Source organism: Crocodylus siamensis, chromosome 5 (genome assembly GCF_052110815.1).
Source record: "Crocodylus siamensis isolate JL-2025a chromosome 5, ASM5211081v1, whole genome shotgun sequence".
Classification (NCBI taxonomy): domain Eukaryota; kingdom Metazoa; phylum Chordata; order Crocodylia; family Crocodylidae; genus Crocodylus; species Crocodylus siamensis.
The window spans coordinates 11,008,468-11,148,504 of record NC_143399.1 but is presented as its reverse complement, the minus strand read 5'-3'; the positions used below and the strand labels follow the sequence as shown (position 1 = coordinate 11,148,504).

Genomic DNA, 140,037 nt, shown 5'->3' with positions numbered 1-140,037 from the left:
CAGCATTGGTCTGCGCTTGCAGACAGCTGTTGGGATTCCTTTGCAAGTCCTTTCTGCTGACCACCAGGAAATGACGGCACCGTTTAAAATACCTGCATGGGGACATGCATTCAGCCAGAGCCTCGTTGACAGAGGAAACCCAGCAAAACATTGCACAGCCTAGAAAATGTTCCACGCTTAGTTCAAACTATACAGCACGTTCAGGAGCACAGGTAGGTTCAGTGGACAGGGGAATTGATTGGGACACAGGAGACCTGCAGTCAATTTTTAGCTCTGCTACTGACCTGCTGAATGACCTTAGGCAAATCACTTCACCTCCGCGTGCATCAGGGTCCCCTCTACATTTTGCGCATTTGAATCCCAAGCTCTTGTGAGGCAGGACTTCTCCCCTCCAATGCTTAGCACAACAGAGCCCTGATTTTGGCTCTGATGCTGGAGAGAAGGATATCAACCTTCCTTTAGTACAAAGGCCCCTGTCACTAGGGGCCTGATCCTGCTCTCTAGGAAATCAGTGGGATCAATTGTAATTGAAGCTGGGATTTTCCAAAGGGGTTGGTGAATTCAGACCCAGATCTTGCTGAAACTCGGTGGGTTTCAGCCCCCTGCAGATCCTTTGAGAATCAAAGCTTGTTAATAGGTGCAGCATCAGGTCCTGGATTTGTACGTTGGTAAACCAGCAGTGAAATGAACTGGACCTTTAGCTAATAGGAATCTGCAGTGCAATGCAAAGGGCAAGAGCAGACAGCATAAAAAATGGGCATGCTCGTGCTCATCTGATTGAGCCTGAGCTTGAGCACAAAAGCCTTATTGAGATAACTTCATTAGTGTAATGAGAGGAAAGCAAAAGGGGACACTTGGCTGAGTCCATGCAGCATCAGAAATCAGGCTCAGTACCGCTTATAGGGGAGGAGGGGATGGAAGGAAGTCGTGAGTGTTTGCTGCCAGTTTTCTGCCACTTGCTGTCAGTCACCCACAGCTGCCTTTGCTTCATGGCTCGCTGTCAGCTTGGCTTCATCTTCCAGCAGCAGAAGTGAACTGACATGCAGAGGAGCCCAGCAAATTGGCAGACTCTTGGAAATGGCATGAGTTGCTCCAGATTTGCAGCTCAACCAACCCTTGCAGCTGCGGGGCATATATTGGAGCAGAAAGTGGGTTCCCAGAAGGATGGAGCCAACAGTGCCCACTCCTCCTTCTGCTCCGCTGCTGCCTGCACACAAGTGTCCTCCTCTCAGATCTGCCACGCGCCAGGGTGAGCGTGGAGAGTTAGTGAGCAGGGCAGATGCATCTCACCAGAGCGGACTGGAGTGAGACACAACATGAATGAGCCTCCCTTTAAAAGGAGCACTAAAGCTAAAATTTGTAGCCAGGAGGGCCCATGGCTTGGCTCCTAAATCCATAGGTTGGTGCCTACTACAGAAGCAACCCTGATTTCAAAGGCAGGTACTGAGAACTTGCAGCTCCCAGCAGCACTGGGCTGATGAGTGGGTGCTCAGATGAGGCTGTATCATGCAGGAGGGGCCAGAGAGGGTGTCCGCATGGACCTTTTGGATTAGCCATCCATTTTGTGGCAGAAACTGGACTCAGTGGGCCAGTGCTGTGCTCCCAGGACTGCTCAGATGCAGCCTCTGCTCTCAGGCCAGAGCTCCCACCTCTGGCAGCATCCTCACCAGCCTCCCAATATAATCTTTGCGTTGTTTTTTTTAAGTTACTCATGACCTCAAGAACAACTGGAGCGTTCTGTCTTTACTTTGCTCCCCCACGCTTACCAAGCCTAGCCTTTGTGTCTCCCCACCCCTCTGCCCCCAGGGTAGCTGTTAGTGGGAATGAAGTTGGACTGCACTCAGCTAAGATGCCCACCATTTCCCTACATCCTTGGCTGGTGACGCTGAGGTTGCCCATAAGACGGTGCTTGAGGGTCGGGAAGCAGGACAGCTGCCTCTGCCAGGCAAGACTGAGTCATCTCATAGCCGGTCTGAGACTCACTCCTGGCTGCCAACTTCTGGTAGCTCCCAGCACCGCCACTGAGGAGCGATTCCTGTGAACAAACAAGGTGCCAGGGTCACCAGCACAGAGGTGGACTGAAGCCAGCTCCTGGGAATCCCAGAGAGGCAACATCGCCCTGTGTCACACGTACGTATCAAAGCTGATAAGTCAAGGCAGCCCTTGTGCAAGGGTGTACAAGTGTCAAGACCAAACCCAGCCCAGTTTGGGGAGGAGGAGGCCAAGTTGTGCTGCAACAGACACACATCTACCAGCTATTGTACGGCCACCACCCCTAGGGAATTCTGGATTTGATCGAAGAAGGTTGGGAACAACAGGAAGGGTTGGCATGAAGCCCAGTAGCACACATACTGGAGATGAGGGAGCGCGCTATTTCCAAAGTGGCACGCTCACAGACCGAAGCAGTGCACTCATGGACCAAAGTGGCACGCTCACGGTTTGCCATACCTTAGAGGGAACATTGCTTCCAAGGTGCTTGGTCAAGAGCCCAGACACAGGACCCCCCAGTGCTTCAGTCCTCCCCTTGCCCCTAGGCCACAGTACTGGGCATCGGCAGTGGCACTGGTGACGCTTAGGGGGTGCATGTGGATCGTCCGTGCACCCCCTGGAAGCATCAGCTGTGAACCGGAAGTGTACTTCTGGTTTTGCCCCTTGGGGACCCCCTGCCCCAGCAGCGATTGCCCGCTGGGGGATTCCCCCCCCCGGTCGGCAATCTGGTGCCCCCCCAGACTCAGGAGGTACCAGTCGCCCCTGGGCAGTGGTACCCTGCAAGTAGAGAGGGGCTGCTGGGTTCCTTGGCCTGCAGTGTGCCACAAGGGAGGAGGTTTGGACAGTGGGCGATTTTTCAGCCCTGTGCTAAGACTCTGGACTTAATCCCTGCAGGGCAAACACTGGTTCATTCAGCACTCTCAAGAGTGGGGTTCGTCTTTCCCATCTCAGGACAGAGGAAATGGATGCTAGGGCTCACGTGTATAAGGCACACTTCATCAGTATTTCCCAAAGTGCTCCATTAACTTAATTTCCTGCCACTTCTGTTGACAGCACCTTTGTTTCCCAGCTCCTTGCCAGTGGTGACCTGGAGGACTTTCCTGCAGGGTGCTGTGTGGCTGTGGGACATGCAAGGGGTCAGAACGGATATTCTTGTGGTCACCTTTACACAAACGACCAAACTGGGGGCTGGACATGAGGCTCTCAAAGGGTCTGTCCAGTCCTGTGTTCCTGTTTCAAGCAGAGGCAGAGAAAGTGGAAGGGACTGGACTAGGGTCACCCAGCAAAACAGTAGCAGAGCCAGAACTCACCCCTTGGGCTCCTGAGTCCTGCCCCACGCTGAGGGACAAAGAGATTACAGCCAAAAAGATGGAAGGGGGCTGTCCAGCTCCATACCTGGGCCGACTGACACCCACTGACTTCACCTGATAGCGCGGGGCCCGAGTGTCTCTGAAAATGGACCCCTCAGGCCTGCACAGAAAGGCGGGGGTAGGGAAGAGAGAAGGGAGAAAGCAACAGAGGGAAGGAAACCAGGGAAAGACACTGGAGCAGCTGGGCCAGGTAAACCTGTCTCCTATTCAGTAAAGGCAGGATGATGATAATTGCACAAGACACCTTGCTCTCCAGCCCTTGGGAGTACAGCAGGTTTGGCTGCTGTAAGGATGGCTGGGTGGCTTTCCAAAAAACCTGATTGCTCAAAGCATTTGTCAAAGTCTGGTAGAAATGTCCCTCTGGCATTATCTGCACAGGATTAGAAATGCCAATACACGCTCTGCCGGCAGAGGGCAGGACACACCGAGGTTATTATCACTCCAGCTGCAAACTCCTGGCTCTGGGCTGAGCCGGAGCTCAGGGATGCCATGTACTGGCTGCGGAGGACTCCTTCCAATGCTCCAGTCTGGCCTGAGGCTGCCTTTTGCTAGAGAAGGGCATCTCGACCTGTAACAGCTGGAGGCCCAGCAGCAGAGGGGCAGCACGGCATTGCAACAGGGCGTTGTAGCCAGGCCCTGGTCATGACCCTCTCCCTGGCTAGCCTGACAGCAGGAAGGGTGAGTGGCATTAAGGGTACATCTGCAGTGCCTGTGGCAGTGTGTCATGGAGCTGGCTTTAATCTGGGTACAGCTGGCAGTACAGCTGCAAGGCAAGCTCTCAGCTTTTCAGGAGGCTCCTGCAGCCCTGCAGCTAGCAGTACACAAACTGGGCAGTTTAAAGACGGCTGGAGTTTGCCTGCATCCGCTCTTGTCACAGCTGTGTCTTCATCTCGGCGCTACCCCACCGGAGGACTGGGCCCCTGTCAGTAATTCTTTTCCAATGAGAGAAAACTATAATACAAGACCCCTGGACCCCAACGTTTGGGAGCCCCAAGCACTTGCTTACAAGTGGAACTTAAAAATCCCAAAATGTTGATCATAACAATAACTGAGTTGTGTAATAAAGCCATGTACCATCAAAGGCAGAAGAAATTTTCCTCTTTGTATTTCTCTGGAGAGATTTATCACCAAGTTACAAGAACTGCTTATATTTCTGGGTTATTTCTTATCATGTTAAGCTCGATAACAGAAAAACGGTGCATTTAAACAGGTGAGGTATTCAATAATACTTAGCCATTTCCAGCGCCTTTCTAAACATTAAGTGCCACATGTTCTAGCGTATGAAGGATATAAGTACAGTGGTTTCCCTTCATTGTGTCTTTTAGCTCAGGCAACAGGTTAAGTGATGTGTCCTTGTCTACAAAGGGAATCAGCAGAGGACCACTTACTGAGTCTTGGAAAGCCATCGAGGGCCGCATGACAGGTAGCCCAGGGCAGATTAGTATTAATTTTCTACATTTTTTAGAGCCCCCCCAGGCCGCATTTTGCCCATCCCTGATCTAGAGTAGTGGGGGCCTGTCTTTTTGATAGGCATGCTGCAATTAAACCCCAGGACCCGCCCTGAGCGCCATGCTGATCCCCTTCCCCTTCAAGTTTTGCTGCTCTGCTTTCTGCTCCTTGGCTTGTACGCTCTCTGCCCAACCTGCTGCTCTAGTTTCTGTTTCCTGCCCATCAGTATACAGAAAAGCTGTGCGTGCCACTTGCGATACCCGTGCCACAGGTTGGTCCTCCTTTTCCTACAGCATTCGCAGCCTGGGGAGTATACTGGTATGTACCCAAGAGTATACAGCAAACATTTAGAGGCGTCGTGAGGGGAAGAACGATGAAGCAGGGGAAAGGAAAAAGCAAACATAAGTGGAGAAAGCGGGGGGGAAACCCAGAACTCTGCAGTCTCTCTCAGTTGCTGGAGGGATTACAGTGTGGTTGTAGTGGCATAAAATGCTAATTTTTTTTATTATCCATAGCACAGACACACAGGGGCACTGCAGCATAACAAACTTAACAATTATGAGGACCATTGCTATAGTACCTGTCGGCATGCATGCCATAGACGATTGGCACTGTAGATATCTGATTCTGGAGCACGTGAGGGCGTTAGACGTGTGTTAGCATCCCTGCCATCCCAAAGGGCAGGACAGAGGCGCACCTTATAGACTAACTGAATTAGAGATGCCTTCTACCTGACTTCAAATTAGCATGGCTAACTATATCTCTCTACCACCCCAAGATACTACACACTGAATTCAAGTGAAGATCTACCCACAAAATGGGGTAAGTCCAGAGCCTGCATTGAAGAGTATCTTACTCTTATTTTGTTCTACCTCTGGTACTAGGCACAGGAAACCCAGTCTGGGTTCAAGAAGGCCTGTCTGTGCTGTTTGCATTGTGGGAACCTGTTGCTCTGGCATGCAGAGGCATAGAAAGTTGTTCTCAACCTCTGCACAGCCCTTGGGAGCCTGAGGGAGCTCTGCAATTTCTGAACTTGACCAACGGGATGGCCATAGGTTGGACTGACCACCTCTGGTCTGTGTTTGACTTCTACCTGTGGCCGCCGGGGTTACGTGTTATCAGGGCCTTCCCTCCCATTCCTGCATTCCCCAGCCACAGAGAGACTGGTTTAGGAGCACAGGAAGAAACTGAGTTCTCCAAAGGGCCCAGCTCAGGCTGTGGGATCCAGGCTCACAATGCCCAGAAATATCCAAATCAGCCACTGCGAGTCAGCCTTGCCCTCCTCTGAGGCAGGGGCCCAAGCTCAGCTGTAGGAGAGATTGAAGAGGAAAGACAGTATTTTCAAATGTGGGCATCTAAGTCCCTCTGGGTGCAGCTCCAGCCCTGACCCCAGGGTGGGAATCAAGGGGACCTCAGTGAATGCTCCCCACTGCTGCAAAAACAGATGTCAATGCCTCATGTCGAAAGTACTGGCCTCACTTCCCTGCTTTCCCTGCCCTGCACCATGATCTCAGCCCCTGAGCTGGGTCGGTAGCCAGCCTCTGTCCAGCGCCCACGTGTGCCCACCTCCAGCAACGTTTTGGCAGAGCAGGATGGTGCCTGTCAGCTGGCAGACGGAGCCAATTTCTCAGAGGCCTTGGGGCACAGCCAGAGACCCAGGCCCTGCTCGGGGGAGCTCTGCACTGACTGCATACACAGCAGTCATCACAGCACCTCTCCCCCCTTCTTGGTCTCCTCCACAGCACCCAGCTTAGGTGCCAGGTCTCCAGTCATCGCCCTTCTCAGGACAAGAATATGCCTCCGCACTGGGTCTTCCAGCTGCAGACCCCTGCAGTTCACGGGAAGTCCCTGTGCCAAAGAGCTTAGCACCCAAAATGACAAAGGGTGAGAGGGAAAACAGAGGCACAGGGAGGTGACAAGGTTTTTATCCAAAGCCATGTGGCCAGTCAGTGCCAGAGCCAGGGGTAGACAGCATAGCTCTAGTGTCAATCTAGTACCCCCACCACGGAGGGCATATCACCTCTCGGGAGGGCATGTTTACAGTGCCAGCAGAGCACATGAGTTGCTCATTAGAGACAAAAACTAAATAATGTTTGTGGGTTTGTTGGCTTCTCCGCCCGCTGCCAAGCCCATGTCAAGTTTATTTAAGAGACTTTTCATGGCTTTTCCCAGCTGGAGTTTGGGCTTTTGGCTTTGTAGTGTTTTTAATTTCATGTAGGAATGTCTCTCCCCAGGGGCAGGGGGCCAGACACAATGATACATTGGGTCCCTTCTGACTCTATAATCTATGAATCTATGAATATTTAACCTCCACCGATATTCTGGGTTTGACCTACTCTGCTCAAGCCAGCTGCACTCCCTTGGGTATCACTTCACTAGGGACAGCTCAATAATGTCTCGCATGTCCAAAGGATGCTGCATAGACGGACTTGGGGCCTGCATACCCAGCAGGAGGCCGCACGGTGTTAAGGTAACCAAGTTATGTCTGCATATGCTGGCAACAGTCATTAATTATGTATACTCCCTCCAATTCAGGACTAGCTCAACCATTATGCTCCATTATGCAATGGAGAGATAAGTCTGAACTGAATGCTCCAGCAAAGCTGCTCTCCCCAAGCTCCTTGGAAGGATAGGACAGCCGAGGCCCTGTTCCCTGGCCCGACTGCTGGCAGCGCTCTTTTCTGATGGTGATGCTTGCTAGAAGATAAACAGAAAAAGACTGGCTCAGGTACTCTGGTGATAGCCCCGTGTAAGAACCTTGCATAAGACAGGCCACATCTACATGAGACGCTTACTACACAGTAGCTCGTTACTACTGCGCAGTAGCATCGCGGGGCACGAACCATGACACAACGCTACTGCGCAGTAGTAACAAGCTACAGTGCAGTCAGCATCACCATGAAGTTAGATGGAGATGCTACTGTGCAGTAACACTGGCTATTGCACAGTCATTTTGTGCCTTGGTGATGCAAGTACCAAATGACTGCGCAGTAACAACTGTGCAGCCTGCGTCTCGTGTAGACACAGCCACAGAGGAGCTAGCCTATTGGCCTCGGCTGAGTTTGGACTAGTTCACATCCTACCCACTGCTATCCCCTTTGCAGCCCTGCTAAAATCAACATGTAATACAGGCCAGACTTTTGTACTGGTGTAGGTGGGATATGGCTTGCAGGTAACACCTTCAGTGATAACATAATCTAAGTCCACAACCCTCTCTAGAATGGAGGAAATTCCTGCTTGGTGAGAGGCCCCTGAACAGGTGAGTATTTGTTTCCTCTATGACAGCAGCATATGTCTCTGCCTGGTGTATTTAGGAAACATTTTCTTCTTTCCTCCCACCTGGTCACAGCAGTGTCAGCCATAAATATAAAAATGACAGGAGTGCCTGGTCACACGGGTATACCGCCTCATTTTTATCTATGTCCTGGGAATGGGGAATGTGACCAAGGAGTAAAATGTTAGCAAAGCACCCAGCATCTTAGATGCTCTTCTGACCTTTAGGAAGGGATGGCCCCTCCCTCACAGAGCTAATCACTCCAGTTACGAAGTAAGAGATAGTGTAAAGCGAATGGCAGATGGAGGATTGAAGAAGGGTGTGATATGGAGAAAAGGAGCCATCTGCACAATTAAACAGGAGCTACTCAGTGATCTTAACTGCCTAGCCAGCTGGCCAATACCAGGTGGCAAATTGCTATAGTCAGTCGTTGTGATGTGAGTGAATCTTGACAGATCTGAAGGACAAGCTAGTAGCATCATGGACTAATTCGGGGAGGTGATCCTGCCTGGGGGTCTAAAAGGATTTGTTCCCCACAGCTTCACCCCAACTCAGCCTTAGAAGGAGCAAAGCAGTTGGGGTGGCCCAGTGATGGAGATATCACAGTCACTCCCAGCAATCTGCTCCAATGGTTAAGCACTCTTATCATCAAGACGTTTCTGCTAGTATCTAAACTAAAGAAGTGCCAGTTAACTATCACAAACAGCCATGTCCTACTGCTACCTCAGTCCCTGGAAAGTGAGCATAGATTAGGCTGTGCAGGATCCCAGACTAACAGTCTCCAATGGAAGGACCATCCCGATGCAGTAGCATAATAGCACTAATGAAGAGGCCTTGTGTCCTGTTAAATAAGGTTTATTCTACATCACAGAGTTTTGCCGGCAGAGCCCTACTGGTTAGAAGCGTGAAAAAACCACACCCTTTCACCCTTTCTGCCAGCCAAAACCCCAATGTAGGCATCGTTATACCAGCAAGAAAGATCTTTTACCAGTATCCTTTATTCTGCTTGGGGACTGCAACTGGTATAAGCTGTGCTAGCAAAGACTCTCCCTTTACTGGTAATTGTTGGTCTCCAATGGGAGTGGAAAACAGCACAGGTTTAGTTATACTAGCAAAACTTGCAAGTGTAGGAAAGCCCCAAGCCTGGAAGGGAAATCCATTTTCTCGGTCACAGCATAAAAAGCCAGATTAAGAGGACTGTACTGTAATGGATTTCTGTAGATCACCCTTTTCCAGGCTCAGACGCACTTAAATGTACACCAAAGAGTCTGAACACATGGCATAACTGCTCTTAAAACAGCTGTCCAGAACTTGCCAATGATTTGGGGTATCTCAGTTGGTTTTGGGTGACCAGCTAGAATCAGCTACAAGCGGCATAATTCTCAGTGCCCACACCATCCTCTGGAAGTTCGGGTCCTGTAGGGTATCTCAACCTGAGGACCCAACTAGCCCCCAAATCACCCATTCCCTTGGGTATAAGTATTTAATTGCAAACTGAGAAACAAAAGCAGAACAGAAGGCAAAGAGTTCTTGATAACGCAAGCCTCCGTGACCCATTTAGACTGGCAGGCAATGAAGGACAGGCAGGGGGCACAGCTCCTACTGGGTTGACTTTCCTATTTATTGTAAACAGGGCTTTAAAGGTGATTATGTTTGCATCTCCTCTGGTGACAAACCACAATTTTCTCCATCAACATGACTTGAGAAAAGTACTTATTATTCAGAGAGCACATGAAAACAGTGGCAGGAAGGAGCTGCAGTAGAAAGCAGGGTGTAGAGAAAGCACTCCAAGCCAGTGATTCTCAACTCGGGTGCCGCAGCACCCTGGGGTGCCCTGAGCTCCTTTGGAGAGTGCCACCGGAGGGGTGAGGAGATAAGGTGATACAGGCAGGGTCAGGCTTTCCCTGCCTGGCCATTCCCCTGACTTCACTGCCCAGTTCCTCTGCAAGGGGAAAGTGCTGTAATAATTGGGTTTTGAAATGGAGCGCTGCTCAGTTCACAGAAGTTAGGGGGGTGTCCTTGAGTCTAATGAGAGGTGCCTTGAGTCGAAAATGGTTGCGAACCACTACTCTAAATGCAGCTGAATTGTCACAACTGTTGGATGAAAAATCACACACGCACCCGCCGAGTCACGGGGGAGGCACGGGAACCCGACATGTTTAGCTCAGCCCAAACCATGGTGTACTGGAGGAAAGGAGGTCCAACAAGGGAAGAGCGCAGAGATGGTCAAAGGTTTGACTCGGAGTAATGGGCAGTACTGGGTCGGCATTTTCTGAGGACACATTTTCCATCACAAAGCACCAGTTTGTTGTAAGCAAAATGTTGTACCTGATGTGGTCTCTGACACTTGTGCTGGTGGCTATGACTAGAGGGAGAGGATAATTCAGGTTCACAAGAGCTTTTTGCTCTTTCTGTGCAGACAGATGAAGCGTGAGGCAGGGGGAATCAAGCCTGGAGGCCTTGGGTCTGTGCATCCAGGTCTCAGCGCCAGACCGCTGCAGCCCGCTATCAAAGACCGCACATAGCCGGAAACAGCAGCCTCTCGAAAACAGAAAAAGGCTATTTATCGACTGAATACCCTAGGGAGTCATTTCTGGGGCTGAAAAGCACAGAGATTTGGTCTGCTCATGGTATTTCCACCAACCTGGGACTGCTGGAGCATGAGAAAAACAAATACGGCACTGTTTTGACTTCACAAAGGGCTCCCTGAGGCATTGAAAACCCTATGAAAAACACAAATGCAAGTACCAAGACTGAAAGAGCCATTTCCAGATCCCCCAAAGTCAAACCCAGTGCAGATCTTGAGTGCCATTAGCCTACAGCACGAGTAACCTTCTCCAGCGTCCTCTGTGTCCTCCAAAATACTTCTCCATCGCCGCAGGTAAATGTGTGTCAGGGCGCTGGGCTCATCCATGCACCGTGGGCACTGAGCTCCAGTGGAAATTTCTCACAGCCCACGGCGCAACATATCTGCATGGTCAAATGAAAGCAAACGCTGGCGAGGTAAAATGCACGGCATCACTCTCACGAGTCATGGTTCCACCTCCAACCACAAACGTCTGGGGCTCTTTACAGCCTCCAGGGCCTTCACTTGCCTTTTCTGCTCCTACTTAGGCACTGGAATAAGTGGCCTGATTTCCACACGGCCTGGTTCAGCGTGATGCCGCCAGCATTTGTTTTGCCGCTCGCTGCTGATCTCACACAGCTGCTGCTTGCTCCGTGGCTCCCCATCCGCTTGGCTTCACCGCGCCGCAACAGAGACGAACCGACAAGCAAAGGAGCCCAGCGGCCGGCCCAAGTCTAAAGCTGACGTGTGTCACTCCAGGCCTTCAGCTCAGCCGGCCCCGACAGCCCCCAGGCGAACGTCAGAGCAGAAAGCCAGGCCTCGGCAGGAAGGGGCTGACACTGTATCAGATCCATTTTTCCCAGCTGCTGCTTGCCGCCTCGTGCATTGCTGCTGCAGTGCCCGCAGGGTTAACGAGAGGGACGGTCTCATCTTCACCCGGCGACTCTTGCTGTGACATTCACGGTCACTAGGCTGTGAGGCTTTCCCCGTGGGAAAAAGGCTTTGCCAAATCTGCGCCTTGTGAAATCCATCCCAGGGGACTACGCCCTTGCCTGCCTTGGCACTGATCAGCCTCTGGCACAGAAGCAAAGCTCCTCTTCCCTTCCGAAGAACATGATTTAGCCCCGTTCCTGCAAAGGCTCATGTGTGTGCTTACCTTTGCCATGTAAACATATACAATGGCTTATGTTACATGTAACATATACAGGTAAAAGGGCTGCTGCCTGTTTCCTTTGGGAGAGAATTGGGGCTTGGAGTCTGCAGCCTCATCCCTAGGCAGCAACCCTGGGGATATGTACAGACAAGTGCTCCATAGTCCATCTTTCGAACCCCCAGTGTTTGGCATTTGGAGATTTAGAGGCTGTTTGGCTTCACTATGCTGAGCGCTGTGTTCATCCATTTTTTTTTGTGTGTGGGGGGGCAAATAAAGAAGATAAATCATTTTGTTCCTAGGATTTTAGGGCCTACATTTTCACCCAGGCTGCAGTCACATAGCAGAAGGGTCAGTCGCTCTCTTTGTGTCGGGTTGTGGGCTGTGGGCCTGCGCCGATCAGGGTCTGGAGCTGATCAGTGCAATGCCAGGGGCCCACGTTACCACTGCCCTTCTGCAAAGACACTGGTGAGGCCTCCCCTGGTCCTGTGTCCAGCTTTGGGTCCCCCACACTTCAGAAAAGTTGTGGACAGTTTGGAAAGCGTCCAGTGCAGAGCAACAAAAATGAGTAGGGGCCTGGGAGGCAAGACTTATGAGGAAAGGTGGAAAGAACTGGGGTTATTTAGTCTGGAGAAGAGAAGGTTGAGGTGGGATCTGGTAATCGTCTTCAAATATGTCCAGAGAGATTATAAAGAGGATGGAAATGAACTTTTCTCTGTGGTCATGACAGGACTAGGAGCAATGGCTTCAAAACGCAGCAGAAGAAACGTAGGCTGGAGATTAGGAAGAGCTTTCTAAATACGAGGGTGGTCAAGCATTGGAACAGGCTACGTAGAGACGTTGTGAAATCCCTCAAAACGGTCAAGCACAGGTTGGGCAGACACTTGACTGGGGTGGTCTAGTCAGGGATGATCCTGCCTTGAGCAGGGGGCTGGAGGAGATCATCTCCTGAGGTCCCTTCCTATGTCCTAGGAAAGGCCACACTTTCAGTGCAAGGGGGAGGCCCATTCACCCCACACTTCCCATTGGTATCTGGAGGCTCCCAGTCACCCGGTGCATTTACCGAGGAGGGCAGCCTTTGGGTGAGGAGCTAAGTATGCTCAGGGGGTGAGCTGGGATGCAGAGACCAGGACCTGTGGCCTGCAGCTCTCTCCAAGCTGCTCCATGGTACGGATGGTGGCACAGCGGGTTGCTTTCAGGCATGAATCATACCCAGTGTTTTTGAATGTCAAAACACAACAGATTTCCCTTAACACACCAGAAGGTTACTGAAAACATTTTAATGGAGTCACACCTCACCCAGGCCCTCTTTCCCCCCAGTCACACACTCCAGGCTTTGCAGGTGGCTTTCACCGCCCAGCTACCCGAACCAGATTCCGAGACGTGGATGGAGCTGGACTGGGATATGGACCAGCCCTTGAGTTTTGCAACACGGATCCATCTCCGATGGTCCCTCAGCGGTTAGGTCTCAGGCTCAAAGATGGAATCATCATCAGCCATAAGTAAACTCTCCGGCCCCTCTTTTACCCCGTAATACAGATCGTCCTCCTCCTCTTCCGTGCTCTGGATCACTCTCGGCCCCGACAGCTTTGAGACAGGACCTGCACCCCCTGCACAACCTCTTGGTGGGGGAATAGAAGATGGGTGGCTCTGTGCTGGGGCCACTGGGTGTTCCTGGCCTGGCTCCTGCCCTTCTTCCACTGATGAATCAATTGAGGCAAAATCTTCATAGGAAGGCAGCTCAGCACTGGGTTTCTTGGTCAGGCACTGCGACGGGGGCTGATCCCTCTGTGAGCTAACGCGTCCCTGCAGAAACAGGTGGCTGGAGGGTGAGCCCTCGGAAGAGGAAAGCTCAGTGTCTTCCTGGAAGGAAGCCAGTGGTGCCTTACCGTGGGGCTTCTCCAGTTGGCTGAAAAAAGGCAGAGAGATAAAGTGAAGGGCAGCGATTCCTTTGGCACCTGGTCCCTCTGCTTTTATTTCCCTGTTTTGTCCTTGGCTATGAGGTTTACAGTAAATCAAGCTGAGCAGATGCTTTGTTTTCAGTACACTCTGAAGGGTAGGCATTGTCCCTTTAAGCAGCTGCCTTGTGTTTGGTGTCTAAAATAGTGCGAAGATACTTGTTTTCCCTCCCCAGTTTGGATCTCAGCTGCCATCAGCTGGGAACAGCTCTGCCACTGGAGGAATGGGGAATTCAGCATCTTTATTACAGTGCCTTCAAAGGCACCTGCCTGTCCTATCCCATCTCCTTTGCTGCTGCATAGCCCACCGAGGCCGCGCACAATTCGCCACGTCCTCTGACAGGCTTCTTGCTGTAAACCCTAACACAGACACAACCAGAGCCTGGTGGATCCCTGCCAAAGCTCCTGGCTCAATGGAGATGTCAAAGCCCCTTTTATCAAGCAGGAGATATACATCTGCTTTGAGCCAGTCACTGACCATCCAGACATTGGCATAACATAACCCCGTCAAGCGTGATTTATGCACAATGCAAAGGCCTGTCTCCTCTCCCCGTGACTTCAGTTGTCTGGGATATTCTTCACCCCGGTGGTTGCACAGGGTTGCAGCTGTACTATTTAGAAAGCAGACAGCTTCTATCCCAACGGGGGCTGCATTTCAGCAGAACACTGTTTACTGCGTAATAGATGTATAGTTTGTGCCGTCAGCTATTAAAATCTGCCCAATGATGTTTGGGATCTAAATGAATCACAGTCCTAGACTATTTTATTTGGATTTTTATGCTATGCCCAACACCAGGGCATCTTATCACAAGGCACTGAGTTTTAACAACAAAAAAAGAGTTGGAATTATACTTTCTCAGAAACCTGAACTTAGACTGTGGATTTACCCAGGTAACAATCCTTGCCAAATAGGATCTGCAGAATGTAAGGTAAGAAAGGTGCCTTTTCCTAATCAGATTTCTTGAAATCATTGGACTGTGGTTCCACTACAATAAAGCCCATCTGTTAGACTTCAGAGGTACCCCAAATATAACATTAACTTTAGTTCTTCAATGTTAGCTAAAAATCTGCTGACGTTTTATTATGGGATCCACTCCTTTCCACAGGGATTAACAATGACAGTGCTTTCAGTGAATGCCTTACATGGCAATACTATTCAATTGTTGTCCAAGGCCCCAACACTGGGGAGACGGAAGAGGCTGCTGTGTAGTGCTAATCATTTTGGTGCGTCAGAGGTGGAGGGGAAGATTTCTAAGATTGGTTCTGGTTGCCTGTGAACACAAGGGACTCGATGGCCCGAATGTGCTTTTCCGGCTTGGAGTAACTCCACGAAAAGCACCTGACGTGCAGGTTCATGAGATCACTCTCTCGGTTCACCTCAACAGCTCTTTTTGCAGCAAGCAGGCCCCCCGCTGCTTCTGGGTTTCCCAATCATAGAGGCTAAGCATGAAGCCAGTCACCTCATGTAATGTGCTGCTCTTAAGAGTTAATGTTCCTTTGAAATCACAGGTGGAAATCAGCATGGCCGGGGAATACCCTGAATCACAGCAAGTGCTTCCTGCTGGTTATGCAGTTGCAGTCGCTCCCTGGAGGCACAGACAGAAGAGAGTTCCCACCCCAAACAGTTTATATGTGCCCGGGGCATCCAGCAGCACTTCAGGTATGCTCCAACTGCATCAATCCTTTCCACCACAGGTTTAGCAACCATCATCTCTCGGTTGAACTTCATCTGCAATACTCCTATACTAACACCAACTCTCTAGACACCGCAGTCCACATCCAGGACAGCACCCTAAAACCACAATATATATTGAGAACCCACAGACCCCCCCCACCCTACCTATGTCCACAGGACCAGCAATGATCCTAAGTACATCAGAAAACTGTTATCTACAGCCAGGCACTCAGATACCATCATATCTGCTCAGAGAAGAACACCTGCATCCCCCGCCCGGCCAGCCGACAATCTGCCTTTATATCACAAGGACACTCCAGCAGAGAACTATACCGTGCATGTGAAAGAGCTACCCAAATATCCTGAAGTCACCTGCTACTATTCAAAAAGAAACCCCTCTTGGTGGTCACCTACCACTCCACACTTGAACCAATTAGGAGAATCACCAGACAACTACAGCCCATACAGGACAAAGGCCAGCCTTGAGACAAAGATCCTCAGCCCCTCCACCCCTGCCTTTCAAACAGCTCACCAACCTTGCCCAGCTCATCATGAGAAGCAAACTCTCCGTTGCCCGACAGATATCAAGTGGAACAAGAAATGTTTAACCTGTCAGCACATCTCGGCTGCCACTATTATCAATACCCCCATAAGGAAACCAACAGAATCCATGGGGGCTACACATGCCTTTCCCAAAATGTGATATGCCTGATCCAATGCACCAAGTACCCTCATGGCAACTATGTGGTTGAAACTAAACAGCGACTACACAAGAGAATGAACTCTAACCAAAAAAATATATATATATATATCAAGGACAGAGACATACAGTCACCATCAGAAGCACATTTCTCACAACACAACTACTCCGACTCTGATCTCACTATCCTCATGCTTAAGGGGAATCTACCTAACACCTTTAAAAATAAAACCTGGGAACAAAAATTCAGAAGCTGGCTGGACCCTGAGGGCCCTGCTACATGTCCAAGTTAAAGCTGGATAGAAATCAACTGTAGAGTCGTTACACATTTTCAAGCACGTGAGTTTATAGCTGGTTGGCTCTTTTTAGAGCTGGAGAGTCATTTTTGACATGTAATAATTACTTTCATAGACTCAGAAAATGAGGGCTGGAAGGGACCTCAGGAGGTCACATCTAGTCCAACCCCTTGCTCAAAGCAGGACCAGCCCCAACTAGATCACCCCAGCCAAGGCTTTGTCGAGCCGGCTCTTCAAAACTTCCAAGGAGGGGAATTTCACAACCTCTCTGGGTAACCTGTTCCAGTGTTTTACTACCCTCCTAGTGAGAAACTACTTCCTAATATCTAACCTAAACTTCCCTTGCTGCAACTTGAGCCCATTTCTCCTTGTCCTGTCATCTGCCACCACTGAGAACAGTCCAGCTCCATCCTCTTTGCAACCCGCTGCAGGGAGCTGAAGGCTGCTCTTAAGTCCCCTCTCAGTCTTCTCTTCTGCAGACTAAATAAGCCTAGTTCCCTCTGTTTCTCATCATAAGTCATGTCCCTCAGCTCCCGAACCATTTTCATTGCCCTCCACTGGACTCTCTCCAATTTGTTCAAATCCGTTCTATAGTGGGAGGGGGGCAGATGTGGCCTCACCAGTGCCAAGCAGAGGGGAAGAATCATTTCCTTCAATCTTCTGACAATGCTCGTACATCACTGCATAATTTCTGGACCACCATGGCTGCATCCCTCTTACACTACCATTTCAATCCATTTGAAAAGACTTGAGCACCGTACCTGCTGCCTGTTGCTAATGTATCTTGGAGAGCATGTCCGCTAGTTACCCCGGGGGGTGAGTTTGACTACACAGCAGCATCTCTGAGGTAGCTGTGTGCATACTTTCACCCTGCAGCAAATGAAAGCTAAAGTATGATAGCTTAGCCCTCAGTGACCTGGGGTTGAGTTATTCCAGTTTAGCTTTGACCTACTGTACAGTCAGACAGTGACCCCAGAGCAGCTGATGTGTGATGAATCCCCACCTTCTGGCCTGGTAGCATTGACACTCATGTCCTAAGTGTGTCCTGAGTCAATCACTGTAAGTGGTACTCTTTGGACTCCTCAGGGTCACCTACCGGCTGACCATTGCTGTTTCCATCTGAGCTGCTGGGTCTTTGTAGGTTTTTCCATCGCTCCCTGAGTCTCTGTGGACTTCTGCTTTGGCTTGTACCGTGGGCTGGGTACGTGCTCCTGTCCTGAGTGCAGACCCAGGGAGGGATGGGGCACATTGCACCTCCTGGTCTCCCGCAGACCCTTCTATTTTCATTTGGATCTGGTCATAAGATGGCAGGCTCTTCTCGTAGGCTTTGGCTTCCTCCTGGCTGGTGTAGGTAGTTTGGGAGCTAAGGTGGGGGGACAGAAGAGAATGTGTCTTATTAAATCCTGCTGTTTCTCTTCTTACTTTTCTCTGGAGCGTGAAGTAGGAAACATGCCATTTGCTGAGCAAGCAACTCCTAATCTGAACCCCCAAAGCTGAAAGAGCAGCTCCAGCCCAGAGTGTCCAAGACTCACCCCACCCAAGAGGCACTGAGTCATTTGCAGGTCATATTAATTGAGCTCCTTATGACATGCCACCAAATCCTGCCGGACTTCTGCAGTTAAGCTGTGATGGACGTTAGTAGGGCAGGCAATGGGGAGTTTGGCTGGGGAAGGACGGCAGGTCTGGCCCTCGCTCAGCAAGCCCTAATCTAGGCCCATCACAGGGACATCAGAACGGCACTTCAAGGCAGGGATTTTGCACTCAATGGGTCATGCAGCTGGAGGACCAGGGTGGACACTGCTCTCAGCTGGTGCCACCATTGGCAGTGCCAGCAAAAAGAGACCGTGGGATCAAGAGCTGCCTGGACATGGAGCCCAAGGTGCCTTCCCAGCCTGAGAGTTGCTCTTGCCAAGGAAGAGCTCGAGGGAGGTTCAGCTGCTGCCTTTACTGGGCTGTGGTTAACCCTAGGCCCTCATTACCATTTTTTGTTCATATTTCAGCAGTACTGGGCTCCGTTGTGCTAAGTGCTGTACAAACACAGAGGCAGCCCTTACCCTCAAGCATCCAGGAAAGGAAGTGCTATTGTCCCTAGTTGGCAGATGTGGAAGCGAGGCACCCAGGGACCGCAAGACTTGCCCAGGGTCACACAGAAAACCCATGGATGGCAAAGCTGGGACATAAACCTGGATCTGAGTCCCAGGATACACCAGACTACAACACCCTCCTAGCACTCCCTCTGCCATGGTCCTACAGGGTCAGCCCACCTTCCACAACCATCCTTATTCAATCTTTAAAAAAATGTCCAAGTGTAAGAACCAGGAGCCTGGAAGATCTGCAGGTGTTTTGCATTTCCCAGGATCAGGCCCTTCATTTTTTATCATGAGCTACTGGGTATTTTTTTCCCACCGCTTCCTACTTTTCTTAAAAATGAAAATTTTGTAGCAGTCCCTTGTGCCAGTGTTCTCAGACACTGACTGACCTTGTCCCCAAGGACGGGCAGATAATCTTGCGTACAAACCAGCATGCTAATTAAAAACCAGATTGCAAACTGTTGAGTGCAGGCTGCGCCCTTGCCTCTTTCAGACATACCAGGTCTTCTCTGGAATTTCATTTTCTATCAAAACAGCAGGCTTGTGGGACACGAACTTCTCAGCCTCAGCATCCATGGGAGCAAACGTTACCTGGGGGAAAAGAAAAGAGGAGGAATAGATAGAATGAATCTGAGGCATTGGAGCTGATTTCCCTTTCATATGTCTATCCTTAGGTCCTTCCTACCAGTAAACACAGCCCTTGAACTGGGTTGTTTTTGCATCTTCACTGCCAGTGGTCCACATTTATCTAACCATTCAGGTTGCACCAACCTGCATTTCGCTGTTAGGAAAGATGCTGCCAAATCGCTTGTGCAGTGCATGTATAAAGGACCCAGAGACTGAAATGTGAGTGCCCTGCCCTCATGCTTGGAAGCACACAGATGGGCAAAATTGTGTCTGATTTGAATGGAGCCCATGGGGCTGCCCCTAAGGATCTGCATAGCCCCTCACAAGCCAGATGTGGCCCGCCAGCCCATTCTACCCGGCCCACAGGGCCCCTAAAAATTTAGAAAATTAATATACATCTGCCCCTGGCTGCCTGTCATGTGGCCCTCGATGGCTTGCCAAAGCTCAGTAAGCTGCCCTCTGCCCAAAATAATTGCCCACCCCTGCCCTAGCAGGACGGGAGCTCCAGTACGTCCCCAGTACAACACTCAACCCCGCTGTCTCATACATGACAATGGGAGTCTTGCCTCTCAGGGCCTGTGGGGGCCTGGCACCCAAAAGACAAAGGTCTTTAGCTCATTCAAAAGGGAGCTGAGAGCATGCCTGTCCCAAGCCAACTCCTGGCCTTGCAGTATCTGAAACAAAGCGCCAAGCAAGGGCTGCCAGTTTGGACACATGCTGCCTTGTGAGGGGCTATGCAGATCCTTAGGGGCAGCCCCATGGGCTCCATTCAAATCAGACACAATTTTGCCATGGACTTCAACATGCAGATGACCTCCAGGGCTTTGCTCCGTCTTCCTGGAGCTATGTTTGGCACCCAGAGCCACAGGGAAGGTGAGGGGTCCTTCGTTCCAGCTGGGGAGGGATGTTCTACTGAAGCATGGAGCCTGCAGTTCCAAAATAGAGATATCATCCCGGAAAGGATGGGTCCATTTCCAGACATCAGCTTTAAACAACTATGACCCGAAGCTGAATCCAGATCTGAATGCCATGCCCAGGCTTCCTCTCCAGGATAGGCTTTTATCTGCAAAGCTCCCGACATTTTTTATCCAGATCCTCACTCTATAGCTGAAAACTATTACTCTGTTCCAGTAAGAACAGCCTAATCAGTGGCAAATTTCTGAAGAAGGTTCCCTGTTATAGGTCACCTATTCAGATTATTGCTCTATAACCTTCAGCCCTGCGTCTCAACACATACTCTCATTGACTCCAAATCTATTAACAAGCCTTTCTGCATCAGTGGGTCTAATGCTATAACAAATGTCTTGAGTTTCCATTGGAAAAATGTAATTTTATGGGTAGCCTTGTGTCTACAGGGAACGGGAGTTTAATTGTTTTCCTGCACTGCCAACATTCCTTAACAAGGAAATTTTCTCAAGGGTTTTTTAATGATCCACCTCAATCAAAGAGGCTTGAAGATTGGCTGTGGATTCAAAAGGATCTGGGGGGAGGGCATCTTTTTTTTTTTTTTTTTTGCCCTAATCCAGACTGAGTTTAACACCATTTTATATAAACCCTAAGCATGAATAATATCAGCCATGGAGAAACAATGAGCAATCACTTACTGAGCCCTAGGTGCTTGTCTCTACTCCTCCCAGCCATCTCCTGGGCCTTTCATTTACCCAGCTGTGCATTTCTTTGAATAAAAGACCGTATCTTCCCATCTGTGAATGTCCTCCAGGAATCGATTCAAGAAGGTGCTGTTGTGCAGCCACCGCTGCTGTGCCAGCCCGCCCCTTACGGCGGCGAAACGTTTCCACTCTGCGAAAAGCTATTTGACACTGCCTCATAAGGCTGGAGGACCGCTTCGGGAAGCCAGAAATAAAGATGCATGCTAACAAAAAAGATGGTTTCTCTATCTCACACCTTCGAATAGGCAGGGGGATCTTCTGGGTCTTCAGCGGGGGCAGCTTTCAAAGGGTCGCCTTGAACGCTGAATCAAACTTTTGGTCTTGTTTTTCTCTCTGCTGATTGTTTAGCATCAGCTCTACAAACAGCTGGGCTTATCATGGGGCGGTGAAGAGAAGGGTCTGGGCCATAAGGATACTACTCTTTCATTAGTAGCGGGGTGTCATCATACTTCCCTAGTAAAGCTGCTTCTGCTCCTGCTGATGACTGAGGATGCTTCACTGATGGAGTAGTTAAGAGAAAGACCTATTTCCTGGCTTCCCTCACTTCACCTTTAGTTCTGGGGAGACTGCAGGCAGGTAGACACTCTCTTGAGCTGTCTTGGCATCCTAAAGCATTAAAGTCAAATCTGGCAGGAATCAGAGGGACGAGAAAACAAAGGTGCTGTGTTCTTAGCAAAGCAGTCATGGACACGGGGTCTAAAGGCTTTTAATCCTTTAATTCCTTTAAATACCCTTCAGGGGACAATGAGGATGTGTTAGATCTCCCTGCCCTGGGTGGTGCCTTTGGAGAAGGCAATGTAGAAAAAAATGACTGTCTTCTCCTTTCTGCTTGACTCTGAATGCTTCAGTTATTGCTGGAAACCAGCTGCAATGTGAAGTTGGGAGTCCGCCTGACTAGCAGAGAGAACCGGGGTGCCTGCTTTGCTATGGTGCCCTCCTGAGCCCCTCCACAGGGCAGTGATGTGTCGCAGAAGGAGAACAAGGCATCAGTGAATTCATGTGGCTAGGATGTTCACCCAAAGATCTCAAAGCACTTTGGAAGTAGCAACATGTGTGTTTTACCCTTGGGGAAAATGAGGCATGGAGCCACAAAATGATGTGCCCAGTGTGACAGTAACGGAGCTACTGGTCTTGTTCCTTAGTCATTGCATCCCCTTGCCCTTCTGCTTAAAAGTGCATTAAAATAACCAGGTTGCTTTGCTCAGCTGACAAGGAAGCAAGATGCCCACAAATGTCTGGAGCCCAGTCTATATGGGATGCAGACACAGATGAGAGGGCAAGAAAAGGAAATCAGCCCTACCTTGGGGTAGCACTGACACATGCTCCAGGTGATCCCCACGGCTATGATCAGGACCCCCAGGGTGCAGAAGGTGATGTAGATCTGGGGCTTGTCTGTGCTCATGATAAACATCCCAGTCATCACCAGGAAGAAGCCCAGCATTATGAGTCCATAGCGGAAAGTTTTGTCCTCAGCCATTGCAAACGCCACGGAGCAACAGGGGTCAGGCGTAAAGCATGAGCCGGACCCGGTGAGCAGGGTGGCTGGAAGGAGAGATGCGGGGCAGCCCTTTGCCTGGCTCGGAGCTAGCGAGCACTCCCCAGGTGAAGGAAGGAGTGGCTTTTCTAGAGCTTGCCAGAGGCTGCAAAGCAGCTGCACGTTCAGCCCCGTCCTGCCCAGGGCTGAGCCAGCCAGTTTTTAATGCGAGTGTAATGAATGCAAATATGATCCCTAAATTCACACTCCAGTGAAGCTGCCCAGCACAGCTCACTATAACCTTCCCTCCAGGCACATGCAGTCCTGGCTGTGGGAACACCTATCTGGGGAAATATGAACAGGGGAGGGAGAGATCACGGGCACGGGGGAAAGCACCAGAGCCTGGAGGTGAAAGGACACTTTGAGCATGTGCAGTACCTAACCCGTGCCTGGCTCGTACAGCCACCGGGCTAGGGGATGTATTGGCAGGAGTGGGCAATCTCGGGCAGGCAGGGTGGGCACCATGCACCTCAATTTTCACTGCACAAATCTCTCAGGATGCATCTACCTGAGGGAAATGAGTGCCCATCTGCCTGACAGGAAGCTAGAGTTGCAGGAGCCCCATCTACACTAGGACTCTGTCTACACCAGCTCAATAGCCCAGAGGAATGGTGCAGGGTCAGCCCACAGGCTACGTGGTCAGCACATGGGATCAACTCACAGTTGCCATCCCATGTGCCAGCCTGACCCCACACACCAGATGTGACCACATGGTGGTCCAACCTCATGCACCAGATGTGGCCATGTGCTGGCCCAGCCCCACACGCCAGCTGTGGCCACACATGGCCTGAACCCGCACACCTAACTCTGGCCATGGTGTGACTTGTTTTCCAGCCTAACGGGCTCCCCATATATCAGGAAATTTGGCAGCAGGGGTGTGGCAGCTGTGGAGAGCCCCACGGGCCGGATGACATGGCTCTGTGAGCCAAATGCGGCCTGCAGGCTGGAGATGGAGCACCACTGCTCTATGCTAACTACCAGTAGTCGTGACAGCTGAAAACCAGGTACTGGTTTTTCTAATGTAGAAAGGGGGTCATTAGATGAATGACCCATGTCCTACTTCACTGAGCTCTGCAGGCAGCAATGTGAAGCCGGGCGCTGTGGTAACAGTCATGGGACCAGTAGAAAGAAGAGCTTGCTGTGTCCAGAAATGTCCGGTAGCACCAGCTCTGCAAAATGTCTTGTCCCAAGAACAAAGTGCTGATGATTTATTTTTTGTGTCACAGCAAGACCCAGAGGTCCCGTTCTAAGGATCAGGCCCCACTGTGCTCGGTGCTGTACAGATCAAGAGGGAAGAACCGCGTCCTTGTCTGAAGGAGAGCTCACAATTAGGCAGGATGGGACAGGCAATTGCAAACCCTGTTCCCTTCTCACAAAGCAGAAAGGTTACACACAGCGCAGAGCAGAGCAAAGGAGCTTTTCCTGCTGTCTATGGGGGAGTCACCAGGAGCATGTCCCCGGGGCATTCGTGGGGTTTCGTGTTGGCCTGAGTCCTTGCAGAACATTTAGGGAAACATAGAAAGATTTTGTTTTTTCACTTCTTGTTAAAATCATCATTTGGAAAAAAAATGGTTGGGTTTTCTACGCAAAGAAAAATTTGGAAGAACGGTGTTTTTTCAAAAAACCCTTTTGGTTTTAAAAGTCACTTTTTGGTCAAAGCTTTCAAAGTTCACTGAGGTTTTTTTACTGGGCACTTATACTGGAAAAAATTCGGATTCCCAGATTTTTTTTAGAATAAATGAGATGGCGTAGTGAAAATGAAGTCTCCCCACAGCGTGGGGGTTGGGAGGGAATGCCATTTTCTGCTGAAGTTATTTTTCAGTGGAATATGTTGCAGTCCGCTCCGGTGACGTGTCCTGTTGAGATGCTCACAGTCCCGCAGGGAGCGGTCACGCAGCCCTGGGGGAAGGGATTCGGTCTGCTCTCTCTTTCTGGCGGCTTATCTCCTGCTCCCTGTGCTCTGGGTGCTCGCTGCTCGTGAACCCGGCGGCCAGCGAACATCATCTCCATGCTCTTCAGGAGGCAGAATTGCTGCTGCCTCTTCCGCACTTTAAGGCCGAGGCACTCGGCTGTGGAGCCAGGGAAGGAAGGTTTGCTCTCAGAGTGCAGAACAGCCCGCTCACCGGGGTTGAGGATTCAAGCATCTGACTTGAAGCAAGGTGTTGTCCCCCTCCTTAGAAGAGACTGAGAAGTGGAACAAAGTGGAGGTGGAGGGGGATGCAACCCAGAGACTGGGAAGGAAGGAGCAGAGCAGAGGTGGGAGCTGAGAGACACTAGCTAGCTAGCTCCTACCCCTAGCTCCTGCCTGCTAAGAAAGTTTTGCTAGGGGCTGGGTGGACAGTGACTGTCGTCAAAGTCCATGCTCCTCTTTAGCAAGGAGATCAGGTCAGGTTTGCTGGTTTTGAAAGTGGAGTCCTCCTTGGGCTCAGAGGCAAACAGCTTATGAGATAAGGCAGACAGCTGTGCGCACAGCTGCATAGGGGTAGGCAAACCCTCCCAACCCAGCTAGTTCACCAGGGTACTCAGATCCTGTGGAAAGGGGAGCTACTTGTAGTGATAACGGTTAGACTTTGGAGACAGTCCCTTACAAGGGACTGTCTCATCACGTGAGGAATTTGAACATGATCCTTGGAGAGTAAAGAGAAATCCAGATGGAGGCAGGCACATGGTCCATGCTGGAGGAACCCCATGCTGCGGTATCATTAAAAGTCTGTTCTCTTACTCGTTCATAGTTGCCTTATTTACTGTGGGACCTAAATCATTACGTGGTGTCAGCAGTGGTGAATGGGGAAGATTGGATGGATCTGCAGCGTTATCTGTAGCAGAAAGCTGGGAATTCAGGGCCTGGAAGCTGCACTCAGCAAGGAAAAAAGGCCTCTGCAACTACAGTCCCCTCTCTGCAAGGCAGAAGTTTAACCAGGTCAGAGACAAGGTTAAACACGGATGTGTTACAAGCCCCTTCTTGCCTTTTGTTGTCATGCAATATAGCTGAGAAGTGGAGAAAAATAATGGACAGCTGCAGATATGCTTGGATCTCAAAAACTATGCATATGATTTATGAGCATATCCCAGGTGTAGACACCTCTAGGGATTTCATAGATTTCATAGACATTTGGGCTGGAAGGGACCCTGGAAGATCATCAAGTCCAGCCCCCTGCCCCAGGGGCAGGAAGTCAGCAGGGATCATAGATCCCAGCAAGATAAACATCCAAATTTCTCTTGAAGGTGTTCAAAGTGGGTGCTTGAACAGCCTCCAGTGGCAGGCTATTCCAAACCCTGGGGGATCGGACAGTAAAGTTCTTCCTCATGTCCAGCCTGAATCGGTCACGGTGGAGTTTGTGACCTATCAATCTTGTCATCCCTTGGGGCGCTCTGGTGAACAAACGTTCCCCCAGGTCCTGGTGGTCACCCCTGATAAACTTATAGGTGGCCATCAGATCACCTGAGCCTGCGCTTTTCCAGGCTGAAGAGCCCCATGGCTCTCAGCCTGTCATCATAAGGTCTGTTTTCCTGACCTCTGATCATGCGCGTGGCTCTCCTCTGGACTCTCTCAAGCTTCTCCACATCCTTTTTGAATTGTGGGGCCCAAAACTGGACGCAGTACTCCAGCTGCGGCCTCACCAAGGCCGAGTACAGGGGGAGAATGATGTCCTGGGATTTGCTCGAGAAGCATCTATGGATGCATGCCAGCATTTTGGTTGCTTTACTAGCTGCAGCATCGCATTGCAGGCTCATGCTCATCTTGTGGCCAATCATGACCCCCAAGTCTCTTTCTTCTGTAGTGCTATCCAATGTAGCACTGCCGAGCCTATAAGGGTGCTGCAGGTTTTTCCTCCCAAGGTGGAGACCCTTGCATTTTTCAGTGTTGAACACCATCAGGTTCTCGTCCGCCCAATTCCTGAACCTGTCCGGGGCAGCCTGGATCACCATCCTTTCTTCATATGTGGATGCTTTTCTCCAGAGTTTTGTGTCATCAGCAAACTTGGCCAGTCCGCTTCTGACTCCGAAGTCCACATTATTGATGAAGATGTTAAACAGTATAGGCCCTAGGACGGAGCCTTGGGGAACTTCCCCACTGGTGACCGGCTCTGGGTCCTACTGTGGAGCCAATTCCCCAGCCAGCCGATCGTGGTGAAGTTGTGGCCATAGTGAGCCAGTTTTGCCAAGAGGTGATCATGGGATACCAGATCGAAGGTTTTTTGAAAGTCAAGATATACAACATCAATCTCTTCCCCCTTGTCCAGGTGACAGGTCACCTGGTTGTAGAAGGAAATGAGATTGGTCAAGCAAGACGTACCCGCAACAAACCCGTGCTGGCTATCCCTCAGGTTATTGCCAGTGGCCAGTCTATTAAGAATAGCCTCTTTGATAATCTTTTCCAAGACCTTCCCCAGGATAGAGGCCAGGCTGATGGTCCTGTAGTTTGCCAGATCTACTTTCCTCCCTTTCTTGAAGATAGGCATCACATTGGCCTTCTTCCAGTCTTCGGGCACTACACCAGAGCGCCAGGAGTTCTTGAAGATCCGTGCCAGGGGCTGGGCTATGACGCTTGCCAGCTCCTTGAGTACCCTGGGGTGTAGTCTGTCAGGGCCGGCTGACTTGAAGGTATCCACCCTGTCAAGGTGATCCTTCACAAGGTCAACTTCAATGGAAAATAACGAATCTCTCTCACCCGGGCCTCCCTGGCCCACAGTGGGCAGGGGCGTCCCATGGGACTGGTGAAAAACTGACGCAAAGTACCCATTTAGCAAGTTCACTTTTTCATTGGCGTCGGTTGTCAGTTGTCCCATCTGATTTAGCAGGGGTCCAATATTACCCTTGCTTTTCCTCCGGCTCCCCACATATCTAAAAAAGGACTTTTTATTGTACTTGATGTTTGTAGCTAGCCGGAGTTCAGTTGCAGCCTTGGCTTTCCTGGCTCACTCCCTGCTACTCCTCTTTGGTGGTGGTTCCAGTCCTCCATCCTTCGCAGGTCTTCCTTTTAAGATGCAGGAAGTCTGCCAGTTCCCTGGAGAGCCAAGGGGGCTGCTGTGCCCTTTTGCTGCCTTTCCTCCGAGATGGGGTAGACTTTCCTCCAGGATTGCTCCTTTGAGGAACAACCACTCGTCCTGAACTCCCCTCCCCTTTAGGTTGTGGCCCTTCAGGGACTCACTGATAAGGCTCCTGAGCTTGTCAAAGTCAGCCTTCCTGAAGTCAAGGACTTCTGTATTACTGACTACCTTGCAGGCTTTACGGCAGATGGTGAAGGCGATCAGTGCATGGTCACTGTCCCCCAGCTTCCCTTCGATCATTAGGTCACTGATTAGGTCGTCCCCAGTTGCCAGTACGAGGTCGAGCAGCACTTTACCTCTCGTTGGCCCATAGACTTCCTGCATCAGGTAGAGCTCGTCCACGCACGAGAGAAAGCTTTGTGACTGCTCAGATTTGGCTGAGCGGTCCTCCCACGTGATGTCTGGGTAGTTAAAGTCTCCCATGACAATCATGCACCAGGATTGTGCAGCCTCAGCTAATTCCCTGGCGAGCTCCTGGTCAAGGTCTTGACCCTGGGTAGGGGGTCTGTAGTAGACTCCCACCATTGTATCTCCTGTGCCGTGTTCCCCACGGATTTTAACCCAGAGGGTCTCAAGTCGTCCACCGTGGGTGCCAGTGTTGGCTTGCAGGGATGCATAGTTTTCCTTGACATAGAGAGCTACACCCCCGCCCCTTCTGTCCACTCGATCCCTCCTGTACAGGCTATAGCCATCTATACCCATGGTCCAGTCATGGGTGGAGTCCCACCAGGTCTCCGTTATCCCTATGACATCTTAGTTATTTGTGCTTAGCAGGAGAACAAGCTCCTCCTGCTTATTCCCCAGGCTCCTGGCATCTGTGTACAGGCAGGCAAGTGTCCCCTTTGGGGCCCCTGCCTTGCCTACAGATTGTACCAGGGCTGGGGCAGGGGTGGGCTCCCTTAAATGCCTTGGCCCGCTGGCTTTACAGGGGCCGCTCAGGGGGCCAGCAGTGGTGGCTTAGTTGAAAGCCCGGTGGAGCAGGTCAGCCAGCCTGGCTGAGAAGAGCCTCCTCCCCAGGGGAGAGAGGTGGAGGCCATCTCTTCCCAGCAGCTCGCTGCCTCTCTCGCCAAAGAGCGGGCTGTGGTCATGAAAGCCGAAGCCTTCCCGATGACACCAGCGCTGCAGCCTTTGGTTCACTGCCTGGATCCTCCTCTCCCCCCTCAGCCCGTAGCCTGACACTGGGAGGATCGACGAGAACAACACCTGCGCCCCCAGACCCTTAAGCCCCGGTCCCAACTCCCTGTAGCGCCTCATGACCTGGCGGGGAGCGCTCCGAGCCGTGTCGCTGGTGCCCACACGGATGAGGAGCATGGGGTAGTGGTCTGTGGGCCGGAGGAGCTCAGGGATCCTCTCCGCAATGTCTCGGATGCAGGCCCCCGGGAAGCAGCAGACTTCCCGGGCTAAGGGGTCGGGGCGGCAGATTGCCCCCTCCGTCCCCCTCAGGACGGAGTCTCCCACAGCAGCCACTTTGCGTTTGGTCTTGGGGAGAGCGGGGCGGTAGCTACAGCAGTGCCCGCGTTGCCTGCGGGAGCCGGCAAGTCCGCAGGCTCCGCTGGGGCTGCAAGAGGTTCGTACCTGTCGCAAAGCTCCGGCGGGGCAGGGGCCTTGGTGCGGCGGCCCTGGCGCCCTTCGCCACCTTGGTCCAACCCCGTGGCTGGACAGAATGGGAGATCCCCGAGTCCCCCCTTGTCCTGGAGGGAGACCGTGAGGCAGCACCGCTAAAGCCACAGTCTGTTCCACACAGGGCCGATGAGAAGGGGAGCAGCAATCTCTTTAAGTGCAACTCCAGGGGGTATTTAATAGTTACTGATTATTACTCTTTGTATGCGGAAATCTGGACACTGCGGTGTGCCAGCAGTCGCTCAGTGCTAGCTTGCTTGAAGGCCATATTTGCAAGGCATGGAGTATCAGATGAAGTATTTAGTGATAATGGGCCACAGTTCTCCAGTGCAGAGTTTAGGCCATTTGCCATGGACTGGGATTTTCGTCATACCTCGTCAAGTCCCAATAATCCCCAATCAAATGGGCTTGCAGAGAAATCCCTTCAGATGGTGAAAAACCTAATGAAAAAAGCATTGGACAGTGGAGGGGATTTATATAAAACATTACCGGCTTATCGTAGCACACCTCTGGACAATGACTGGTCTCAGGCACAGATGTTAATGGGCCGGCAGATACAGTCAGATCTGCCCGTTACTAACACCTGATTGGAAAGTCCTAACGCAGCAGCCATAAGGGGAATGAAAAAAGATCAGAAGAAGTAACAGAGCTACTACTTTGATACAAGAGCTCATGAGCTTTCACTACTAAAGCCAGGTGAGAGAGTTTGTCTGAGGAATTACTTGTCGAAAACAGGGGACCAGCAGGGTACGGTGAAACAGCTGGTGCACCCACGGTCCTATCTAGTTCAGACAGATCAAGGGGGCACGCTTCAAAGTAATCGCCGAGACCTACTCGTGCTTCCACTTAGCTCTCAGACGTCAGCAGGAGGTACGGACTTGGATCAGCCTCAGTTAACAGTTCCTAGTTTCTCTTCCTCCTCCTCCTCCTCCTCAGAAGGTTAAGATACTAATGATCCAACAGAGACCCCCCAAACCTCGAATGAGGAGTCAATACTCCAGAGATCCAGCAGACAGGTGAAACGGCCAGCAAGGCTCATGAATAAGTTAGAGCAACTTGAAGAATAGGCAAGTGAGCGGTAAAGACTCACTCCAGAGTGAAGTGCTGGTAACCTCCGCTCTGTAGGTTATGGAGTGTTTGGTGGGGCGGTGGTTTTGTCTTGCATTGTTGTTGTGGAGTTTTTGTTGTTATATTGTCATGGGTTTGTTTTTTTTTAAATAGACAATGTAGTGATAAGGACTAACTTTGGAGACAGTCCCTTACAAGGGAATGTCTTATCACGTGAAGAATTTGAGCATGATCCCTGGAGAGTAAGGAGGAATCCAGATGGGGCAGCCAGGTGGTCTGTGCTGGAGGAGCCCCGTGCTGTGCTAGCATTAAAACTCTGTTCTCCTCCTCATTCATAGTGGTTGTTATTCACTGTGGGACCTAAATCATTACACTACTGATGCACCGGGGGAGGGGGTGCCCACCTTGACAGGCGACCCTGAGAGGGCTGCAGGCAGCTTTGTAGCCTGTCCTGCCTGGGTGGAGACTATCACGGCTATTCACCCCCTTCCCCAACCCTCCCGCTGAGCCTGTCATTTGAGGGGCGGCTGGACCAGGGAGCTCAGTGAGCAGGTGACTTCTAAACTCTGCTTTTGGTGGCAGGTGTTTCTTTTTAATTAAAAGTATTTTACATGGCACTGCAGGCACATCCCAGGCTCTCCCGACATGCCATTGTTTCTGCCAGACCCTGGGGAGTCCTTAGGCAAAAGGAGCCTCCTCTAGCAAAGCTGGCTGCTCCCCTTTTTGATTTCTCACTCTCCCTTGGAGAAACAGCTTCAGGAAGAGCGGAAATGCAAGCCTTGGGGTCGGGGTGCCCTCATGTGGAGTCCACACCCAACTGCAGCAGCATGTGGCTGGGGATGAGTGGGAGGGTGCACTCAGGAGCCGTGTTGGTCTGAGACAAGAAGAGGTACAAAAAACTAGACCTCTTGGTTCCAAAATGATCTTTTATTAGACTAGCAAGAGAAGGACAGTTTTCTCAAGATTTCCCAGTTGGTCTAATAAAAGGGATCATTTTGGAACCAAGAGTTCTGGTTTTTGGTATGGGGATGAGTGGGGATGACATGGCCCCTGGCAGCTGGTAGCTTGTAAAAGCAGCGGCCCTTGGGCTGCTTGTGCAGGAACAGCCCTGCGTCCTGGGAGGAAGAGCTTTATTTTTTTTTGTGGTTTATTCCTCAATGGGATGTCAGAAATGACAGGGCAGACTCGAAGCTCTGGCCTGGGGGTGGGCAGACTTGGGTCCCAGCTGATTCTTTCCCTAGTTCTGGTGTGGGACCCAGGTGGCTGGCACCACAAGCCCTATGTTAGCCAGGGCACAGGTTCTTTGAGCCTGCAGATCTCTCAGGACCCATCAGGATGTCTGAGCTGCCCCGGAAATCACGGCTACCTCTAAAGCACTTACAATCCTTGATTTTCGGCAGCAGAATTGCAAAGGGGCCCTGCCACCGAGGTCATCCACTCTTCCTGCTACCCTGTCATCCGGCACCAAGAAGAATTCACATCATGAAGGGCCCTTAGCTGCATTTACCACCCCCAGGCTTGTGGCCGTGGAAGCGGGATGACTCACCTTAACTTTGTCCCAGCTCCTTCCCCCGTGTTTGGAGAATTAGCTTCTTGTGAAAGGCCTCCTCAGAGCTGGCAAGGAGGAATACTCATAAGTACAACCTTGGTAGCAGGGCAGCACTACAACCCTCAGCCCCTTCGGTGCCGTCTTAAGGAAATCCATGCTGTTAGGAGCGGGGAACACCAGCCCATCCCTCGTGTAGTCCTTAGGACTGGTGCAGCTCACTTCACTGCCAGATCCTGAGCGCCCGTCTGTGTCAGTGCAACAGGTCTCTGTCACCAGACGGGCGGGTAATTGAACTATTATATGAATTCCTGTCAGTAAGACAGGCCTCAGCCGTGTATTTATTTAAGTGGATGGTGATGATGCATCAGCTTTGAGGAGAGCCAGACAGGAATGCCCGGCTTGAAGGTTTTGAATGGCAATGGCATGCTTTTCTCACTGCTGTTTCTAATAACCTGGTTAGGGGTGTGTGGCATGTCTGCTTCCCTGCTTTACCCTAAAGCAGGGGTGTCAAACTGATGTGACCCCCACAGGCCAGATCTGGACCCACTTCTGGCCATGGGGTGAGTGGTGGCAACAGGGACCCTGGCAAAAAGAAGCCACGGTGGTTAACACACTCCCTGACACAAACACACATCCCCAACAGGGCTCTGTACCCTGGTTTTGGTGGTAGACGCTCCCCCTGCTCACTGCACCTCTGAATTCCTAGTCCATCTAGGAGCCCGTGGGTCATGTGTTCAAATCCCTGCTCAACAGCATGGTGTACACGTCCTGGGTTGTGTTTGCTGGCTCTTCTGAGTGCAGAACAACCGGCTTTGCCACTGGTTAGTCTTTAAGGAGAGAGTCCCCAGTGTTGGAGAGAGACTGAGAAAGCTGGCATAGAAGATGGAAGAGTAAAAGTGAAAAGCCAATATCCCTTCCACCAGTGGCCATGTCCCTTTTGAGGAAGAAGGCAGGGCTCCATCTCACGTGCTCCTAGGCCTTGTCACACGTTACACTTAGGATGTGCTTTATTTAAGTCTCAGCAAGCATCATGATGAGTAAGAAAAGTTTCTGAGCACTCGCGCGGGAATGCTCACCGTGATCTACATAAACGCTCTCACTGCTGGAGCCCTTGAAGACTGGTGCACTGTGATCTGCAGTGGGGGCTGGGATGGACGAGCAGCTCCACTGCACTGGAGCCTCCCAATAGTATCACCTCCTGATACCGAATCAGCAGGTGACTGCAACGGAGCATGCAGTTTGGTGCAAGTCAACTACTTGGGCCAGATCATGCCACAACCTCTGCATCCCAGGAGAGCATTACAGAGGGCCCCAGACGCCTTACTTTGGCTCTGTGCACTGTGCCAACACAGCGGGTTCACACCAGGGATACGGCCAGAGCAGGGTAGGTCTACCCAGAAGCCAGCCGAAACAATCTGCTTCCCAGGCAGTCTCTGATGTGGCACCTGACTCCCAGAGGCTCTTGGCAATACCTCTGCATTTCAGTCCCGCACCTCTGACAGGGGAGGTGGAAACTGCCCTGTCTGGCAGGAGCACAGCCTGCGATGCACATAAAGGCCGTGGAGAAAGTGCCATAGATGTGCAAAATGTTCACAACCAATGTGCCCATGCTGGATTTATTTCATCAGCTCTGCCCAGGCCTGGACACAAAGCCAGAGAGTGACCCAGGCACTGCTTAGGGATCAGCAGATCCCATAAATCCAGCGCCATCTTCCCCTTCAGTTCCTTGTTGCTGGGTCTGGTTTCTTTGGGGACATGGCTAAGGTTAACAGCCCGAAAATCCCTCTGACCTTGTGTTTATCTTCTATCTGTTTGTGAAGTCAACAGACCTCTCCTTGCCTCTGTTTCCAAAACAACCGCTTCCGGGCTTTTGGTAAATAAATATTCTTTAAATAAATGATGCTTGCAAAATTGCCATAACAAATCAGTGCCTGGGCACGGAAGACCAGGGAGGAATGAAGCTGGGGGAGGGCAGACTGGGCTCCACCTGCAGAGGGAGCATAAATGATGGGAGGATCCCGCCACACTCTTCCACGGACCTGATGCTGAGCCCAGCCTTTGATATATTTGTACCAATGTAGATGCTGCAGCCTGGCTAGGAGGAGAATCAAATCAGTCTTGACTCTGCTGAACACAGGGGAAAAGGTTGATCTTAAAAGTTGTTCACTACCTCAGGTAGGAAAATATTACCATTCTTGGTCCCTAAGCGTAGAGCAGGCCCATAAATTGTCCTTCTAAGTCCACTACTAGAGGGTGGGCAGAGCTCTCCAGAACATAGACATCAACACAACATGGGCTTTCACCCTGCAGGAGTCCTACTCCAAACCCCATTTTGCAGACTCTGTTACATGGGTTCGGACACACAACACACTGCCTATCTAGGAAATGTGGAGTCCATACAAGATGCACTTAAATCCAGAGTGTTGTTCCTTGAAAAACACGTAGTAACTTTATTACATCGGAAAAGTATCACAGGAAATGTCTGTTCTCCAGGTCAGCTTCATCTGAGGTAGCAGCTGGCTCAACGTGAACCCCATCATCTACTGACCAGGTTCTGCACTGTCACCTCCTGCAGGCAGCTAGCGTAGGATAACTGGTCATGTGTAAGCTCCCACAGAAGTTATTCCCTAGTAACTACATCATGCGTCTGCACCCCCATAATCCTCAAACCTAACAGCAGTCACCTATACCACCGTCTGAGATGCGCTTTTTTTTTTACCAAAACTGTAGCATTGAATCATAGACTAGTAGGACAGACAGAGACCTCAGGAAGTCCCATTCACTCCAACCCCTGACCAAACCAGCCCTGTATCAAGCATCTGTATACAGTACTTGAGTAACTTAGGGTGTATTTTTGCAGAGCACTAGCTCAAAAATGAAATCTAAACCAAAAAAGTATCCCCACTACACACTTTAAAACAAAAGGCAGCCAGGGCTGTGGAATTAGTATTTATATACACTTGCAGGGCGAACAAATAGGAAGCAGCTGAGCTATCGATGACTGATCCACTGGAAGTGCAATGTAGTTAGTGACATTTTGGGGAGTTGGGTACAATGTGCGTACAAATGCTGCTTTTGTTTGGCTTTAACCTGTTTGTAGCTGGACGACCAGACAAGGATGTTCGCTTGCAAATGCAAAGCAAAAAGGAAACAGACAGAGATCCTTTTAAAAAAAGGCCACCCTCAACTCCCATAAAGAAGGAAGAGATAAGGAACTATGTGATATCCTCACCACACACAGAACTGAAGGTGACAGCCTACCTTCTTCGTGTCCCCTCATCCTTAGAGTCACATATGCACGCATGCTCAGTGGTTCTGCTGAGGCTGTGTTGGTCCAAAGTGAGATTCTGTAGCTCCTGTCTCCTACCAAAGGGAATCCCTGACTCCTCACCATCACATTTAACCCACGCTTCATAGTCAGAGTAGCTTGGACCACTGTTGGATTGTTACTGGGCACCTGTAGAGCCTTTTACCCAGTTACAGTGGACTGCAAAGGCTTAAGCTTGGTCCTGTTGCCTGCCCCACCAACTCTAGAGCAGGTTCTTTGTGGGTTTTTCCATTGCAGTCATGGCCCATTGCCCATTTCTCACAGCCGGAGACCTTGCCCCTTCCCTAGACTGGCAGCAGTTCACTTCTCCATCATAAATCCTGAACCTGCAGATTGCTCCTCTCCTGACAGTGTTTTGATTTGTATCAGCATGGCCGTTTTACAGAATATCTATCTCCCACTGCCCCAAGATATGATTTCCCATGACAGGGAGAACACAGCACTTCCTATAGCCACGTTATTGTGCAGGCTGCCAGTCACACAGTACACGGCTCCTTGACACTGCCATTCATAACAATGAGTGCTGATCACCTTCACCATCCGCCGTAAAGCAGGCAAGTCAGTCAGCAACACAGAAGTCCTTGACTTCAGAAAAGCCGACTTTGACAAGCTCAAGAGGCTAGTTGGTCAGGCCCTCAGGGACCGTGACCCCAGGGTGATGGGAGTTCAAGAAGAGTGGTTGCTTCTCAAGGAAGCGATCCTCAGTGCACAAGCTAAATCTATTCCAACACGGAGGAAAGGCAGCAAGAAGGCACAGCAGCCCCCCTGGCTCTCCAGAGACCTAGCCGACCTCCTGTGGCTTACAAGGAAAGCCTACAAAGGATGGAGGATGGGATTCACCTCCAAGGAGGATTATTCTGCACTGGTCCGGTCCTGCAGGGAGCAAACCAGGAAAGCCAAGGCTGCAACTGAACTCCAACTAGCTTCAGGCATCAAGGACAACAAAAAGTCCTTTTTCAGATATGTGGGGAGCCGGAGGAAAAGCAAGGGCAACGTTGGACCCCTGCTAAACCAGATGGGGCAACTGACAACTGACGCCCAGGAAAAAGCCAACCTATTAAATAGGTACTTTGCGTCAGTCTTTCATCAGTCCCATGGGATGCCCATGCCTGCTATGGGACAGGGAAATCTGGGTGAGGGGGATCCCCTACCCTCCATAAATGCTGACCTCGTGAAGGAACACCTTGAGAAGCTGGATACCTTCAAGTCAGCCGGCCCTGACAATCTGCACCCCAGGGTACTCAAGGAGCTGGCGAGCGTCATAGCCCAGCCCCTGGCACGGGTCTTTGAAAACTCCTGGAGCTCTGGTGTAGTGCCCAAAGACTGGAAGAAGGCCGATGTGGTGCCGATCTTCAAGAAAGGGAGGAGAGTGGATCCGGCTAACTACAGGCCCATTAGCCTGACTTCTACCCTGGGGAAGATCTTAGAAAAGTTTATTAAGGAGGCCATGCTTGATGGACTGGCCCAGGCTAACATCCTAAGGGACAGCCAGCACGGGTTTGTTGCGGGTAGGTCTTGTTTGACCAATCTCATTTCCTTCTACGACCAGGTGACCTATCACCTGGACGAGGGAGAAGAGATTGACGTCGTATATCTTGACTTCAAAAAAGCTTTTGATCTGGTATCCCATGATCACCTCTTGGCCAAACTGCCCAGTTGTGGCCTTGGCTCCACCACGATCCGCTGGTTGGGAAATTGGCTCCGTGGTCGGACCCAGAGGGTTGTGATTGATGGCAGTCACTCATCGTGGTGCCCTGTGACCAGTGGGGTCCCTCAAGGCTCTGTCCTTGGACCCTTACTGTTCAACATCTTCATTAACGATGTGGACATTGGAGTCAGGAGTGGACTGGCCAAGTTCGCCGATGACACCAAACTTTGGGGCAAAGCATCCACGCCAGAAGATAGGCGGGTGATCCAGGCTGACCTGGACAAGCTCAGCAAATGGGCAGACGAGAACCTGATGGTGTTTAACACCGAAAAATGCAAGGTTCTCCACCTTGGGAGGAAAAACCTGCAGCACCCTTATAGGCTCGGCAGTGCTACGTTGGCCAGCACTACAGAAGAAAGAGACTTGGGGGTCATCACTGACCACAAGATGAACATGAGCCTGCAATGCGATGCTGCGGCTAGTAAAGCAACCAAAATGCTGGCGTGCATCCATAGATGCTTCTCGAGCAAATCCCGGGACGTCATTCTCCCCTTGTACTCGGCCTTGGTGAGGCCGCAGCTGGAGTACTGCGTCCAGTTTTGGGCTCCACGATTCAAAAAGGATGTGGAGAAGCTTGAGAGAGTCCAGAGGAGAGCCACACGCATGATCAGAGGTCAGGAAAACAAATCTCACGATGACAGGCTGAGAGCCATGGGACTCTTTAGCCTGGAAAAGCGCAGGCTCAGGGGTGATCTGATGGCCACCTATAAGTTTATCGGGGTGACCACCAGGATCTGGGGGAACGTTTGTTTACCAGAGTGCCCCAAGGGATGACGAGGTCGAATGGTCACAAACTCCTGCAAGACCGCTTCAGGCTGGACATAAGGGAGAATTTCTTTACTGTCCGAGCCCCCAAGGTCTGGAACAGTCTGCCAGCGGAGGTGGTTCAAGCACCTACATTGAACACCTTCGAGAGTAAATTGGATGCTTATCTTGCTGGGATCCTATGACCCCGGCTGACTTCCTGCCCTTTGGGCGGGGGGCTGGACTCGATGCTCTCCCGAGGTTCCTTCCAGCCCTAATGTCTATGAAATCTATGAAATCTGTCTCCTGGGCTCGTGCAGCCAACAAGCATGCAACATCCAACCCTTTATGGCAAGACTGACGGGCTACAGCATGCAGGCTTCCCAAGAGACAGCAGCAAAGCAACAGATTTAATGGAAAAACAAGCTGAATACAAACTACTCTAATTGTGGAGCACTGCTATCAGCTCATTAGTATCCAGGGTTCCCCGATACCCCTTTGCCATATGCTTTGTGTTGCTTGGGATACCTTTACAAAGTCTGATTTTCCATGAAGGGAAACAATCAGCAGAAGTCAGCGTGTTTTTGCTTTCAATACAGCTCATAAAGTCTGGCTTCGCTGAGCCCTCCAACTGATGGCAAGATGCCAGTAGTGACGATAGCTTGAGAGCCTCTGTTTTTATGTTGATACCCATGGACCTAGAATAAAAACTTTCCAGAAGTACCTCAAGGGGTGAAAAGTGAAAGACTCATTGTCACAAGTAACGCAGGGTCTGTCATTGCGGTGAGTCTGGTGTGGTTTAGGCATATCCAAGGCAGCTTTAGACTAACTGGCTCAAACGGCAGTAGCAGTTTAGCATAGAGCTTCCAAACCAGCCTATGAAGCAGGGTAAATTAGTTTATATGGAGATCCAGGATGCCTGCTACTGGTACCCAAACTAGCCAGTTTGAAGACAGGTTGCGTATGTCTATATAACACTGCAATTGTGCAATCGCTGCTCCAACTACATTGTAGACAGATTCTCAGGTACCTAGGAGCTAAGGCCAAGATTTTAAAAATCACCAAGTGTCAATTTTGGGATAACCTTTTTGAAAATCAAGTTCCTAAGGGCTCTTAAAATCACTTGAAAATACCAGCAGTGTCACTGAAAGGCAACAGAACATAACCTTCTCAGTGCCTATATCACTTCTGAAAACAGGTTTTAAAACTTAAATCACTTATATATGTACAGAAATGCAAACCTTAGCTGTACCTCTCTGGTTCCCCATGTATTTCAATGGACATACTGTGCAGTCCAAATAAATAACCGTTCTCTGCCCTGCTGCCTGTAAAATGTAACACGTGCAAACATCAGCAGTTTCATTAAAAATCTGAAGGCTTTAAAATATATGGATTATCTACAGAATTCAGAAATCAGCAGCCTTGAGATTAATCTGGATTTATTCCCTGAAAAGAGATTTGGATTGTAACAGTGGATTTACTTCTCCCTGTTCAGTTCATCACCAATATATTACAGATGGGAAGGGCAGGCTCTAAAGCAAACAGACTAGGTAGAAATCTACAGAGTCCCAAGCACCTGGCACACTCTGCAGATCATACACCACGTATGCTGATGTTTTCATAGCTGGGCGGTGGGGTAGCCCTTGGGTCATCCTGCGACTCCATCTCCAGCCGCACAGGTAAGCTCCTGAGCAGCTCGCTGTCTGAGGAGCTGCGTCTCCAGCTCCCTTGCCACATCTCATCCTCATCAACGTCTTGGTGAACTGGCGGCATATTCTCCTCCTTCCTGCCAGGAGGCTGTATGTAATCAAGGGTGCCCGCAGCCGGCCGGCAGCTCAGGGCTTCTTCATAGGTGGGGATAGCGTTGGCGTCCCAGGTGCTGAAAGGAAAAGCAAAGCAAAACTGCATCAGGGGAGACCCAAGGGGTGTTAGCTTGTCGAAGAGAGTTTATAATGAAACACAAGCATTAACCTGCAGAGGTTCCAAAACACCTGGCTTCCAAGCAGAGAGGTCGGGTTTTTGTCATGGTACTCTGCTTAAATGTGGAAGGGCGCAGGGGAGGAGAAACCCACCACGACCCACTGCACAATAATAGTCACTCTTCTGCCAGACGCTGCTTCCTCCAGTCAAGTGTGCAAAGCACATGGTGGTGGTGGTCGTGCTGGGCATATGGCCACATCTCCAAAAAGCACTCAGTGCCTAACAGCTTCCACTGAGCACTGCTGACACTTTGGCCCCCGGCACTGGTGGCATTTTCCTTGCAGGTTCCAGAAACCACATGAAAGGGCAGATACACTCATTCATACTGCTTTCCCATGCAGGTCACTGCAGACAGGAGGGGAGGCAATTCAAGAGAGTGCTGATGTCTTAAAGGATTACCCATGTCCTAAAAGAGGTTTTGAGGAGCCCTGGCTTAAGTGGCTGATGTACACAATACTCTGGTGCGATGCCGCAAGGTACCTTGTGGTAGCGCATGTACCTGAAAAGTGAGAGACTGAATGCCCGAGTGGGGAAGAGGGCTGCATTATCAGGTCAGAGCAATGTGCAAGCTGCTGTTGATCTGCCTTAAATCATACGGGTTTGTGTTTAGGAGACCAGGATACCTACAAATGAACCACACTTCCTCCACTTCCTTTTCAAATCCCCCTCTCCCCTTATTCGCCTTTGTTTCTTATGGTGCCATCCTACACTGATTGTGCCTGCCTTCAGTGCCCCATTTGCATCTCCCATAAATGTCTTCCTAACTCATGAAATGTGCTATTCTAGCTAATTCTTAAGGGCAATATCATTGCCTCAAATCCCAGCTCAGTAGCCACAGCTGGGAGGCCTGAAGGCCTATGATGCCCATGTTCTGCTGGGCTGAGCTCAATTTCTGGTTCTTTGGGTCTAAATTATACCAAAAGCCAAGCCTCAGGCTGCCGGGCAAGGTACCTGCCTGACAGGCTTCCAAAGCAGCCTATAACAAGGGGCAACAGGTAAGCACAGCAAACGAAGGGAGAGAAAATAGAAGGCTGGAGGGTAGAGGAGCAAAGGCCCTAAGAGCAGTCAGGGTATGCTGGTCGCTGCAGTAGAGTTGGGGCTTTCCGGTGCCTTTAGTTTGTGGCCTCAGATCCCCGGGGTGCTCCCATGCTGCACATGCATAACAGCCACATTATTCTGAATGTTATTGTTCGTTTGCCCAGGTTAATCCTTAACCAGCCGTCAGTGGGGAGGACCTGGGAAAAATACAATATTTGTGCTACTGGTCTTGCACTGCTGTTACTTTCAATCTCCTCTTGCTGAGTAAACACAGCTTGTGTACAGGTAAAACATTCACACAGCTCTTCACCTTCTCATTTCCCCTTTCCTGAAGGGAAGATGGTTATAAATGAGGGGGAAACAAGTCAGACCACAACCACAAACCTCTCAGGATGAGCCTATAAAAGGACATGGACTGAGATGTGATGGTTGTATGGCAGCAATAGGACCTTGTGACACTGCTTTGCAGTTGGCAGACACACAAAAGAAACCCCAAGGGGCTCCTTACAAACCAGGGGGGCCCGATTCATAGGGCCTTGGACACTCAGACCATGCAGACTTCTGTATGCAATAACAGGGAGGCAAGGCCTGGGAATGGACTGTCATGGGAGGGCATATGTCAAGAGACTATTTTTTATTTTATTTAGCATATGCAGTTTCTGCATATTGTTTCCATCATCTTAGGCAATTTCATCACCAGTGGGAAGAGCTTGAAGGCCACAGGTAGCAAAAGGACACAAGTCAGCGATGTGGGACATGGTTTGAACTTGTCCACAAGGGCGTTTGTGATCGTAGTGAGGGCCCAATTGCTATAGGTTTGAGGCATAGTGACCCCGTCCAGTCTGAAAACAGTTGAGAAGTGACTATTGTGAAGATGGAGTTCACTGCAGGGATTGAGGAGTTTGCAGTAGCTATGTACATCACCTACTGTGTGTCAGTCCTGACCTAAAAGGATTGAGCCTCTTGAGGATAGCCGTGCATTACTGGTGAACTCTCTAAAATGGAAAGTCCTGTATATAAATAATAGTGGGTATAGTGCCAGTAGACGGCATTCAAGCATTCTGTATCTGGCCAATGCCCAGCAAAAGGAATCCAAACATAAGGTACCTACTTCTTATAGTCATGCACTTTCATATAACACTCCACATTGTTCCTGGGATTCGTAGAAACAGCCTGATTTTCTGTTGCTGTGCACAGCACATGGCTAATGGCCTGGAGCTTTTAATTTCAATACCCAAGAGGACAAGGCTGTCTGGCTCTCAGCTGGTTTAATTTTGGGTGAGGCAAAAATAGAGCTGGTCAAAACAATTCAGACAGAACATCTTACCCCTTCAGACTGTGCAGGTGCAGCAAAAGCAAGAGGTTTTGTGGAGATCGTCTGATTTTAACCAAGTGGAGGCCAGGCAGGTTTCTGAACAGCTCAACTGCATGATTCCCCATCATGGTCCAACCCCATAGCTGCTGGGTTTCTGATGATAGCTTAATGGCCCTTCTCACAGATATAGCATTTGATTGGTGATGATTTTTCTCTTTAATTTTACCCGTATTTAGTACACTTTGCTTCTATTACAGGTGGGATTCATCATAAAGACAAAGTATTTATAAGAATCCTGAAGCCCCCGGGGTCTGCAGCTTTGAAGCAACCTGCTGGCAGGCTTAGACCCATTGCCTTTTGCAGAGATCTTACAAATTTGGGGGCAAAGGGGTTGTTCTGAATTAGAGCAGGGAAAAACATAATACTGAAGTTGTCTACACAATAGAATAGCTGGTCTTTGCACAGCTCATCTGAAGTTTTCACATGCGAGTGCCAGCACAGCTGGTGTTCAGCGAGCTCTTTCTAAGCAGGTCTGCTCTCTTTCCTGACCTGGGTGTATGTGGTGCTGGGTAGATAACCTCTGGGATTTTAGGGAAGAGCAGAAGGAAGACTAATCTGGAGTGAGCCTGAGCCTAGCAGAGGTAACTGTTTGCACTTCAGCAGGTTCAAGCTGGTGTGGATCAATGCAGCTCTCCTGAACTGAACCGATTCAAGCCAGCTGAGAATCTGGCCTTCAGACTTTCAAATGCTTGCCAAAAAGCAACTGGAGCAACTGGAAGCTGGACTTTGTGTTCCCGAGAGAGACATTTGCGGTAAGTGCCTCTGTTCCTTTTAGGCCTTTGATTCCTACAGCCCGCTTTAATGAAGAAAACCTTTTCATGGTACAGCAAGACAGCACTTTCCCTCTTGGCAGTTACTTTTGTTTTCAAAAAATGCACCTAAAACTTCTCAAGCAGGGAGATCAAGCATGAGCACAGATGAGAAAAATGGCTTTGAGTCAGAACTAGGAACAAGTCTCTGAGGCTTTGTAGGATGCTTCATGCCTGGCTATGGGTGTAGACGACCATGTTTAGAGGGTTAGTGCGAGTCCTTCCATAGCCTTCACAGGCACTGGGTCAGATCCTTAGTCCAGCTGTATTTCTGTATCACTTAGCATTTGGTTTGTGTTGATTTTTCTCTTTAGTTTTAGGCAGGGGCATAACACGCAGTTTCTGCACTGTGAGTTGTAGTTGCAGCTGCTGCCACCATTCAAAATCAGTATTCATATTTATTACCCTCTGCTTGTATTTCAGGTGGAGTCAATTGTACAAACAGGGAGCTTTGAGGAGTGCATACTCCAGGGAGAAGAAAACTAGAGTCTGACTTAAAGAGTAGGGGAAGCAGGAGCCTGATGAGGGAGTTAAGTCTTCTGTCAAAGACAGACATTTCACAGCATCCTTCCCCACCCGTGGCACAAGGCTAGTGTCTGAGGCCTGGGTGTAGTCGAGCACAGCCCCATGGCTGGAAGCTTTGGTTAAACCAGGTGTGTCAAACTCAGCTAGCCCCACAGGCTGGATAAGGATCACTGGGCCAGTCTGCAAGCCAGACCAGGACTGACCCCCTGCTCAGCACCCACAGCATTGGACCCAGCCCATGCACCACATGCAGCAAAGCCCTGGGCCTGGCTGTGCACATGGCATGCGGGGGGGTGCGCTGCCCATGGCACGCAGGCTGGACCCGACACTGCAGAGGCAGCGCAGGGGGTCAGTCAGGGTGCCACATGCAAAGACCCACAGGGCAGATCATGTGGCTTCATGGGCTGGATCTGGCCTGTGATCCGTATGTTCAACACCCCTGAGTTAAAGTGTTGCCAATTCCTGATCTACTGAAAGAACATGGGTATTCAGGTGGTGGCATGTGTCAGGAAATCAATCTCTGTTACAACAAATACAACGTGTCCAGCTCCATGGAGAGTTTAATCTGAGCAACAGGGGAAAAAAAGCCCCCAAATAAGCAATTGGGCAAATGGCAGAGATTTCCACAGGGCGTAGATGGAGTAGCCTCACCGCAAGCTAATGCGCAGCAAAGTTCCTAAAATAAGATTTCCATCCAATGCAGAGGGATGAGGCTGAGTGACACTAATTCATTTTCCCAGCCCTAATGGAGAGGATTGTTGTTCTATGGCACATCCGTGCCGACCTGCCTGACACTTCCCAGTATTTTGCAGAGCTGTTCCCATCATCTTGGTAAAACACAGGCCAAATAAGAAGGATGGATTGCCCTGCCAGACAGTTTCAATGGAAAGGAGCTCCCCCCTCTCCCAGCAATCCCACCAGTCACACCATGGTGTTCTGCTTGCTGAAATCTGTCAGAGAGACTTAGTCTGATGATTATTCCCTTGGGCTAAAAACAACCACAAACGATGCTGCTCCAGCAAATATGCATATGGAAAGAGCCAAACTGCGAAGTGAGCAAACACTACAAGGAACCACAGGGGCTTGATGCAATGAGCACAGAGAGGAAGTCTGCTGCAGACTGGGCAATGGGGACCACATCCAAACAGGAGCCTCCATGACAGCAGTGGCTATCTCAAAATCACAGAAAATAGGGCTGGAAGAGACCTGGAGAGGATTTGGCAGGATCAACAATATTTCAGCCCTCCCTGACCAATATTTATCTACCAGGTCTTGAAAACCTCCAGTGATAGAACCTCCTTCATTAATCTATTCCGGTGGTAAACTATCCTTCGAGTAGAAATGTTTTGCTCATGATTAACATATTCTGTGTTTGATGCAATACTTGTATGTTCTAAAATGATCAAACACTTACAGCAGCCACAGGGAAGGATTGGGACCGGGAGAGAGAGGCAGCATCCTTAGGTAGTTATCTCATGGTGGCACACGTTAGTGGGAATATCCCAACCCACACCCCCTCCATTCAAACCTCACAACGGTCCAAAAAAGCCAAGACCTTGGCTTAAAGAAAGAGGATTGCATCTTTATAGGATGGGTTGGCAACATACGGCCCACAGAGTCACTAGATCTGGCCAGGAGGCTTTGACAGCATGTTGATGGCATGCATATCGTCACACTGGGACTAGGGCTAGGCAGTGAGGAGCTGCACCTGTGCCACAGCCAGAGAGCAGGAAGAAGCAGTTGTGGTGGCAGCAGTCAGGTCAAAACACCAGCCTGCATCGGACCCAAGACGGGATGTTCCAGTCCACAGCTGGATACTGCTTTATGCGGGGGGTTTGCAACTTCAGGCTCGCTTGAATCAGGTTTTCCACCTTTTCTCTTTGATCACGAGGGCTAGAAATTCACATTAATCATACAAATCTTCCAATTTTAGGAGCTGGAGCTTAAAACCCCCCAGCAAATATGGCAAGATGAAATGAGAACAGTCATGAGCACTGGCCACAAGTGGGGCCACACTTCACTAACCCTGTCTCCCTGACAAGGAAGGCTGTGTTTGTTCAAGGCCTGGACAGTATTAAATCCACATAAAAGCTATGTCTATGATCATTTAAATCTGCATTATCTATTTTTAGGCTATGCACAGCCACAATGACAACTATAACTAAAAACAAATGTGTTTGATGGAGAGGTCCTCAATGAGAATAATTTAAAGAACACAAGTCTGGAAGGAACCTCCCAGCTTATCAAACTGAGGACCTTATTTTCATAGGCAATGACAGCATACAAGCTTTTCCAGGACCCGGTATGCTTCTTTTTTTAAAACGTAGTTAGGGTTTTTGCCACCACTCTTCTATTGGAAGGCCCTCTCTGAACCTCGTTGCTCCGCTGGCTTGAAACCTTGCTCTAATTCCCAATCGCAATTTATTCCCGGTCAGGTTCAACCCATTAAATGACCCAGTAGCAGACATGGCACTGACCTGCTCGTCCATTTTTCAAGAGGCTCCACCGTGAAGTAGTGAAGGTCTCTAGGAAAGTGGTATTGATAGCGCTGAGACACCACCCTAGCATTTGCTTTCACAGACCACAGGAGCCCAAACAGGAGGAGGATCCCGCCGATGCCACAGCAGAAGAAGCTGACGGACCTGAGCAATGCATTAGAGGAGCTGGAGCTGGGGACCACTTCGGCTTCTCCGTGAGGCACAACCTGAGGGTCATTACTAGATGTGGGTTCCACCTCTCCATCGCTCCACCAGGCAAAACAAAGTGTTCCTGTCACCAGCAGGACAGCCCCAAGGATGGTCACTCCATAGCGGAAAGAAGCAGCAGCCATTCTACAGATGGAGGCCTAGGTATCAAACAGTTCAAAAGGAAAAAGTGACAGGGCCTATATCATGGAGTAAAGGAAAGGGATGGGGGTCAATAGGGACACTGTCCTGATTTCCAGAAGGGAAAGTCTCCCAGATGGGACAGTTGTCAAGCTTGGACCACTCTGTAGCTTTGACACCACCGTGTTTTCTTAACTTGTTCACTAGGGGCCAAACTCTGCCCTCATAAATGGAATTCCTACCATGACAAATGGAAACTACGCACGTGTCTGAGGAAAGAAACGCAGGAACAAATATAGCTGCGGCTGTGGGTATGTGAACTTTCCTGTAGCCTTATAAATATCTTTATAGCTTAAAAGAAATCCTGATGTTCACAGAAAGGCTAAATGAAGCCTAGAATTGTGGATCCCAGCAGTTAGCTCCAGGGACTTGCATAAATCTTGTCTTTGGATTTCATTCCCAACTTCCTCCCTCTTGGAAAAGTGCCAGATTATTTTATGATCGGAGCAAAGCTCTTTGAAAAATGTTAGGGGAAAGGACATAAATGTATGATGTCATCACTTCCAGATCAGTTAAAATGGTTCGTGTCTATGTAGTCTCCTCTAAAAAGTGAATGCAGATAATAGGCCAGAGAGACAGCACGTATCCTGACACAGCTGAATGATAAAATATAGCTGCGAACAGAGCAGGCAGTGTGGCCCTCTTGCTCTCTGAAAGAAAAGGGGCCAATCTCTAAAAATTACGCAGACTAAGATTTATGCACGTATTCTGGATGCAAGTGAACCATTCACAAGACCCCATGCCCTCCACAGGTTCAACCTCTGATATGCAGTAATGTTCAGAGACCCTGCAGCATTCTGGAAATTCTGCAGCAGTTTCATTTAAATAAGACACGGTATTTATTTGATATTAAATGTTATCTTTATGCTCTCCTGAAGTTGTAGTTTTTTCCACCAACAGTACATCACTGCAATCCAGGAGGTGCTATGGCACTGTAGAGCTGGGGAAGGCATATTAGGGCAGCCAGCATCCTGAAATTATGGGGTAAGCAAATGAGCCAGATATTGCTACTGAAATAATCAGCAATGATATAAATAGCAGAGTTAAGATCTGTGTCGTTATTAGAGTTCAGAGTTAACCACACACTGGGATCAACAGGGAAGTTCAAGCTGTGCAGGGCTATGGTTTCAACAGCCTCAGGGAGTCAACACTATATTAGTTGATTTGAAAGTATGAACAATGTAATCTTCAAAGCCATTATGGCCAGAAATAGGTTCTGAAGCCCCATTTCCTAACATGGAAACGTTTCCATGGCTGTGGCACTGTGGGGCACAGGACACTCTTTGCAGGTGAGTTGGAGTTCGGTGGCTTTAAGCAACTCTTTCCAGCTGTTGAATGCAAAACGTTTGCCTCTGAAAAATGTGATGTTACCAGTGAAATGATCAAAAAAGGGCAGTGACAAAACTATGCGGTTGCTGAAACTTAGAATAAAAACAGGTGGCTTAACCTACATTCCCTCAACTGATTTGAAGTCATCTTAAAGGATCACTGCTGTTCTTGAAGGACCCTTTCAGACATTACATTTTGCAGACCAGACTCTTCTAACTACACGGTTGTGTAGCTTCCACTGTGACTCTCTTCCTGGATTTTTAAAGCTGCCTTCAAAGGTCTCTTTCAGAATCATTGGGGGGGGTTTCTCCTGTGTAATTAAACGTAAGGCAAAAGGCAGGCCAATGATGACCTGCATATCTGCCAAGTAGAATTCCTCAGTGATGGGTCATGAGGTAGGAATAACACCCCTCAATAAAGTTGAGAAAATGGGGTGTGTTTCAGCTCAAAGCTGGCTTCTCCTTCCATGCTACCTTCTCCACTATACCAGGGACCAATACCAACATCAGACATTTGGCTTTGTTCAGGTTCTGCTTGCTCCTGCTGTATATTCCTTACCTGCAGGGATCAGGGAAGCACTAAGGCACTGCAGCCTTCAAGCACCTCATCACTCAGTTGGATCTATAGACCCCAAGTTAGGAACCCAGACTCCTTTAAAGGAGAATGGGATCTACAAAAGCCAGCACACTGAGCACATCCTGAGAGTCCTAACCACTGAGCTACTAAGGAAAGATATCTATTCAGCACTTCCTACTGGCACGTGAATTGTCCTCCTGCAATAGGGTGATAGGTTGAAAGCTAATCAGAGAGGAGCAGGGATTCAGGATGACAAAGGCACTGAACTGATCTGCAGTCCCTGGCTCTGCTTTAGACACTGTGTGACACTGGACACTTCGCTTTGGACTTGTCAGAAACCTCTGTCTTTACAGCTATGTCCGCAGAGCCACCTCTAGTGAAGATATGTAGGGGGTTTTCTGCCCACATAGCTTCACCACCTTTCTGAATAACCTGGGCAAACTGACAGAAGTCCTCTTCTCTTAGTGCAGATGCCTCTGCACCAGGGGTTTTGCCAGCATTGGTATGTCAGCTAGCTGGTGGGATTTTTTTCAGAGCCTTGGCTAATAAAATTATGAGAACAAAACTTGGAAGAGTAGATCTGATTTGGTCTGTCTGCTTCAGCTCCTCATCTCGAAAATAGAGATTATTTTTAAAAAATGTAACTGTAATCTCTTTAGAGTGGAGGTTGCCTCTTACTATGTGTGTGGACAATGCCTAGAACATACGGCTGTGATCTCAGCTGGAGACTAAGTCCCGTAATATAAAATATATAGCAATGCATCCCTTCAGAGTCCAGCGCAAGGGGAATAATACAGAGACATCAATTAGCAGCTTCCCATAAGTGTTTGTTTGCCCGGTAGGGTATTTTTGCTTCAGTAATATTTACTGACTCTCCTTTTTCATGTTCTAATTTGAACTTTAAGATGGTCTCTAATGCAGAGTAACCTAATGCACCCATTTATGCCCAAATTTGTATTTGAAGAGCTGTGGTTAAGCAAGAAGTGTCCAGAAGTTCAAGGTAAACTCAGTATGACCATAACTGGTGAGACTATGTTCCTTTCATGCAGCTACTTATCAGATGGGCCAACTCAATGGAAAACTCAATTATTTTTTGGTGAAAGAAATACAAGCTGATGCTAGCCACATTTAATAAAGAGATATGATGAGAAGCAAGATTAATTTAAGTCACTGGGAGATGGAATGACTCAGAGGTTTGATAATGTACATCATCTTTCATCCCTGGGTCAGAAGTTCAAATCCACCCCAGTCAGGCATTAAGCCAAATTTAGTATCTAACAGCCACGTGGTGACTCCTGTAAAAGGAGTTCATGCTTTGTTTCTATAAGCAGACAGGGTACCACATCAAAATTAAGAGACAAGTTTTACCAGTCTCTGCAGGCAAGGCAGTGGTCTGGGACTGCCTGGACATGGAGTTATCATTATGGGAAGTGGCCAAGGTAAGCAAAACGTCAGGCTGCATAGACAAGCTTGTCCACATGCTGTCCTTGAAACGTGGCATCTTAACTGGATTTATGGAGGACTCCAGTCCCCAGAGTTGTCAATCCAGCATTTTTGTGAGCATTCAAGTCCACTGAAAGCATTTCAGTGCGTGAAGTCATAACCCAAACTATTTTTCCGTCTAAATGGGATAGAGAGATGGGCTTGAACTAAGTCCTGGATCTAAAGACCCCCATATTTCATGATGTTTGGATCCAGATTTAAACATTGGCCCCGACTCTACCATTAAATCAGCATGTGGAAATCTACCTGCATCTATGAGTCCACCTTATATCAACTTACAGGAGTGCCAGATTGTTTTATGATCAAAGCAAGGCTCTTGGGAAGAGGTCAGGGGAAAAGACATACATTTACGATTTGGCCATTAGATCAGCATGTGGCAATCTACCTGCATGTATGAGTCCACCTTGTGTCAACTTACAGGAGCGGGGTCTTTTCAATCATGCCCGTCTCTGAATATGAATATTTTCATCTAAAATGGCTCCAGAATAGCATTCTCTGTGTTTCTTGCGTGAGGAAAAGCTTGAAAAACATGATCTCAGGGCACCCTAAGGCTCAGAAGCCAGGCAACAGCTAAAAACAGTCCCAAGTTTATTACCAAGCTCAGGATTGTCAAGGCTTCACAATTCTGGGTACAGTTTGAGCCCTGGCACCTGGGCCATGCCCAGTTGTCCTTGCAATTCTGATCAAAAGGGCAGGGCTTTCATCTGAAACGCACAAAGGTAACTCCTGTCGTAAAGTCTGTGGGTGCCTGATCATTATTTCTGCAAAACCCAGAGAATAGTTCTCAGTTCAACCTTCAAAAATTAGTATGAGGGGGAGGATGACAGCTGAGGTACGGCTTAAGAGTTGGTGAAATGTGATAGAATGACAGCTTTTAGGAATAAAAGAGCAGGCCCAGTGCAGGCAACAGTGCTGCAAGCTTGTCCAGCCCACGCAGCCAGCGCTCCTCAGCTTCAACCTCTGGCCCCTCAACAGCTCATGGTCCTTGCCCTGAAATCCCAAACCTATTCTTCCTTCCAAACTCCCACTCCCTTGATTTCTACTTGTCCAGCACAATCAGCAGAATAAGCTTTCCAACCATTTTAACTAATACTTTCCCCAGTGGGCCAGTTGATAGGGAGAGAGGACAAAGAAACAGGGGGAAAGCCATCTTATGTACAGGGGGAGTTAATCCCTCTTGACAGATGCTACTAAAATCATTTCTGCCAGAGACCACTTTCTCTCTGGCTTAGATATTTCCAAAGGCAAAAGTCACAACAGCTCATCAGTCTCCACCAAGCTGAGGGGCATGTCGGGTATTAGCAACCATGTCTCCAAGGGAATGAGACATGTCCTAAAACTGCTAATTACCAACTTCAAATCCACTTGTCCACTCATGGAAAGACCCTGACAGCTTGTCTCACCCAATCCTCCCTGTGGGAAACTGAGCACAGAAAGAAACTTTTGATCTGATTCTGAGCAAGCCCTGGAGAGGGGAAATGTATGTTGCATGTACAACTGTTCGTCGATTAGACGTTTCCAGCAAGATGCTTAGAATAGCATCTCCCATATAAAGTTATGCAGATGATGATTCATAAGCTCTACTAACTGTTAGTCAGAAAAACAGTGTTATCCAGAAACAGAAAAGACAGAACGAGTTTTGAATCTCCCACACAGAGATAAAGCATAAATCCACCTCCACACCCACTCTCTCCTTAGCTCTCGCTTAAGATGTTCAATACTCACAAATATATTACAGTACAAAAGAACCAATTAAGAAAACAAAGTGGGGTCTGAAGTCTGAGCTCTAATGGAAAGGATCCATCTCGCCTTGATCTGAGCGGTGGTGGTGGCTGGCATTTCAAGCGCAAAAAACACCGGTCAAGATTTTCAAACGTACCCAAGAAACTCTGCTGCTATTAACCCCTCCGAAGACAGTGCAGCCCTGAAGGTGGATTTCCACAAGGAAACCGTTGTGCAAAGCCACACCTTCCATCTCCAGCCACATATTCAAAAGCTGCTGCTGATTTTCGTGGTCTTGCTGGTTATGAAGGAAGAGGAGAGGTAAGATTTGGTTGCCCGAAATTTCAGGGCTGCAACCAAAAAAATCAGCAGCCACTTGTGGGGCATAGTTTTGTGGAGCATTTAGCTGGGAGTAAAGTGATGCACCCCATGAGGCCGTGGCTGGGCGCAGGGACCACTGCATAGGTAACCCCAACCCACAGGAATATACGACGCCTCTGTCTTACAAGAGAAGATAGTTGGGGCTGCCTGCTTTCTGAGCCTGACAAAGGAAGGCATCTAGTCCCCTCCGAGTTTCTTTAACGGTGCAAAGCTAGCATCACCCCCAAGCACTCCTCACCCCCCTGAACGCCCACCTAAGGCCCCAGGGGGATCGGGACTCGCCTACCTTGCAGCCTCAGAGATCCCCCATCCGACAGAGGACATCGGGAGCTGCCGTGCTTGCAGCACCGGGGACCAGCAGCCCGACTGCCTCGAGCTAAAGCTGGGCTTGCCCTCGCAGGTCCCGGGCGGACACTCCCCGCCCCGCAGCCGGCGCCCAGCCCCGCGGCGGCGGCAGCGCCCCCTGGCGGGGGAGGCGGGAACCGCTCGGGGTCCAGCCCATCGCGGCCCGGTCCGCGGCGGTCCCGATGCTCCTGCGGCGCGACATCCTTCCTGCAAGCCAGCCAGCCCCTCCCGAGGCTCGGACGAGGACGGGAGAGACAAAAGAGGGTTTATTGACAGGAGCCCTCTGCTGCGAAATGCGTGCTCCCGGGGAAAGTTGCCTCTCTTGGAGGAGAGTAGCTAAAGAGCTCCTCCTGCTGCTCTGAGCACCGCATCGCCGGCCCCAACCAGCCTCCAGCCAGCTGCTGATGGCCCCAGCTGGTGGCGTCCTTTGCGGAGAAGGAGTGCAACTGTTCGCTGGTGAAAGGAATCGTGGTGGAGGTGATCTTTTTTATTAGAGTAACTAGATGGGGGGGGTGTCTTTCTTTGCAGGGTTTTGGGTGCAAACACCCTTCTCTGGGCATAGGAGGAAAGATTGTAAAAGTTCTCCTGGGTAAAAATGAAAGTTCATGTTTCATAGGAAAGTTGAAAATGTGGTAAAATCTCCTGTTTGGAACAGTTCGTTCCTCCCCCCCGATTTTGTTGTTGTTGTTGCTGCAAAAATCCAGTTGGTCTAATAAAAAATATCACCTCTACCACAAGTCCTGACTCCTTTTGCCTCTGGACCAATACAGCTGCAACCTGAGTACCTGACAGTATTCACTTGCATTGGCAACACGTAGGGGGTGCATGCGGATGCACATGCACCCCCTGAGCGTGGCAGTGCAACCCCCTGAGAAAAGGCACCGTCGACACTGCCCGCAGCATGGCCAACACTTCCGGCGGCGTCTGCGAGCGGTCGCCAACCGCTGGTGGGTGCTCGCCACCCCCCGTGCCGCCGACAGCACCTGAGAGAGGTCCCCGCTTGCCACCGCCACCGCCAGTGCTGCCGCTGTCTGCAGGAGCTCACCATGCCCCGCCAGCCCCCAGGGGCACAAAGCATTCTTGTTTGCCTGTGAACCCAAGACTAGAGACCCTCAGCAATCCACCCACGCCCGCTACACTTGTCCTCTCCACCTCCACCTAAGCAAGGCCCTGAGGGTTCAAATCCACCTGCGCTGTGCTGTTGTCAGACCTGTCTGTACATGATTCCTGCTCCGCTTCTACTTTAAAGCAACTGCAGAGCCTTGTTGCTAAGAATTATAATCCTACCTGACGTTCCTATTGTTTTATGTGCTCACCTTCTCTTTCCCGTTGCACAAGTCAGATGACTTCCAGACTGTCAATAGCAGCATTGCCAGCTCTGACAATGGTTTGAGTTTTTCATAAAGGGCCAGCTCGGGGAGGGATGTGATGACATGACAAGCTCAGTTGTTATTTCATGATGAGGAGGCTTAGACTTGCTACAGAAACAACATTTGAAAACATGAACGGGGATGATTCCCAAGGCTGATGGTAAATAAAGAGAGCCCCAAACTGGTTGTCTTAAAAGAGTTCCAGGTTTTAAGCCAAGTTTGTGATGTCAGCTGATTTAGACTCACATGATTTCTGAAAGTTTGGGCTGGAGTGACAATGAAGGCACTGGCTGGGAATGAACACAGTAAAGCAACAAATGTCATGAATACAACTGAGAGAACTTGGAGCAGGAGGAGAAGATGATGGAATAGGAAGCACAGTTCAGTATTTAGGGTGCTAGCCTAGCACTTGGGAGTCCAGGCTTTAAGTTTATGTTTTGCCCGAAGCTTTCCGTGTCACCTTGAGCAAGTCAGTTATCTTCTGTGTGCCTTGGGTCCCTCTGGGATCAGAGGGATTCCCCTACCTCCTGGGGAAGTTGTGAGTGAAGGGTGAGAGGTGCTGTGAAAAGTACCTGAAATAGAGGAAAATCAAGGGTTTTTTGTGACATTTTTTACTGAAACAATTGTATAGCTAGATGGGAGAACTATTGGACAAAGCGCCCTTCCTCTGCCTAAGCCTGAGACAGAGCCATCATGTTCCTTGATTCCAACACAAGACTGAATATTCTGAATCAAAAGTGACTCAAACCACAAAGTGTGAATATAGATTTTAAATTAACACAAAGTCTGGCAGTGCTTTGGTCCCAGGTTTTGGGTCAGGTCCAATTCTGTTTTTACATCTAACATCTGGATTTATGGGCTTTTTTTGTCTCATGCGGATGAAACAGCAGATTCTGTAAAAATTAGCGCACATGACTAGTCACGCAGCATGGCACAGAGCTGCTGTGCACTGTTAACGAGCTGTCAGGTTCCTCCCCAGACACAGCTGATGTGATGAATGAAGCAGTTCCTGTTGGGTATGTTTGCACTGAAGTCACAGATATCTGTGTAGCCATCACAGTCTGGAGCTCAGAACAGGCTATAAGACCCACCCAGGAGACTGGGTAATACAAAGCTCTGCATTGCCATGGTTATACACTAACAATATCCAAGTAATCTCATTCAGTGTTAGCTCAGTTATGTCTACATGAGCAGTGACTATATAGTAGCTGTAGCCTACAACCCACCAGTATCTTCCCTATATCCCACTACTAGAACTGGATCTATTGGTTTCTCTAAGTGTCAGGTGTTGTCCTAAACAGAAACTAATTATGAGGGGTCTGCAGGTACAAGGTAACCTAGGAGACATTGCCATCTGTTGATAGGATTCACTATCCGGCAAAAGGTGGGAAAGATAACTAGTAGGGCAGATGTGCTAGACTTCTGGAAGGCCAACTTCAACGAGCTCAGGAGACTAGTTAAGAGTGGGACTGGGGGGTAATAACATCAGTGAGTTGGGAGTCAGGAAGGGTGGGAGTTCCTCAAGGGACTGATCCTGCAGGCACAGAGGGGTACCATCCCAGTACACATAAAGGAAGGCAATAGAGCCAAGAAACCCTCTTGGCTGAGCAGGGAAATCCAGGAGAGCCTACAGGGGAAAAGAGAGGCCTACAGGCTGTGAAAGCAGGGCGCAACCACCGAGGAGTATACCTGCTTGGCTCATGCTTGCAGGGAAGCAGTGAGGAAGGCCAAAGCAGAAACTGAACTGAGGCTGGCAACAAAGACTAAGGGTAACAAAAAGTCCTTTTTTAAGTTCATAGGGAGCAAAAAGAAGGCACAGGGCAACATAGGACCACTACAGGATGGACTAGGGCAACTCGTAACAGATAGGATGGACAAAGCTGAGCTCTTAAACGATTTCTTTGCATCTGTGTTCCTGGACATGGATACAAACACAGCTCCCAATGAGACTTTAGTCTAGCCTGAGAGAGATACCAATCCACCAGCAGTTAGCACTGGCCTAGTGAAGGGGCACTTGGAGGGGCTGGACATATTTAAGTTGGCAGGCCCCAATGATCTTCACCCAAGGGTACTAAAGGAATTCGCAGGTGTCATAGCAAAACCACTGGTGCAACTGTCTGAGCTCTTCTGACACTCAGGACAGGTCCCAAAAGCCTGGAAAAGGGCCAGTGTGGTCGCTATTTTCAAGAAGGGGAGGGAGGAGGACCTGGGTAATTATAAGCCGGTTAGCCTCACCTCTGTTCTTCACAAGACCTTAGAAAAAATCGTAAAGGATCACATTTGTGGGGGGCCAGCAGGTAATACAATGTTAAGGGGCAACCAGCATGGGTTTATAGCAGGCAGATCTTGCCTGACTAACTTGGACTCTTTTTATGACTAGGTCACAAGTGCTTAGATGGAGAAGTAGTGGTAATCCAAGGTTATTTACTTGGATTTTAAAACAGCTTTCGACACAGTGTCACACCCAATTTTCACAAATAAACTAAGTAGTTTTGGCGTGGATTTTTTCGCAGTCAGGTAGGTGAAAAACTGGCTTATGGGGGCACCTAGAACCTGGAGGTGGATGAGTCAGTTTCTACCTGGAGAGATATAGATTCATAGATTCATAGATGCTAGGGTCGGAAGGGACCTCAATAGATCATCAAGTCCGACCCCCTGCATAAGCAGGAAAGAGTGCTGGGCCTACATTACCCCAGCTAGATACACATCTAACCTTCGCTTGAAGACCCCCAGGATAGGGGAGAGCACCACCTCCCTTGGGAGCCCGTTCCAGACCTTGGCCACTCAAACTGTGAAGAAGTTCCTCCTAATATCCAATCTAAATCTGCTCTCTTCTAGCTTGTGGCCATTATTTCTTGTAACCCCCGGGGGGGCCTTGGTGAATAAATACTCACCAATTCCCTTCTGTGCCCCCCTGATGAACTTATAGGCAGCCACCAGGTCGCCTCTCAACCTTCTCTTGCGGAGGCTGAAAAGGTCCAGTTTCTCTAGTCTCTTCTCGTAGGGCTTGGCCTGCAGGCCCTTAACCATACGAGTGGCCCTTCTCTGGACCCTCTCCAGGTTATCCGCATCCTTCGTGAAGTGCGGCGCCCAGAATTGCACGCAGTACTCCAGCTGCGGTCTGACCAGCGCCCGATAGAGGGGAAGTATCACCTCCTTGGACCTATTTGTCATGCATCTGCTGATGCACGATAAAGTGCCATTGGCTTTTCTGATGGTTTCGTCACACTGCTGACTCATGTTCATCTTGGAGTCCACTAGGACTCCAAGATCCCTTTCCACTTCCGTGCCACCCAGCAGGTCATTTCCTAGGCTGTAGGTGTGCTGGACATTTTTCCTCCCTAGATGCAGCACTCTGCATTTCTCCTTGTTGAACTGCATTCTGTTGTTTTCTGCCCACTTGTCTAACCTGTCCAGGTCTGCTTGCAGCTGCTCCCTGCCCTCAGAGAGGATGTGTATACCGGAGAGGGTGCGTAAATAGAGACACGAGAACGTCCGGAACACCGGTGAGGCCTGGGCGTGGTATTGGGGGTGGAAGGAGCCACGCGATGCCCTAGGGGGGTGCACCAAGAGATATATCCGTAGAGGGTGTGAGAGAGTGCTTATGCTAAGCAAGGCCTAGCATTAAAAAAAATGCACTAAAACTCCCAGAATGCTTCAAGGAGGTTGAGGAGTCAGCAATTGACATTCTGGTAATCATTTTCTGACCCTTAGATGAAAATACTGAACTTCTGACCTTTAAACAATGATAAAAATAGCAGACATGCCGCTTACATTGTTAAAAATAAGAAACTGCATGGCTAAACCGCAATGATGAAAAAACAACCACATATTATGTCAGTTTTGACATTTTAACCCTGCAAAAACCAGCAAAACATATAGATGAATAATGTATTTAGGTTATAGAAAATTAGCATAAGAAATATAAAGGTCATTAAGAATTAACATAAGAAGTGTAATGATTATAATATCAGGTGATACGCTTTGTATTATAATATAGATAAGTTAACTAAATAACCAATAGAAGTAAGAATTAGAAATGCATATGTGTAAGTGTTATCATATATAACTAACAGTAAAGTTGTGTTAGATGCCTCACTTCCACCATGGGTACAGTTTTGTATCTTTTGCCTAAAAAAAGATAAGGGACTCCTTTTAAATGAGCTGTTGACCAGTTCTGAGACTACTGAATCAGGCAGCTGCACCTAGCCTCTGGGTTAGAGAGCAAGTGCTTGATTTGGGAACCTCGTGAACCAACAGACCTCCTTTAGTTTATGACTTTGTGAAACAATAAAAGTTTTAAATTGAACAGGTCTGAGCCTGTGCTTAATTCAGTCCTATATAATTCGGCATCAAGCTCCCACAGAGGGCAAGAGCACCGGGTCCAAGAAGCCTAGGAAAGGCAGCCTCCCATTTAATATTATAAAAACAGCAGAGACATGGCGGGCGAGACGAGCGTGCTAGAAGGGCAACTTGGCATGGTAGGGGTGCAGGAGAGATCACAGCCACTCCTGGGCCCCGCCCCGTGACACTCTGTTTACCAGGGTGCCCCTTCAGGTGGCTAGAAACAACAGCCATAAACTGAAGAAGAGTAGATTTCGAATGGACATCAGGAAGAAATTCGTTATGCCGAGGATTGCCAAAATATGAAATACGTTTCCAAGGGAGGTGGTGCTTTCCCCTACCTTGGAGGTATTCCAAAGGAGATTAGACAAGCACCTAACTAGGGTTACTTGACTTCAGCGCTCTTTTCTGCCCAAAGCAGGGGGTCAGATTCAATGATCTAATAGGTCTTTTCCAACCCTAGAAATCTATGAAATCTATTATACGCATTCCCAATTGATTTGAAGTCAGGGTGTTCTGATCACCACAAATCTTTCATGAATCACTTCTCTAGATGTTTAGGTCCTTTTCTGTATAAATTTAGTCAGCTCAAAAGTTCGTGCTTCTAAATAATGTGTACATTGCCACCTTCACACATGTAGGGCTGATGGGGTGAGATACTTGTCTGTAGATCACTGGATACAAGTGAAGTGAATGTGTTTCTAAGTGAAATCAGAATGGTGGGTTTTTTTCTTGTAAGCCCTTTAATAACTTGGGTCTAGGCATTTAAGAAAACATCTCTCTCCCCAGAGTTAAGGGAAACCAGAATGCTAGTGGCTGAATACCTACACTGATATGTGAGAGGTTGTGGGATCTCAGCGGAGTGGCCCTGAACTCTGGGATAAGTTATTCTAACAAATCTAGGACCATTGTGACTATCACTTTGACACAGCCACAGGGAATTTTACAATCATAAGTTAAGGGTAAAAATTTGAATACTTCTACAAAAGCACAAACCCTGATCATTTAAGGTAGCAGAGTCTGTCAGCTGTTAGGATCATAGGTTTCTGAATCACTGCTTCCATCCATTAAAGGACAGTGACACATGTTCTTTTGTTCATCACATATTCCTTCTATGTAGACAAAGTTTATTTTTATCTGCAGTTTCACTGTTCAGCGGTTACTAAATCACCTTTAGGCAATTTCTGTGTGCAGATCTCTATGCATTTTTACAGTATTGTGTTTTTTGTTTTTTTTTATGCAGTCAAGTGAAAAGTAAAGTGGTTTAAAACAATGAAGTATTACTCCAGATCTTTGAACATAGATCCCTACATGGCAAATCAGTCAAACTTCTGCACCAGCATTTTAGATGCCACCAGCTTTTAGATACTACTACTTATTCCCCAATTTATGAAATACACTGTGTTGCAAATAATTTTGCTACGTTGTGTTTTGCTGTATCTCATAGATGTTCAACTTGTTCAAATTAATTTGTTGTGAATCTGAAGTCCTCACCAGGTAGTCGGATAGAAATCTTCAAAAAGGAACAATTCTGGTGAGGAATGTTCATTTCTCTCTTAACTGGATGGCATTTTTAATTGCTTAATGAATTTGGGTTCATTAGTCTTTTTCCCCTGGGTTCAGTCACCCCTATTGAACCCTGTGAATAAGCCATGACAAGTTAATTTTCAATATGAGCTCACCAAGCTTAATCTTCTTTAGCAGAGACATGCTAAGCCACGGTAGTGCCCTGGGCCAGTGCTGATCACTGGAGGGGTGTGGTAGAATCGCAACTGAGGAGCAAGCTTGCTACACACCAGATGCATCAGAGAACACCAGAATCCCCTCCCACCCATCCCTCCAGCCCCATCCCTGGTATCTTTCCTATGGCTGTCACAGCTCAGCCATAGAAGACAGGCAGCCCTTTGCCCAGTAGGACCTAGAGGCAAGGGGTCTAGCAGCATGGTGCCCCTTCTGGATTTTTTGTCAAGGGAGGCATAGCTCCTCACCCAGTAGCCTGTGTAGGATGGAGGAAGGAGTAAACAGGGCACTGGGTCAGCCCCCAAGGAGCTCCCATTTCAAGGCTGCTGCAGCTGAACCCAATACACCTGCTGCAACGCTGTTCTCCAAGTGCTGTCCCTGAGGCCGCCTTCATTTCCCCCCGCCTTCCCCACATATGCTGCTGGACACAGCTGCCCAATTTCTATGCCTGGGCTGTGCCTGCTGTAGCAAAGGCTCCCAGAGCAGGGCATTTTGGAGCCACCTTTAAGTTGGCACGTGGGACAAGTGCCCGACTCATCCCCCTGCCCTAGTTACATTACTGTTCTTTAGATCTTAATTGTTTAAGCTGCTTTTTTGTGGATGAAATCTCTGTACCCACACAGAGCCCTACAAGTGTTCACCACATGAAGTAGCTCCATATCATGCTCAGCACCATAGAACAGAATCAGAGCATTTAGACGACATTGTTATGGCCACCAAGTGTTGTTATTATGGCCTTCCAAGTTCTTTATTTCAATACATGAGTAAACATTTCCTCTTAGGAAGTCATGTTGCAATGCTAATTTTTAGTTCTGCAAGATTCTGTGCAGAGGCAATGGTATCCAGCTAGGAAGCAGATGGGACAGGCTTTAGCTATCTGCTACCGAGGGGCTGCACTGGTATCCAAATGACCTATTGGTATGGAAAGAAGGGGCATCAACATAGAAAGCTGTTTTATTCCCATTGTCATCTCTTCCCTGCCACATTACCAAAGGAATATTTATATTAGTATAATATTATTATTGTGTAACGAAAAGGGAAAACTGGGATTTAGAGAAGGGTGTTATATTTAGATCTGACGGTAGTGAGATTTATGGTTATCCTGATCTCCCTGGGAAAGCAGTGTCACAACTCTCCCTGTCTTAAACATGACATTTTGGGACAGTTATTGAGGACAGCTCTACAGTTCCAGCTATGTCTTCCAAAATCCATTTTTACCAGATATGCCTTTTTTTTTTTTTTTAGCTACAGTGACTTTAATTTAATTTCATTAGAATTATCATACAGAAATTTAACAGGACCAGGAATATGTCTGGTTAACAACAGGAATGTGCTCATCTTTCCAGACTTCCTTCAGCTATACTGCTTTCTTGGCTTCAGATCCCAAGATCCCTTCCAGCACTAACTGTTTCCACCCAGTAACATTTTAGAGCTCTCCCATTCAAAATACTCCCGGTCTTAAAGATGTGTTAGCACTTTGGTTGGGAAAGCTGCACCAACCCAGTGGTGGACAATGGTTCTGGAAGGCCCTGGTTGCAGAGGGAGAGCCACAAATGGCAAGTCTCATCTGTGGAGATCTAAAAAAAACCCATGACCTTCAACTCTCTCCAGTGTCAGGTGAGAAGACATTGTTCTGATGTGTTCCTGTAGCTGTTGTTCTCCATGTAACAGCATTGCAGAGAAGCAGCTATGTTATTTGTTATCTGTTTTTTCAGACAGAGAGACAAAAGAGAAGTTTAAATGCAATTTTGATTTCCAGTTTTTATAACGGCCAGTTGTAGAGCCTCCATCTTGTGCTTTTGGCACCCAAAAGAGACAAAGATGCAATGTGTGAAGCCCTTAAGGCTTTGTTGTGTCCTGTTAGGTTGGATGCAGGCATAGGTGGTGAGTCAGAAACCAGCTTAAAAAGAGATACATGGCTAAAAGGTTGAGGATAGGGGTTTTGTATGGCTGTCTGTGTCAGAATCATTAAAATATGGTTTCCTAGAGTCTCATAATCCATAGTCTACACTAAACATGGAAACATGCTTGTCATATGCAATGCTTTTAACCAGTAGTATAGTGTATACAATGAAAGCTGGTTTCTGACTGTGTGAAACCATTTTGAAAAACCCTATATTAGGAGTATAAAGTATGTTTGAGATGTAATGTGCCACTATATTGTATAAAGGACTAGGTTGAAAATCACAGGGCCAGTTTGACTGCTTACGTAAGTAGGCACAACTCTAGTGTTTACTGGAGGAAAAGGTAGATCCAAAGATATGTAAAGTAGAGCAATTAAACAATCAGAAAATTGCGCAACATGCAACATGGGTGTTTAAATTGTCTTGGGAACCTCAACGAGTTAGTGTTGTGCTCAAAAACCCTGAAAGTGACTAAGTCCCATCCATTTCAAGGTAACAATATAAGTAGCCTTTAAGAGGTGCATCCAGAGATACAGTCACCTACCCTGGAAATCTTCAAAAAGAGACTGAACAGTCACCTTGCTGGGTTCTCTTTTCCTGCTTAGTGCAGGGGGACTGGACCTGATGATCTACAAGGTCCCTTCCAGCCCTTAACTAACAATCTATGAATCTAGAGATGACCAAGGCTTGAAGAAACAAGTGACCAACATTAGCATCCTCACAGCAGGAGATTCCCACACAGATCAACATAAACCAGCACAAGCAGTACCAATAATATTAAAATCAGCAGAATTTGGCAAAGAGCTGGTGCTGTTTGCATAATTTAATTGGATGCCTGCCTCACTCACATGCAACTTAAATGGTTTAAAGTTTAAGCCTTAAACTGTATAGGGATTGATGTTTTGTTTATTGAGTATTTCTATAAAACTGTGGTCCACAACCCTTGCTTTCTGGCTGCATGTCTGCAAGACCCTCCACCATAATTAACAGCCATAGACAAACAAAAAAGTGAAGCTGAAGGTCTCAGGGAGAGCAAAATAAAATGCTGCTTTCAAGGTGTTACTTGTTCCATATTGTAGCCCAGGGATCCATGAAGATTGGAGATTGCTGCAAGTCTGGATACTTACCCTTGTTATAGATAGCGCCCACGTTAATAGAACCACTGCAGTTCTGTAGCACAGGACAGGACAAATCAGACAGTGAACCTATACATCCCCTCAGTCTTTAGTGTGTATATCTGTAGGGTGGGTAGTGTTTCCTAGCTAAACTATCCATCCACTCATAGACAGGAGAGCAACTGTATTTGGACATTGCTACAGAATGTGAACAGCAACTGCAGTGGTTGTACAGGTGCCCCAGAGTAAAACAGAGAAAAATAACAAACTAGGGTCTTCTCATACAGCCTTTGAAGCTGGATTATGTATAGTGTTAATCTAAGACTATATGACTCTTCTTTTTCTAGTAGTCTTTGAGTCTTGCTTATGTTTAGAGTTTTCTGGACAAAGAAGGGAATTTATTTTGTATTCGGGATAATATTGTGCTGTAATGAAAATATGCTTTTTTTAAATAACTTGATATGAATAGTATGCTTACTTATTATTTGGGTGTTGCAGGATTTCTGAAGTCATTAAACTATTAATTTACCTGTTTTTAAACCCTTGCCTTGTGGATGATATAATAAGCTATTAAATAAATGTTGCCAAGCAACTTTGGGTTGTTTCTGGTCGTCTTTTTTTTTTTTTTTAACATTACTTATTTTCCTGTCTGCATAGGTAAATAAAGTTGAAGGAACAAATCTTCAGCTGAGACAGATACACCAGCTTTTCTGGAACAGGGCTTCAGATTTCACCAGTTTGTCATCTAGGAACCTTGCCCATAATTGTCTCAAGCACTGTAAATAAGTGGAATGGGAAAGATGACTAGATCATATGTTAAAAGGAATAATGATTTAGCACTGATAGTAGCAACAAATGTACATTTGGTAAATGCAAACAGGTGATGAATGCTTGAGAGGTGGGGAGTCAGCATGGCAAGGCTGCCATTAAGTAGGTGGCTGGGCAGGGGCCAGCCACAGAGCTATGTGCAGCCAGGGAAACTCACAAAGGGGTAAAGGGCTGCTGGGGAAAGGTGGCAGCCATGTCTCAAGGCTTAAACTGTAACACCTGAAAGCAGGCTGAGAGCTGGGCCACCTAACTAAAGGAGATGGAGCTCCAGCCCATTAAAAGCTTGATTCCTGAGCCAGAAGGAATAGCCTGGTTCTGGTTCCCACCATGAGTAGAGCCTGTGCTGGCTGGAACGAGAACAGAGGGGACCCCAGGCAATCAGGTACCCAAGGAGCTGCTAGCAACCCAGTAGCCAACGGGTAGGAGGTGGCTGGGGATCTGGCGAGATCCAGAAAGGGTCTTTCTATAGCTGGCAGAGTAATGCCAGAGGACTAGGTATGGCTGGTAGGGGTGGACTGGAGAGTGAGACCCAGAAATGCTCGTGCAGAAGCTGGGCAGGATCTAGGGGGCATCATGGCAGCCCTTGGGCACTATCCTATTACAGTCTGACACACCTATCTAATTACTAGTGCCTGCAGCCTGCTTGATTACAACAGGCAAAGGAGCCAAGTAGCATCCTACACAAGTTTCTGCCCATTACTTATCTTGCTTTCATCAGTGTTCCTGAAACTTGGGAAGCCTAAAGCCTGGTGTAGAGAGTATTTTGCTCAAATCAACATCGATCTTTCTGGCCTGCTTTTTCTTCCAAATAGTACTATAGCTTTGGTGTTAACTTAACAAGCATAAAAGTATGCTAGGAGTTCTATTCACTAATTACTGTAGATACATGAAAATATCTTTAAGTATACATTAATGTATTAACGTTCATATATAGTATTGACTAGGATAAAGACAAAGATGCATAAAAGACGCATAGTATCTTTGATCAACAAAACTTTGTTATCATCCACTTTATTATAATAACTTCCAATGTTTTTCCTCCCATGGCTTCATGTTAAGATGTTTAGAAATCTCCATCCTCAGATGACCCCACAATGCTTTGTGCTTGTTTCACGCTGCTGCAGTAGAAAAATGCACAACCGAGGCTTTTTTCTGGCATCTGCGAATTTGGTACTAGCAGCTGCTTTCTTTAAAAAGAAAAGCAGAGGCAAGAAAAGAGACAAGCTCCTTATGAGCTCTTCTCCCTGAAAGCCAGACAACTCCACACACACTTAGAAACCACAACCCACAGATTGGGAAGTGCTGCTTTCTGGACAGGGGGCACACAGTAATTAAATACTGCTTTCAGAAATGAAGCCTCTCTTGGCCTCGATCATAATATTTTAGAATATGAATAAAACCAGACTTTATTGTTTATTGCAGCTAGCTTGCACTACCCCATCTTCATCTTAAGCTTCACAGGGCACCTCTTGGCAGAAGCAAGAATAATTTTGGAAGTCAGTCTCCTGAGTGCTGCTAGTCCTCACTCCCAGGCCATGAAACCAACTCTTGGGCACCGCTCCCCTCTGAAACAACTGTTGTCCCTCAGAGCACTCCCTACCTCCACATGCTCACAGTCTCACCAGTGTGTAGCACAGCCAACCAGAAGTGGAATATGTTAACCCTAAATACCACAGTCCTTACCAGATGCTTAAAGGGCAAGTAGCAATTTTTTACAGCCATTTTACTTTTCTGCTAGTGTCACTGCTTCTCAAGATCAAATTCCATTTCAGCCCAGCTTTTTGTTACAAGTTATTCCTTTTTTCTCTCTCTCTCTCTCTCTATCTGTTGGCAGCTATACAAATGGATTTAGTAAATTTGAGCGCGAATACACAAAACCTCTAAGAAGTTTGGCAGCATGGTTTATTTTGGCTCTGTGAATACCTTGATGACTAGCTGACCTTGCTTCCTGACATACTGTGCAAAGCCACCAAAGTATTTGTCAAGTTCTATGATTTGCTAAACTTCAAGTTTTTATTTCATGACCTACACCTGCTTCCTCAGCAGTTGGTAACAGTGAGCATGTCTACACAAGACACTAGCTGTGCAGTAGCTTAATTCTACTGTGCATTAGCGTGCAGGGCAAAACCCATGGTAATACACTAATATTAGCCTGCTGCAGAGTTAGCATCACTAAAAAGCTATGCAGCAGAGATACTGTGCAGTAGCACCAGTTACTGTGTATTGATTTAGTACTTGGTTATACAGGTACTAAACTTAATGTCCCATAACTATGGCGCATTAATGAATGCACAGATGTGCCAAGTGTTTACATATCCATATTTTCTCTTTGTGCTTCTACTTAAACCCCACATGTGATCAAATAATGGAGATGAATGTGGTATACCTTGTATGATCGTTATTTCGAGGTTATCTCATGTAGATTGTATTGTATTCCCAGGGCCTTGAGACTGACTCACTCCTGCTGGCAGACAAGAATGGTCTGTAGATTTAATGGTAGGTAAATGAAAGTACAGCATTAAGGTGTGGACAGATGTAACAAATAAACTATTCTGACAATGTCACTGATTGGAAACCAGTTCACAGTTTTCCATGTCAGAGGTATCTGTACATGAAAAGCTAAGGGTTTTGAGTAGAACCTAGCCCAATATTATTAAGTAGGAATACAATGGCAGGTCTTAATTTGAAAATATGGTCCAAATCTATACTGCTACCACTTACATAACACTCATCTATTAATTCATATGTGAAAGCAGACTGAGTAACACGGGACAGAAGAGTGAGGTTCTGAAACCATTTTCAATAGAAAAATATAACTAGCTTTAAGATGGGAGTCAGATCAATTTATGAAAGGGCTTATATGATGTGGCTGCCTGTGATAGAAGGGGTCTGGACTCAGTGAGCCAGGAGATCCCATCTAGCCCTATGTTCTTAAGTATCTGCTATCGCACTTAAAAATAGTTAGTAAACATGGGTGAAATATTTGCAACAAATTCCACAATGTGTCATTTGCTGTGAGTTCAAAATTGATCCTTTTTAACATGTTACTGTGATTGTATTACAGGGAGGCATTTCAACAGGTGACTGTTCTGTTAAGATGGCACCTCTTCATACCACAGTACAGCAGGTTGACAGGTTGATAGTTCAGTCCCACACTATTGCACCATGTCTGAATCTGATATCTATACCCAGCCATTTTGGTACGTTAAATCACAGGCTGGTATAACCAGTTCCAGCACTTAACAAGTGACCTGCTTCCAGATCACTTTGCTACATGGCTCCACATTTCTGAATCTGAAAATGTGAGAATAAGCCTCATCTCACTGGGAGCTTGTTGTAAGGCCTTAATAGCATCCATCCTTCTACCTGATGTCACTGTATTGTGAAGGCATTTTGTCACTGCCTCACAGGGCTATGTGATATCACTTGCCTGGCAGCTGTGCAACACACCTTCCAAAATATTCGTTTTGAGAGGCCACCACTTGTAGCGGCAAAGTTTCCTGGTTTTTGACTGGTGATTTGCGACAGAAACTGTGACTTGGAGGATGGAATTGACAAATTTGACAGGATGCTTAGCCAATTTGCAGAAGGCATCAAGCAGCATCAAGCAGAGTGGAGTTGCAGCGCCCTGGAGGGTAGGCTTAGGATTCAGAATGACCTTGATAAACTGGAGAAATAGTCCAAAATTAATCCAAGTAAATTAAGTAAGGACACAGGCAAAGTCCTACACTTGGTTATTTCTCCATCCCATCTGGGGATTGACTGGCTAGGCTGCAATGCTGCAGTAAAGCACCTGGGGAGTATTGCAGGCTAGATGCTGAACATGAGCAACAGTGGGCTCTTGCTGCAAAAAAGCCAGTAGCATACTGGATTGTATTAATAGAAGCATCACTTGCAAACTAAGGGAATTGATCCTTCTGCTCATTGGGAGACTAGGGAAGCCTCACTCAAAGGACTGCACTGTGGAGGACTGTGTCCAGTTTTTGGCACTGCTTCAAGAAAGATGTGGACAAATTAAAAGAAACCCAGTGGTGAGCAACAGAAAGCAATTAGAAATGTGAGAAACGTGATTTTTGAGGTGAACTGGGCTTATTTAGCCTGAAGAAGCTATGACTTTGGGGTGCAATCAGAGTGGGCACTAGCCTTCAAACCCCTGAAGGGTGGTTATAAAGAGGATGGGGAACAGACTGTTTGTGGCTGCAGGGGACAGGACAAGGAGTCTTAAATTGCCAGGAGGGAGATTTAGGTAGGATGACAGGATGAAATACTGGAACAGAGGATGCTCTAGCGCTGCTGTGCAACCTCCATTCTCACGAATTTTCAAGATTTTGAACTTCATTGCAGAATAAGAAAGATTTGTTACCTCCTCGCCTGCCATCTGACCCCTTCAGGGAAGGAATCTTACCTGATCTACACATTGCAGCGCTACTCAACACAGCTCACAAGGACACTCTCGTGGACCCAGAGGGACAGCCTTCCATCTTCAGCTCCATCTGTGCAAAAATGAAGCATACTTCCTACCTCTGGGGACTTCTTACTATCTTGTACCATCTCTACTGTTCCTGGAGCCTGACAAGGGGACTTGGCTCCCAACAGCTTGCAAAAAGTGACACATTTTCTTGCCATTTCCCAGTCGGTCTAATAAAAGGTATCATTTTGAAACTAAGAGTTCTAGTTGTTTTTTTTAATAAGTTTTCAAGAGCCGCTTGGGCCGCCACTTGTTGGGGAGGGTTTGGACAGACACAGTCCTGCCTGGAGCTGTGGGTCAGACTCCATACGACTCGGGAAGTCCTATTTCCTGGTACAAAGAGGATTTTTTTTTTCCTTTGGACCTGTTCTTACCGAATTGAATCTGGCAAACAGCGGGGACTGCTAACTGAGTCACTGCGGTCCTGAGCGGGGGCACCTCGCGCTGTGGCTGGCAGGGCTGCCCACGGTTATTGATACCTTGGCTGCCTTCCCACTGCAGCTGGGAAGCGCGAGGGCTCAAACCGGCAACATCCCACCCCCGCGCCCCAGCCCTGAGGGGACTGCCCGGGCGCTGCGAGGGGGGAGCGGGTAGTCTTTTGCCTCCAGCCAATCAGGCGGCGCAGCGCCTGGTCCGATGTCTTCCGCGACTCGCCATTGGCCGGTGCCCTCCTCTCGCCCCACCGCGCCGAGGGGGGTTCGGCCAATCAGCGGGCCGGGCGGGCGGCCGTTGGCAGCACGGCGCGGTAGTTGGCGGCAGTTAAGCGCTGGCTCCGTGAGGGGATTGGCAAACGAGGTGGCGGGTGCGATGGACCCGGTGCTGTCGCTGGGCGCGGGGCTGCTGCTGCTGCTGCTGTGGGCGCGGCACAAGGGGCTGGAGTACCTGCTGCTGCACCACCGCTGGGTCTTCGTCTGCCTCTTCCTGCTGCCCCTCTCCGTCCTCTTCGACGTGTACTACCAGCTGCGCGCCTGGGTCGTGTGGCTGCTGCACAGCGCCCCGAAGCAGCACAGCCAGCGCGTCCGCCACATCCAGGCGCAGGTGACACCCGGGGTCAGCGCAGCCCCTGGGCCTGGGGGCTGCCAGGGCGGGGTGGGGGTGGGGGTGGTACGGGTGTGCCTCAGGGGCATGAGCCCCTTGTCCCCACTTTTGGGCTATCGTCCGGGGACGGTCAGTCCTGCCCACTTCAAAACAGGGGCAGGACAGCACTGTGCTGCCTCATCAGTCACCGCATGTGTGGACGAAACCAGCTGTGGAATTGCGACATGGTTTCCAGCTAACGTTGCCACGGGTCGGCTCCTTTTGGGTAGCTCCCCAGTTGTTTTGATGGTGCGATAACGACTTTGTGGCCTGTCTCCGCGTATTCAGTTGTGTTTGTACGTCACGTGGAGCCCCCAGGATCCTTGCTAGGTGCTTCATGTTGGACAAGGGTCTGTCTGGGAGGTCTGCCGCTTGTTGTGGGACAAGGTGTGAATCAGACCGGCTGTTTTTTAGCCCCGGGTGTTGCTTAGGTCATGGCCAGTCGAAGGGAACGGCCGTTTGTTCCAGGGATGAGCTGCGCATGCTGAGGGCTGCAATGATACTCCCAGGTTTCTGACTCGGATGGATCCGGTCATCTCTTGCACAGCATCCTGTTTTTGCCCATCTTTAGGTCAACGAGGACGCTCAGGCTGCAGCTCCACTGATGTAAACCAATCTGTCTGTGCGGCTCCCGCACGTGGGATTTGGCTTGTCTACTTGGTCCAGAACAGCCATACCTTCATGTTGCAAAACTTGCTTTCTTTGCTGGCATTTGGAAATGTGGGGGCTGGGGAGACTATTATAAAGATATAGTTGGTTAGTAACCAGCCCAGCTTCCTGGCAGCAAGTTGGCTTAAATTGTGCTGCTGTTGGCAAGTGTAGTTTTGAGTGGTATCATTGGCCACCTATGTTGTATAAATAGGCATTCTTTTTATGAATCCAATAATGAGGTTTGTGCCAACTCTTGCTGTAGTCTTTTCCTCCCTACTAGCATGCTCACCTCACCCCAAATTTTGGTATCATCAGCAAATTTAAACAGGTTGCTTTTCACCCTGTCATCCAAATCACTAATAAAGAAATTGAACAGCGCGGGCCCAAGGATTGAGCCCTGGGGGACTCTGCTGCCCACTTCCCCCCAGGTCAAATATGACCCATCCATCGCCACCCTCTGAGTACGACCCTTCAGCCAATCTGCAATCCATCTGACTGTAGGCATCAGTGCCACAGACGCCTAGTTTTTTCATGAGGATGGGGTGGGAGATGGTGTCAAAGGCCTTGCTGAAGTCTAGAAAGACTACGTCCACAGTGTCACCTGCATCCAATGCTTTTGTGACCTGATCATAACAGGCAATCAGGTTGGTCTGACATGACCTGCCCCTAATGAAACCATGCTGGTTCCCCTTGAGCATCATCCCTGATGTATGCACTAAACCTTAAAATCACTGGAAATTCAGGTGGTGCAGGGCCAAATCTGTGTGGTGGTTCTGGGCACTGACTGCAGATCTAGTCCACAGGCTGGCCCCGCACGTCTGGCCCTCAGAGCCAAAAGGTTGAGAACCACTGGTATAGATCAGGGACACTCAACCTCCTGCCCATGGGCCAAATGTAGCCTATGAAGCCATTCTGTCTGGCCTGCAGGGCTCCTCATAGCTAGGAAATTTGGCAGCAGGAGAGCAGTGGCCATTTAATGCAGTCACCCTCCCCCTGCCAAATTCACAAACCCCACACTGCTGGTTGCAGTTAGGCCGCTTCTCCCTCTTCTGCATCTGGATTGAGGCTGGGCCATGCCCCCTCTCCCCCTCCCCAGAAGGGCTGGCTTGGGGCCAAGCCACACTCTCTTCCTTCCACCCCCCAGTAAAACCAAGCTATGCCCCCTTTCCCTCCCCTGCAGGACCAAGCCACGCCCCCTTATCCCTGTGCAATCAGGTTGCGGCTGGGTTGCCCTGTGCCCCACTCCGCATGGCTGAATGGTGCCCACCATGCTGGCCCCTGTGCCAGATCGGGACCACTAGCGGGATCCAGGCTGCAGAGGGACAGGGCACTGCCCATCTGGCCAGCCAGGGGAAGAGTTTGAACACCATTGATATGGATGATTCAGGCACTTGACGATTGCCCTTCCTTTTTTTTGTGGATCCTGTGTGCATCTTTCTGTGCTGATGTAGTGGCAGGACTGGGGATGTAGTCTGCAGTTTTCTTCATTGTACACCTGCTACGGCCTGTTGGATGACTTAATTAATGTTATGTATTAATATTCATTTTCTCCATAGCTGGACAACCAGCATTTTATTATTGTTCAAAAGTTAATGGAATATTGGAGTAAGGCTGAGGCTTTTTTTTACTATCATTTTAGAAAACATGGAATTTTTTTCCATTACTTAACATTTTACAGTCTATCCCTCATTCCTATCTCACCCATTTTTCCTCTCTTACATTCTTTACAAACTAGCCAATTGCCCATCGAGAATGATGGGGGGAGAGGTGCGGGGGAAGCTTGCTAACCCTAACCACCCTTCCCTGTGCCACCACTTCCCAAGAGCAGGGGTGGGGAAGCTTCCCCCTCTTCCAGCACCCCATGCCGCCACCATCTCCAGGGAGCAGGGCCCAGGGGGAGGAGGCTAGGCCAGTGGAGCTGGCCTCACTCCCCTGCTCCATCCCCGCTGTCATGATGCTGCGCTGCCACCTCCTATCCTTAATGCTCTTGAAACACTGATAGGTTATTTCAGTAACCAGTCAGAGTGTTCCAAGAGCATTATGGACAGACAGACAGACCAAGCCCTCTATTATATTAGAATGTTATAGGTACATTTGAATATTAGTGTGTAAGGAATTATCCTTTAAGCTTTGTAATTCTCAGAAGCCGGCTGTCTGCATGCGTGCATTTAGGGTAAAATAAAATCACCTGCTTATAATTCTTGTTCTCTAAAATCTAGTCAAACTAGATCTGCAGATACATAGGGCCTAGGCCTGTGTGAAGCGAAAAGTCTTCACTTTGGATTCGGTGGGACAGTGATTTGATTCGGTAATTTGAATCACTGTCCTGATTCAATTGGTCCAAATCTGAAGATATTCAGTGCCAAATCTTATTCAGTCATAGACTATACAGGCCGGCAGGCAGTGTCAGCAGGAGCAGCTGGGGGAGCAGCCAGACAAGCCCTAGCTTGAGCCAGCAGCCCCAGGAGAAGATGCAGCTATCCCAGCTGCTCCCCCTGCCATGCAAGGCAAGCAGTGCTGGCAGCCCCAGGAGAAGCCATGGGGGCTGGGGGAACGATTGGGGAGCTGAGGGATCAAACTGGGAGCTGGGGGGGAATGATCAGGGGTTGGCGGAATGAACAGGGGCTTCTCCTCAGCTCCCGGTTCAATCCCTCAGCTCCCCATCATTCCCTCAGCTACCCAATCATTAGCCCCCATGGCTTCTCCCAGGGCTGCTGGCTCAAGCCATGGTTCATCCAGTTGCCCACCCTGCTGAGGTGAGGCAAGCAGTGCTGGCAGCCCCAGGAGAAGCCAGGAGCTGGGAGATCAAACCAGGAGCTGGGGGGAAGCCCCTGTTTGTTCCCCCAGGCCCTGATCATTCCCTCCTGGTTCAATTCCCCAATTCCCAGTTTGATCCCCAAGCTCCCAATCATTCCCCCAGCTCCCTGATCATTCCCCACAGCCTCCGTAGCTTCTCCTGGGGCTACCAGCACTGCCTGCCTCGCCCCAGCAGAAGGAACAACCGGACAAGCTGCAGCTTCTCCCAGGACTGCCAACTCAACCCCGGGCTCATCCAGCTTCTCCCCTAGCTGCTCCCGCTGGTACTGCCTAGTGCCTGCCTGTACAGTCTATGGCTGAATCTCCAAATCTGTCTGAATCAATTTGGTTTCTGATTTTATTTGGGGAGATCCATGAGTCTCCCGATTCAGATTCGGAGATTTGGCCACCGAATTGGGCCAAATCTCTTCCAAATCGAATCAGCTACCGAAGCTTCGCACAGCCCTAATAGGGACTGCACGAATGTATCTGTGCAGTTTCACTGTGACCTTTATCTTTGCCTTTTTTTTTCACATTGTGAGCCAAATTTTCTGTTGTTACAAGTAGGTGCAGTTTCACTGACTTACATGGAGTTGAACCTATTATGCCAATGATCATTTTCAGAGTGACTCATTTTTCCTGTGGATTTTTAAAATATTATTTACTAGTAGTTTTTCTGAATAATATGCCTAAAGCTCAGAAGTATGGATCTTTTATCATTATTACCCTCAGATAGCTAGAACTACTGGTGCTATTTTGTGAAAAGTTCACAGGTCTGAGTCATGCTAAAACTTCCAGGCTGCATTATTGACAAATAATTCACATGCTTTCAAATTGGGAAAACAGTTTTCACTCATCATTTTCATGCTTGTATTTCTGTATTTCAAAGCATAAGTCTAATCATGAACTCTTGCAGGTGCGGGAATGGAAAAAGGAAGGCAGTAAAACATACATGTGTACTGGCCGACCTGGTTGGCTAACTGTATCACTTCGTGTTGGGAAGTACAAGAAGACTCATAAGAACATAATGATCAACTTAATGGATATTCTAGAAGTAGATACTGAAAGACAGGTAATACATGCAGAAAAAGTTTAGGAACAATAAAGTTGCCAGTATTTCATTGTGGTTCTTGGCTAAAGGACAGCAGTGGCAAGTTTGCATTATTAACTTACTGTGCTAGGTAGTAGTGCCTTTAAACGTACTATATGGCTGCTAGTTTGGAAGGTAGTGTAATACGTTTGAGCATGCAGTTCTGCTCTCATAATTTTGTGGGCCTGATGTACCCAGATTTCTTAGAAATTTTTAAGATGTGGCTTAAAAAGTACACAAATTCTAGTATGATGTCTTTATGCATATTTTGGTAAAAAAAACTGAAAAGTTTTTTTTTTGTTGCAATTCACTTCTAGCATCAAAACAGAACAGCACCAATATTGTGCACAACAAAGAGTGAATCTGTCTATAAAATTGAACTGCAGAGGAAATTATTTTCTTCCTGGAAGAGAAAATGGATAAGATACTGATTCATAGTAGAATCTGACACTCTTGAACAAAGCTTTTAGATACAAGGGTCTGGTATGAGCCAGCTCATTATTTGGGTTCTTATTTTGAGGACATATTTGTGCCTAGATAATTTATTCTTTGATTTAAAAAATTCTCTAGCCCTAACAGATGCAAAGATAATCATCTTACTGGGCAAGCCTTCATAAGATGCTACGTCACTGTAGCAACGAGCTGCGGCAACATAGCATTGGCGGGCTCTAACCATGATGCCACCACTCCTGTGCAGTAGCAACAGGTGCTGCAGTAGTTCAGTGCTAGTGCACAGTAGGGTAAGTAAACAACCCGTGTGCCACCGAGACTGCGCAGTACTAGCAGGTCCTATGCAGTCAGGGGCACATGTAGACGCACCCAAAGTGAATCATGTCATTGCTGTCTTTGCAAACCTCGCTACTGAAAATGCAGCTTTGAAAGACACGTGAAAGGCTTTGTTTCCACTTTCTTGTGCAACTCCCCTGCACTCCTCCCCAACTCTGAAGAGCTGGTCAAAATGACTTTAGGGCTACTTCCAAACTATTCAATACTATGCCTCACTCTGAAAGCCCTGGCCGAATTTTGTGAATGTGGTATGTTATGAGACAAACTTTTTTACTATATTTTTTTTCTGAGAGGTTTATGCATTTCATAAACAAAATCTAGGTATTTCTGAAAAAAATCTTGTGCCTGTTCAATTAAAGTTGTCTGCCCTTCCATATGTCTTCTGATTATAGGAATTGTGAAATTTTTTTGGAGTAATGTCCTCATTAAAGGTAACACTTCTGCTTTTCTTGAAGTGTTCTTTTAAATCAATTGATTCAAAGCACTGTCTCAGTTAAGAGTATCAAAATAGCTTAATTTAAATGATGCCAAGTACCTAATTTGTGGAAATCTTGTGTGTATATAAACTGGAGTTTTGCAAACATAGGAACACAATTAAACACTTCAAACTTCAAGAATATTAGGAGATGAGTATGATAAAATGAGCTTGCAAAGGGTATGTGCGCTTATGCATGCACCATTTTAAAATGGTAGTGTTTGTCTGTATGAGACACTAAGTAGTGACTACTACGTATTTATTTAGTACTTATATAATCAGATACTAGAATGCACAGTAACTGAGTTACTGCACAGTAGCTGGCTTATGTCTTTTAAGTGACACTGCTGCACAGTAGCCTAATAATAATACTGTGCAGTAGCATATTAGTATGGTCCGTGCTGTGACACACTACTACGTAATATTACTAGGCTGCTGCACGGTCAGTGTCTTGTGGAGACGTGCCCTTTCACAAACAGTAAACCCATCATATTTAATATTTTTTTAAATCCATGGATGGAGCATTTTATCTGAAAGAAATTGTATGCAACTAATCTGTGTAATGAAATGAACTCTAAAACATCAGCTGAATTATCTTTAGGGGATTTAGCAGGAGAATTTTTCAAGATGTTAGGATAGACAGCTTCACAAATATTTTTAGTTAAACTCTTGACTTGCAGTGTGTCTGAATTCTGATAATACACAGAAGTGCAATCCAGATTTGTGTTGTCAGCACTAATAGTAGAATAATATTTTTATTTTTAGGTGGTCCGTGTGGAACCATTGGTCACAATGGGTCAGTTGACAGCTCAGTTGAACCCTATGGGCTGGACTCTTCCAGTGGTACCAGAACTTGATGACCTTACAGTAGGTGAGAAGTACATGACTTCTTTTTGTTTTAATTAAATAGGTTCTATATCTATAATGACATATAGTCTCAGCTTTTCAAAAACAATTTAAAATAAATTCTCACTGCCCTATATATTCTGCTGGGACATTATATTATAGATATTTTTCTTAGCTTTAAACCTGTTCTAAAATGACTGTAAGAGCCCTTTAAAAAATGTATTCTGTAAATTATTTTCTTCTTAAAGGGAAGTAAGTTTCAAATGATTGTATTGTCTGATCTCTTAATAAGGTGGTCTAATCATGGGAACTGGCATTGAGTCTTCATCCCATATCTATGGACTTTTTCAACATACCTGCTTGGCTTATGAACTTGTTCTCGCTGATGGAAGTCTTGTGAGATGTTCACCAGTAAGAGAAAATGTTATTTTGCAATGATTTACAATGTCATTGACGGTTGTAAGTATGGACATATGATTTAGTATGACATACTTTTTGCAGACTGAAAATTCAGACCTGTTTTATGCTGTGCCTTGGTCTTGCGGTACTCTGGGGTTCCTGGTTGCAGCAGAAATAAAAATGGTTCCGGTCAAGAAATACGTAAAATTACATTATAAGCCTGTAAGAGGTTTGGAGAAGATCTGTGAAAAGTTTACTGAAGAATCTAAAATGAAAGAAAACAGTTTTGTGGAAGGACTGATGTACTCTCTGGAAGAAGCAGTTATCATGACAGGAGTCTTGACTGATGAAGCGGAACAAGGCAAGGTAACTAAGGGAAACTAATAAGCAGCATTTCTGTTCTCTTTCATGAAAAAAATGCGCTATATATGAGGATGTAAAACAAAAATTCAGAATTGATACAAGCATATACTTTTTAATGGACTATAAAATAGTTGGGGATGGCTGAAGTGGTTGAATATATTTAACAATACAGTTCTGCAGGCAATAATACATTCATGAGCTTACACCTGAATTTCCTATATTGATTGGTAGGTATTTTCAAACCTCTAATTTTTATTTTTCTAATACATAGTTTAGTCTATGGCCACAACATTTCAGAATACAAAAACAAAAGCACCTCTACCTACTTATAGGAAAAATGCTATGATTTAAAATGGGAAAATAAAACTGGGGGGAGGGGGAGATTTGTATATATATTCACATTGTAGTAATTTATAAAGTAATATCATTTGGCTAGAAAATTACTATTAATAGTTGGCCAAAACATGCTACGAAACTGTTTGCCATGTGGAGACTTTTGCCCAATAATGACTTGAGAGAGAGCAACGTTCCTAAAATATCTACAGCTGCTTTAAATCAAAGCTGTCAAATAGCCCACATACAGCCCATAGAAACCTAGGAGCCCATGGGTTGGTCTCAGACTTACCCCACATATCACAAGCCACACACACTGGCTCCAGTCTTGTGTGCTGTATGTGGTGCATGGAGCTGGGTGCAGAAGCCGGTGTGCTGGGTCTGTCTGATGCAGGCACAGCGTGCAGTGTGAGCCCTGAACTACAGTCGACATGTGCTAGATGTGACATGTGGGGCTGGATCTGTAGTGTGTGCTGCATGTAGTACCTCACCAGACTAGCCCTCCATGCTAGCTGCAGTGCAAGGAGCTGGTCTGTGGGTACAATCTACCCCACATATTGGCCTCATGCCCCTCATCTGGCCCATGGGCCCAGATGAGTTTGGCACCCCTGCTTGAAAGATCTAATTTACTTTATAGAAGCCAAACCTTATTGTAAGTTAATGTTAATGAGGAAAAATTGGAAAAGACGCATCTGTACTATGGCATAGTATAAAACACCAACATATGAAAATCACATTTTAAAAGTCTTCTTGACCTGTATGCTATTCTTTTCTCTAAGAGTAACTGCAAAATGAAAGTCTTATGTTACCAAGTACACTTAATACCACATTTATCAAATTTTCAAGTAAGGAATAATTGTACTGGTATTTGTTGTTTCATATAGATACACACATATGCTTATTTAAAAAATTTTTTTTTTTAGATAAATAGAATTGGTAACTACTACAAGCCATGGTTTTTCAAGCACGTGGAAAAGTATCTGAAGGCTAACCAAACTGGATCAGAGTACATTCCAGCAAGGCATTACTACCACAGACACACACGTAGTATCTTCTGGGAACTCCAAGTAAGAATCTGATTGCCAAAAAGCACTCTAAAATGGATCTAGATTGGAACCAATGGATATGCCTACCATAGAAATCAGAGAATTTTGAGTATTGCATCAAATTCATATTGTTGTCCTCATACTCTATATCAGGGTTTTTCAACCCGGGGAAGATCTTCAAAAAGTTTATTAAAGAGGCCATCCTTAATGGCCTGGCCGACGCCAACATCCTGAGGGATAGCCAGCACGGGTTTGTTGCGGGTAGGTCTTGCTTGACCAATCTCATTTCCTTCTACGACCAGGTGACCTATCACCTGGACAAGGGAGAAGAGATTGATGTCATATATCTTGACTTCAAAAAAAGCCTTCAATCTGGTGTCCCATGATCACCTCTTGGAGAAACTGGCCAATTGTGGCCTTGGGTCCACTACAATCCACTGGCTGGGAAATTGGCTCCGTGGTTGGACCCAGAGGGTAGTAATTGATGGAAGTCACTCATCACGGTGTCCTGTGACCTGTGGGGTCCCCCAAGGCTCTGTCCTTGGACCCATATTGTTCAACATCTTCATTAATGATGTTGACATTGGAGTCAGGAGCGGACTGGCCAAGTTTGCCGATGACACCAAACGTGGGGGCAAAGCATCCACAGCCGACAGGCGGGTGATCCAGGCTGACCTGGACAGGCTCAGCAAATGGGCGGACGAGAACCTGATGGTGTTTAAAATTGAAAGAGACTTGGGGGTCATCATTGACCACAAGATAAACATGAGCCTGCAGTGTGATGCTGCAGCTAGTAAAGCAACCAAAATGCTGGCTTGCATCCATAGAGGCTTCTCAAGCAAATCCCGGGGCATCATTCTCCCGTTGTACTCGGCCTTGGTGAGGCCACAACTGGAGTACTGCATCCAGTTTTGGGCTCCACAATTCAAAAAGGATGTGGAGAAGCTTGAGAGAGTTCAGAGAAGAGCCACACACCTGATTAGAGGTCAGGAAAACAGACCTTATGACAACAGGCTGAGAGCCATGGGACTCTTTAGCCTGGAAAAGCACAGGCTCAGGGGTGATTCTGGTAGCCACCTACAAGTTTATCAGGGGTGACCACCAGGATCTGGGGGAATGTTTGTTCACCAGAGCACCCCAAGGGATGATGAGGTCGAACGGTCATAAACTACTACAAGACCGTTTCTGGCTGGACATAAGGAAGAATTTCTTCACTATCCGAGCCCCCAAGGTCTGGAACAGCCTGCTGTCGGAGCACCTACATCGAACACCTTCAAGAGCAAATTGGATGTTTATCTTGCTGGGATCTTATGACCCCAGCTGACTTCCTGCCCTTTGGGGGGGGGGCTGGACTTGATGATCTTCCAAGGTCCCTTCCAGCCCTAATGTCTATGAAATCTATGAAAAACCTTTTTTTAAGGAGAGTACCGCTTCTGGTGGGTACCCCCTTCTAGACATAGGGGATGGTGCAGTGGCAACACGCAGCTCCCAAGTATCCCCATTTCTCTTTATGCCACATACCCCCTGGGGCCTTCCTAAGTACAACATACCCCTGGCTGACAACCCCTGCTCTATAGCCAAGTGTGATGTATCTTTCATTAGTTTAGTTTGACAATTGTGATTTAATGTAGCTGTCAAAATATAAATCTGAAATGCTGACTTATTTCACTTAATGTAGTCCCAACTTTTCTTTTTTCTCTTTTAAGGATATAATTCCTTTTGGCAATAATCCTGTTTTTCGTTACCTTTTTGGCTGGATGGTTCCTCCAAAAATCTCTCTATTAAAATTGACACAAGGAGAAGCTACTCGTAAGCTATATGAGCAGCATCATGTTGTACAAGACATGTTGGTTCCAATGAAAAGCCTTGAAAAATCTATCAAAACCTTCCACAGTGACCTTAATGTAAGACCACATCTTAAAAATCTGATACAAATGATACAAAGCTTGTAAACATTTTGAATGGTGATCCACTAGTCTTGTTTTACAGCTGTGCCTCTGGCATAAAATGTCAGGATGTTAATTTTAAGAAAATTATGACAGTTAATTATACCCTGTTATGCTACAGATGAAATGAAATACTTAGCAAAAAAGAGGAGGAGAGTAAATCTTAAGATTCAGGTTGCTAGAATTTTTATCTTTAAACAAACAGGTTTTTTTAAAGAAACAATACTTGGTAAAACTTGATCACATTTTGTTTTATCTGAAATGGTTGACAAAAACATAAGTGTTGTAGATGTCATAGTCAAGAAAGTATGCAAGGCACAGATTTCTTAGGCTGATATCTTTTTTCGACCAACTGTATAAGTTGGGATAGAGTTAGATAAACTTTTGAATGCAAAGACAGTTCTTCAGGTCTTGCATTCAAAAGTTTATCTAACTCTATCCCAGCTTATACAGTTGGTCCAATAAAATCCATCATTTCTGATAGATGTGTAAATTTATTTCCTATATTTTGCTTTCAGCATCTTTTTACCTCAGTTGTTACAAAAAAATCAAACCTGTAGGTTTGAATTTAGATCTCAGCAGGCAACAGAAAAAGTCTTTTCATTCATCCTTTTAATTTACTTGTAATTTAAGTCAGTTAATGATTTGGGATCTGAGATTGCTTTCATTTTTATTTGAGGTTAAAACCATTCTATTTGTTTTCTGAATATTCAGGAAAGTGTAGCCCTACAAAAACTTTTGGGGTTTTTCATTTCACTATAAGATGGAATCAATCAGTACAGCATAATTTAAAAGACTATCAGTATTAAGTTTGTACTGAAATGTTTTGGAATGTGTAATTTGCTTGTAATTTTGTCAGCTTCATTAACAAAGAACAACTTGGTGTTTTGCTCTTAAATAAATATATTTCCTTATCTGCAGGTTTATCCCCTCTGGTTATGTCCTTTCATATTACCTAATAACCCTGGTATGGTCCATCCAAAGGGCGATGAAATGGAACTCTATGTAGATATAGGAGCTTATGGAGTCCCCAAAACAAAACAATTTGAAGCCAGAGCTTCAATGAGACAAATGGAAAAGTTCGTAAGAAGTGTGCATGGGTAAGATCCTTAGTCTTCAGAACAGCACCACATGATTTACTATCTTGCTGCTTAATCAGATGTTTTTAACTTTATATTATTGCAATACTAAATTGTAATTATTCTGACTGTATATAGCAGGGGCAGGCAAAATACTGCCCGTGGGCTGGATCTGGCCCACCAGGCACTTTCATCCAGTCTGCGGCACCCACCAATGAATTGTACCCCACCCAGCCTTTCTGCCCATGAGGGTGGGAGCCAGATGCCCACATATACACACCCCTGCCCACATATCCTATTGCACCTTGCTCCCACCCTTGTGGACATAAGGACCCGGCCTGGCCAGCAGCAGCTTCCAGGTGGGGCTTCTCTGCCACTGCAGCCACTGGGGACCTGCTCAGCTTCCCTGGCATCCCACTTGCCCCAAGCAGCAGACAGGGAAGTGGCAGGGGTGGAGCTGCATCTGAGTGGGAGTGTGGGGCTGGGACTGGCAGCAGCACAGAGCCCGTGCCCAGGGTGGGTGGCAGCAGCATGGAGTTTGGGTGGGCAGGGTGTGAGGGTGGGGTATGGGCACACTCCCCCTGCCCACTTCACGCATGGTGCACAAGCAGCAGCAGACAGGGGCGCTCGGAGCACTTGTGCCTGGCAGCACATGCCTCCAGCCAGCACTGCACATCATGGTGTGGAGCACAGTCCCCACTGAGCAGTCTATCGCTGGCACTCCCTCTGTGCAGAGGCAGCTCCAACACTCGTGCAGCACTGGAGAGAAGGCCCACGCACTGGAGCCAGCTGCCTTCCCTGCTCCCTGCTGCGCAGGTCCCTGTGCCCTTGCCTGCTGTCCTTACACCCCTGCACTCTCCCACAAACACTACACACCCACACCATGCTCCCAAAACCCCCCACATATCCACAGCCCTCCAACCTACCCTATTGCCCCCCCCCACACACAGCCATATCCCCTCACAGCTCCCCTACCCAACCATACATCTCCCACACACCCCACCATACCACCTCTCCACAATACACGCACATACCCCCATGTCCCACCATACACACACCCCCCCACACAATATATAAAACTAAGAATTTATTTTTGAGTTATTATGCAATCATCCCTTTTTATAGTACACAAACAAATCACGACAAAAACATTTTTTGTAATAAAATTAAAATACATTATAGTAGGTGTCTGACTTATAGTGTATGATTTGGTTTTTATTTGCTCTTTTAAAAAGTAGAACTTAAATATCATGAATCATAGCCATAATGTATTGCTTCTTCTAAATTCCTGCATGTTTTTACTTTAAATTTTGCAATGGCAATAACATTTACTTACTCCTTTTTTATTTCAGTTTTCAAATGTTGTATGCAGATTGTTATATGAGCCGTGAGGAATTCTGGGATATGTTTGATGGTTCCCTCTACCACAAGCTGAGGGAGCAAATGAATTGCAAGGATGCCTTCCCAGAGGTATATGATAAAATCTGCAAAGCAGCAAGGCACTGAGCCTTAATAACTTAAGCAAGCAATCAGGGAAAAATGGATTTACCAATAGTTAGTCATTACAGTCTTACAAAAGCTTTATTACTGTCCAAAATAAACTCATTACTGTTGATGTTTAAAAGTACAGATTCCTACTTTATAAACTTGTATTTAATAATTGTTAGTTATGTTATAAAAACAAATTTCCCAACTCAAAGTAATTTTATTTAAGGAATCTCAGTCCTACCCTGTGACATCTCTTTATGTCTTAGAACATAGTGATGTATATGTGAATTAATAGCTTTTCAATCAGTAGGAAAAGTTGGAAAGAAGAAGATAATTAAATAGATCAAGTTATTTACTGGATTACATGTATTATACCTGAGACAGATAGTAAAGTTATTGAATTAGATAATGAGACAAGTCTCAGAATTAGGTGCCAAAGGGGAGGGAATTACTTCAAGTGTAATCATAGGTTTAAAAATGTTTGTTTCAAATCAGTAACTGGTGCAGGGCTTTAAATTTAAGGGAAGTCAAGAGCTAACACAATTCAGATATGGTTAATACATTCTCAAATTAAACTCGCAGTTAACAGAGCAGACAAATGGTCACGAACAACTTGCCTCAGTTTGAAACCTAAATATTAAAGTTTGAGAAAATCCTCTTCACATGTGCCTGTCAGATTTGTACTGATTCTGATCAAGTGGGTATGGACTTTAAGGATTTGTTTATTATTGCTTATCAGTATAAAGTTTGATATGTTTTGAAGGGGAAACATTTTGGCTTGTAGACTACTGAAAAAACTGCTGCTATTTCATATAGACAGGTATTAACAGTTTGTACTTGTCACGGGGTCTGGTTTTTTTTAAGGTTAATTTTAGTGCCTTATAAATACTTGGTTAGAGAAGACATGGGTAATTTCAGATCATTTTGTTCTTGACTTGAGAAGAAATATGTCCTTTATTTATACATGGTCTTTTTGAACAGTTGTTGAAGATTGACTGTCACATACAACCGAAGCTCCAGTTTTATAGTGGAATATGAAATGTGCCAGATGTGGTTCTAGTGAGAATATTAGCTTTCCATTTTAGCTGGATTAGTTTGATGGGCTTTGTAGAAGGTCCCCTTCAACCAACTAGAGACTAATTTCATAAGGAAAACTTTTGGGACACTTTCTACAGCAAAATGTAATTGTGTCAGTTTGCACCAGTGACCTGCTTCATTCAATATTTTGTCTGAGCATTGAAAAGTAGCGAGGTTGCATGTGGCACCCTGTTTTAAACTGATTCCACGTCTGATCCAAAGAGTACTTTGAATTTTTACTTTATCAGTTATTAAGCTCATGGAGAAATGTTTGTTTTGAGGGTTTGCCTTCCAAGTAAAGCAAAAACCTCTGAACAACTACCAGTGAGGGAGTTTTTTGCATCTTTTAGTTTAAGTCTAAACCAATGATTTTATTTATTGATAGATGGACATTTATGACTCAGATTAAACCAATGATGAAGCAGTTGCCTGAATAAGCTTGGTTATTCATGGCAAGTGATGAATATTGGGCCAAATTGTCATAGTGCTGGTACTGCCAAGCAAGGAAGTAAAATGATGTAAGGTATAGCTTTTTACATCCATATATGGAATGGATGGGACAAAAGTGACAGCCTGAATGTTGTGGTCAGCCCACTTGTGTCAATGGTAAGAGAGAGGTATGCTGTGCCAGGTATGTGCCTCAAAACATGGAGGGGCTGATAAGGCAGATAAATCGTGATTTGAAGGATCATAATCTGATTTACAGTCTGCTCCAGAGACAACACAGCAGAAGCTGCCTTTTTTCTGTGGCAAAGCCATGGTTTAGCCCATCACTACCCAGAAGATAATCTGCACAGGCCATGAATTGATAGTTAGCTTTTTAAAAATTCAATGATATGCAAGAATTTTAAAATCAAAGCTGTCTCTCTCTAACTTATGTATTCATAGTCTTCAGTTATACACTGTATTTGATTATTCACTTCATAATGGATCTGCAAACTTTGGTACATGGTATTAATGCTGTTACTATGAGCCTCCCAATCACATACGCGCACTCTTAACACATGCACATGGCTGCTGATGGTGTTGAAACTCTTGGTTGTATGACCTGTTGAAACTATAACCGGTTGTACTGTTACAATGGTGTTTTTATGGATGATACAATAAAAATGTTCTAAGAGAATCAATTTTGGCTTCCTGTTTTATTTTGGTATGGTTAAAACCTGAGCATCACAGAGCAGAGCGTACCTGGAAAGTAGCACCCAGAAAGAAGTTGTTTTCAGCTCCACTGAAGTCAGTTGGGTTTCATCCTGGTGAGACAGTCTAGCCATGTAGAGCAGCTTGCAGGATCAGGGCTCAATTCATTCTTTGTTACCTTGGTAAGTATTGATTCAAGTAGCTTCATGCTTTTCTTAGTAATCTCAACCATGAAGCTTTTCTCCTTGTCCTTATCCTTTCCCCTTAACCACTTTCTCCTAGAACAGTGGTACTCAACATTTTGGCCCCATGAGTCAGATGAGTGACTCAGAGCCTGTCCAGAGGCCAGATCAGGCCCTAGTAGGCTGGTGTCACATCCCACTGGGACTGGGTCCTGGGGGTCCAGCACTACCCCCTCCCAACTCCCCACTCTGATACTGGATCCTGGAGCCTGGCACCAGCCCAGCCCTGCATGCTGGGCTCAAGCTCTGCCACCACTCCTGTCACCAAATTTTTTGACCCATGGGGAGCCCTGCAGATGGCATGGTGCCACAGGCTGGATCTGGCCTACAGACCAGAGGTTGGGCACCCCATTCCAGAACAGTTTTCTGTGTTACTATGACTATCATTGTAAATTGAGTACATCAAGTGCTGTATTTTGTATTTTATTTTATTGTATTTTAAATGCGCTGTTATCAGTCCCTTAATACAAGGGTGACATGCTTCAAATAAGTAGGGAAGTCATTTGAGAGTCAAGCGATGACTGAAAAAGCCAATTCAAGATCCATGTGTTCTACTGCAGCATGGCAACTAGGAGTGGATCCTGGTAATGTCAGATCACAGGGCTTTCCATTTGTCTCTCATCTATGCCACCATAGTGAGGCAAGTTTGCTCTACATGATTGATGCCTTGTCATATGTCATGTTTTAAATGTATATCTTCCATACAATTTTATTTCAGCATTAAAACTAGGCTGAGGGCTGCCATGGCTTTTTTCTGCAAACCTAAATCTTTTTGGCATGTAGCTGTCACACTGATTCCCTAGATTAGGATTTTCCTGCTAGAGGAACAAGTCTTACATGTTTCTACACTCACCTGAATTTGCTAGCTGCTGGCTGAGTAACCTGAAATTTAACTAGTTTATGAAAGCAATTATATAAATGTGATTTGTTTATAGTAGCAGGGGACTGGACCCAGTGACTGAGAAATTCCCTTCCAGTCCTAAATTCCTATGAACAATCCAAGTCCTTTTCCATGTGACTGGTTCCTTTTGTTACCCCTGCTGCATTTCTCTAGGTTACACATGCCCACCAATCCAGACATCTTCATTTTGCTCCACCAGGGACCTCCTTTTTCCCACCTACTCATTGTATTATAACAATCTGTATTTCTTTCACTGACCATATTTTTAGTTGCATTCAGTTGCTTATCCCACCAAAGGCTAATTGTAGACTGATTCACATATTTAATCAGGCTCATCTAACATCTAATTACAACTAAAATTATCTCGGTCAGGTAGGAGCATTATTAATAGAGCCTGCAAAGATTAACTAGTCCAGATTATATATCTTTATTGCTGTCTTTTATACTTTCTACATTTCTCCAGTATCTTCCCATAACATAGTTTCATAGTTGTTAGGGTCGGAAGGGACCTGAGCAGATCAAGTCCGACCCCCTGCCATGGTAAGAAAGAGTACTGGGGTCAAGTGACCCCAGCAAGGTGTTCATCTAGCCTCCTTTTAAAGACCCCCAGGGTAGGAGCCAGCACCACTTCGCTTGGAAGTTGGTTCCAGATCCTAGCCGCCCTGACAATGAAGTAGCGCCTCCTGATGTCTAGCCTGAATCTGCCCTCTGCCAGCTTGTGACCATTATTTCTAGTCACTCCTGGTAGTGCTCGGGGGAACAGGGACTCCCCCAGTGCCTGCTGGTCCCCTCTCACTAGCTTGTAACAGGCCACTAGATCCCCCTCGGCCTTCTCTTGTGGAGGCTGAACAGGTTCAGGGCCCGTAGCCTCTCCTCGTAGGGCCTGCCCTGCTGTCCCCTGATCATGCGAGTGGCCTCCTCTGGACCCTCTCCATGTTGTCCACATCCCTCTTGAAGTGCGGCGCCCAGACCTGGACGCAGTACTCCAGCTGCGGCCTGACCAGTGTCACACAAAGAGGGAGGATCACCTCCTTGGACCTGCTTGAGATGCTTCTGTGGATGCATGACAAGGTGCAGTTGGCCTTCCTGAATGCGTCCCCCCACTGCCGGCCCATGTTCATTTTGGCATCAATAATGACTCAAAGATCCTTTTCTGCCTGTCCAGGTTACAGGGGTGGGTGAATGAGAACAGGATGGGTTTCGCGTCTTTCCATATCGCGTCTTTCACCACTTGTAGGTTTACCTTTCTACCAGATTCATAATGTTCCCATTGATGATGCTAGTTTCTCCCCTACAACTGTGATTGATAAGCCATATCCAGAAGTCTAGAACTGGAGAAATTGCACGTTAGTGCTAGCAATTTGGTTGTTGATGCTCTTCTAACATGGCTGTCCTGATCAGGTAATGAGGGTTTTGTTAACCTATCTTAGGTAATTGGAGTGGTACAGCTGTGGCTCAGCCACAGCAGCAGAACTCGCCCAAGGACTGGTTTGAAGACCCACGCAGCTCTCCTGCTGAGTTGCCAGCAGTAGCTGTGCTGGCTCACTTTTGGCATGGGTGCATGAGCAGCAATTGCAAAACTGCATAGACTTACTCGAAGTTGTGAGGTTTGTCTTGGTTTCTGTTCCTAGTCCTGAACTTGCCATGCTCTGTGACTGTCTCTCTGTGGCACTAATTTCACGTATAGAATTACTAGAAAAAACAAACGTAGTGAAAGAATGGTATATTTACTTGTGTTGTATAAAGACTGCTGTATATTACTGTAGGCTCACTGTGCAAATCTGCATTACTGATAAAATAGATTATAAAGGATTTTCACTCATTACTTTTTGAACTATAATGTGACTGTATTTACCCATTTAAAGGTATGTCTCCACAGCAATTGCTGCTGTCCCTACACCTTGTGTGAACCTTCCCAAGCACAGGTACTGCTAGAAGTGGAGCTGGAGTAGCACTTAGCTCAATGCACACTGTAAAAAGCTGCCTGAAACACTTGAGTAAATACAATTCTGGTAGCTCCTGTCCTAGCTAAAATTTAAAGCTTATTTAGTGCATCTAAAGCTTATTTAGTGCAAGATGCAGTCACAGCTGTGATTACAGTGCAGACAATCAGAGGTGAACAGATTCTGGGGAATATCACCAAAATACTGAGGTTTTGGCCACCAGAGGGCTCACCGTTTTCAATCAATGCAATGTTCAAAACGTGCCTAGTTTTTGTAGCATTAGGTCCTGGTAGGACTGGCTTTTATCCCTTCTGTTGTTTAGTTTGAGAACAAGAGCTGTCAACTGCAATACATAGACCATCTATGGTGGAAACAAGGCACACATGCCCTTCTTTGAATCACTGATGAAAAAGGGAATATTAATGTTGAATGAGCTTTGCATGGCAAACCTTCCTTTGAAGGAAGCATGCCTAAGTAACATTCTACTAAATGCCCCTGCTGTAAATTGTGTCATTTTGTCCCAAACCAAGGTGAAGATCACTCAGTACTGATTGGCAATGGAAGGTAGCTGGCAGCTCAAAATGGATTTTAGGACAGAGAAAAACTGGAGGTCATTTTACAATCTCTTGATCTGTATGCAGTTGTCTTATAACTTATCTCTCTAATAATTTATCCACGGATATTTGCTTTCCAGCATGGACTTAATTTACAGAAGAATCAGCAGCTTGTGCAGACCGATCTGGCTCACTGGAAGCAGAAGCTAAATTGTGCCAATAGCTTTTACTAACAGGCTTGATTCGCTCTCTGGAAAGGAGGAAAAGACAAAATAAAATAAGATGACACAAATTAGTGACTATATTACTTAGTTCTGTCCTAATTAGTGTTAAGAAAAAGAAACCCCGAGCTTGGCTGCAGTAATACTTGATTGTTAACTTTAAAATGCAACACTGTCCTGAAAAGTGAGTTCTGGGTAAGTATTATTTCAGTGTGACATTCTGCCTAATGCATTTGTATTCAGTCACAGGTGCCTGTTTTTATTAGTACTGGCATGGTAGGGCTCACAAAGTTGTGATAATATGAAAACTGCATTCTGTTATGGATACTATATCGACAAAAGATTTCCTAGCTGAATTCCACCTGCAGCCACCAAATGTTGCCCTCTGTTACAACCCTGCAACCCTGGCAAAGACAAGGGCCTAATAATTATCCAGAGATCAAGACAGAGAAGTAGAAATCATTTTGACAGAGCTATGCTAGACTTTTATTCAGACCTGTAATAGAATTTTTCTAATCCTTAGTCCTGAGGAAAGATGAACGAGCAGAAAGCTATAGTAAACAGTCATAACTGATGATAATACCAGTATGTTATGTAGTGCTTTTCTTCCAGTGATGTCAAAGCGATTTACAGAGGCAGTAAGCATCACTGGGCATGTGTAGATGAAACGGGGGGCTTAATTTGAAGCGGTAGGTTTAAAAAAAAACAACACTGCTTCAGTTTAGGGCTGATTTAAACCCCCGTGTCATGCATACACCCTGCTGACTTACCTGTCTCTCTGGCGGGGAGCGGAGGGCAAGCTGCCGGCAGGTGGAGTGGTCCCTGGGCTGGGCAGGTTGGGACCTGGTGCTTCCCTCCACAGCAGCAGAGGCCTCCACCGGGTGGCACCTGCCCGCAGGCACCCGGCTTGGGTGGTCCTGGGGGGCACTGCAGCCATGGAGGGAAGCACCAGGCCCCCGCACAGTTCAGACAGGCAGGTAGGCTTGGGAGCGGGAGATCAGGCTCGCTGCTTTTCTTGGGCAGAACCTGTTTTCCCCGGCCACTACCAGGCATGAAGCGGGCAGCAACAGACACCCAGACTCCTGGGTCCTGGCAGAGGAAACACCATGTATCTGGGTCCAAGAAGGCAGTTTTTCCTCAAGCCTCCGAGGGATAATTGTTCTTCTGGCATGGTTTAGTACCCACCGAGGTGCTGGGGGTTAAAGCCAACTTTATGGAAATGGGAGGCTCCTCCCTAGCTTGCTCCTCTGGCCATATGGCTGAGGCCAGGTGAAACTTGAGGTCATCTGAACCCCAAGCCTCTGGGCTTGGGCCTGCACATAGGATGTCCACCAAAAGACTTTGGAAATATCTGAAGCCCCTGGTGGGGGTGGAGGATGTTTGCCGGTTGTAGGGCCAGTTATGGTTCTGGACCGACTCAAGGATTTGGACACAATTTGGCTGACTTGGCTTGGAACACGAAAAATTTCTTAAAAAAAAAAAGCTTCACTCCTTGGCTGTAGGGCAGCAAACTAAAACTCCTTTCAGGAGTTTCACCCCAAGTTATTTAAGGCACATTTAGCTGCCAAATTTCCTACAGCAGCTGGAATTAATGCGCAATACGCCACTGAGGCACGCAAACACTTACAGCATTAAAGCAGTACAAAAGCATTTAGCCCACTTTAAAGTGTCATGCACACACGCCTCTTGTTTCATCTACACGCTATGACTATTGCCATTTTAGAGATGGGAAACTGAGGCACTGGGAGGTAAAAAGACTCGTTTGGGGTTACCTAGCAATGCTGCAACAAAACTAGGAAGAGAACTTGCATGTTCTGATTCCTACTCCAGCAAACTGTCTGCTGGCCAATGCTGCTTAGTTTGCACTAGGCTGACCTTGTATTTCTCTCTAAACTCATCACTGTAATTTATCAGAATCATGTATTTTATTAACAGTAATGATCACATTAAAAGATCCAGTTGCTGTTGTGTCTCAGCATCTAACCATCTTAATGTGTTTAGTCATTAACTCAGATCCCCTGAATCCCAGTCCTGTGCTTTAACTCAAGAGTATCTTTCCAGAATGTAGGCTATCACCTGAAGAGTCAGTAACCTGCAGTAGGTCTCCTGGCCACTGGCAAGAATTAGAGGCTTTACTATGTGCCAGTGTTAAAACATCACTAACTTCAAGCAGCCCGTGAAGATACATTTCACTTACAAAAAACACGCATCCCGTTCCAGGTCATTCAGGTAGCGTTGCGTATCACACAGGTAAAGCGAACGGTATGTCTTCCGAGCACTTTTTTCTTGTTTTGTGATGTCATAGCGGCCAACACCGACAGGATTCTGAAATGAGAAAGTCAAACGTATTCCTCTTTTACTTATGGGGCAGTTATACACTGATGGAGCAAATGGGAGGTCAGCTAATGACTTAAAGGGGAACAGGATCAGGGCATACGTTCAAAAAAAATCAATTGTTTTAACAAAAACAAGGACTACACTTGAGAATGAGGAAGTTAAGAACCTGGGACCTTGATTCAGGTTTGGAGCCCTTACAATGAACCATCACAGTCAGATCCTACAGGGATAGTTACCCTGTAGGAAGCTGAGATGATTAATTCCCTTGCTGTAATGTGATTTCCCTACTGCCTACAGCTAACTAGTTGAGTTCAGCTTTACAGAAACTTTGCCACGGAAATTTAATCTGCAGAGTGCTCCCATCAATTATACAGCAGTCTTCATCCTTGACCTCTTTCAAGTTGTCTGTTCCCTGCTCAGCTGCATAAAGGAGGGAAATGGCATGGAAGTCTGTTCCTTGTCACTTCCCAAGGTGGGTTATTTCAAATTAAAGCTTTTTGTGGCATCTTTGAGCCCTTTAGATTTTGTTTTAGTTCACCATGGGAAATCAGAGAAGATTAATATAGATGCTATAAGGGCAGTAAGGAAAGGACTCCAGTCCTTATACCACCCCTTCAATATGCTGCAGCCAGAGGAAATGGTGTTTTTTCAGTAACAGTGGACACGTCTACACGAGACATTATGTCACCATAGCATCTAAAAAATAACTGCGCTGCTGGGACTGTGTGGTACCAAATGCAGTCAGGGGCACAAGTAGATGCGCCCAGAATGTGACTTTATTGGTTATAAAGAAATAGTGCTTTGCACCCAAAGAATTCAATTCTATCATTTAATTTAAACCACCACTGAAATGCAACCACTTGGGGGAGGCCAGTAACAAGCTATTACAAAGCAGAACTGAGGGAAAAGGATTTTTTGCTAAAAGAGACTGAGGTGAATCCCTTGTCTGACATAAAGCAGCATAATGCCTACACCAATAATGGCAGAAGGGGATGCTGATCTGACATACAGAACAGTAATACTGAATTAAGAAGGGGGGCCTACCATATACTAGCTGATCTGTAATAATTGTTTTGTGTGTCTGCTTTATCCCAGAATAAGTAGAAACTACCCTAAGGAACTGTTCCCTTGACAAAAAAAATTACTGCTGTTTAGTTTCCACTAACCCTGGGACTTCACAGTGTTGAAAACTTAGACATTTTGCCTCTAGCTCTATCAGGATTTGGGGGCTCCACTGCCAACAGGTATATATTAAGGACCCTTGTTAGCAAATGAGCCTATGGAACGGAAAGTTTTGAACTTCCTCTTTAGACAGCCAGTCTTACATACTATCTGAAATGCACCCACCTCTGAAGCCGGCAGCTTGTACCCTACACCCACATAATGTTCCCATAGGGAGAGCAGGACACAACATTTTGAACTGACAGAAAACAGAACCAGTAACTGCAGCTGAAGACTATCTTTTCCCATCCTCACTCCTCCATGGAGTAATCAGAGTTAAGAGGAAATGCAATACGTTTTGGCAGAGAGCACTCCTACCAGAGTACCCGCTATCCCATTAAGACACCAAACATGAACCTCTTGTGTCCTCCCACCATATGTAACTGTACACGCTCTCCTACACACACAGTTCCACTCGGGTCTGTTTCCAGTCATGCTGTGGAAAACAGAGAGTGGATCATTTGAAGTAATAAACAGGACTCCAATAACTCTTGAGCTAATGTATACAAGGCAGAGTTGAAACTGCCCTTTTGTGGGGAAAAGTTTTCAGACAGGTCATCACCTGCCACTGCAGACGAGTAGCATTAGGCACGCCATAGATTGACACTATGTGACTCAAGGGGAAGGGAAAGAGATCAGTGCCAATGGGGCTCCTTCCATCAAACTCAAAGGTCTTTGGACCAGGCTGAGGGAGGCAGCGTTCCACTGCTGCTTCTGCTACCCCATAAGCAAGCAGAACAGTATTACATTTGGGTTTCCAAGAATCCCCTTCTTAAGTTGAGATGTCAGTAAGAGGCATGAGATTGTCATGGAAAGAACCGAGAGCCTGGGAATTTTCATGCCTCGATATGTCTTACCAGTCTTTTTCTACTCACGGAGTTTGCAAAAAAGAGACGGCATGATCTCCTGTCAAATCTTTTTGCAGATGACAAAAATGGAGGTTGATTATCGTAGTCTGATCTCTCAATGGGCTTGGGATCATAGGAGCCTGGCCCTGCAGCATACTACAATAAAGTGCGACAAGTTACAATGCAAAGTAGTGACAGCTGCACAGAGTCAGGAAGATTCATTTAGGTTTTATTTCAGCATGGTTCATGTGCAAGTATCTCACTCAAATGCTTAGCCTTAGACGTCTGCTTAATTACCTGGCTGAATCAGTGATGACGTTGAATTCTTCTGGTAGCCACAGAGCTGAGAAACAGTTCTTTGCTAGAGATACAGGTCAGGAAGTAAACTCATTGCACCCATGGGAGTAAGCGCCCCAGAAACACTGGAGATCCACGAAGCCACTGGCCCTACGTTTCCAGTTAGAATTCAGCACAATGATCCACCACTCCGCAGCATGAATACCCACTTCTAGTTACATGCAACATAGTACAAACCTGCTCCTGCTCCCACCAAATGCAAAGGGAGCTTTGCAGTGCAGCTGGGTTTATAAAAATGACTACAGGAAAAAAACAATTCAAACCTCCTTATTCAGCCATTCTTTTCCCTGTATGAATTCAGAGTCATATTTTCTGATGTTAGTAGCTGGTGTAAATTGTTAGCTTTTCTTTAATCCCATTAGCCCTGCAGACAGGGCTGCACAGCTGCAGGACAGTGGCAAGGTTTATACTCCTCGTGCATCAACAAAATCATTAGCTAGACTCCAGTTACAGGAGCCTGGATGATGATTGACAGGAAAGAACTGCTTGACCATCAGAGCCCAGGATAAGTCTGTCATACTACCCTTTCCCACATAACCTGAGTAGACTTGATCTAAAATCACAGGGAGACCAGATCAAGTGAGACCCATGATTACTAGAATTACCAAAATTATTTTGCAAAGCATTTAATGCTGTGTATGTAACTTTAAGAATTTGTTTCAGTCTCTGAGGGTTTTCACTTATGTTTGAAATTCAGTGTATTGTTCATTGCTTTTCTGACTGGGATGGGATCACTCGAAATGCATCGTAACATCACTGAACACATACAGTTCCAAGCAAAGTAGAGAGCAGGGCTAGATACCAGCATCCAGAGGCTTCAAAACGTCAATCCCAATTAGCAGGCTTTATTCTCCAATAACTTGTGATTGATGATACCATGTGAGAAGCAATTTGTTCACCATGTTTGGCTGAGCAAATGGAGGCAATTATTTTAATCCAGAGGCTTTTCAGGTGAGCGAGCCAACACAGGGTTACCTGTATGAGTGTTATGTTCTGCCAAATGCATTCAGCTGTTTGCGTTCATTTGTAGGCAGCCAATATGCACCCAGGAGTTACTTATACTCCGAGGGAAGATTGGCACAGGCTGCTTAGTCACTGCTGTGACCGCAGCTGGTGTAGGCAAACCCAACTGTGTTTAAAGTAGCTAGCTCCAGCCCTGTTAGTACTGCATGTGGCGTAGCAGGGAGTCAGGACAGGCACCTCAGCATTGCCCTGCTTTCTTAGGTGGGTTTTACAACTCCAGTGAGGTCTGTGCTGCCATAGCCACATCATGTCTACGCTCCCTGGCCTCTGTAAGTATTCCCTGGACGTACCCAGGGAATACTTACTCTGGTACTATGTTATGCAATTAAATGGAGGAAGAGAACATTACCAGGTGCAGGCCTAATCACTTTCCCACTGCTACTCTGATGCTTGTTCCCCTTCCCCCCATGGTTTTCTAACTTGACTCCAGCTTCCAAGTGACCAATCTATTTGCAGACCCAGGCTAATGAGCCCATGTCTGGCACCATACAGAGCAAGGCAGCTGCACTGAGCAGCACAGCTTGCAAGAGTTCAGAATCAAGTAGACATGGTTTTCTGGCCTTTCCCTTTGGCTTCCCCGTTGTGTATTTGCACCAAGCACCATCATTTACTCAAGGGAAAGGAGAGGAAAAGGACAGGGCATCACCCACCGTGTCCCGTGGACATTGGCTGAGTGTAGCCCAGAAGATTCGCTCCGTGGGGCAGCCTGGGTTTCGTGCAAGCGTGCTGAAAGCACCTTTCTTCTTATTGTTCTTTGTCTCCAGCTCCTCCACAAAGCTCTTGGGATTGCTGGCACCTGGCTCATAAAGTTTTTTCTAGAGAAGCAAAGGAAAAGAAATGTTCATTGCTGGAAGAGAACGTGTGACGTGGCTGTCTGAGTAGACCCCATGGCCCCTGGGATCAACCGCAACATCTGCTGGTGAGATCTGATCCAACTCCCAAGTGGAGCTAAACTGTCACAGGTTGGCTTTCACTTACCACTGGGTAAGAGCATGCAGGTGGGCAGTTACCACAAAGTTGCTGATGTCTGATAAAGCCTTAAATATATCATAAGCCTTTAAAGCTTTACCCTTTAAATGGTTGGTATGTCACAGCTAGATTCTAGGGCAACTTGATGTAGCTGCATTGACATAAATGGAGCTGAACTAATGTATCCCCATGGAGGGTCAGGCACTGAATGTTAATCATCTAAGACCCTCAGTGCAATGGCAAGGGCTACTTAAAATAAAAAAGGTAGTTAACCTAGCAGCAGCCTTTTTCTAATAACAATCTGGGAGGAGGTTTCACTGTATCAATGAGCAGACATCACCATTGCATATCAGTGGGATGGGGATGCCTACCTCAACAGCATAATGCCCAGAGATAACTGGCTTTGACCTGTCTCCAGAGAAGGTGTCATATGGACCTCGTTTACTGACCACACGTTTCAGCAGCTCATCTATGCTGTTTTTGAGATTGTAGGTGCCTGGTCCCAAACCGCTTCCCTAAAATAGTAGAGAAAAAATAGACCTTAATGGTGATATTATCATGGTGTTGGTGAACAAGAAATGGAGTGTCAATCCTTTTGCAAGGCAGCACAGCTCCTGAAGGACCCAGGCCATGAGGGGGCCCACTGGAGCTGCTGTCCTGACAGGTAAGCTCCAGGTTTGGCATTCCTTCTCCTTCCCAAATCTAGGAAATCCCAAATCCCAGAGCCTTCAGGAAACTGTCAGGTGAACTCTTTCCTTTGTCTTTCCTTTGAGTTTCCTTCCTCTGGTGCAAGCCTGCTGCCCTGCAGCAGGGAGCACACAAACCTCAGGCAGCGTAGTAGTGAAAATGCAGCACTTGGTACCCCTCTAGGGACATAAACTCTGTCCCCATCCTGGCCCTTTAAAGATGCAAGGGATGAAGTAACAGCTGCCTTCTGTATAGAAACATGGCAGCTAAGTACAGGAGGGGTTGCCTCGAATATGGCGCCTTCCCTTTGTTTCCCGTTGTCAAACCGAAGACAACAGCCTTCGCACAAGTCTGTCCAGGGTCTGAATGGGAAATGAGTAACCCAAACTCACTGCTGTGGAAGGGAAGACGCATTTTGCAGTTCTGCTGTCCATGATCCCTTGAGATTTTGCAGAAAATGTTTCCTTCTCCTCTATCAGGGCATAAGGGTTTCCATTCCTGCCGTAAGTTCCTGGGCCGGGGTAGCAATCCTGCAGGGGGGAAATGCAGAGAGAGAGAGGGAATTTGATTAAACAAATAGCAATGTCATTTCTGACCTAGAGCCAGACAGACTTTGGAGCATAGCAGAAGAACTGATTCATTGTCAGACTTCATCACACAGGTCCTAACAGCCCAGCACACAATAAAAAGTACAGCCTTGCTGCTACCATGAGCACTTGTATGGGAGACACACTGGCTGTGCTGTGAGCCCAGGGACTGCAGAGGTGCATAGCTCCCTAGGGGTAGGTAAGGTTCCTTGTGGGGCTCATCTACACAAAGGCAGTGCAGTCTGGTCCCACTGACCTACAGCTACTCCCAGTAAGGAACATGGAAGACCCTGCTCCAGGACAGAGCTGGCTCCAGCCTGGTGGGAGCTCCACCTGTGGATATACAGGGACTGCAGCTCATACAGACATATCTGAGCTAGCTTGAGCTCTGGTGGCAGGATAGTTGCAATGGCACAGAGCTCAGCACATACTGTAGAATCCACCCAGCAAGCAGGAAAAATAACCTATGCTGCCATGGCCAGACTGGTACCCAAAGTAGTTCATTTAAAGCTGGCTCAGGTACATCCACACTATACTTTCAGTCATTGCTGCTGCAACTGTGAAGTAGACATACATCCCATTATCTTGCCCTACTATGTCTCCTCTGCATCATATTACCTCCCTGTCTTACTAAGTTACCACAGTATCTCTATTGCTTGAAGCCAGTCCGTACCCTAATGGTGTCTTTAAACCTCTCTTCTCTGGTGTCACATACACCTCTAGTACTTGAAGGCCGGGTCTCTTGCAGGAAATCCTTGATGTTGTAAGTTCCTGGTCCCAGTCTGTCTTTCTAAGTGAGAAAGGGATTATAAAGTATTAAACCAGGTTTTTGAGCTCCCCAGAGCCAGGCCCAGCACAGCTCCTCTTTTTGATCAATACTGTCACAGTGAACAATCCAAAGATTGACCCCCAGACACGGTCAGATGTCTGGTCAGTAATAGTGAGGTAGCGTCAAACCAAAGTCTCACCAGGTATTTGGTTTTCTTCCATATCTCCTTAAATTGGAAATGGGGGATTTGGGAAAGACGTGCTGCTTCCTGCATTTTCGCCCAGTTGGAACTCAAAGTCTTCCCCTGAAATGCAGAGCAGAAAAAACATGTTTGGGTGATCCTAGAGGAGTCTCTTCCTAGGTTTATGCCCTGAAATAAATGCTTTCTGTTTTTTTTCCATTGACAGATGCTAGTTTTATATGGAGAGATCAGACCCTTAACTGTCTTATCATAGCATTTACAAATTCACATTCAAGAAGTGTTTGCAGGGCAGGAGAGAGAGCATGTACTTGAGGTCAACAGGGCAGTGACAGTTTACCCCAGTTGTGGGTCTTTCTTAGGTTTCCTTGAGCTTTGAAGGAGTTTCCAGTAGCTCAAATCTAGCTGATACGATACACTTGGAGGAAAAGGAAGCGAAAAGGCTGATATATTAGATAGGGCCCAATCATGGAAATCTGCAGAGCTTCAGTGCAAACAGGATCGGGCCCATCTCAGGGACAGCGGGTCAGTTGGATTCAGGGAGACCATTATATCAATAGAATAGGGCCACACAGACTTTTCTTGGCAGCTGAACTCTGGAAGAAGATTTTCTACAGCTGTACCTGTCTAGAGCAGGTCTGCTGCTCAGTCTTTTATCCCAGCCTTAAATAATAAGGTCCTTTGTACATAATACAGCAAAAGACTCACCACATCTGAAGACACCGTTTTGCCATTGGGCTTCTGTGCATGGGTGCTAGGTCTCTTATTCTTTGAGTAAGTCAATGGTCCACAAAACCTAGGATAGGATAATGTAAGTACACTGTTGGTGCATCTACACATGCGCTTTAAGGTGCAGTAGATTATTTTACTGCATACTAAAGCAGCACATAAAAAACTGTACTAAAGCGCTTATGCACAATAATGCTCAGTAAACTATTCTAAGTGTCACTAAAAAAAGCATTCACTTTTGCTACTGTGCAGTAGGGCAGCCTAATGCCCCTTTATGTAGTACCTCATATACTAAACTTAATGCGCAGTAGCAAAAGTGCATTAATGAACATGTAGACACACCCTGCGTGTTCTGAGTCAATGCAAAGCAAAGCAGGACTAACATCACAAACCTGGAGCCTGCCCTTGCAAGTACATAGGGCTTGATGTGTTGCCCATTCAAGTCAGTGGAAAGAGTCTCATCAACATCAGTGTTTATTATATAGCAAGCCTTTGTTATTGGACTTCTGGCCTTATCTTTCAACAACACAGGTGCTTAACAACATTTTAAGCTTGTCGTGAGCCCTGCGAAATGTAGCAGGATTACTCAGGGCTTAGTTCTGAAGGCAAGGGATTTCTCACAGCATGAGGGACCTGAACTAGCTGATGCAGAGGCATTCGGAGGATAGTTCCCCAATACTGTACCTTCAAGACACTGTTGTGGTGGCACAACAATGTGCAAGCCAGCCAACATCTCTTCCCTCTCAGGGACACTCCATCATTGTGCATTCCCGGGGAGGCATTTTTCAAAGCATCTCATTGGACGAATTCTGCCAGGTGTTTTTTAGGCAGGTGTATTTTCTCCTCCATTTGGATTGTCGCAGCTTCACCGCTGGTACATAGCTGCACGGACACGCAGGCAGGCGAATGGCATAGGCATGACGAGGGCATGCACGACTCCGAGGGCTGGCTGTGCACGTGACTCAAGCATGCGAGAAACCACGAACGTGTCCTTGTTGCCTTCGTATGCAAGAATGTGCATGCGTGCCGTCCACACAAGTTAGAACGTGTTTGTGGCTGAGCCCAGCCCCCTTCCCCAGTGCTCCCCGACTCGAGAAATCCCAGCCGGTGGCCGGACCAAACCTTTCCCCCTGCAGCCTCCTATGGGTGGCTCTTACCTGGCTGCTTGAGTCCCAAAGGGGGCACCTGTGAAGCCCTTTGATGCCATGCCCCCTTCTCTGGCCCACAGACCCGTGTCCGAGGCTCCCAGCTGCTCTGGAACTCTGCTGCCGTGACAACCGCAGACAGACGCTCCCCGCCCTTTTGTTCCCTTGTGTCTGAAGGGGGCGGAGCTTCAGAGCACCTTACCGGGGGCAGGGCGTGGGCTCCCGGGTCAAAGGGCAGTCAAAGCTCACGTTATGCCCTGCCTCCGGAGGAGGGGAGGGACGTGGTGGCTTTGATCCCCACTTCCGTCCCACACTTCGCCTTGTGCCCAGGATCTGAAAGCCAAGATACGCCTTGGTGGGCAACGCTGTCGCTCTGAACATGGGAAAGCCAAAGCAGCATCATTAATAGGAGCTCCTCAGACTGAACCTCGACACTGTCCCTGTCCCGTCCCTTCTGATCCACGTTGCTCCAAAGCGGAGATCCCGGCCGACAGCCAGAATCCAGAGTCTGGATTGGGACCAAACCCTTATTCCTGAGCACGTTTTAGGCCCTGTTTTTGTAAGAGTTTTCCAGCTGTGTTGGCAGGCTCGGGTACCTCTGCCCATCTGAACAGATGTGCGGTGGGTCACCCCTTAGCCGCGCTGCAAGGGTACAGAGCTTCTACTTTTTCTGTGACTCCAGTTGGCCTCACCACGGCGGGGGACAGCATTAGGATACTCTTCACTCTTGCATTCCCATGGAGGAGCCAGTCCTGATGCCACTTGCACCCCACTGAGTGGCAAGTCACGGTCCACTCGTCCACACCAAGCGGCTGAGTTAGGCCGCTGCTCCGTTGCCTGCGGTGCTGACGCCCTCTTCTAGGCGGCTGCAGAAGCCCTGGGAGGAACCGTGTGAGCGCAGACCAGCCCCTTCTCTACTCCCTCTTCACAGTGGCTGCCGAAGACCACGTGCATCCAGAACTCGCAGCCCTCAGCTGCACCTGGCTAGTGGCGATCAGCGTGGACAGTGTTTGAAGTGAAATTTGGACTCAACCTGTTTATTTTCAAAGACATTTTGCGACAGGGAGAGAAATACAAGGCAACCTTTGGCCGACTGATCCCCACGGCGTGCACAGGGGGAGCTACTACAGACCCAGCGAGACTTTTCCGTCTTGGCATCCTGTGATTTGCTGGGCCGCAGGACAGCGCTGAACAAGCAGGCACACGGGGAATAGCAAGCGTCCTGCACTGCCTCTCCCAGGCAGGACTCCTCCCAGGCTGCCTGTGAATCAGCTAAACCAGAATAGCAGGTCAACAGACAGGGAAATTGGCTCTGAGAAGAAAAGGTTGGGAAGGACGGGAGCGCTGCTTCGGGATGGACCCATCAGCACTCGCCGTGGAAAGCACGGAGGAATCGGAGGTGGATATAGACACGCTTCTCAATGACCTGGAGTATCTTCCCGGTCACTTCCACCTAGACATGAACCTGAACTTTGAGCCCAGCTCCTCTGTGAATTTGAGGGAAAGAGATATGAAGCTCAAGAAAGAGAGCCTCATATCTGAGCTGGAGTTTGAGGCTGGCACCTTGCGGTACGCCATCAGGAACCTCCTTGGGGTCTTCTCTTTCCACCTGGAGGAGACAGAGTCAGCCAAGGAGATTTTCCTCGGCATCACCCAGGAGGACCCTGGCAATCTTAACGCCTGGGCCAACCTGGCTTATGTGTACGACCGGCTAAGCAGTGAGGAAGAAGAGGCAGAATGCGCTGAGAAACTCTCCCACCTCATGGGCCTGGCCTCCAAAGATGCGTGCCAGGGGGATGCCAGTCTGAGAGCAGCCCGCTGCTTGGCAGAGCAGGGCTATGCCTATGCCTTCGATGTGGGGCTCGTCAGTGATGAAGACAGGATACAGAAACTGACCTCTGGCATCCTGCTGTATGACAAGGCTCTGACTTACGGGCAGCAGGTCAGTAATCACGTGCAGCTTGCTGTTTAGTGTCGCTCGTCGTGTTTGCCTGGTATGGCCGTAGGTTCTTTGGGCAGAGCAGTAAAGTGTTTGATGCTGTATGCACTAAATTACCAGCTCCTGGCTGATGTCTTGTATGATTGGGAAGGCAAACGTTATGCTCAGACAGCATTTACACCAGGGAGAAGCTCTGGGAATTGCTTCTCTGTTGGCTTTCCACCCTCCCCAGTGTTGGGTCATTTCAAATGGGGAATCTGAGTGAGCTGAATCCTGCAAGCCAGTAAGACGATGCACAGGTGAGCAGGTTCTGCACAATTCTGCAGCGGATGGAAAACTGAAACATCCTTTTCACTGGCTCTTGTCTCAGGTAATCAGGACTGAGGGTGGTTTTTGATTCCAGCCGTATCTTTTCTAGCTGTTCAAACAAAGGTGTGTCCTGCATACTCGGAGCATGGTGGCCCTACAAGGGCTCATAAAAAGCAGGTGACTGGTATGGAAGTCAGTTTGCTCAGGTGAAGCACTTGGGTTGAGAGGCAGTTTTATTTATTGTGAGAGCGTGCAAGGCAGGGGGGATGCCCCTAAGGCAGCCGCAGAACCAGGAGCATCAGGTCAGCCAAAAGGTCTGTTGATTTTCTTTCAGGACTCTAACAGGACTGAGTTCTGCTGGCCAAGCCCATGCTTGAGGTAAATCATCCCACTAAAGGTGTCTCCTGGAGGAAAACCCAAAAGAAATCAATCTGTCTTGGGAGAGGCCCTTTCCCCAATCACCCAGTGCTCTGTCTTATGCAACTCCCAATTGAATGCATCCTCTAGGGCAGTGGTTCTCAACCTTTATTGTACCAGGACCCATTGGTACACACCAATGGCCAGTCCTGACCCAGTAAATAGCTTAGCCCCCTGGCCCTGCTGGTGCCCCTCACTCTTGACCCATTGCCCCGACCACCAGGTCTCAGCTCTCTAGTATGTGGGGTGGGGGGGAGAAAGGTATGGGGGGCCCTAAGCAGCCCCTTGCAGGCTGGAACTGAGCCAGCCTGCAAGGGAAAAGCTATGGTTTCCCATGTTTTTCTTCTTTAAAGAATCTCTTTTTAAAGTTTGATCCAATTTTAAAGTTTGTTCACGACTCTTTCATCTATTTGCGACCCGCTTTTGGGAGATGACCCACAGGTTGAGAACCATTGCTCTAGGGAGAGTGAAAGGGATCCACCACAAAGCACCTGCCAAACCTGATCTCCCTGTGGCTGCCAGAGCGCGAGGGAGCTACTCACCTTGGTTTAAACGTGGTAGTGAACCCAAGAACAAGACAGGACACAGACTTATTTTGTTACAGACCGTACCTGCGTGGAACAGTCGTGGTAGCAAATCATGCACCCTGTGGCAAGAGTGGTTTAGCCTGGCCTCAGAATAAAGAAAAATGAGAAGTCAGTGTGTCAAGGAGGAAAGCTGCTTGCAGGGGAGGGGGTATCTTCTACTTGGTAGCACAGAGGCCTGGATGTGACGCAACCAGAAACTCCTGGATCCTATTTCCGAGTCTGCCACTAACTTGGACAAGCGACAAAACTACTGTCAGCTTCTCCTTCTTTAAAAAGGACTGCTTAGTGCATTAGGTTTATGAAGCAATTTTCCTCTGTTTTATAGGGCTCAAAGCCTGAACCAGCATTAATGTGAGAGAGAGTTGTGCCCTGACCCACCCAGCAAGGCGTCGGCTGGGTCAGAAGCCAAATCTGACTACCAGTCACAGCTCAAGCCACTAGACTGAAGTAGTCACCTGCTGACAAGACCTCCAAGGATGCCCAGGGTTAGTTCATCCATGTCCGTGACATGCTATGGGACTGGTAGATGAAAGCATCCACTGCGGGACCTGCAGAGCAGTGTGAAGGGGAAGATGTTTGCACAGCACGATCAGGGGAAGGGCTGTGCAAGGGGTCATGTCTGGTTAGGAGGGAGCCTTTGTGTCAAGTTTTGCCTTGGTTAAAAAGCTCAGGGAGCTTCAGTGGAGCTACAAGAAGCTGAGGATCCGGCCCAGGGTCTCATAGTACTGAATACAAAGTGTTTGCCCAGGCAGAGCACGTGTCCTTCTTCCCCATGGCCATCTTTTCTTCTTGTAGGCCCCCATGACCATCTTTTCTTCTTGTAGGCCACTTGTCTCTTTCAGATGATGTTCAGGTGTTAACACTGTATTTCCTCCCAACCTTTCCCCATTTCAGATCCCTTTAGAGGAGAAAAGAAGCTGGTACTTCACCATGGCCACCCTGTACATCAGGTAAGGTACGGAGTACCTGGCCCTGAGCTGGAATAACCTCACCAAACATGGCACATTCATAGATTCATAGATGTTAGGGGCTGGAAGGGACCTCACAAGATCATCAGGTTCAGCCCCCCTGCACTTGGGCAGGAAAGACTGCTGGGGTCAGATGCTTGTTTTTTGAAATTTTTTTTGGTGGTCTTTGGGGGGAGTTTGCTTCTTCTGGAGCTGTAGAAAGGGTGTTCAAAAATCCCAGTCTGGCTCAGGGGGGGAATCTGATTCAGGCAAGTTAGGAGGAGGGACGTGAAACTGCAACGTAGGAAAAATTATGACAACAGTACCCACATTTGCCAGCCTTGGCTGCAAGGGACTGTGTAACTGCAAAGCCTAATTAATGCATGCGAGCTACTAGGCAACAGCCTACTGAAGCACAGGCCACCAAAACATAGCTCAGCACTGAGCCACCCAGCCACTAGCTGGTAAGGGAAGCAGTCATGTTGGGTACAGGGGGTTGGGCATCTAGAAGAGCAACTGAGACCACTCTGGCACTCTTGTGACAGGCGAGATGGGATCCTGATGAACCAGGAGAACGACGAGCAGAAGAGGCTGCCTGCCTACAACAGGACCATGGGCTTGCTTCGACAAGTCATCAAGTCCCCCAGTTCTCACTGCCGAGGTAGGGGAACCTGCTTGTTGTAGGCAAACTCCAGAGCTCCTCATAAGAAATGCCTCCTAGACCTCCTGGCTTTCAAGCCCACCTGCCACCAGCATCAATGGGGACTTTTTTTCAGGAGTGCTGAGCCTCTCTGAGTCCCATCCCTGGTCTCTGCTCAGGGCCTGGATCAGCAGGGTGCTACATGTCACTGAAGGGATTAGGGCCTGGTTATGTACTTAGTCATGTCCTTGGTCCCTTACCAACTGAGACCCAAAGTCATGGATATCAGGAAAGCCCGTGGGAACCGAATTGATGGCCCTGCTCTGCAGGAGCCATGGAAGTATTTTCTTGAAAAAAAACCCAGTGGATCAGTTGCTAATTCCAAAGGATCCCCGAAGTGGATCAGCTGTGAGAGCAATCACTTCCCCTCCTCCTCTGTCAGGATCCAGGGCAGGCTGGGAGCTGAAGGGTAGGGCAGAGTGGGGGAAGCCAGAGTCACTCTACGTGTGGATTAACACAGCACTGTGGGCTGCCATCTTCCCAGTCAAACATGTCCCATAAATGCTGAGCTTGCTGGAAATAACGTCTCTCTGCCAAGGCTCCTCAGCCAAGACCTGTTTCCAAACTGGAATCTCCTCTTCAGCGTGGCTGCTCAGGGTGGGAAGGTTTGAACATGAAGCGGCTCCACCACTAACCTGCTCTGAATGCTGCTTTCCTAGCTCTGGCCTGGTGCTACCTCGGGATGCTGCTGGAAAAGAAAGAAACCTTTTCAACCACTCCCATGGGTATCCATGACTGTGGCTACTCTGGGGCCGATCCTCTCGACTGCTTTGGCAAGGTCAGTGCCACCACGTAAACATCAAGCGTTGGGAAGCCCCTGCTGCCCTCACCTTCCCACTCACCTCTATCCTGCCTTTCCCATCACTCCCCTTCCCTCCCCCCTTCCCTCCATTCCCCCTACTCGGAGGCAGCTCGCAACACAGGGAGGGCCAGCACAGCTTAAAGATCTCAGTACTACCTATGCAAGCAGGATTGCTGTCAACATGCAGGACAGCTTCCAGCTGGTGTAAACCAGCTTAGCTTCAGTGAAGGGAATGAGGCCGCTACCTAGTGCTGCCCAGTAACCTCAGATGGACACAAGCCCCCAGAGGCTGGTTTGTTCCAGCGCTACAGTTGCTGGGATGGGAAAAGGCTTAGGCCAGGCATTTCTCGGACACCTTACATTTTCGTCTGCTTCAACAAGTAGCTGTGCTGGTGCATAAGGCAGATTGTCCAGTGCAATGAAAAGTGTTTTTTGGCTCAGTGCACAAGATGGCAAGTCACCCATGGCAATGTGTTTTGCTTTCTCTGTTTTTCGAAGGCGATAGAAATAGCAAAAGACAATCCGGCCACACTAAACCGTCTGGCAAAGATCTTCCACTTCAGGGGCAAGCAAGAAATGGCCATGGGGATCTGCAACATGGCACTAGATGTTGATCAAGATCCAGAGCTCAACTGGCAGGCATACTGCACACGGGCCAAGGTAGGTCACTCACCGCTGAAATCAATATGTCCAAATGCAAATGCTGCAATCTGCACAGAGCAGCTCCACTTTCTGCCATGGTCTGAGCCGGGGCGATGTTTTTAGCCACCGCATCATCTGCACAAAGTTTGAGGTGACACTAAACTTTCCAGAGTTACAGGAATTTGCACTGCAGGCACTGTGGCTTTGGTGGCCATGTCCACTTTGTTTCTGGAGTCACTAAAACAATGCAGCCCTCCGTCTTCTGGCACCTGGCTCAGACTTTGCAGCTAATCCAGGAAAGCCCAGTGGAATATCCAACCTTGTCCTACAGGTTAGGATTACAGAAAAGTAGGCCTAGAAGGGACCTCACAAGGTCATCGAGTTTAGCCCCCTGCCCAAGGCAGGATCATCCCTGACTAAACCATCCCAGCCAAGTATCTGTCCAACCTGCTCTTGAAAACTTCCAAGAATGGAGACTCCAGGATGTCTCTAGGTAGCCTGTCCCAATGTCTGACCACCCTCAGAGTCAGAAATTTCCTACTAGAACGCAAGGCCCCAGTACAGCAAAGCACTTGGGCACATGGTTAAGTATGTGAGTTGTCCCACGGATTCAAGTGGAGCTGTTTCAGAAATACCACATACAGCTATTGCCTCACTACCACAGAGCAGTAGGCGATGAGCTGGAACTGCCTCCTAGACAAAGTGGGAAGGTGCACTTGAGGGGCCAGCACACAAACACTGCCTGCTTCAGGACTTGCTCTCTGCTATTCAGACAAGAGCGTTAAGCCAAGGCCACATTTGCCACTGTTGAAGAACACTGGGGACCCACCCCACTACTGTCTGTATAGTAGGAGCCCTATCTAAACAGTGCTGCACACTTCCCACCTAGCTGAGAACTTCAATAGCTAACTGTGCAGAGAGAAGGGGAGATAGCCTCTTTGCCGACCAGGAACAGCCACGGCATCTCCAGGCTGCAGGAACAGCTACCCGGCTTTGCATTCCCATGCTGCCTCTAGAGCAGCAGTTCTGAACCTTTTTCAGTCAGCGTACCCCTTGGTGTCAGAGTGAGACTTCACGTACCCCCTTTCAATGGGAAATTAATTTTTATGTCAAACTACGTGTAATCCCACACACGTGCACATTTGACGGCAGTTTCAAATTGTCAAGGCATTTTTTAGGCCCTTCGACCTGTGTTAGACAATGTATGAAATGTATCTCACATACCCCTTGGGGGTACATGTACCCCCGCTTCAGAACCTCTGCTCGAGTGCAAGCGTTACAAGTTTAGGTGTGGTTTGGCCAAGGCCAAGCATGCTGGAGCACTAGGCCAGCCCAGAGCACACTCGTGGAAGCTGCTGCACACTTGCAGGCAGCTGATTTTTCCAAGTTGCGCTCCCTGTTTGACTCGGACACAAAACAGCACTGACTCAAAGGCTGTTGACTGGCTGAAGAGGTTTAGCAGTTGGGGAAGGGTTATGCATTTCCTTGCCTCCCTTGTTCTGCCCAGACACAGCTGCACTAGGTACATATCATGGAGTCATTCATATGCTTAAAGTGCTTTGTTGAATGAGGTGCAAGTACACATATGCTTAAAGTTAAGCAGTGTGGGGTGTAATGTGAGAAATCAATTAAATGCTCCTTTGCATTTTAAGCTGCCCTGGGGGAGAGCTATGGAACCAATGTTCCACTGACTTGTGGGAACTATAGCTAAGGCAGTTATGTGTCAAGGGATGTGGGTTGAAATCTTGGCTTTGGCACCAACAACTTAGCAATGGACAAGCCACTTGAGTCCTAAGGGATTTATGGGGGTCAAGTCCCATCGACGGAAGTGACTTAGGTACCTAACTCCTACTGACTTGTAATGAGTTTTAGGCTCCTAAGTCATTTAGGATCATTTAAAACTTTCACATTTCATCACTCCAGGGCTCAGTTTCTCCCATTTGTAAAATGGCATTGATGACACTTTCTAACCTCATGTAAACAGAACTGTTGTGTGTTGTATATTTCCAATAATATCAGTTGCAAAGATAACCTTAAATAAACATAAAGTGAAATCTCACTTAATTACTTTTACGTAAAGATGCCTTAAGAAATCAATTGCAATAGAAGGGCATTCTCAGCCTATCTTGGCTATCTTTAATATGTGGCTAAACCTGTCCTTCAAAAGCGCTTCTCTCAAACTTCAGCAGTGGGCATGAAACTGAAAAATGTAGCATTAGAAAGGTTCCTGAAAGCCAATTTGTATCTCAGACTTCAATCTGAAATCTCTAAAGTGATCATTTCTGCAGCGCTTACTGAGGCAAAACTCTTTGCATAGTCAAAGACAAGAAGCAGTACAAATAAAGGCAGATAAGGACATACAACTGAGGGGCAGGCTACCTTCAGTTCCTATTTAGTAGTTAAAATACACAGATTAATAGGCACTGATTGCTGCAAAGGGAAATTTGAAACATGTTTCTGGCAGGTTTTAGGAGTATGTTGTTTTAGACACTTTGATACCTTCATGGCAAAATAGCTGTTTCCTCCGCTGGTGTAAGTAACAGGGATTTGCATTGCTTTACCCTAATGCAGGGATGGGCAATTATTTCAGGTGGAGGGCCACTCACTGAGTTTTGGCAAGCCATCAAGGGCCACATGACAGGCAGCCAGGGGCAGATAACTATTAATTTTGTACAATTTTTAGGGGCCTAGCGGGCCAGATAGAATGGCCTGGTGGGTCGTGTCTGGCCCATGGGCCACATTTTGTTCACCCCTGCCCTAATGGCAGGTCTGGTCTGACATGTTCAAAGTCTCTGTCCTAACATAATTACAATTTAAATCAGCCCACCAAAAACTACAGGAACTCCAAATATAGTGTCAGGTGGGAGAAAGCTGAAAACGCAGATGTCCCAAACTGAGCTATTGTGCTTCCCCTCATTGCTAGATCCACCTTAAGCTCTATCTGCAAGACCTGGAATGTGCAAAGTTGGGTTTGGGAGGAATGCCAGACAGGAAACATCTCACCAGTGCTAAAAAGGACCTGGAAAGTGTGGTACAGGTGTGCCCGTGCCTGAAGCTATACCTTGATATTGGCCAGGTGAGTAAATGCCCATGTGCTCTCCTCTTCCAAGGAGGGCAACGCCTCCTGCTTTCAGCACCTTTGTCTTCTTCTTTACATTTGGTACTTAAAGAAACAAGGGCAACAGAAGGTAGAGCTCTGTTACAACTCTTTGAGTCAACAGTGAAAGTGCTGGAAATGGAGGAAGTTAAAACTGTTGTGGTCAAAGAGTGACTGGGTGCAGTGTCAGTATAATGGCCCTGGTCCCTGACAGTGCTGTACTCTGTCAGTCTCTGGCTGACAATGTGGCAGATCCCACAAATGATGCAATAAATTTTAGTGTGATCACTGATGATACCAGGTGGCCTAAGGTGTGGTTTCATAGTTTCATAGTTTCATAGTAGCTAGAGTCGGAAGGGACCTAGGTAGATCATCTAGTCCGACCCCCTGCCTTAGCAGGAAAGAGCACCGGGGTCAGATGACCCCGGCAAGGTGCTCATCTAACTTCCTTTTAAAAATCCCCAGGCTAGGAGCCTGCACCACTTCCCCTGGAAGCTGGTTCCAGGCCCTAGCCACCCTGACTGTGAAGTAGCGCCTCCTAATATCTAATCTAAACTTACCCTCCGCCAGTTTGTGACCGTTATTCCTGGTCACTCCTGGCAGCGCACGGGGGAACAGGGACTCCCCCAATACCTGCTGATCCCCCCTGACCAGTTTGTAGCAGGCCACAAGGTCCCCCCTTAACCTTCTCTTGTGGAGGCTAAACAGGTTCAGGTCCCGTAGCCTCTCCTCATAAGGCCTGCCCTGCTGACCCCTGATCATACGAGTGGCCCTCCTCTGGACTCTTTCCATATTGTCCACGTCCCTCTTGAAGTGTGGCGCCCAGAACTGGACGCAGTACTCCAGCTGCGGCCTGACCAGTGCCGCATAGAGGGGGAGGATCACCTCCCTGGACCTGCTCGAGATGCATCTGTGGATGCATGACAGGGTACGGTTGGCCTTCTTGACTGCCTCCCCACACTGCCGGCCCATGTTCATCGTGGAGTCAATGACGACTCCAAGATCCTTTTCCGTCTCCGTGCTGGCAAGAGGGGAGTTCCCCAACTTGTAAGTGTGGTGCCGGTTCTTCCTCCCCATGTGCAACACCTTGCACTTATCAGTGTTAAACCCCATCCTATTCTCATCCGCCCACCGTTGCAACCTGTCAAGGTCAGCTTGTAGCCTATTGCACCCTTCTAGTGCACCCACATCCCCCCACATCTTAGTGTCATCAGCAAACTTGAACAGGGTGCTTTCTACCCCCTCATCCAAGTCACTGATGAAGATGTTGAACAGTGCGGGCCCGAGGACCGAGCCCTGCGGACCCCCACTGCCCACGTCCTTCCAGGTCCTCTGGTGGCAGAGCACTTTTAAGGTGCCTTGCTACAGCTCCACCAACTTGCTACCAACCCATCCACTGGGTACACATTGAAGGCTGCCTCCAGCTGTAGGTGAATACATTGTCATCTGGGCTTGTAGTCAAAGGCAGCCAGGTGTGATGCTGGTCATATAACACCCCTGTGCAGTTGTCTACAGTAACTGTCCTGCCTGAATCACACCAGCCCAGTGGGCTGCTAGGCCCAGATGCAGTTTTGACCTTTTGGCATCAGGCTGTAACTGTAAAAGTCTCTGCAGTTTGCCCTGTAAAGGAGTACTACCATTTTGCCTTCTGTCCTCATAGGTCTATTATTACATGGGTGTGGATGCCATGCAGGAGCTGTTCCCAGTGGATGAAAACGCACTGAACAACGCACTGGTATTCCTCTCTAAAGCCATGGAGTTTGACCTGGGGGATGTGTTACCCGGAATACAGCTGCTCCGAGGGAAATGCTTGAGGCTTAAAAATGAAGAGTCAAATGCCATTAAGTGCTTCAAGCGAGCAATAGAACTGGACGATGTGGGCTCAGCTAACACAGAGAGCTTCCGGTGCCTGATGGAGATGCTCCTCATGCTATTTGGTCAGAAGCAGGTGAATGCTGAGATGCTGATGCAGGAGGTGGAGCTGTGGGTAAAGAAGGCCGAGGAGAAGTACCTGAAGCGGCGTGTCCAACAGGAGCTGAGGCTGGTCTGGCGAAACCACATGGCCGAGGTGATTGAACTCGCCAAAGCAATGGTGGCCAGGGGGAAAACGAAACTGGTGAAGCTGCTGTTAGAGACAATACAGATGGACTCTTACAAGGGCAAACTGAATGAGCGGTCAAACTCCTTTTGAATGGCTGCTGTTGACATTGGACCCTGCAGCACAATGGCCACCTCTTAGTGCCCACCCGGACATTTTCCATTCCCCAGGGCCTTGAAAAAGGAGGAGTTGGCAAACATTAAATACTTAACTTGGATGTAGTGTGCTTCACCCGTGGGTCTCCAAGCAATATGTGGAGGTGGTCAAGCATTCCTACCTCTGATAAACAGTGAAACTGAGGTCCAGGCAAAAATATGTAAAAGTGGTCTTTGGCCATGGTTGCCTCCATTTACTGAGGGCAGTTGGAGTAGGGAGCCCTCAACACCTCTAGAAATCTGGTCCCAGGTGTCTCAGCTTGGGCACTCCTCATATTTCAAAAGGTCTTCATGATATCCAACCTAACTGAAGCCAAGTATAAGCTAACAGTGTGCTCTCATTGCAAAAAAGGCCAGCAGCATACTGGGTTATGTTAACAGGAGTGTCGTTTGCAAATTAAAAGAAGTGATTCTTTTGCTCTATTCAGCCTTTTTTGAGGCCTTACCTGGAGTTTTGTGTCCAGTTTGGGCCCTGCACTTTAAGAAGGAAAGGGACAGAGTAGAAGGTGTCCAGCAGAGAGCGGCAAAAATTATTAGAGTCCTGGAAAGCATGACTTATGACAAACGGCTCAGAGAGCTTGCATTATTTGTTCTGGTGAAGAGAAGAGATGGTTGGGGCGGAGGGGGCATTTGATAACAGCCTTCAAAATACCAAAAGAGTGATGATAGAGAGGATGGAGATGGAGATGGGCTATTCTCTGTGGTCATAAGGGACCAGACTAGCAGTAATGGCTTCAAACGGACGTATAGGAAACCTAGGTTGGAAATTAGAAGGAACTTTCTGACTCTGAGAGTGGTCAGACATTGGAACAGGCTACCCAGATAAACTGTGCAATCTCCATCTTTGGGAATTTTCAAGAGCAGATTGGACAGACACTTGGGTGGGATGGTTTAGTTGGGGATGATCCTGCTTTGAACAGGGAGCTGGATTTAGGTGACCTCATGAGGTCCTTTCCAGTCCTTCTTTCTTATGATCCTCTTGCTTGTAATGTAATCCTATTACTTTTCTATGATCATATGAAAGTTGCTCACCATCCTCTTTATAAATACCCTTCATGTATTTGAAGACTACCAGATCCCCCCTCATTCTTCTCTTAAGTAGATTATTCCAATTCTTCCAACCTTTCCTTATATGCCATTTTTTTCAAGACCTCTAATTACTTCAGTTACTGTCTGCTGGGTTCTTTCCTTTTTGTCCATCTCTTTCTTGAAATTCAATGCCAAGTTCCTCCAGTGAAGCCTCGCCAGTGCTGAATAGAAAAGAAAAATCTGACTTCCATATAGCACTCCTGCTATCAGTGGCTGAATACATGGCAAGTGGAAGAGGGAAGGGTAACTTCTCTCTCTCTTCCCTGGTGTGCATAAAAATATATCTGAAGGGCAAAGTTCTTCTATTTGTAACAAATCAGATGATGGAGAGGGAATAGTATGTTCAAAAAACTTTTGCAGAAATCCAAATCCATTGAATCAGGTACATGCATATCGTGCCTATGCATACATTTGCTATCAAACACTCCACCAAATGCTTTGTCGATTTACAGGCATAAAATGTAAACATTTTCAGCAAAGTGATTTTCATAGATTTCATAAACATTAGGGCTCAATGAGACCTCAAAGATCATCAAGTCCAGCCCCCCGCCACCAGGGCAGGAAGTCAGCTAGGGTCAAAGGATCCCAACAAGATAAGCATCCAAGCGTTTCTTGAATAAGTCCAGAGTAGGTGCCTGCACCACATCTGGAGAGAGTCTATTCCAGGCCTTGGGGGCTCAGACAGTAAAGAAATTTTTTCTTATGTCCAGCCTAAAACGGTCTTGTAGGAGTTTATGACTGTTGATCCTTGTTTTTCCTTGGGGTGCTCTGGTGAACAAACGTTCTCCTAGATCCCAGTGAACACCCCTTGTGTACTTTTGGTTACCACCAGGTCCCCCCTGAGCCTGCGCCTTTCCAGACTGAAGAGTCCCATGATGTTTGATGTAAATTTCTTTGCCTTGCAATTTTGGTTTTTTGGTACATACTTTAGTTTTAAAGGGGTTTCATAGTTTCATAGTTGATAGGGTCAGAAGGGACCTGAGCACATCATCGAGTCCGACCCCCTGCCTTGGGCAGGAAAGAGTACTGGGGTCAAGCAACCCCAGCAAGGTGTTCATCCAGCCTCCTTTTAAAGACCCCCAGGGTAGGAGCCTGCACCACTTCTCTTGGAAGTTGGTTCCAGATCCTAGCCGCCCTGACCGTGAAGTCGCACCTGCTGATGTCTAGCCTAAATCTCCCCTCTGCCAGCTTGTGACCATTATTTCTAGTCACTCCTGGCGGTGCTCGGGGGGAACAGGGACTCCCCCAATGCCTGCTGGTCCCTCTGACTAGTTTGTAACAGGCCACTTGATCCCCCCCTCAGCCTTCTCTTGTGGAGGCTGAACAGGTTCAGGTCCCGTCGCCTCTCCTCGTAGGGCCTGCCCTGCTGCCCCCGACCATGCGAGTGGCCTCCTCTGGACCCTCTCCATGCTGTCCACATCCCTCCTGAAGTGCGGCGCCCAGAACCGGACGCAGTACTCCAGCCGCGGCCTGACCAGTGCCGCACAGAGGGGGAGGATCACCTCCCTGGACCTGCTCAAGATGCATCTGTGGATGCACGACAAGGTGCGGTTGGCCTTCCTGACCGCGTCCGCACACTGCCGGCCCATGTTCATCTTGGCATCAGTGATGACTCCTAGGTCCTTTTCTGCCTCTGCCCTGACGAGAAGGGAGTTCCCCAGCCTGTAGGTATGGTGCCGGTTGTTCCTCCCCAGGTGCAGCACCTTGCACTTGTCCGTGTTGAATCCCATCCTGTTCTCATCCGCCCACCCCTGTAACCTGTCTAGGTCCGATTGTAGCCTATTCCTCCCTTCTAGCGTGCTCACATCCCCCCACATCTTAGTGTCATCAGCAAATTTGAACAGGTGCTTTTTACCCCCTTGTCCAAGTCGCCGGTGCAGATGTTGAACAGTGTGGGCCTGAGGACCGAGCCCTGGGGGACCCCACTGCCCACCTCCCTCCAGGTCGAACACGACCCATCCACCACCACTCTCCAGGTGCAGCGCTCCAGCCAGTTGGCGACACATCTGACTCTGTGGGTGTCGACACCACAGCCCCCCAGTTTCTTAATGAGAACGGGGGGAGAGACAGATTTCATAGACATTAGGGCTGGAAGGGACCTCGGGAGATCATCGAGTCCAGCCCCCCGCCCAAAGGGCAGGAAGTCAGCCGGGGTCATAGGATCCCAGCAAGATAAGCATCCAATTTACTCTTGAAGGTGTTCAATGTAGGTGCTTGAACCACCTCCACTGGCAGACTGCTCCAGACCTTGGGGGCTCGGACAGGAAAGAAATTCTTCCTTATGTCCAGCCTGAAACGGTCTTGCAGGAGTTTGTGACCGTTCGACCTCGTCATCCCTTGGGGCGCTCTGGTGAACAGATGTTCCCCCAGATCCTGGTGGTCACCCCTGATAAACTTATAGGTGGCCATCAGATCACCCCTGAGCCTGCGCTTTTCCAGGCTAAAGAGTCCCGTGGCTCTTTACAGTGCCAACAGTGTCGAAGGCCTTCTGAAAGTCCAGGAAGACGATGTCCACTGCTACCCCTGCATCTAATGATTTGGTGACCTGGTCGTAGGGGGCCACCAGGTTGGTCTGACAGGACCTGCCTCTAATGAACCCATGTTGGTTGCCCCTAAGCATGATCTCCCCTGCTGGCCCCTCATGGACGTGTGCCAGCATAATTCTCTCAGAAAGCTTACCCAGGATCGAGGTAAGACTAACTGGCCTATAGTTCCCTGAGTCCTCCTTCCTCCCCTTTTTTGAAGATGGGAACCACACTGGCCCTCTTCCAGTCCTCTGGCACCACACCAGAGCCCCACGGGTGCTCGTACAGCCATGCCGGGGTCCCGCAATGACCTCAGCTAATTCCCTCAGCGCTTGGGGGTGGAGATCGTCCGACCAGCTGATTTGAATACATCCAGTCCCTCCAGACGTTCCCTGACTAGATCCTCACTGACCCTTGGCCTGGCTGCGCCTCCCCTGGGGTGTAAGGGGGGCCCAGACAGGGGGTGGCTGATGTGGTCCCTGCTCAGGAAAATGGAGGCAAAGAAATCGTTAAATTGGTTAGCTTTGTCATCAGGTGTGATGACCAAATTTCCTAGCATGTTTTGCAGGGGCCCCACGTTACCCAGTACCTTCTTTTTGCCCCCTATGTATTTAAAAAAGGACTTCTTGTTGTCCTTGATCTGGGAAGCTAGTCCCAGTCCCATCTCCACCTTGGCCTTCCTGACTGCCCCCCTGCATCCCCGAGCACCTGCAGTATAGTCCTCGCTGGTGGTGGCCCCTCCTTTCCATTGGGTGTGTGCCTCCCTTTTAGCTAGGAGATGTTCCCAGATGCTTTTGGTGAGCCATGGGGGCTTGTGTGCCCTCCTGCTCCCTTTGGTCTGTATTGGGATTACCTTCCTTTGGGCTTGGAGGATCGTCTCCTTAAGGAGCGACCACTCTCCTTGGACACTGGGCTCCCCTCCCCTCCAGGACCTCAGCGCTTCCCCGACTGTTCTCCTTAGCTCATTGAAGTCCGCCCTCCTGAAATCTAGGGCTGCTGCCTTGCTGCAGGCCTTTGCCACCTTGCGCTGGATGGTGAATCCCAGCAGGCAATGATCGCTGTCACCCAGGTGGTCGAGCACCTGCAGCCCCTTCACCGGGTCATCACCCGTGGCCAGCACCAGTCCAACAAGGCGTCTCCCCTGGTGGGGCTGTGCACCTCCTCGGTTCGATGGAGGTCCTGCATTTGGGCTAGGAACCTACATGACTGCTCTTCCCAGCAGATGTCTGAAAGTTCAGGTCCCCCAAGATGACCACGTCCCTTGACCTAACTACCTCCGTGAGCTGACTTAAGAATTCCTGGTTGAGCTCTTCCCCTTGGTTGGGTGGTCTGCGGTAGACCCCCACCGTTAAGTCTCTTTCCCCTCAACTGCCTTGTATCCTAACCCAGAGCACTTCCGTGTGCCCCTCCTCTGACTCTGTGCTACCTGGTGAGGATGTGTATTCCTCTTTAATGTAGGGCACCACGTCCCCTGTCCTGTCCCTCCTGTACAGCATATAGCCCTTGACATTCACTGCCTAGTCATGTGTTGGGTCCCACCACATTTCAGTGAGCCCCACTATGTCCGGGTTGGCGTCAGCTAGCAGGAGGATAAGTTCCTCTTGGTTGGTTCCCATACTACGAGCATTTGTGTAGAGGCATTTGAGGCCTCCTGGGGATGTATGCACAGGAGAGCATTTCTTTATTGCAGGTTAGAGGAAGGCATTTTTTTAATTCAGACACTTGGCACTATTTCCTGCTCCCTCTCTGTGGGAGTGCACAATTCAAACAGGATCAGTTTACCAGAGGCAAAAAGGAGAGCTGCAGGAGTCTTTAGGTAAGTATTAGCAGCATATTTGTGATCTACACTCCTATTTTATACCAACCGTCGTTCTTGACTGACTGGATTTCTAAAGGATTTTAATGGGGTTTTAAGTTTTACAGCTATAAAATTAGCTTGCCATGATCATAGTGAGGGCTCAGTGTGTAGCAAAGTAGAGTAGGGCATGATTTAATTAGAATTATAGGCAAGAGCCAAGACACGGTATTGTGTCTTCTCCCCTTTATGGAACAGTAATAGAAGAAAGGCCACATGAGCACAGTGGAGTCCAAACACCTGCGTGTGCTCAGTCGACACACTGTAGAAAGCCTGGCTATATTCACATTGCTTTGCTGGTAGCTTTTTAAAACAAGGAACATAATTAGAATCTCTACAATGTCTCACACATTGTTTAAAGAGATACTGCCCAATTGCAGTGAATAGGTGTGTTTGCACTGTAGTTGAAAGCAGGCTGCTATTTCTCTGTTCAGGATCTTCCCATACTGATAATTTAAGAAGATAAAAGACATGAAGCACTAAGTATTATTACCTGATTATGACTGGAATTGATTCTTCCCAGTTTCTGAAAATCATTGCATGAATCATGGAAATGATGGCATTCACATGGCCAAAGCCATGGTTCAATGAATCAATTCATGGATGTGTCTGCTACTGTCCTGTATTGCTTGCAATTGAAACTGTTTCCTGACCCTTGATGGGATCATGGCAGTGGCTTAAGTTTTTGGATGGGGAAGGATATGCAGTCAACTTTCAAGCAAGGAATCACAAAGTTCTAGTGTGGCCTTGGGTCTGTCACTATATTTAGAGCTCCTTTGTCTATATCTGTGTCACCATGTTTGCTTATCCATTTCTCACTCACCAGTAAAATAGACAGCTTGAGCAGAATAGCCAGGCTGGTGTGTTTGCACTGTTACCCATAGATGGTTTAGGAAAATCACATGCAGCTGTATCAATATTGACTGGGCATGCAACATGTAAATAAAAATGTCCCCATCGGGAGTTCTCATGGGATAAAGACATTTCTACAATGCCAACATGAAAAAGGGGGCAAGATTTCCAGCTTCTCACATGTTGCTATGGAAGGCTGAAAGCCTTTCAGCAATTCTTGTTCTTTATTTTTTGCGTTGAGATACTGCCTGAGTGTACCAGCTGAGACTGGGGCCGCAGCATGCCAAGGGATATATGTGCACGCATGCAAACACTCGTCTACACAGAGAGTAAGACAGTTTAGCATCCAAGTAGATGCCAAGAGAATACCGATTGGTACCACAGGTGGGAGATGGAAAGCAACGGAGAGCTAGTTATGGTCACTTTAATAAGCAGTGGTCACTGCACACCAGCTTCCTAAGACTATGCTGCCTTGTTTCAGAGCAATACACATAAAAGTCAGCAATGAGGCATCAACGTAGCTGCCGACTGGCTTCCTACAGGTTTGGCTGAGATGGGGGCAGAATTTTAGAACTGCAGCTCCAACCTCTTCCCAGTCCTGAGCACTGAACATCCCATACTTTCCTGACCAACAGTGGGCAACAGTCTGTACCTAGACATGCTGCACTCCCTTCTCAGTAGCTTTCACCTGGCCCCAAGTAGAAATGGGGAAGAGGTGAGCTATGGTTTGTTAGCGTCCCCACTTGCCAATGTTTGCAGGAGGTAACTGCCTAAAGCGACTGTCCTCTTTCCCCCCCTGAAACCTCTTTCATGTTCCCATGGGGGTCAGGCACGGTGTCCTTGCCTGGTTGATCTGCTCTGTGCCATCACTAAATCTGTTCCCCACTCCCTTCCTTCATATCTCTTCACATGGCAGCCATGGCAAAAGGCATGAAAGGCCCAGGAGACCAGCACCTGGGCACGCTCGGACCGTTCTCTTCCTCCTGCCTGGTTTACGGGGCAAGCTTCTGTACGCCGGCAGCTCTTCAGTAACAGCGCCACGTGCCTCCTGCTCCCCAACGTGATCGACAGTGGGGCTCTTTTCCTGTCCTTGGTCCACTCACGTTTCGGGCAGTTTCACTGGGCCACGTCCACTGGCTCTTTGGACTCTTTTGAGCGCCAGTGGGCCCTGTCCAGCGTGGTCTCCCCTTGGTGCACTCAGGCTGAGCCTTTGACCATCGCCCCCATCCCTGATTTCCAAAGAAAGTAGCTGTTGCTTTAGTGGCCTCCCTTTCTAAGGGAGGCTTAAACTTCTTCCTGGTGGGCAGTGCTCCCCTGACAGTAACAAATCCCCGGTGCATTTCACAGGCAGGGCTGACAGCCAGGCTTGAAATGCCCATGCGGTGGCATGGACGGCCCAGGTGGTTTGGGGACGTTGGGCTGCTATCGACAGCTCTGCCCGCTGCCGGGAAGGCGACTGCCTGATGTTTAATGGGAAAGGGGGTTTGCATCAGACCAGGCATGGGGCCGGGGGGGAGGGGGTGCAGCAAGCAGAGCCCCCTGCAATTGCACACGCATGCTCAAACTGCAACCCTAGCAGCCCCCTCGGAGCTGGCCTTGCAAAACACCCCCTGCGCAGCAGGCAGAGCGCCCAGCTCGGTTGCTACCCGTTTCCAGAGGCGATGCCGCTCCTGTGCGGCCAGCTCCAGGGAGCAGGGGAAACAAAAGGATCACACAGTTTGCCCTCCGAGCGGCAGGCGGGGTGGCAGGAAACCTCCCCGATAGCCGCCCTCTCTATGGTATGCTCCCTCCGCAGGCCGGGCTTCCGCATCCTCATCCGGGGTAGGGCGCTGCGGCGTGACGTACTGGGTCGCTTTCATTCTGATTGGCTGGCGGCTCCGACCGCTTCCTTCTTGCAGGGGAAGCAGCGTGGTGGCTCTCCCGCGCATGCGCACGCGGTTCCTGTGCTCCTTGCGGGCTGCCTGGGGATCCCGCTGCGGAGCCGGAGCCGCGCTTAACCCCAGAGTTGGCTGCAGCTCGTGCATCTCGCTGGCCCCCGGGAAGCTCAGGGTCTAGCCTCCAGGCACTTGGCCTCACTTTGCTTGTCTGTAAAATGGGTCTGTAAGACCGCACAGCTCTTCTAACAGTCTTCCTGCTGCGTGGGTGAGAGGTGACGTGTAAGCCCTGCGGGGGAGGAAGGGAAGAGCGGGGCTTGGTGGTTCTTCCAGCCCTTTGCGCTCGGTTGGGGTGGTGCTAAGGCAAAAGGATGCTCGTGGCCAGGGCCGCGCTAACGTGATGCTCGTGTCTGCGTCCTGCTGCAGGTTGGTGGGAGGCTTCCTCCATGTGCCCGCAGATGGGAGGGCTGCTCAGGAGGTGGAAGGAGTTGCTTTCCCAAGCGCCGACCCACGCCGGGCCAGGGCAGCGCTGCCGCCAGGTGCACCACGATGGCTCCACCAGACCCAGGCGAGTGGCTGTGTCCCAGCTCTTCCAGCCTTTCAATCTTCGGGAGGACCACGCGGCGGATCCGGAAAGCAAACCTGGTGACTTGACTTGCAGGAGCCAGAAGCTGATGCTGCAGGCTGGCCTGATCTGCCCTGCCCAGAATGGCTGCTATTACTACATGCCCTACACCGTTCGAGCGATGGAGAAGCTCATCCAGGTGATCGACCAAGCGATGCAGGGTATTGGAGGGCAGAAGCTCAACATGCCCAGTTTAAACTCCGCGGAGCTCTGGAGAGCCAGCGGGCGGTGGGATATAATGGGCAAGGAGCTCTTCAGACTGGCAGACAGACACAATCAGGAGTATTGCCTGGGGCCCACGCATGAAGAGATTGTTACACATTTGGTTGCCTCGCAAGCAGCCTTGTCCTACAAGCAGCTTCCCCTCCTGCTGTACCAGATAACGAGGAAGTTTCGGGATGAACCGAAGCCTCGCTTTGGTTTGCTCCGCAGCAGGGAGTTCTACATGAAGGACATGTACACGTTCGACACCTCCGAGAAGGCTGCTCACCAGACCTACAGCCTGGTGTGTGACGCCTACTGCAGCGTGTTTAACCGCTTGGGGCTTAGTGTCTTAAAAGTCCAAGCGGACACGGGCAGCATTGGAGGGACCATGTCTCATGAGTTCCAGCTCCCGGCCAGCACTGGAGAGGACAGGCTCGTGGTCTGCCCAGGCTGCAACTTTTCTGCCAATGCGGAAACAATAAACTTTGACCCGACCAACTGCCCGGTTTGTCACGGAAAACTAACAGAGACCAAGGGGATTGAGGTCGGGCATGCGTTCTATCTGGGCACCAAGTATTCCTCTGTTTTTAATGCTACCTTCCAAGATGCCGAAAGCAAACATGTGCTGGCGGAAATGGGCTGTTATGGACTGGGCGTCACTCGGATTCTGGCTGCTTCTGTCGAGGTGCTTTCTACAGAAGACAGAATCCGTTGGCCAACCCTCATTGCCCCTTACCAGGTCTGCCTCATACCCCCGAAGAAGGGCAGCAGAGAAGAGGTGGGAGTGGCGCTGATGGAGAGCTTGTACGATGATATTGCTGATGGCGTGCCTCAGGTTAAAGGGGACGTGATACTGGATGACAGGAGTCACTGGACTATTGGTAAAAGACTGAAAGATGCTAACATGCTTGGTTACCCGTACGTTGTAATAGCTGGGAAGAAAGTTTTGAATACACCTGCTGAGTTTGAAGTCTGGAGTCAGAACACCGGAGAGGTCTTGTTCCTTACCAAAGAAGGTGTTATTGAATTGTTAAGTAAAGTGCAAGTTCCCTAAATTTTGGTTTACAGTCTTTGGTGTCTTAATGTGTATCCAATTCCATCAACATGTATTCAGTACTATCTTTAAAAGGCATTTGAGGACCAAATACAGCACTCATTAGAGAGGAAGCATCATTGAGTCATTTGCAGTATGGTGTGTTGCATGGTGCTAGAAATCTTGTCCTGATCTAATCATGACCTGATGGGGGATTTTACTTTAAGAAGAGAATGATTCTTTCTTTATTATTATTATTCATAACAAAGCCTCATGGTTAGGGGAGGACCTAAAAGGTTAATAAGCACACAGACCTTAAATGTGAATGTGCAGGACATTGGCTTGTACCCACAGATTGTAGTCCTAATGCCCCTTGTGAGGTTGGGATAGGGAGGGGACTGTTATGATCAGGTCTGCCTTTTCAGTGGTAGTCCCCTTCATGTAATCCTGGGACTGCAAAAGGGCTCTTGATGACCAGGAAAGCAAGATGCACATTCTGCGATTTCCACCAACTAGATATAGGCCTCTCTACTGCGGAAGCCAGGCCCCAGTGCCTGTAGGCTTCTGTGAAATTCCTTTTTGTGATATATTAATTCTTGTTTTTTAACTGTTCAGCTACTTAGAGCATTGAAACAACTCACTGGAATCATCCTTTAAAACCTAAATTGAGCATGGTAGAGAAAATGGTCTAGTGGCAGGGCCTTGGCTGGTACAAATTTGTGTTAACACCAGTGAAGTGAATGGAGCTACACTGATTTATGTCAGCTGAAGATTTGGGCTGTAGTGTCCACAGTTTTAAGTCCCATCTGTCCCCCACCCCTGCTCCAAGCTCTGAAACAGATGAGCAGAACCATTGGAGAAGGGTTGGAAGGAAACATTCCACGTTGTGCATGGAGAGTACCAGCATTGCTCGGGGCAGACAGCTGGAAACTCACCTCACTGCAACAGGAAACAGTGAGGAACAGCAAGCAGACGCCTGCCGAGGGTTTTGTTACTGATCAAAGGCTGGGGTCTTTCGCCCGCTAATGTCAATGGGGGCTTTGCCAAGGACAGCCTGAGGCTCCAGGAGGATGATAGCAGGGGGTTGGGGACGCTGTCAAACAAAGGAAAAAAGTCTGGCTCAATCCTCCAGCACTGCACCTGAAACGGTAGGAGCAGTGTGAAATGCCCCACTGAGAAAGGGTTCCAGGACCCCCTGGCTCAGGTGTGAATGCCCAATAAGACCATCTTATTTTTTAAATGCTAATGTCCAGGAGATTACATGTGACTGGAAAGGGAAGTGAAAGGAGAAGTGAAGTTTATGTTTGGAAAGGAATCGGGCTGTTTCGTAGGGCTCTACATTGGTTAGACTGGACAGTCCCTGTGGCAGTGGTTCTCAACCTTTTTAGACTCAAGGCACCCCTTGGAAAATGCCAGCTCCTAGTTTTCACTTGGTTTTTGACTACAGAAAAAATAATAGAGCGATTCTTCTGTTGCAGAGACCTTAGAAAGCTCACAGCAGGTCAGAATCTACCATTGTGGATTCCTTTTGGACTCTCTGGGTTTATCTTGTAAATCATGTTTGCACACGTAGCAGTGTTAACATTGTGTGACATCCTGTGGCGCTCCTCAAAGGATCTCAAAACACCCAAGGGTGCTGCAGCTCCCTGGTTGAGAATGATTGCCCTATGGGATTCCACTCGCATCAAAATCAAAAGGAATCCTTTGATGAAATCCACTGGGAGATGAATTGCACCCTAGCTCTTCAGCCTAAGAGAGTATTGCGTGTTTCAATGCAGACTGCACAGCCGCTCAAAATGCTGAGGACAGCAGCACTGGATGCTATTCTGCCTCCCTTACTCATGTCCATTCAGTGCTGCTTATGACATCATTTGTTTCACAACTTCATTTACATACAGCTGTGAATATTGATAGTGAGCTGTAATAAACAGGTCAAATGGTCACTCCTGATGCTGCGACAGGGAGGCTGCACATGTGTGTGGAGACCTATCTTCAAGAAGGTGCAGGAGATTCTGTTTAAGACGCTCGAGTCTGATGCTTGATGGGAAGGCGTCCGACATGAACAGAAGGAGCCAACAGTATCTCATGAGTGAACCGCGGGTGGAAGAGCATGTGGATCCAGCCCTAAGAGGCAGGGAATCATATCATGATCCAGTATCCCAGGAATACCCTTTTTGGGTCCCAAAGATGGAGGAGAGTGCCCTCTCTTTAGTCCTTGGAGGTAAGGAGCAATGTCCTTATGATCCACCTGGGCCCTCTGAGGTTATAGGAAGAGGTGACTGAGATCACGCAGGACAGTGTTAGAGCACTCAGTGCTATAGCCTGTGTCTGCAGGTGTGGGGATCTCTGTGTCTGGGGAAACTGAGGCCTGTGCCTGTGATATGCTCAAGTAAACATGTGCCTTGACCAGAAGGCTCTCTAGAGAAGTGGCCTTGGATCTAGTTAAGTCTTAGCTAACAAGGTGTTTATGTGGTTCCAACATACATTGATCAGGCTGGGAAGTTCAGAGATACCTTAGGCCCTTAGCCTTTCAATGGGATTTAAGGGCATTTATACACATGCTGCTGGAGGTGGGGGGCACTTTAATCAGAGCAGCTCTAAAAGTCACTCTCATTAAAGCACCCAGACGGTCACATGTATCAGCATTCCTGTGGCAAAAAATGGCAGTGGGGACGCTAAAGCTCATTGAATAAACACCCCAGCCGTCATTTTTCAGGACGGGGATGCTGATATAGGTGACACTGGAGTCTGCTGGAGTATGGTAATTACCATGCTCCAGCAGAATCGAGTTTGCTCTGATGCACTGTAATTACAGTGGGTTGGAGCAGCCTCAATTCACATGTATAGGCACCCTAGGTGCCTAACCCCTCTAATAGGCTTCCAACCTCAGTGGTCACAATACCGCTTTGTGACGGGAATGATTACTGTCTCCATGTTGCGGATGGGGAAACTAAGGCCCAGAGAGAGATCAAGATGCCACATTTGGGGCTTGCTGTATAGATTTCCTATACTAGCAACATGCCCACCAACATTGAAGATGGATGTGATAGACTGCAGGACTACCCTACTCCTAAGATGCCTTATATCAGTGATGTAAAATGCCCTTCCCTACTCTTGTGGCTTTATCTTGCACCAGAAGTGGGCAGCTGAGAATTGAGCTACAACCAGCTCCCCGACCAAATCCAGAGCTTGGTGACATGGAGAATTAAGCCAAAGTAATCTGCCCAAGCTCACGGGAAGTTGGCAGCAAAGCTAGAAATGAAACCCAGGCCTTGTGATTCCTAATTGAGCATCTTGAATACCTAATCCCATCTGAGTACATCATCTGCCAGCAAGGGCAGTGCTATACCCTTCAATCAGGCACAATAGGAGTCTGCCCTCATTCTTATCCCATTCAGAAATACACAGTGAGGCATATGAGACAATGACACAGGACCTGATAGAGAAAGAGGACAGCGCCTTGGAAATGGGGGCCCTGAACGATTCCAATAATCCGGTAGGAACCTGCTTGCCTCCCTTAGCATGTCTATGTGTTGTTAATCTGGGTTTCCCTGGACATTTATCACATGCTCATCACGTTTCCACGAGGTGTTTATTCCATGCTTGTAGTTACCTAAATCTGATTGCTGAATATGTGGGTGGAGTGGATGGAGGGCAGCTATATACATTGATTTTTTTGATGCCATCCAGGCAAGAAGGGCGTCTGCCTGCTTAGTAAGTGCTTCATGACAGAGAATGTGTTACTCTTTTGGAGGTTTTTAAGTGGGAAGAGTTGCTCCTGGCTGATGTCTGCATGCTTCATACATTAATATCTCCTGTTCTGCCCTTGCTCGGCTGATCCATGATGCGAGAAGGCAGTTGGCAGGGAAGTCATTGAGAACAGAGCAAACCAGCCCGAGAGCCAAAATCTCATGCTCATCAGACAGGCTGTGGTGAGTGAAAGCAGCCCAGGGCTCATGTTATAAAACCAGGTGGACATAGAACGGGGACTGTCCTGCCTGGAGACGACCATGGGGAATTCGATACGTTCAAATACAAAAAAGCTTGATACACAGAGGCTGGCAACCAATTGTTCTCAGTGTCCACCAGAGACAACACCACCAGTAATGAGTTTAATATGTAACCATGGAGATTTAGGTTGCATATTAGGAAGTACTTTTCCACTATGATGATTGTTCCCTTGAGAGCCTGTGGTGTCTCCATCCTCAGCAGTTTGAGAGCAGGTTAGACGGACACTTGGCTGGGATGGTTTAGTCAAGGATGATCCTGCCTTAAGCAGATGGTTGGACTAGATGTGAGCTCTTGAGGTCCCTTCCAGCCTTGTTCTCCAGGATTTAGGGGTGTAGCCAGCCTGTCCCAGGGATTGTTTTGCCTCCCAGTGCCCTGGAGGCTGGTGAAACGACCTCTTTTGGGGGGGGGCCGGGGCGGGGGCAGCTAATGATGGGGCTCTTCGCTATGATTTTTATGTCTCTTCTGGGATTCGCAGAAGCGCATTAAAGAGCTGCCACAGGACTCGCTGGACGCATGCTCCAGTGACTTGCGCCATCAGGAGATGCTGTTTATCGCAGACCTCAGGTACTTGGACTTCTCACCCTAAGCCCAGAGCCAGAAATCTCATTCCTCCAGGGGCCCTACCAAGTCTTTGTGGGGAGAGCAGGGGAACGTGCACCTTGTTCACTGCTTGGCTGCATGGCGTATCCTAACCAGCGTCCTAAGGGCCTTGAATTTGAGTGGGTGTTAAACCGGGACTCACTTCCTGGCTTTCCGCACAGACAGCCTATAGGTGCAAACTGCTCTCTGCGTTCCTATAGGTCGGGGTGGGCAATTATTGCTGCTTACTGAGTTTTGGCAAGCCATTGAGGGCCGCATGACAGGCAGACGGGGGAAGATAAACATTAATTTTCTAAATTTTGTAGGGGCCCCATGGGCCAGATAGAATGGCCTGGCATCTGGCCCGCATTTTGCCCACCCCTGCTATAGGTGCTAAGTGATCATCTGTACAATGGAGATTTCCTGTCTCCCAGCTGTTTCTGTCTTAGCTGATGAGCTTGCAAACTTGTTTGGCCAGGGACTGTCTCTGAATATGTACAGCACGGAGCACAACAGACCCCGATCTCAATCAGTCTTTAAGAATTTGCAAATAATAAGCAGTAATAGATAGCCAGTCTGCTCTGTTTTTCTCTTCTATGCCACTCCTTTTTGCTGATAATCTGATCCTCCTGCCCTTCCTTTTGCTCCATTGGTGAAGCAGTCAAAGTGTAAGGGCATCTCCAGTAAAATAATTCACTGTGAGCTTATGCTTCTTTTAGCAAAGTGAAGCCATCTCTGGTGGGTAAGGAGAAGTCCAATGTGATTCGGATCTGCGTTGCCAGTGTCTTTGCCCTTCCCTCCTTGGAGACTTTGCAGTGGGAGAAAAACAATAGGGCAATTGTGAAGGTAATTCCTTGTCTGTTCCTGAGTGCACCATCCAGGAGTCTGGTTTGGTTAGCAAGGCCCACCTACTTGGTTTGCCTAGAGCTGGCAGGAAAAGCTTCATGTCCTAGTAAACGGTGGGTAAAGGGGTTGTGCCTGGTGTGTGACACTTGGCGGGGTCAGGAGGACATCAGAGCTGGATATACTTTTGTAAGATATGCTCTAGGTCAGATAAGACTGAAGTGCCATGGCTGGGGGAGTCATTACTTCAGGCCTGGCGGTACAAACCCAGAAGCTCCCTCCACCCTATGGAGGTGGTGGTGTCCTTTTCTCCACTGAGGAGCAAGATGATCCTGCCTCTCTGCCCACTCCCAAGCTGCAGACAGAGCCCTTATTCATTCTCAGCAAAGAAGCCCTCCCTACACTGTGCTTGTGCCCTGCAGGTCTCCTGACAGTAACAGCTTAAATGGGAGGGGGCTATTTGTAGGTGTTGCAAGGACCCATTCCTCCCTGTCCTTATGCAGATTCCTTGTGCTCTCTGGCTCTGCATCACTTCAAATGTTGAGCCTTTCCTCCTCCTCCCCAGGACTGGTATAACCAGACTATGGATGGCCTGAAGACAATGCTGAAAGCCTTCTTGCTAGAGAATCCAAACACAGCCGAGCTGCAGAACCTCTTAGATGTAAGTAGCAGCAGGCAGAAGAAATGACGTCTTCTTGGGGGAATACAGGGGGCTTGGGTAAGACAAGAGGATTCAACTTTCTGCAGTAATGCCTTGAATAGGCCCTCAGCCTGATAATGGTCTGTACAGCAGAAGTCTCAGAGGGAGTTAGTTGCTTCAAGGCATTAGGATGTCTTCTGTGTCAGGCAAGACAAAGGAGAGTTTTTGTAGCCTTTTGGGAGGTTGCCTATGTTCTCTATACATGTGATTTCTCTTCCCTTCAGTCCATCTTTCTGGAAAATGAAAGCAAGACTCTTCCTCCCCTGAATTAGAGACTATCTTAGAAATAAAAACTGAGTCTCTAGGCTCAGGCTCAGGCTCTGGATCATTGACTAGAGAGTCAACTAGGTGGTTTGGCTGGTTCAAAAATCAGACAGATGGGAAGAAAGTCAGAGGAAACATCCTCTCCACTCCTTTACAGAAAGCTTCAGTGATGCTTAGTGGAGGTTCACACTGTTGCTTCCCTCCTGGAAAGAGTGTGGGATCCAGGGAAGATGAGGATTATAAGATCTCGGTCTCCCATGGATCAGAGCTGATGAACCATCCCTTTGGGGTGGTGGATTATTGCGTCAGTCTTGTAACACAGCTGGCTCAGGACAGTGTTAAAACCACTGTGAAGTCAGGAGTGAGCCTGGTGGCACAAAGGCAGGGTTGACCTCTTTGTAGGATGGGAGAATTTTCAGTGACGTTGAAATCCTAAGAGGAAGCCACAAGCAGTCAGAGTCACAGGGAGTCTGTCCATGATTCAGAGAACACCACTGTGGTGCCAGGGCTGTACTCCTGGCCCTGTCCACCCACTCCCCATATGCCAACTGCAGATGTGAGGAGAAGCGCAGGCCCCAAAGCACCACACTCGAGCATGTCAGAAGCCTAGGTCCTGACCACACTGCTAAGGGCCTGCCTGGGTTTGTCTCACAGAGCTTATTGCTCAGTGGTGAGATTCAGTTCTCTGCTGCCCTGCTGCAGACGTACACGGAGAACAACATCTGGAATGCACTTTTGCAAGTATCTCACTCAGCCAGGTGTTAACACTGGCCATCTCTATCTATCTGTGCAGCACTTGGTCCCCTGGATGAGATCAGAAAAGTTTCATGAGCGCTTAAGAGCTGTGGACACCAGCCTCTACTTGTTAAAAGCTGCAGTCGACCATCCTGAGTTTTGTGTGAGTGGTCCCTGACCCCTGGGAGCTGAGAAGAGGCACAGTGGCTCCAAAACAGAGGTTCCCAAAGCATGGCCTACAAGCCCCTTTGATGCAGCCGTTCTCCGCGCCCCCCTGCCCCAGGCTGCCCCTTGGAATTGGCCTTTCAGAAGTAACATTTTAGGAACCTCTGCTCTAGGCTGTGCTGTCTTTCCCTTTGATGGGACATGAATTGCCAGGGGTTATGGGCTCTTCTGGTCCATGAAAGTGATGCACACTGACTCCTCCATCCCCTTCAATTTCATTTAGATGTCACCCGAGTTCCCCAAGCTGGGGGTCCTGATTGGACTACTGGCCCTTCGCACTGGAGACTATGTGCAGGAGATTGGTCCCCAGGCTATGGAAAGCCTGTCTTTCCTCTACACCCTCATGCGGTGCCAAAAAGGTAAGCAGAGACCATCCAAAACATCCTTCCACCCAAACACTAACTCCAAACAAGTGATGAATCCCCTACATAGTGGTGCTTTCTTACAGAGCTAGGCTAGAACACAGCATCTAACAGGAAGACTGTCTTCCCTCTTGGGTCCTATAAAGAGACCCCAGCAAATCTGTAGATGAGAGTCTAATAGCTGTTGCTATTGATTTTACCTAGGAGGTCTGAGAGAGACTATGGGGATGGTGGCAATAAAAAAAACTCTGAAAGTAGCTACTAGATAGCAGCTGTGCTCTTCCATAAAGCTAGAAGTGATGGTTTAATTTAAAACCTCTATGTTCTCCAGAAAAGGGACAGGACAGAGTATGTCACAAAAACGAGGTGACCTGAAGGTCACGGTGACTGTCTACTGTTTTGAAGAAAAGAAATCAGTAAAGAATATTCTCTAATTCACTACATAAACCTGTCAGGAGTCCACCAATGTATCCTCCTCCCCCTTGTATTTATGTATTTACTATGTTCAGGATTGTTACACAAAAGGCCTGCTTCTCTGTTGTACTTTTGGTTCCAGTCTGCAGAGCACGTACAGTTCAGGGATGTGAATTGTTTAAATGCAAAAATCAGGAGTGTTCTTGAACATGGTGTTTGTCTCCTAGAACACAAGAATAATTCAATGGCTATAAAAGCAGAACTACATCAAAGTTATAAGGAGTGTCTGGGAACATATGAACCCACGAGAGCATGTGAAAACATCTGCACAATCATTAAGGTAAATCCTCAGTGCTGAAGCAGATTCTTGAAGGCATGCTGTAACAGGGATAGCGCGCTGGAGCCTTTCTGTTGGTGGCTCTACCTTCCTGTCTTGGGCTAACCGCCTGCTTACTCGCCTGCCATGCCTTGATCTTAATTGATTGAGTGATGTAATTAGCGGGAGGCTGCCCTCTTTATATGTCCAGTGTCAGGGGCGCTATCTGCGGCTCCTTTTTCCTCCCCTACACTGCAGCCCAAGCCTCGCAGATGGTACATGACATGGTTTCCCTATGCCTTGGCCCTCTTCTTTACTTCTGGGGCCCCCCACTGCCCCCTCTAGCTCTGGGGCTCCTTGCTGCCCCCTCTCACTCCGGGGCTGGGGCCAATGCACCCCCAAACAATGCTGCACCCTCTCCAGCACCAGGAAACCCCACGCTACCGTGGCTCCAGCACCAGGAAACCCCATGCTATGAGGCCTCCTCCACCCCTAATACCCTCACCCAGTCCTCCGGTTAAACAGTAAACACAAAACACAAAGCCCCCAGGCTATAACATAAGACTAAACTGTCCGGTCAGACAAACAGTTAATCCCTACCAGGCAACAGCAACCCGCGGATACTCAGGCAACCAAACCTTGACCTTCTGTCCACGCTGGCTGAGCTCCTCACTCCTTGGCTACCAGAGGAGGAACTGCCCTCCTGGCCTTATGCTTGGGCTTAAGAAGGGGCCAAGCCCTGCCCCTTCCTGTCAGCTGACCCCCTTGGTTTCCCTGGCAACCAGCATCTGTGCTGCCCTGGTGACTGGCAGTTGAGCCTCCCCCTTCTCACCACTAGGGGTCTCCTGCCATTTCTGCTTTTAGGCACAAGGCACCCGCGTGCTCTGCGACACATGCGCATTCCTGGTACCTCTCAGTGTATGGCCAATTGATCAAGGCATGGGATGGGGTGACCCTTTCTATGAACATATATGCAGACCAGGTAAAAAATCAGAATCTGTTCTTGGAAAGGATGAAAAGTCAAGATATCACCATTTTCACAATACAAGGAGTTCCAATATTTTTCAATTTTAGTATGTCAAAATGCTTCAATTCAATTTGGTTGACATTGAGTTGAGCCTGCCTAGGCAGTTTGTGGGGTCTCGAGAGGCCTGTGTTTCCTTGTGTGGCTATGGATGTCTTATGCCCTCATCCTTCTGTACGTGTCCTGGAACATATATGGTCATAATTCAGGCAGAGGAGAAGCCAGAGTGCATCATAGGAAATAGCTTCCTATCCAAATTTTGTTTAATCTACACACGCCCCAAGAAACTTTGTCCATAGAGGAAAATGAAGGCTTGAAGCACTCAAACTACAGGTCAACACAGCAATCTGAGGGTAATCAGAAAAGGCTACTGTCCTGGCGGTACTGGTGGACATGGGTGGGTTGATGTTGAAGTTACTTCAAATTAAATGTTTCAGTTACTTCCTATGGAAATTTTCTGCTTCTCCCGATCTGGACTTTCTGTCCAAAAAACAACAAATGATACACACACACACCTCCCCCCACCATCAGTGGAAAATACCAGACCAAGCATAGATCAGAGCCCCTCTCCAATGTAATACTTCTCTCTTTCGTGCTACCCAAGAGAGACTGCCTATCTTTGTTAAGGCTCCATAAACTGGAAAGCAAATGTCTTTGAAACTTGGCTGGCTTTACGAAACTGGTTGTTCCAAGCCCCACCTAAATCAAAGGGTGTTTGGTTACAGTATCCCAAGCACATGGATCAGGAGAAAGTCAAAGGATAAATAAATGCAGCAAGTATGGGATATGATGGGTCAAATTCAATGGAAGAGAAAGTTGTTAAGCAATTTGGGTATTTTCACCATGCGCAAAAGATGTCTGGTGAGCTGTCTGAATGACCAGATGTGGCAATGGCCCACGAAATTGCAAGTATTTTTTTGGACCCAGATTTTTTGTGTACTCTGTCTCTTCAAAAGCTAATGTCCAAGACTGCATGCTGCACATAGGAAATCCTTACTGCGGTGCCTCAGACAGTGAATTCATAGTCCCATAGGTGATGGTCTGATAACATTGTCAGTAAATCCAGGCCTGGTATCACAGCTTTGGGAACCCATGAGGTCTGCTGGAGCCGTCTAACCAGGAGGCCCAGAGAGACCAAACAGAGCTTTGTTTAGACTCCTGTTATCTGTGATTCCAGTTTCAGAGCACACGTCTAACCAGGGCATCTTCCACCCTGCTGCTTTTGCTTGGATCCCACCCTTCTCCCCACTGCAGGAACTAGGGCAATTTCTCACTCCAGACCAGATGACAGACCTTTTACTGGTAGCTGTGGAAAACCTACGGGAACACCGTGAGGAGATCAGTGAAGCATCCAGGGCCATCCTGAATGCAATCCTGAAGAACTTCAAGCACAGTTTAAAGACAAAGGTAGGGGGGTTTTGGGCGCCAGGGAACATTTAAATCCTTATATCCTAGGGTGTTGTAAGTGAGATACTCCCAGCGTTGCATTTCTTGTGTGGTGTGGGCTGCAAGTGAACTGTCTAAAACTGAAGATTGAGCCTTTGCTCTGGAATCTAGGGAGGCCGCACTGGGAAGCACAGGCATCTTTTCTGAGACGACCTTGAGGTCTTCCTCACTGCTGGCTTCTACGATTCAGCCTCTGCATCCTCCAGAAAGGAGGATAGCTGTTGTTGATAGCATACATCCTTATTCTTACTCTGAAAGCAACACCCTGGCCAGTGCCTCTAAATGGTCTTGTTTTCTTCTAGGTGCCAGAGATTGTGGGCAGGCTCCACTCCCAGCTCAGCACCATCAGTCATCCCCACAAATGGCAGGAAGTAATGATGGCCTTATGCCTCTTGGCTCATGATTTTCTGGAAGAGGTAACAACAGGCCTTCTAAATTGCCAGCTGCCCCTGGACAGGTACAGGACTTCACAGTGGCCTGGATACAGCAGTTTCTCTCCTTGAGGTTCCTTAACCCTGTTCCTCCTGAGAAGCCTCAGATTGGTAATGGCTACCTGGTTATGTGAATAATGTCTTTCTTACCTTGGTAAGATTGCAGCACTAGTTCCCATCTCATCCTGTCTTCTCCATTATCACAAAGGCAGAAATCACAGAGTTGCCCAGATGCCCAACATATTTACTAGCTGAGCCTTTTGATGCAGAGAAATCACTTTCTTGAGGTAAACAGACCAGGGTAAATCCCTGGGATGAGAGCACAGGCACCTCACCTCACCAAACACAACGAGTGCTTGGCCATACAGGCAAGTGACCACGATTGAAAAATAGACCTCTGCACTTCCGAGCAGTGGGCCCTCCAGGTGCTGGGGCTGCTGATCTCAGGTTCAAATGCTTCAATTTTGCAGCTGGGAAAAAAATAGATTAGATTAAAACCACTTGTTTCTCAGGACCACAGCTGTGTCAACCCTACTTCCCGATCTACTGTACCCAAGGCAGCCAGCAGAGCTGACACAATCAGTGCTGACATGCCTGTAGCCATGAGGAGGCAATCAGCTAAAACCATTGGCATAGTAGTCTCATGCTCATCCCTAAACCCAGACTCTGAACCCACCATGAAGGTGACCTGAAGATTGTGCATGTTCCCATAGTTGCTCAATACCGCGTCCCTGATGATCCTTCCCAGTATCGGGAGGTTTTATATCAGGGAGTAAGTAGCATGTTCCACTGGCATAAGACTAGCCTGAGCTCTAAAAATCAGGCATGCCCTCATGGGCATACTTCCAGGGTTGGAGTGCACCAGTGGGATGAGTGCGGTTGGAGTGTGCTTGAGCCCTTTTGATCTGGGACTCACCACTACCACATCTGTGTAGACAAAATCATGCTATGGGTGGTTGGACCCTCCTCCTCTCTCCTTTCTGTAACTGGTCTCAAGGCTAGGTGTAGGCATGTCACACAACTAATGCACTAAGTTTTTTAGTGACTCCAGGTGGGTAGGTTAGAATTGCACTTTGGAAATATGAATACTGAAGTTCCACTTTTGGAGGCTTAAGAGAGAATAGGACCTGGCCATTGGTCCAGAGTGTAACCAGGTGAACCTGGCATCACCTGTGCGGATGGTCCCACATGTGACCTGCTTGTGGGTTAAAACAAAAACAACATATGACAGTCAGCGGCTGCAAAATAATCAGCTCTGACAGCACAATACATCACAGGGATGGGACGTGGGACTCTTACTGCTTTAGCAAACAGGTCTCTTTCTATGATTCCTGAGATGGACTCCCACTGGAGTCAGCTGCTTTCCACTAGAGCCCCCAGCCCTACCTGGGTGGCCATTTGTCCAGTCACATTGCAATGTGGCAGAGCTATGAGCCTCTCGCCCCTCATGGGATGATCTTTTTGACCCTGTAGAAATGCAGTGGGGATGTGGAGAGCACTGGCTGAAATGGAGGTGAAGCGTGACATCTATCACCTGCTGGACATGCTGTTGAAGAAACTCCAAGAGCGGCCAAGGGTCACGGGGAAGGCAGCCTCCATCTTGCCAATAGCCGTAAGTTGCCAATAGCCATAAAGAGCCTTTCGCACACGACTCTCCTCTCCCCGCAACGAGGTGAAAGATCCTTGATCTGCGACTGAGGGATAGATTCCAGAGAACCGCCTCTGGGAGGGATGGGGATTGCTCCACTGCATTTGTTGTGGAGCCCTGAAAATGCCCATTGTCCAGTCCCTTACCCTTTGCTGCTCTGCATCTCCCAGACACCACCCTGCTACAAGGGGGCTTGGACAATGGTGCATCTGGAGCCCAGCAAAGCTGCAACCTTATCATCTGAACAGGTCACTTGTGCCATTTCTCCCTGTCTTCCCCAGGCAGGCACTGAGCAGAGCAGTTAGTTTCCCCCTATCTCTGCAACACCCCCATATCCTGACTCCCCTCCTCGCCCCCCTCCTGTTTCCGTCTCCTCATCGGTCAATGCCGTGCCCCCACCTTCTTGCCCCCTGCTCCAGCAGGACCAAAGGACCATTGGGTTCTTTCTTAACACTTTTCACCACTAGATCTCAATGGACTTCTCAGAGGAGGTCAGTAGTGCCGTGCCTATTTTACAGGTGGGGAAAGAGAGGCACAGATTGGGGAAGGGCCTTGCCCACAGTCACCTTGCTGACCTGTGGCAGAGCCAAAGCAAAACATCAGGTCACCAGAGCCTCTGTCCATTAGAGCCTGCTGCCTCCCCTTTGGAAAGGAAACCCTGGCTTCCTGCCTAGCGATGCAGAGCAGCAATCCTAGAGCTATGGAGCACCAGGACAGGACAATACCCGCCCTTCTTGCTGCAGAGTTATCCTGTTTGGCTGCACACAGCCGGGGGGGTGGGTAATGGGACAAGGAGCATGGGACGGAGGTGGTGAGTATCACGGCTGTGATTGTTTCTCTCCCTCAGGCTGCTAATGCTCTGTTTGAGGTGCTGTGCTTAACCAAGTGCCAAGACGCCGTGACACGCATCTTCCCTCGCCTGCTGATGGCCCTGCTCGTCCAGGTGCACTACTGCAGTGGGCTCAGCCTGCCGCACAGGAATGACTTCACCCCTACCTGGTAATTTGTTGTGCATCTTCACCCCTACCTGGTAATTTGTTGTGCTCCCTGCTTGCCAGGGTTGTGTTGCACAAAGGTGCTGCCTGCCTTCACTGGGAAGGCTCTTCGCAGTGCCCCACCATCTCCCCTGTGCTACCAAAACAACACCTTCCTCTCTCATTGGCCTGTGATGCCCGTTTTCATCTTCCACTTGTTCCATTTCCAAGCCAGCTCCTTCCCTGCCCCTTCCCATGAGCAAAGCATTGGAGGTATCCAGCTGCGGGGTTGCCTCACAATCTTCCTCCAGATGTCTTCCAAGGGCTTGCCTTTGCCTTGACACCTGAAAGAAACACCGAAGGTAGTGACACCTGCAAGAAGCCCTGGCTGATGCTGTTTCAGTCATGCTGACTGGCAACCCTTCACTGTTTCATCGGGCAGCTTCCAGCCAAGGTTGGAAAGTCTTTGGGGAAAGAAGTCATCCTGCATTTGTGTTTGTACAACACCTTGCACCATAGTTAACGAGTGGGGTTCTTGGGTGCTGTGCAGCACAGACCATCATCACCTGCATCATCATCACTCTTGTGGGCAAGAACCTCACTTATAGCTACGTGCTTTCCATCTACTCACACCACAGGGAGCCATCCTCGATATTCCAGTACCATACATAAAAGAGACAGGTCAGCACATGTGTGCTATGTCATTGATAGTATGTGATCACGCAGCTCATTGCATGTGCAGAACACTTAGGATTAGCATATGATGTTGGGCTCCCCATCCTGGTTATAGTAGCATCCATGCAGCACAGGCCTGGGCATGATGCCTGTTACAGCAGCATGTGTACACATTGCACGCAGGGCGAGGATGGACTCCATGTGTCAGTTATAATAGCCTGTATGCAGTGTGTGCAATGCTGGCATGGACTCCCCCAATCCCAGTAGCTTGTACGCAGGGCACGCGGTACAGGGCATCGGATTCATTGCATTTGTTATAGCAGTTGTGTGCCATGCCTGATGGGTCTTTATGCTTCCATTATACTATCCATGTGCTCTGCAGGCTCGGGCACAATATGTGAGTTATACTAATGTGTGTCCAGCATGTGTGCGATTCAGGGTTGGGCTTGATGGATCCGTTAGAGCAGAATGTGAGACACTGCCAGTTGCTGTGGCTTAGTGTCTCACAATCAATTTTGCCATCCTAGCACAGTGCCTGAAGATTGCAATGCAGTCTAGGGTTGGGCCTGACATCTCTGTTACCCTGCAGTGCAGTATAGTGTGTGTGACCAACTGTGATACACGGGATAAAGGATTACTACGAGCAAGGCTGATGCCACCCTTCAATTCTGGTTTTGCTCTGTATTCAGGTGGGTGATAAGGACAGTAAAGCTCCTTCTCCTAAAGACAGGACATGTGTGTGAGCTTGCCGTTGTGGAGCTGAATGGAGGCTGGGAACTGCTTGCTAGCCCTGAGGAGCACTACCGTGGGGTGGGCCAGCTTGCCAGGTAAGAGACAAGGACTTGCCAGTGCCCTTCCCTTCAGCCAGGTGCCTTTAGTGACTTGCTGAAGACCAGACTTTCCTGCCCAGTAATAAAAGTATCTGTTTGCTGCCACAGAACCATGCTCCACCATGGCTGCTCTGAGCTTTGGAAGATCTTGTACCTCCTAGTCCCATTCCTTGAACGGGGGGATGAGTGTCACAGACTCACTGCGCTGGCCTTCTTTGTTGAGGTAAGATTCATTAGCTTACCTCTGTGGTGAGACAAAAGCGCCACCTGCATCTTTCCTTTTTGACCAGCTGGTCTGCTTCTCCAAGGATCTGGTACATCTGAGTGTTTGGAGAAAGCTGGTATGCATGAGAGGTCTTCAAGGAAGTCCAAGAGACGCTGTGGGTGGCTTCATCCTCTTGTGAGCGTGGGCTTGTTGCCTTCATGCACATTGGAGCCTTTATAGCCCTTTGTGCAGGAATGTGAGGAATTTGTGCAGCACAGGTTCAGATCGACAGCCATCGGCCCACAGCTTATCATTGACCTGCCCTTTGGTTTTCTTAGCTTCTTCAGATGCCACAAGCTAAGCGGCTCCCACAGGAATATTCTGTGATCCGACTAACAAAGGGACTGACTGATCTGGATCCAGTTGTCCGGGCATTGTGTGTCAGAGGATTGATCATCATGGCCAACTGGACAGGGAAGGTGAGGGATGGAGTGCATTCCCTGACCCAATAAAAGCCAGTGTAATAGTTCCAGTAGCACTAAAATAAGTCTAGAGTAACTGTCAGCCCAAAAAACCTACTGCTGGTGAATTGAAATGAGTGAATGAAAGCCTATTTTAAGAGAACCTGCCACTCTTTTGGGAGGTTCCTCTGGGTTTAGAAGGATTCTAGGAAAGTTAAGCTGAATCTTGTTCGTTGTTTTTAGTTAAAACTGGAAGACACAATCTTGAACTATACAGTAGGGAATAGTTGGTGGGTTTTTAGTAAATAAGTTCTCTGCAGGAGATCGCAATCCCAGTGCCAGCCATGATAAACAGCTTATATGGACTTGATGGGAGGCTGGTTGTCGAGGCTCTTGCTGACATTGAGACGATTCTCAGTGGCCTGGATGAAGCGAGCTTTCCTGGATGCATCACCGACCCTCTTCAACAGCTCTTTGATGATGTAAGGAAGGAGTGCGGGGTAGCAATGGGGAAGGAGAAGCAGAGGAACATTTCTGCTGAAAACCAGTAGTGATTTCTATTGAAGGATGGAAGTAGAATAGTGTCATCCTCACTTTCTACCCCATCCAGAGTTATCTTGTATCCTGTCCCACTATAGCTGCCTCTGCGTCTATGAACTGGAGGCACCAACCTATGTTAAAGTAGTGTCTAACAAGTTAGGCTCTACTGTAGCATGTGGAAATATTCCTATTCATGGTGCAGTATATATGCATGCCTCAGGAGACATGCTGTTACACTGGACAACCTAACGAACAGCAGAGTTTGAAGAAAGAATCCTTATAGCTTTTACTGTACGCACACACTGCTGTTGGTCCAATCTTATGCAGAGTGCCTTCAACTTCTGTCGTTGAGGTCAGTAGGACTTGAGGGGACTCCACACTGTGAAGGATGTGGACCTCAGTCAGTTCCTGATAATACTGGCTGCATTACGCAGCTTCCCTTTGCTAGAAGAGGAGGTCACGATGCATTAAGAAACAGAGTCCAGCTAGTCATCTCAGCCCATAGAGAAGAGTAGGGGCAGGACCAAACTACAACTCCTGTGCCCCACTGTAACTTCCAGTTTCAGCTAAAATCTTCATTTTCAGCCGAGGCTGAAGAAAAGATATCACATCTACCCAAAGAAACGTGTCTGCCTGAATCCTTAGACCAACATGGCTACAACCAACAACCCCACTTTCAGTCAAAACACTTTGATGGGGAGACAGTTTTTTCCATGTGAAACAGCTGGTTTTGATAACACATTTTGGGTCAGCAAAAACCCAATTTTCTCCTGAAAAAACAGTATCACTGAAAATTATTTGGCATCTCATAGTTCATATAAGAGGGAGCAGCTATAATTGCAGACCGAGCCTATCATTTCCCTCATAAAACAGGATGAAGAGAACTGTCTGCTCACTAAACGTTCTGCCCCTGACTTCCTCTCTTTGTATCGCTCACAGAACAGAGAGAGTGTGCGCTGTGCTGCCATTTCTCTTTTTGGGAGCATACTCAAGAAGGTGAAGAAGAGTCAGAGACTTATCAAGGAGGAAGAAATCTTGAACAGCTTTATCCCATTACTTCTGCACCTGCAAGAGGGGAACCCTGACATGGCAGAGGCCAGTTCCTATAATCACTTATATCCCCATACCAAAGAACCTAAATCCGTGAGATCTCCAGACAGATGCTTCTCCAGCACCGCCTTTCAAAGGAGGATTTTCTCCTGATCCTTCTTTTGTAGAGATAACTTAGAGCTCCCCATCCAACACTTGCACAGGGGAAGTTCTCCCACACATAGCCCATTATTAGGAGTTGGATGATATTTACAGTACTCAGCTCCTTGAAACGCTGCGACTCCCATCTTTTCTTTCAGAAATGTAAGAAAGCTTTGGATGAATGTTCTCGACTCATGAACTGGAAACTTCCCAAGCAGGTTGGTAGCAGGAAGGCCTGGCACAACCATCAAGAGGATGTGGATAAAATATGCCACTACCTTGTAAGTGATCTTTCTTAAAATTGTGCGTTGATATGTTAAAGGTTAATACTGAAGAAGTAGCACAGTCAAAGCCTTTATCAGGCTTTGAGTATGTGAGAAGTTTATGGAGGACCTTCCTATGACATTTCTTGCCTTAGGTGAAGAAACATGAGAAAAATATCCAAAGGTTTTTGTTGCAGAGTCAAATTTACCTTAAAAGTGCAGAGCCTTGTTTACGAACGGCTGCAGCCACATTCATAGGTAAGCACAAAAGAATTTGATTTTCTTTAGCACAAGTCCTTTGTCTGCAGGGTTTCATCTGGCAGCACAAATCAACTGGTTCTGTCCAGATGTCATGATTTCTTGATGTTCTGGGATTGAATGCTACATTAATACAGAAATGCTCTTAACCCCTAACCACATGCTCTTAACAAAATAGCCCAAAGAGCTCTCCAATTGGCATCTGCTCCTGGTGGGATCCCCAAAACACCTTTGTCTTTTCAGGGAGAATTCCTCTCCAAGAATGTGTGCCCTTCTCTTAAAAGCTAACTTCTTGGTATGGCCTCAATCCAAAGCCTTTTGAAGCAAGTTGAAAGGCTTCATTTTGACTTCCTTGGGCTTTGAACAAGGTGCTGCCCTCCCCCACATCAGCCTGTGTGTCTCAGGATTTTAGAACTTGTCCAAATATCTGAGGGATTTTCCTTATGAAAGATAAAAACTTCAGAAGTGAAGTCCCCAGTGGAGAATGAATGGAGGAGAAAGGGGAATTCACTGCTTTTAATGGTATGTTTAGGGTTCTTGGTTGTGCACGTGGACAAAAGGATGACAGAAGAAGACTTGAATAGCATAAGCAATGGTAAGTAAAAACCTCATATGTAGATGCCTGCCCTTTTGAATGAGTATTTGTGCATCTGAGAAGATGTTGGGATTGATATACCCACAAAGCTGTACTCTATGCAAAGGAATTATAAATAGCACTTGAAATGGTCTAACTCTACCTCTTCCCCCTACGCTTTATCATTAAATTCCTCTTAAAAACTTCCTTCTCTGCCCCAATGAAAAGAATTGAGCATAACAAGGTCATTTAACAGGTTCCTCGGAGAGCCTGCCCATCTAGGTATTCTTCTTGTGAGCATCACAATAATATGGTGGCAACTATTAATCCTCCTGGATCATGGT

The 140,037-nt window shown here is 47.9% G+C and overlaps 7 protein-coding genes across 12 annotated transcripts; 4 read left to right on the top strand and 3 right to left on the bottom strand.

Annotated features, from left to right (window-relative positions):
* Positions 1-13,071: 13,071 nt before the first annotated feature.
* On the bottom strand, positions 13,072-22,442 carry BSND (barttin CLCNK type accessory subunit beta). Of its 2 annotated transcripts, none has more exons than XM_090049359.1 (4): positions 22,115-22,442; positions 19,017-19,108; positions 17,524-17,790; positions 13,072-13,707 (listed from the first exon to the last, which is right to left on the bottom strand). In XM_090049359.1, the coding sequence occupies exons 1-4, from the start codon at positions 22,289-22,291 to the stop codon at positions 13,260-13,262; spliced, it is 984 nt and encodes a 327-aa protein (XP_089905485.1). In that variant the 5' UTR covers positions 22,292-22,442; the 3' UTR covers positions 13,072-13,259. The 2 variants fall into 2 exon arrangements, with proteins under 2 accessions (XP_089905485.1, XP_089905486.1); XM_090049360.1 differs by lacking the exon at positions 22,115-22,442 and adding an exon at positions 20,749-22,082.
* A 16,396-nt stretch (positions 22,443-38,838) lies between these two features.
* TMEM61 (transmembrane protein 61) lies at positions 38,839-52,212 on the bottom strand. Its single transcript, XM_090049481.1, has 3 exons — positions 51,826-52,212; positions 45,621-45,988; positions 38,839-39,295 (listed from the first exon to the last, which is right to left on the bottom strand). The coding sequence occupies exons 2-3, from the start codon at positions 45,971-45,973 to the stop codon at positions 39,010-39,012; spliced, it is 639 nt and encodes a 212-aa protein (XP_089905607.1). The 5' UTR covers positions 45,974-45,988; positions 51,826-52,212; the 3' UTR covers positions 38,839-39,009.
* A 16,173-nt stretch (positions 52,213-68,385) lies between these two features.
* DHCR24 (24-dehydrocholesterol reductase) lies at positions 68,386-84,232 on the top strand. Its single transcript, XM_090048795.1, has 9 exons — positions 68,386-68,691; positions 73,094-73,249; positions 75,294-75,399; positions 75,667-75,785; positions 75,876-76,139; positions 77,393-77,536; positions 79,222-79,419; positions 80,383-80,561; positions 81,893-84,232. The coding sequence occupies exons 1-9, from the start codon at positions 68,461-68,463 to the stop codon at positions 82,044-82,046; spliced, it is 1,551 nt and encodes a 516-aa protein (XP_089904921.1). The 5' UTR covers positions 68,386-68,460; the 3' UTR covers positions 82,047-84,232.
* Positions 84,233-84,417: 185 nt separating this feature from the next.
* CIMAP2 (ciliary microtubule associated protein 2) lies at positions 84,418-99,114 on the bottom strand. Its single transcript, XM_090048263.1, has 10 exons — positions 98,987-99,114; positions 97,809-97,896; positions 97,101-97,205; positions 96,806-96,922; positions 95,938-96,075; positions 95,230-95,373; positions 94,540-94,704; positions 92,519-92,665; positions 90,301-90,428; positions 84,418-88,132 (listed from the first exon to the last, which is right to left on the bottom strand). Exons 1-10 carry the CDS (start codon positions 99,034-99,036, stop codon positions 88,030-88,032), a joined length of 1,185 nt encoding a protein of 394 aa, XP_089904389.1. The 5' UTR covers positions 99,037-99,114; the 3' UTR covers positions 84,418-88,029.
* Positions 99,115-99,294: 180 nt separating this feature from the next.
* Positions 99,295-111,242, top strand: TTC22 (tetratricopeptide repeat domain 22). Its single transcript, XM_090048481.1, has 7 exons — positions 99,295-100,916; positions 103,121-103,176; positions 103,719-103,834; positions 104,533-104,651; positions 105,174-105,335; positions 108,241-108,393; positions 110,075-111,242. Exons 1-7 carry the CDS (start codon positions 100,329-100,331, stop codon positions 110,603-110,605), a joined length of 1,725 nt encoding a protein of 574 aa, XP_089904607.1. The 5' UTR covers positions 99,295-100,328; the 3' UTR covers positions 110,606-111,242.
* A 7,652-nt stretch (positions 111,243-118,894) lies between these two features.
* On the top strand, positions 118,895-120,852 carry PARS2 (prolyl-tRNA synthetase 2, mitochondrial). Of its 4 annotated transcripts, none has more exons than XM_090047000.1 (2): positions 118,895-119,126; positions 119,289-120,852. In XM_090047000.1, the coding sequence occupies exon 2, from the start codon at positions 119,309-119,311 to the stop codon at positions 120,743-120,745; it is 1,437 nt and encodes a 478-aa protein (XP_089903126.1). In that variant the 5' UTR covers positions 118,895-119,126; positions 119,289-119,308; the 3' UTR covers positions 120,746-120,852. The 4 variants fall into 4 exon arrangements, with proteins under 4 accessions (XP_089903126.1, XP_089903124.1, XP_089903123.1 ...); XM_090046998.1 differs by having other exon boundaries at positions 118,895-119,130; XM_090046997.1 differs by having other exon boundaries at positions 118,895-119,137.
* A 135-nt stretch (positions 120,853-120,987) lies between these two features.
* Positions 120,988-135,038, top strand: MROH7 (maestro heat like repeat family member 7). 2 transcript variants are annotated; one of them, XM_090046995.1, is made up of 14 exons: positions 120,988-122,945; positions 124,123-124,220; positions 124,579-124,656; positions 125,211-125,299; positions 126,034-126,160; positions 126,723-126,818; positions 127,915-128,019; positions 128,305-128,440; positions 129,085-129,197; positions 131,452-131,604; positions 131,946-132,100; positions 133,548-133,686; positions 134,570-134,721; positions 134,928-135,038. In XM_090046995.1, the coding sequence occupies exons 1-14, from the start codon at positions 122,759-122,761 to the stop codon at positions 134,953-134,955; spliced, it is 1,656 nt and encodes a 551-aa protein (XP_089903121.1). In that variant the 5' UTR covers positions 120,988-122,758; the 3' UTR covers positions 134,956-135,038. The 2 variants fall into 2 exon arrangements, 1 of the variants encoding a protein (XP_089903121.1); XR_016442312.1 differs by lacking the exon at positions 134,928-135,038 and having other exon boundaries at positions 131,946-132,059; positions 134,570-134,707.
* Positions 135,039-140,037: the final 4,999 nt, after the last annotated feature.

Excerpts from the sequence above, each read along its gene's own strand:
- BSND (XM_090049359.1), bottom strand. The coding sequence starts at position 22,291 with ATGGCTGAGGACAAAACTTTCCGCTATGGACTCATAATGCTGGGCTTC. Across the intron at positions 19,109-22,114 it reads TGTGTCAGTGCTACCCCAAG|GTAACGTTTGCTCCCATGGA; the intron begins GTAGGGCTGATT and ends CTTTTCCCCCAG. Across the intron at positions 13,708-17,523 it reads GAAACAGCAATGGTCAGCCG|CCAACTGGAGAAGCCCCACG; the intron begins GTAGGTGACCCT and ends GCCTTTTTTCAG.
- DHCR24 (XM_090048795.1), top strand. The coding sequence starts at position 68,461 with ATGGACCCGGTGCTGTCGCTGGGCGCGGGGCTGCTGCTGCTGCTGCTG. Across the intron at positions 75,400-75,666 it reads ACTTGATGACCTTACAGTAG|GTGGTCTAATCATGGGAACT; the intron begins GTGAGAAGTACA and ends TCTCTTAATAAG. Across the intron at positions 75,786-75,875 it reads GTCTTGTGAGATGTTCACCA|ACTGAAAATTCAGACCTGTT; the intron begins GTAAGAGAAAAT and ends TACTTTTTGCAG.
- TTC22 (XM_090048481.1), top strand. The coding sequence starts at position 100,329 with ATGGACCCATCAGCACTCGCCGTGGAAAGCACGGAGGAATCGGAGGTG. Across the intron at positions 105,336-108,240 it reads CATACTGCACACGGGCCAAG|ATCCACCTTAAGCTCTATCT; the intron begins GTAGGTCACTCA and ends CCTCATTGCTAG. Across the intron at positions 108,394-110,074 it reads TATACCTTGATATTGGCCAG|GTCTATTATTACATGGGTGT; the intron begins GTGAGTAAATGC and ends CTGTCCTCATAG.
- CIMAP2 (XM_090048263.1), bottom strand. The coding sequence starts at position 99,036 with ATGGCATCAAAGGGCTTCACAGGTGCCCCCTTTGGGACTCAAGCAGCC. Across the intron at positions 97,897-98,986 it reads TTTGGGACTCAAGCAGCCAG|GTTTTGTGGACCATTGACTT; the intron begins GTAAGAGCCACC and ends ATCCTATCCTAG. Across the intron at positions 96,076-96,805 it reads GGTTTAAAGACACCATTAGG|GATTGCTACCCCGGCCCAGG; the intron begins GTACGGACTGGC and ends TCCCCCCTGCAG.
- TMEM61 (XM_090049481.1), bottom strand. The coding sequence starts at position 45,973 with ATGGCTGCTGCTTCTTTCCGCTATGGAGTGACCATCCTTGGGGCTGTC. Across the intron at positions 39,296-45,620 it reads CTTGAAAAATGGACGAGCAG|CACCTGGGACGCCAACGCTA; the intron begins GTCAGTGCCATG and ends TTTTCCTTTCAG.
- PARS2 (XM_090047000.1), top strand. The coding sequence starts at position 119,309 with ATGTGCCCGCAGATGGGAGGGCTGCTCAGGAGGTGGAAGGAGTTGCTT.
- MROH7 (XM_090046995.1), top strand. The coding sequence starts at position 122,759 with ATGCTTGATGGGAAGGCGTCCGACATGAACAGAAGGAGCCAACAGTAT. Across the intron at positions 126,161-126,722 it reads ACAATAGGGCAATTGTGAAG|GACTGGTATAACCAGACTAT; the intron begins GTAATTCCTTGT and ends CCTCCTCCCCAG. Across the intron at positions 131,605-131,945 it reads AGCACAGTTTAAAGACAAAG|GTGCCAGAGATTGTGGGCAG; the intron begins GTAGGGGGGTTT and ends GTTTTCTTCTAG.